The 115,974-nt window shown below is 38.2% G+C and overlaps 8 protein-coding genes and 1 long non-coding RNA gene across 17 annotated transcripts in view; 5 read left to right on the plus strand and 4 right to left on the minus strand.

Moving 5' to 3' along the window:
* LOC128022646 (plasticin-like) overlaps positions 1-7,735 on the minus strand; it is a 9,912-nt gene extending 2,177 nt beyond the window's left edge. Inside the window, exons 1-7 of the mRNA XM_052610394.1 lie at positions 7,110-7,735; positions 4,338-4,398; positions 3,894-3,989; positions 1,264-1,431; positions 1,044-1,169; positions 591-811; positions 449-498 (exon numbers count right to left, since the gene is read on the minus strand). Of these exons, the coding sequence (XP_052466354.1) occupies positions 449-498; positions 591-811; positions 1,044-1,169; positions 1,264-1,431; positions 3,894-3,989; positions 4,338-4,398; positions 7,110-7,603 (1,216 nt within the window). The 5' untranslated portion in view covers positions 7,604-7,735. The remainder of the gene's footprint in view (positions 1-448; positions 499-590; positions 812-1,043; positions 1,170-1,263; positions 1,432-3,893; positions 3,990-4,337; positions 4,399-7,109) is intronic.
* A 5,131-nt stretch (positions 7,736-12,866) lies between these two features.
* Positions 12,867-23,528, minus strand: LOC128022645 (microspherule protein 1-like). Of its 3 annotated transcripts, none has more exons than XM_052610392.1 (15): positions 23,300-23,528; positions 23,004-23,063; positions 22,660-22,822; positions 22,430-22,568; positions 21,657-21,821; positions 21,469-21,578; positions 20,592-20,700; positions 20,334-20,472; positions 20,181-20,256; positions 19,739-19,767; positions 19,544-19,636; positions 19,381-19,463; positions 16,381-16,468; positions 15,594-15,721; positions 12,867-13,412 (listed from the first exon to the last, which is right to left on the minus strand). In XM_052610392.1, the coding sequence occupies exons 2-15, from the start codon at positions 23,011-23,013 to the stop codon at positions 13,326-13,328; spliced, it is 1,419 nt and encodes a 472-aa protein (XP_052466352.1). In that variant the 5' UTR covers positions 23,014-23,063; positions 23,300-23,528; the 3' UTR covers positions 12,867-13,325. The 3 variants fall into 3 exon arrangements, with proteins under 3 accessions (XP_052466352.1, XP_052466351.1, XP_052466353.1); XM_052610391.1 differs by having other exon boundaries at positions 21,657-21,827; positions 23,300-23,476; XM_052610393.1 differs by lacking the exons at positions 12,867-13,412; positions 15,594-15,721; positions 16,381-16,468 and adding an exon at positions 17,725-17,897 and having other exon boundaries at positions 21,657-21,827; positions 23,300-23,478.
* Positions 23,529-34,540: 11,012 nt separating this feature from the next.
* On the plus strand, positions 34,541-40,977 carry LOC128022648 (inositol polyphosphate 1-phosphatase). 2 transcript variants are annotated; one of them, XM_052610396.1, is made up of 6 exons: positions 34,541-34,785; positions 35,560-35,772; positions 35,868-35,928; positions 37,830-38,030; positions 38,406-38,580; positions 39,522-40,977. In XM_052610396.1, exons 1-6 carry the CDS (start codon positions 34,783-34,785, stop codon positions 39,952-39,954), a joined length of 1,086 nt encoding a protein of 361 aa, XP_052466356.1. In that variant the 5' UTR covers positions 34,541-34,782; the 3' UTR covers positions 39,955-40,977. The 2 variants fall into 2 exon arrangements, with proteins under 2 accessions (XP_052466356.1, XP_052466355.1); XM_052610395.1 differs by having other exon boundaries at positions 34,543-34,785; positions 39,453-40,977.
* A 181-nt stretch (positions 40,978-41,158) lies between these two features.
* Positions 41,159-50,562, minus strand: LOC128022643 (dnaJ homolog subfamily C member 14-like). 2 transcript variants are annotated; one of them, XM_052610387.1, is made up of 8 exons: positions 50,469-50,562; positions 48,257-49,547; positions 46,465-46,563; positions 46,276-46,382; positions 45,567-45,686; positions 45,303-45,463; positions 45,111-45,213; positions 41,159-43,584 (listed from the first exon to the last, which is right to left on the minus strand). In XM_052610387.1, exons 2-8 carry the CDS (start codon positions 49,340-49,342, stop codon positions 43,278-43,280), a joined length of 1,983 nt encoding a protein of 660 aa, XP_052466347.1. In that variant the 5' UTR covers positions 49,343-49,547; positions 50,469-50,562; the 3' UTR covers positions 41,159-43,277. The 2 variants fall into 2 exon arrangements, with proteins under 2 accessions (XP_052466347.1, XP_052466348.1); XM_052610388.1 differs by having other exon boundaries at positions 50,194-50,504.
* A 1,424-nt stretch (positions 50,563-51,986) lies between these two features.
* LOC128022644 (NGFI-A-binding protein 2) lies at positions 51,987-66,526 on the plus strand. 2 transcript variants are annotated; one of them, XM_052610389.1, is made up of 7 exons: positions 51,989-52,606; positions 53,946-54,863; positions 55,504-55,637; positions 59,175-59,238; positions 61,246-61,354; positions 61,694-61,879; positions 65,199-66,526. In XM_052610389.1, the coding sequence occupies exons 2-7, from the start codon at positions 53,958-53,960 to the stop codon at positions 65,276-65,278; spliced, it is 1,479 nt and encodes a 492-aa protein (XP_052466349.1). In that variant the 5' UTR covers positions 51,989-52,606; positions 53,946-53,957; the 3' UTR covers positions 65,279-66,526. The 2 variants fall into 2 exon arrangements, with proteins under 2 accessions (XP_052466350.1, XP_052466349.1); XM_052610390.1 differs by lacking the exon at positions 61,694-61,879 and having other exon boundaries at positions 51,987-52,606.
* Positions 66,527-69,985: 3,459 nt separating this feature from the next.
* On the plus strand, positions 69,986-72,414 carry LOC128022651 (protein canopy homolog 2). Of its 2 annotated transcripts, none has more exons than XM_052610403.1 (6): positions 69,986-70,093; positions 70,299-70,406; positions 70,631-70,746; positions 70,836-71,033; positions 71,182-71,278; positions 71,466-72,414. In XM_052610403.1, exons 2-6 carry the CDS (start codon positions 70,307-70,309, stop codon positions 71,507-71,509), a joined length of 555 nt encoding a protein of 184 aa, XP_052466363.1. In that variant the 5' UTR covers positions 69,986-70,093; positions 70,299-70,306; the 3' UTR covers positions 71,510-72,414. The 2 variants fall into 2 exon arrangements, with proteins under 2 accessions (XP_052466363.1, XP_052466364.1); XM_052610404.1 differs by having other exon boundaries at positions 70,034-70,197; positions 70,301-70,406.
* Positions 72,415-76,360: 3,946 nt separating this feature from the next.
* LOC128022650 (SOSS complex subunit B1-A) lies at positions 76,361-80,681 on the minus strand. 2 transcript variants are annotated; one of them, XM_052610402.1, is made up of 7 exons: positions 80,537-80,681; positions 80,099-80,210; positions 79,296-79,434; positions 78,983-79,054; positions 78,677-78,752; positions 78,530-78,578; positions 76,361-78,390 (listed from the first exon to the last, which is right to left on the minus strand). In XM_052610402.1, exons 2-7 carry the CDS (start codon positions 80,175-80,177, stop codon positions 78,215-78,217), a joined length of 591 nt encoding a protein of 196 aa, XP_052466362.1. In that variant the 5' UTR covers positions 80,178-80,210; positions 80,537-80,681; the 3' UTR covers positions 76,361-78,214. The 2 variants fall into 2 exon arrangements, with proteins under 2 accessions (XP_052466362.1, XP_052466361.1); XM_052610401.1 differs by having other exon boundaries at positions 80,430-80,659.
* A 105-nt stretch (positions 80,682-80,786) lies between these two features.
* On the plus strand, positions 80,787-112,109 carry dgkab (diacylglycerol kinase, alpha b). Of its 2 annotated transcripts, none has more exons than XM_052610386.1 (24): positions 80,787-80,982; positions 81,398-81,494; positions 82,581-82,657; positions 83,012-83,156; positions 83,712-83,786; positions 83,956-84,005; positions 84,093-84,167; positions 84,823-84,939; positions 85,029-85,146; positions 85,939-86,027; positions 87,196-87,306; positions 87,470-87,559; positions 87,675-87,749; positions 89,457-89,530; positions 89,693-89,767; positions 89,846-89,931; positions 94,832-94,921; positions 95,674-95,834; positions 95,939-96,003; positions 96,118-96,208; positions 98,887-99,061; positions 99,454-99,574; positions 100,772-100,832; positions 111,900-112,109. In XM_052610386.1, the coding sequence occupies exons 2-24, from the start codon at positions 81,422-81,424 to the stop codon at positions 111,927-111,929; spliced, it is 2,124 nt and encodes a 707-aa protein (XP_052466346.1). In that variant the 5' UTR covers positions 80,787-80,982; positions 81,398-81,421; the 3' UTR covers positions 111,930-112,109. The 2 variants fall into 2 exon arrangements, with proteins under 2 accessions (XP_052466346.1, XP_052466344.1); XM_052610384.1 differs by lacking the exon at positions 111,900-112,109 and adding an exon at positions 110,518-111,651.
* Positions 104,360-110,492, plus strand: LOC128022652 (uncharacterized). The gene is made up of 4 exons (XR_008185964.1): positions 104,360-105,062; positions 105,372-105,409; positions 107,062-107,183; positions 109,777-110,492. It is a non-coding gene; the product is annotated as an uncharacterized LOC128022652 (long non-coding RNA).
* Positions 112,110-115,974: the final 3,865 nt, after the last annotated feature.

Genomic DNA, 115,974 nt, shown 5'->3' on the forward strand with positions numbered 1-115,974 from the left:
GCTGCACTCTGTTGTGTCGGGTGTCACGGGATAATGTCTTTAATCCACTGGCACTTGACCTGACAGTGTGTGTGCTACATCCTTACTACAATCTCTAAATTATAAAACACTGCTTTCTGTCAGCAATGTGACGCGGCAGTAATGTATAGAGACCAAAGATTATTTTTAATACAACTCTGACTGGATTCATCTGAAAGAATAAAGTCATATACATCTAGGAGGACTTGAGGATGACTAATTTCTGGACTAATTTTCATTTTTGGGTGACCTAGACCTTTAATAAACATTAATTCAAAAGGGTTTGCTTGGCTCGTATATGTGTGTGATTTTACAACCCTCTTTTTAATTTTGAGTGAACTATTCCTTGAACACCTTCAACCATTCCATCCTTGCTTTAATGTTTCAAATATAATTATGTTTATTATGTTATATGTTATGGTAGACTCACCACTACTGTATCCACTCATTGAAGGCATTTTCATGATAGGAACCACGATTCTGAAAGGTGCAGTTTGAAGGTCATCAGTTGGACAAAACAAATACTTTACACACAGAAATGTGTTAAAGTGGCTCAATGGCATAACTCTCACCGGTTTTCCTCTCCCTCCAGGAGTTTCCTGTAGGTGGCAATCTCAATATCTAGGGCCATCTTAACGTTGAGCAGATCCTGGTATTCCCGCAGGTGGCGTGACATCTCCTCCTTCAGGTGCTGTATCTCGTCTTCCAGACGGGACACAGTATCTTGATAGTTTCTGGCCTCTGCAGCAAACTGCTCTTCCATTTCTCGCATCTGCCTCAGCAAAGCCTCATTCTATCATCACAAACATACAATATTATAAATAAGGGAATATCCTAAATGTATATTGTTTTACATGACAACAGCAATACAATAAATCTGATCAAGAACTTGCATCAACTAGACAGTTTATATCTCAATTAAAGCGTAAGTAGTGAAACACCTGAATCAATTTCTATTTTTTTATCCAAAGCTTTAGGCAACTTGAAAAGAAAGATGCATAAATTATTTTATTATATGTAAGTACAGTGCTCTTGAGAGAATCAATATCGCAGTTCTGGGCTTGAATTTGTCTCCTCAGGTCATTGGTCTCTTGCTTAGCCTGTCTCATGGCCTCAGCATTGCGCTTAGCTGAATCAGTCAGGTCAGCAAACTATCAGAGAAAACACAAAGATGATCAGTGCGTTTTAGAGTATTTTACCAGTGTATTATCAGTGACACCATGGCTCCTCGGGATGTCAACTCACCTTGGACTTGTACCACTCCTCAGATTCCTGCATGTTTTTGGTGGCGATACTCTCATACTGAGCTCTAATGTCTCGAAGAGCTGCTGTCAGATCAGGGCGGCTGGACGTCTCTATCTCCTCCATCTTCATCTGCTGACTCTGAACACTCACCTGTACATCCTGAATTTCCTGCACATTTAAAATACACAGATAATTTTTTATGCTTGCATGTATATGCCATGATATTTTATAAGAATAAGGGTTTCTCACAATAAAAATAATAAGTTTCAATGTATTCCTCTCAGGTCTTAAATGTCCACTCGCTGGACACTACTGACCCTGTAAATACACTTTAAACCTACAATAAGAGCCTATACTTTCAGTGAAAACTTTTTTACTTACATATTGTTAGTTTATGCTGATAATTACACAGAAAGGTATATTTGTCTTATAATTGTACTTAATCTTTTGATCTTTTGACGTATTTGAAATACATTTATTTCATATTAAGTATTCTACAAATACATAATAAAAATACAGAGAAATTGTACTTTTAATATACAAAATACTTAAAGTCTGCTAAATTGCAACATCAAATTTTGTACTTAATGCAATTTAATTTTGCAGACGTGGTGCCGAAGTCCAACTATAGACGTACTAAAGTATATTTGATTGTGTATGCTTAAGATACAATTTAAATATCTTGCATTTAAAGACAGAAATTATTCAAAAGATCTTATCAATAGTGACTAAAACACATTTTAGGCTTAATATTAAGAAATGTGCATTTGTGCAATTAGTATTCCAAATAAATGTTACCGGTAATTATAATTTTTATATCAATAAGTCTAATGCAACATTTCAGTAAATATGTTAATAGATATTAATTATACTTAGTAAAAAACCTGCATGGTCGGATTAAGGCTTGGATAATGGCTGTGAGTGTAGCATTTTTTTTTAAATGACTTGACTTTTTATTTTTTTATTTTTTTGTTGCACCTCCTCCTCGTTTAGTAGAGCAACTCTTTTTTTTTTTTTTTTACAGCAATTTTTGTATGACTGTACTTAGCATGAAATAAATGTATTTTAAATATAATACTTTTTTACTAGAAACAGTCCCCAACCCCTGCTCAAGCATACAGGTGCATCTCAATAAATTAGAATGTTGTGGAAAAGCTCAAATTGTGAAACTTGTGTATAAAATAAATTCAGTGCACACAGACTGAAGTAGTTTCACTATCTCAACAATTAGTATACTTCATAAGACCAATAAAAAAAATAATAATAATAATTTTAAGTCAATTGTTGGCCCTTTAGAAATTATGTTAATTTACTGTACATGTACTCAATACTTGGTAGGGGCTCTTTGTACTTTAATTACTGCCTCAGTTCAGCGTGGTATTGAGGTGATCAGTTTGTGGCACTGTTTTCCTCTTGACATTATCCCATATATTCTATCTGGGGTTCAGGTCTGGTGAGTTTGATATGGTCATTTAACCAACTTTTGGTGATTTTGGCAGTGTGGGCAGGTGCCAAATCCTGCTGGAAAATGAAATCAGCATCTTCAAAAAGCTGCTTAGCAGAAGGAAACATAAAGTGCTCAAAAATATCTTGGTAAACGGGTGCAGTGACTTTGGTTTACAAAAACACAATGGACCAACACCAGCAGATGACATTGCACCCCAAATCATCAGACTGTGGAAACTTAACATTGGACTTCAAGCAAGTTATGAGCTTCTCCACTCTTCCTCCAGACTCTAGGACCTTGGTTTCCAAATGAAATTCAAACTGGCTCTCATCTGAAAAGAGGACTTTGGACCACTGGTAACAGTCCAGTTCTTCTTCTCCTTAGCTCAGGTAAGACACCTCTAACGTTGTCTGTGGTTCAGCAAATTCCTTTTGGTGCTCTTGATGCCTTGACCCCAGTCTCAGTCCATTCCTTGTAAAATTTACATGAATCGATTTTGCTTGAAAATCCTCATAAGGCTGCGGTTCTCTTGGGTTGTGCATCTTTTTCTTTCACACTTTTTCCCTCCAGTCAACTTTCTGTTAACATGCTTGGATACAGCACTCTGTGAACAGCTTCTTTGGCAATGAATGTTTGTGTCTTACCCTCCTTGTGAAGAGTATCAATGATTGTCTTCTGGACAACTTTCAGATCAGCAGTCTTCCCCATGATTATGTAGCCTAGTGAACCAAACTGAGAAGCCATTTTGAAGTCCCAGGAAACCTTTGCTGGTGTTTTGAGTTGATTAGCTGATTGGCATGTCACCATTTGTTGAGATTGTGAATTGGTTGGTTTTTGTTTAATGTAAGCCAAAATCGTCCCAATTAAAAGAACCAAAGACTTAAACTACTTCGGTCTGTGTGCATTTAATTGGATTTAATACACGAGTTTCACAATTTGAGTTGAATTACTGAAATAAATTAACTTTTCCACAACATTCTAATATAGTGAGGTGCACTTGTAGATACTATCCCTATAAACATGCATGCAATTGTTTATCGTAACAATTCAGCTTTGATATAGCTTTGGGATAGAACAGAGTAAAAATGATTTCTGCACCATATTTTTTCAGCATAGACAGGAATTACAGTAGATTTTCACATTTACCAATTAATTATTTCTTAATTTAATATTTGTGTCTCACCTCATCATGCATCTTTTTGAGGAACTCAATCTCATCCATCAGAGACTCAATCTTTCTCTCCAGGTCCAAACGAGCAAGTGTAGCATTATCCACATCCTTTAAGTACAAACAGTCAGATTAATACTACTTTTATATCTGGTTTTATATATATATATATATATATATATATATATATATATATATATATATATATATATATATATATATATATATACACACACATATACACACACATATACACACACACACACACACGCACACACACACACACACACACACACATATATATATATATATATATATATATATATATATATATATATATATATATATATACATAACATTGTATTTTAGAGTGCTGCAGGGAGGATGTAATAAAGAAACTCATATACAGCATTCAGTGGAAATATACAGTATGTTTTAAAATTCTATCCATCTCATTACCTTACGAAAGAGGGTCAAATTATTCTCAGCTTCCTGTCTTTTCTGCATCTCCTCATTTAACCTGCACATAAATATACAAAAATAAAAGTCAACTTCAATAAAAATCAAGGTTGAATACCTTTAGCCAGAATAAGACAAAATGTAATTATACGTTAGTATGCTCTTAGAATCATGTAGGCTAATGCATCTTTTATTTAATACTGGGATGGATGAGAGAGGGTCCTTATGGACCCTATGTCTGAAGTGAAGGTTGTAATATTATCTTATCTGGCAGAAAGTCAGAGAAGTGATTAGCTTAAAAGCATCTGATATTACATTAGTGCCGGTTGGGTGTAATGTTCCTATTGCAAATTTAATAATCTATTACAGTATGCTTTATCGGTATTACAATACATTTCTCAAAGAAAAAAAGAAGAATCACAACAAGCATTAAATGTAAAACAGTTTTCACTACAAACCAGTGCAATATCAAGCAGCAAAAGCTGACTAGCAATCTGATCTTGCAATTCCAGATGAAACTGTGTTAAAGCATCTGCTTGTTTAAACCAAATCTGTAAATTTTGCTCCTCCCAAAATATTAAAACAACAAACATGAGAGGGTGTTCAAAGCTATATGACATGACAGCTGGATATGACAGAGCTAATAACTGAGTAACTGAGCAGCTGCCACAAATGAAACTGAATGTAAGTCGCACATGCTCAACACACAAGCATTCTCATTAAAGTAATTAAACGAACCTATATTTATATATTTCCAGTGCTGATGCTGCTCTCTCCTCCCAGACAGCAAGCAGTGTTGGCCTTCAAATCTTGGCCAACACTATGTTGCTGTCTGGGCTTTAGCGGTCAATGATCTTAAAATTAGCTTATGATGAATTAAAATGCAGTGCAAATCTTTCATTGACGTGAACTCCATTAAATTTACATATAGTGCTTGAATTTAAAATGGATCCGTTTTACAGAGACACATTTATGTGGCCAGGTGTAAATGGAACAGTAATTGTGTGTCGCTCAGAGAATCTGTTCTGTTGTGGCTGTTTGTTGGAGCAAAAACATGTCTAAAATGTAAGTCACTTAGATAACTTTATTGAAATTTTCTTATTTTTTTATATTTTTATTCAACTGCATACCAGTGTGAGTGTTGAACAACATATCACAGTCATGTCAATATTTGAGAAAAAATACAATTCTCACTACCTCAAAAGAGGGTGGCCACAAAATGATCATGATCAGGAAAATTTTTTTGAATCTATAGATTCATATATGGTTCACTGCAAAAAAAAAAAAAAAATCTGTGACATTTACAGTAAAATACCAGCAGCGGTGGTTGCCACAACTTCACCATTAAAACTATTGTAGCAGTATTTTAGGTTTTACAGACTTCACTTAAATTCACAATAAAAAACTGTATTTCATTAACTGATGTACTGTTAATAAACCACACTGTAAAGATATATTGTGATTTTAACAGTAAAAGACTGTAAAACTGCTATCTTAAAAAACTGTTAGAAGTTTCCATACAATATATGGTGAATAACTGTAATTACATTTACTGTTAAATTTTTTTTTTTTTTTTTTTTTTTTTTTTTTTTTGGAAGTGAAAAAGAAAAATGATAAGAAGTGCTCACCTGCAAATGTTATCTTAGGGAGCTTTTTCTACGTCATCTAACCCTTAAATTTCATTTTATCACAACCTAATGCATAGGTTACTTAGGTTAATATTTTTGTGCTGAATGAAATCAAATAAATAAGATCTATCTATGAATTTAAACTGATGTCCATTACCTATTAATTCATGTTTTAAGACAACGTCACTCTGTTTTAAACTGTTTTTTTTTTTTTCTTTTTTGAGGATTCCTCCCATTTCTAGTCAGAGAAAACGTCCCTGCTTGGAAATCCTTTTATTAGCATAACTGAGGCACAGCCCTATGTGCACAGTAGCATATGAAACAATGTCCTGATAAAGACTGAATACAGGCTGTGTGTGTGTGTTGAGCAGTAGTTGTATAAATGCCTCATCCATTAGACACAGTCGAACTGCATTATATATGATGGCGAGGATGATGAAGATGATGATGATGATGATGATGGGAGGGTCCCTGCTGCAGTTTCTTTGTCTCTCTTACTTTAATTTGCTGCCACGCCTATATAACATGAACATCATTATGTAGAGATGCTGTTATTTTTAAGGATATAATATTAATTTATTCAACCATAATTACCTCTGAAGTGGTATCTGCAAAATTTCCCCCACTAAATCAATCTTTTCTCTTGTCCTCTGTATCTAAATTAACATATTTTCTATAAACATAGGATTCAATCCTGAATAAATCGAAAATAATCTATATTCAGTTCAGTTCAATAACCATAATATATATGTATTACAATTCTGACAAATAAATAAAAGCTTAATCTTTCAGAATACAATATGTATTGTTATAACCTCATTTTGGCACATTTTGTATTACCGTCTTTCCTCAGCCGAACATAAAATAACATGTTTTGAAGAATGTTAAAAACTAAGGTTTGGAATGACATGAAGATAAATATGTAATGAACATATTTATATACTGAACACTAATATACTGGCCTGTGTCAAACATTTTAAAGGTCAGAAAACGTAAAAAAATAAATAAATAAATAGATAAATAAATAAACAAGCATATAATATCAAAATTAACAATATAATATAAAAATTATTAAAATATTTTCTTAAAGGACTTATTTGTAATTTGTAATCTATCCCGTACAAGCATACACCAGCACGCGCACCTTTGCTTGAGCAGAGCCACATCTTCGGCCAGGTTATCTCTCTCCACCTGCATCTGGTCTCGGTCTTTGCCCATCAGCTCCAGGTGTCTGCGCAGCTCTCTCATCTCCTGCTGGCACAGCTCGTGGATACGGCCTGATGGCCCTTGATGCTGGTCCTTATACTGATCCAGCTCCAGAGTCAGCTTCGAGTTCTGCTGCTCTAAATACCGCACCTTCTCTATGAAGCTGGCAAAGCGGTCATTGAGATGCTGTAGTTCTCTTTTCTCATTGCTGCGTGTGGCAAGGAACTCCTGATTGATGGCCCCTGCCGATGAGAAGTCCAATTTATCATAAGAGAGACGGGGGGCCGGAGCACTGGAGCGGCTCCTGAAGTCCACAGAGCGGGTGGGAATAGAGGAGGAGATGTAGCGGCCCCCTATGTGACTGGACACAGGGCTATAGACAGGCATCCCGAAAGTGCGATGGTGAGAGGTGCGAAATGTCGAGTGACTCATGGTTTTGCCTCTAATCGTTGTTTAAACCTTTTATTTAATGATTTACCTAGTGTTTCTTCCTCTTTGTCTGGTCTTTTTGTCTCTAGCAGTTTTGATCAAAGCTGAGTCACAACAGGATGTGAGACTGCGGCTTTTATGGATGATGCTGGTCAGTTTATCTGAGCTCCACCCAGCCCAGCCCAATCCCAATCCCAATCCCCAAAGCCCCTGATCTCACCATCTTTCACGTATCGATCATTCATCCTCACAGTCACTCCCTCTCAAGCCCACCCTGGGCACTTCTCTGACACTCTCCACTTGATATGTGAATTATTGCTACAAAACACTGATAAATCAACAGCTCTATGTTTAATTTATAATGTTAACGGGACTGAAAGAATTGTCATTTTTAAACTCTGGAAGTTAAATGAAATGCAAAAGAGCAAAAATGAATCTCCTAAATATCTAATGATCCCAGAACTTACCGTAACATCTACATCAAGACTTTCCATTGGGCTAGAAGTATAGGACAGAAAAAAAATAAAGATAGAGAAAGATCTAACTGGTCAAAAATGTCTAAGAAAGAAAGACCTTTCTGGTTGAAATGCTGCTCTGAAATGCTTGCCTTTTTTTTTACTCCCTAATATTGGTATCGGCACTCAAAAAACCCATATCAGTTGGGCTCTACTAATTGTTTACATATTACTATATTTCATGATTTCAAATGCAGTTTAGAGGTTTCATTTTCATTAGCTGGCTAGGTTAATAAAATTGTTTTAAATGAACCCTGTATATCACTTAAGAAACAAAGCCTTTCTACTGTATGCAAACATATCCTAAACAGACATCTTTGACCACTGCACTTGTGTCTCGCATTTTCTGCCATGTCTGGTTAAAAGATATTAACTTTCTTAAAATATGTGCCTCGAGACATGCTCTGTCAGTGGTTTTCAGTCCTGGTTCTGGGTCCATCTCTAGGGTTTACAGAGAATGGTCCAGTGTGCGGCAGCTGTGTGAACAAAAATGCCAAAGGTCAAAGGAGAATGGGCAGACTTGTTAGAGATGATAGAAAGGCAACAGTAACTCAAACAACCACTCGTTACAACCAAGGTATAAGGAATACCTCTGAACACACAATGCATTGAACCCTGAAGCAGATGGCCCGCGGCAGCAGAAGACCACACCAGGTACCGCTCCTGTCATCTAAGAACAGGAAACAGAGGCTACAACTCGCGCAGGTTCACCGAAATTGGGCAATATAAGATTGAGAAAACGTTGCCTGGTCTGATGAGTCTCAATTTCTGCTGCAACATTAAGATGGTAGAGTCAGAATTTGGCATAAATAACATGAAAGCAAGGATCCATCATGCCTCATCTCAACGGTTCAGGCTGGTGGTGGTGATGGTGTAATGTTGTGGGGGTAATTTTCTTGGCACAATTTTGAGCCCTTTAGTACCAAATGAACATTGTTTAAACACCACAAATTACCTGAGTATTGTTGCTGACCATCTCCATCCCTTTATGACTACAGTGTACCCACCTTCTGATGGCTACTTCCAGCAGGATAATGTACCATGTCACAAAGCACAAATAATCTCAGACTTGACAATGAGTTTACTTTACTCAAATGGCCTCCACAGTCACCAGATCTCAATCCAATGGAACAACTTTGGGATCTGCTCCACAGCTTTTCCACAACCTAATTTCTATAAGACGCTGCTGTAATGAACATGACTCCGCAGTCTCCTCCCTGATGGCAGCAGACTGAAGAAGCTGTGTGACAGGTGGGTGGGATCACCTGCGATGCAGAGGGCTTTGCTGGTGAGACGGGTACCATAAATGTCCTGGAGGGAGGGGAGAGAGACACCAATGATCTTCTCAGCCGCTCTCACTATGCGTTGCAGAGCCTTTCGGCAGGACGCGTTGCAGGCCCCATACCACACAGTGATGCAGCTCGTCAGGATGCTCTTGATGGTGCCTCTGTAGAAGGTGTACATGATGGGGGGTGGGGCTCTGGCTCTTCTCAGTTTCTGGAGGAAGTAGGAACGCTGTGACGCTATGATTTCTTGGCCAGTGCTGCTGTGTTGTCGGTCCAGGAGAGGTCCTCTGTGATGTGCACACCCAGGAACTTGGTGCTGCTCACTCTCTCCACAGTCGCACCGTTGATGGTCAGAGGAACGTGCTGAGTGTGTGCTCTCCTGAAGTCAACAACATATCCTACTTCTTCTCCACGTTCAGAATGAGATTGTTGTCAACTCACTCCTATAATGATACCCACCACAGTCGTGTCACCCGCAAACTTAAAGAGGTTGGAGCTGTGTGACGGTGTGCAGTCGTGGGTCAGCAGAGTGAAGAGGAGGGGGTTCAGCACACATCCTTGGGGGGCCCCAGTGTTCAGTGTGATGGATGTGTTGTTGCCGAACCATACTGCCAGAGGTCTTCCGTAGCGCCTTAGTCTCTCTTTTGACCAAATAAAAATAAAAATAAATACTTTTTATATTTGTCATTCAGATGACCAAGAATATCCACATTTTAGAGGGTGACCATGTCAATTAAGAAAAAAATATTTCTATCTATCTATATATATACACACAGAGAGAGGCGCACACACACACAACCAGTTAAAAGTATAGGATCAGTAAGACTTGTAATGTTTTTTAAAGAAGTCTCTTATGCTCATCAAGGCTGCATTTATTTGATCAAAAATACGGAAAAAATAGCAGTTATCTTGCAAAATGTTATTATAGATAAAATTATGTTTTTATTTTATTTTAATATCCTTTAAAATATAATTTATTTCTGTGATGCAAAGCTGAATTTCCATTAGCCACTACTCCAGTAAAGTGTCACATGATCCTCACTAAATCATTCTAATAAGCTGATTTTTTTTATTTGAATGTTGAATGTTGGAACAGTTGGAAACTGCAACCATTTTTTTTTCAGGATTCTCTGGTGAATAAAAAGTTTAAAAGAACAGCATTTATTCAAAATATGAATCTTTTCTAACAATATAAATATTTGTAATCACTTCTTAACAATTTAACAATTTAACACATCCTTGCTGAATAAGTTTTCATTTCTTTAAAAAAAAAAGAGATAATACAAATTTACTGACCCCAATCAAGACATATATTAAAAAAGGGCTTTTTCCAAAATAAAATATATCTAAAGTTACAATGGAAAGGGAGGGATTTATATCAAATATAATTTATTATTTTTTTATGAAATTAATGACAGCAACAGGATTGACATTATAGGCACAGGAGGACTGACCCAAATAACAGCAATGACAGGACACACATTCTTCAGAATACACTGCACATATTTGATTACAATATATTGTACATTTTTACTGCTTTAAATTTTCATTATATTGTTTTGCACTTGGCATAGTTGTATTGTTGAAGCACTTAACGTTTCTAAAAGAGATATAATAATTTAAGTGTAATTACATCATGCATCCATCTGTTTGTCTGTGAGTGTGCCCCCTCACATAACTTAAAATATACTGATCTGGTTCAATTATTAGGCAAGGTCTTCCCGTGATCATATGAAACCAGACCAAGATCTTGATGCTGTAATTTGGTTTGACTTTCATGAACATTGCAAGATTGACGTGAGGACCTGCAGTGAACTTAATGCTCTTGTTTGTAACCACATTTACATGGATGCATAACTGACAATGAGTTAAGGGAGGGAAATAGGTTATACTGAGACTGATCATCTTTTACCGGTCATTATCTGTATCAAGGTCCTCTTTGTATCATAGGAGAAATTTACACATGTATGTATTTATTGCAAAGGCACTCCTTGGTAAATTTCCATCTTACATTACAAACTTTTTAACTTTTTATACTAATGGTTATGGTTCCAGATCGCAGCTGCATCTTTGTTTAAAAGTCCCAAGAGTATTCACTGAATTTGGAAAGCATGCGTTTTTCTTTTTATGCCCGTTTTTATGCCATCTCTTTAACCTGGTTTAAACATAACACACTAACACATTCCTTATGTTAAAATCCGTTAAAGGATTTTTAGGCTGCATTAATTAGGACAACCGGTACCAGGAACACTTCCCGTAACAGCCGATGTACTTTCTACATCATTAGAGGAATGGCATCTACGCTAATATTAGTCTGTTTCTCTCTTGTTCTGAGGTCACCGTAGCCACCAGATCCAGTCTGTGTCCAGATCAGAGGGTCACTGCAGTCGCCCGGATCCAGTACGTATCCAGACCAGATGGTGGATCAGCACCTAGAAAGGACCTCTACATCCCTGAAAGACAGCGGAGACCAGGACAACTAGAGCCCCAGATACAGATCCCCTGTAAAGACCTTGTCTCAGAGGAGCACCAGGACAAGACCACAGGAAACAGATGATTCTTCTGCACAATCTGACTTTGCTGCAGCCTGGAATTGAACGACTGGTTTCGTCTGGTCAGAGGAGAACTGACCCCCAACTGAGCCTGGTTTCTCCCAAGGTTTTTTTCTCCATTCTGTCACCGATGGAGTTTCGGTTCCTTGCCGCTGTCGCCTCTGGCTTGCTTAGTTGGGGTCACTTCGATTACAATTATATCGTTGATTTGATTGCACAGATGCTTTTTAAACTGAACTGAGCTGAATGATGACAGCTGAATTCAATAAGGAACTGCCTTTTTGCATCATTGACACTATTTTCCTATTTAATGCTGTACAGTTGCTTTGACAATCTGTATTGTTAAAAGTGCTATATAAATAAAGGTGATTTGACTTGTCAGTAGGATAAAAAAAATATTCAAATGCCACATACAAAAACAAACTCAACCCAATGAATTTAGATTCTGTACCGCTTACAAAAACAAACACAAACAAACTGCATTGCTTTGAATTCCAAACACTGCCAATTTCCAGACTCTATAAATTGCTAGAAGAGCTGTTATCTTACTGTGACTAAACTGAAGTTATCTGAGAAGTAGAACACACCATGAGCTCCTGGTGTCAATGTACAGCTTCTTTTTGAGCCACTTGGAAACTTTGTGAGTCACACACTGTTACAGCCTGCCACGTCATCACAAGCACCAAAGTTTCAGTGATGTTACACAATCCAAAAACATCAGATTTTCAAATAAATAAAAAATACATTCAGTAACCTTTCTCCCAATATTTGAATCAATCAACTCTTATCAGATTGTTGATGTCGAAGTGGCCAGTAGCTTCAACTGCTGATGTCAGTTCGGTGTCCTTTGTTGGACTGACTTCTGCTTTTGTGAATCATTTGACCTAAAATTAACAAACTAATTTGCAGCAAACATGGCTTTTTTCTGTTTTATTCAGTCTTTATGAATATATTTACACTATTTCTGTCATGGCAGAATATTAGCATACTGACTTTGCTTAGACAATACAAAGTCACTGGGTTTAAAGTATAAACAAACAATAAATGTACAAGTCAACAAAACTAACAGTTTCTCTAATACAAATTAATAATAATAATAAAAAAAAGCAAATCTACACACAGACACAAAGCTCAAAAACACAGTCCGTTCTTTCTGTACAAATGTGAATTAAATAACAGGCACATAAAATGTCCAATTCATTTCCAAATATTTTTCCTTCAGTCTGAGCTCCAGATCCCGGCTCAGCTGATGCTATGAGGGACTCTATCATCTCGTGCTGAAAGGTCTTCTGTGTATGACTCTGCTCAGGGATAAAGACAGGACAGCTGTGACTGGATAGGGTTCGACAGCTCGTGAACAGTGAAGTCTGCATCATGCCTGGTTCATCTTAGCAGCTTCAGCTTTAATGAGAGAAATCAACTCCTGATTGATCAGAAACACGAAGCGAAGGCCTGCAATCTGGACAAAACAAACACAAATGTGCTTTATTAACTAGCTTTCCACTTCTTTAGAGAATTACTCTGTATACAACTGTTGAGCATGTTATATGCAATAACATTATTAAAATAAATGGTAATTTTTATGTAACAGTAAATTTTGTTTATTATAAAAATATTTTTTTAAACTATAAAATGACACATTGGTCCACTAAAACGCTATCTTCAGTATGTTAAGGCTGATTAACACTTCTGTGTCGAAACTACGCCGTAGTTTGTGCGTATGCAAGCTACAGCATAACCTAATGTGCACCTCTCCAAAAATGTCAAAGCTCGTCAAATCTACGTGGACCGCAAGGACTGTGATCGGTCTGCTGGTACCCCTCCCTCCATATGTATTTGAGTTTGGAGTGTGTTTTTTCCCCTTTAACATTTTTTAATGTTAACACCTTATTTAACATAAAACAAAGCAATTAACAAGCGTCTTATTATAAAAGTAGCATTACAACACTTTGTTGTCCACAACAAACAGTTGTTCTTCCATGGTACGTAACAAGTCCTTGTGGAGATTGAAAGAATGCCATCTTCTGTTCCTTTGTTGTTTCTTTATTTGTAGTTTTAAATAAATGATCTGTTCTTTGATATCTATTTTATTTATTTAGCCCCACCCACTAATTCACACACACACAGTGTAAATCATGAGAGAGGCAAATGCAGGACTACACATACACCACACAATTTAAGATCCTGATCAGGTGAATAATAATGTGGTCTTTTGTTCACTTCATTTCACCGCGGATTTATTTACAAACAAGGCACAACTCGATGCAAGATTTTGAGAAAGATTGAAACTAAAAGACGATGCTGTTCTGAATATATTGGATCCGACCGTAATTTCGCAGCACACAGGAGTAACTCTCAAGTGATCACCATTGCTTTGTCTTATTACAGATCGTTTGATATGTACTGCGTGTATGTGTTTTAACCTAAATCACAACCGTGTCCATTGTGAAGGATGTAGGCTGTCAAACACACACAACTATTAGCCAATCAAAGCAGTGGACATTTATTTCCGAGTCAACAATCTGCCACACTATGATGGTTTACTTGATGACATTAAAAGTGGACCTCAGCGGACGGAACAAAATAATAAAAAAGGCAGTTCATGACCCCTTAAATGAAACTAAACTATAGAATTTGAAATAGAAAACAATAAATCAAAACCAAATCAAAAACCCATAACTATAACAACCATTGGTAGCAACTGGATTCGGCACAAAGTCTGACTGACTTGGCAGCTGTCAAATATTTACATGTGCACTATTGAGGGACTGATTAATTTCAAGATAACTCTGTTCTTGTGTTCATTTACCTCTTACAGTGGTGGCTAAAATGATTAAAACACTAGTATTTTCCCAAGCTAAAAAATGGTTTTAAATCATTTATTTCTATCTTTTGCTGTAGTGTGTCAGTAGGAAACATCAGATTCCATTCCAAACATTATATATATTTGGGAGTCTTAGACCTTTCCAACGATATATAGTTTGTCAGGATTAGATTAGATTTAATTGTAATATAGTGAAGTAAATGTAGGCGTCCCACAGAGGGGATGGGTGACAGTTAACAGGTTTAACTTCTAAATTAACTTCTAAACTAAATTGTGTGTGTGCATCCTTTGCGTTTAAACGAGTAGCTTTTGCACTTGTGCATAGTTTCTCAGGTTGCTTTGAGGGAAGGTTTCTTCAAGCATCTTGGAGCATCTTCTTTTTTTTTTGCTAAAGTTAAGCACCACAACAGTTCATGTGCAGGTCGTTGCCTAATTAGGACCCGAAGTAGATAAATATCACGTGTGCTTATTAAAACAGCATCGGGAAACTCTGTATATTCATGCAGTCATGCATGTCAAAAGAGTAAATCCGATCAGAAGCTTGTGACATGTAAACGCACACATCAACCTGATCACTAAATTTACCGTTCATGTAAACACTACGTTCAGATTCGTCAATCAGAATGAAACTGTAATCCTACCCCTTTGACAAAGAAGATTTTCATGCTTTTTCAGTTATATGTTGATAAGGTTTAGACATACAAAGTAATTTATCTATATACCATGTGAAAATATTCAGTCTAAGGTAAATCACTATTTTTGGACGGCTGTCATTTTTCAAAAGTGATTTTGACTCAAATGCAAGCATGTTAATACCTCCATCACAGAATTGTTGTTGAGTTTCCACTTGTTTCCAGATAAAACTGGTCGTCCATCAATGTAAATGGGTCTTCGGCCTTCATTAGCGATGAAGAAATCTCCATTATTTTTCAGTTTAATGATCCCTAGAGTTTAAAAAAAAATGTATATCATTTAAAATCGCATCCTGTTTTACATAATGCTGTTCAAAAGTCCTGGTGATAGTTCAAAGCATCCAAAGTTTATAGTGAAATCTATACAGCTGGGCAGTGTTGCATCGGTTGTGCATCTTACTTGCTAGTGGCTTAGTAACAACTAGTTAGCTTGTACTTGAAGCTAACTGTACCATTTTATTTAGCCAGAAGGTCCATAAACTTTGCATAAATGAATGCTGGGTCACTTAATTCACTGTGTACCCTTTATTGATCCAATTAGCAGACTTCAAAATTACAAACAGGAAGTACTGCTGAAGAGCCATGCTTTATTTCCTATGGACTCTAAACTCATTTAAGAATTTCTGGCTCACATGCTTCAAGGTCTCACCGGTTACAAGACTCAATGCTGCTGCTGCTGCAAAAATAACAAAAACTCATGGTAAATAGAAATCTGTGACACAACCGCAGTAAACCTACATGGGATGCTGTAATCGATAGTCAGTGGAACCTGGACACTTGAAGAGAGTGCACTGTTTAATGGAAGCTAAAGATAAGTAACTACATCCCTCAGTAAATCACATAATGACTTCTCTATGTTGTAATACAATTTAGTTGTGCAAATCATGAGTAATGCTGTTCAACTGCCCAACCTTGCTTTCTGGAGATCTTCCACGCAGGACCCTCCAAAGACAGATCTACATCTATCTGTTTGTCTTTAGTTGCACGTCCCAGTGTGATCTGAAACCGTTCAAAAGATATTGTTATCAGTCAACTGTGGGAGAACTATTGCTTTAGAAACATATGTACCACAAACTGTATTAGATAACTAAATACCAAAGCAAGCAACTTTACTTTCTTTTTTAAATATCACAGACACATTACAAGTGAAGCATTTCACAAACAAGTCTGCTGTTTATTAAAACAACAGATAGATCAGGATTTAGCTCTGAGAAAAGCTTGTACAGCAAAAGCAGAAGATATTTTGGTGGCACTTTATTTAACAGTCCTGATCTGCATGAACAGGCACATTAAATAAGTTAGTATGTTGTGGAAAAGTTCATTTATTTCAGTAATTTAACTCAAATTGTGAAACTCATGGAGGTGATCAGTTTGTGGCACTGCTGAGGTGGTCTGGAAGCACAGGTTTCTTTGACAGTGGTCTTCAGCTCATCTGCATTGTCTGGTCTCTTGTTTCTCATCTTCCTCTTGACAATAGCTCATAGATTCTCTCTGGGGTTCAGATCTGGTGAGTTTGCTGGCCACTCAAGCACACAGGCACCATGGTCATTTAACCAACTTTTGGTGATTTTGGCAGTGTGGGCAGGTGTAGGAAAATGAAATCAGCATCTTCAAAAAGCTGCTCAGCAGAAGGAAGCATGAACTGCTTCAAAAATGTATTGGTAAACGGGTGCAGTGACTTCACAGACTGTGGAAAGTTAACACTGGACTTTAAGTAACCTGGGCTATGAGCTTCTCCACCCTTCCTCCAGACTCTAGGATGCCTTTTACGTCGTTTGGGGTTCAGGAGTGTCATAACAAGAGAAATCTGACAACTGTAGCCAGTTGTGTGGTGGCTTGACCCCAGCCTTAGTCCCTTCCTTGAATTGACTTTGCTTGACAATCCTCACAAGGCTGCGGTTCTCTCGGTTGCTTTCTGTTAACATGCATGGATACAGCACTCTGTGTACAGCCATCTTCTTTGGCAATTAATGTTTGTTTTGTTTGTTTGGTTGAAAGTGAAAGTCATGACATTTGCCAAGTCTGGTAACTAGTGCTGCAACGACGCGTCGACGTCATCGATTACGAAAATACATTGACATGCTTGAAATGCATCGACGCGTCACACTGTTTACATCTTGCGTAATGGCGGCTTCTGCTCCTGGGAATGGAGAAAGTTGCATTCTATCACAAAAACAGAGACCACGGTTATCAAAAGTATGAGAATATTTTAAACATAGGCCCAATAAAATGGTCCTTTGTTCCCTTTGCAAAAACGAATATGGTGTACCATGGCAGCAGAACTGTTATGCACGAGCACCTCCGAGGAAAACAACCTGGCGCTCTCCGGTGTTACGGTTTAACTGGTTACCGTGTTATCTGTGACCAACTTTCTGGTTCAGGTCTCCACTGCAGATGTGATGGAACGACCGCAGCAGATTCGGCGATTCTAAAAGCACAAACTGATGTGATATTATTAAGTGTCTAATAAATGCAGACTTGCTCATTGCATGATTCTGATACTCTTGTAAGGATTACAAGTTATTGATATGATCACCCATAGTGGCTGAAGTAAGTAGGATAAATAAGTCTGTGTTGGCGCAGGTTTCGAACAAGTGTTAAAAGACGGCGCGCCGCAAGACAACGGTCGCGAACCACCGAGGCATCTATCTACACCGAATCAGCTCCAGATCTCTGGATTCAAGACAACTCGTGCCGCCGCTTTATCAAGGAAACGTGATCGTGTTAACTTGTGACCTGTGTTTACCTATTATGAAAATAAACCATAGCAGAACCCTGACTACCATTTTATGGTTTGTGATGCTAAAGAACATTTCATGACATCTCAGACAACTGTACATTTGTGGCTACTGTGGTTTAAACGCTATCGTTAACTCATATTTACCATAGTAAAATCATTTTCTTTGCCTCTATATTTTTGTATACTGTAAAAACTTCAACCACACTGAAGTATTTAAAAAAAAATAATAATAATAATAAAGGTTGAAATATTATATTAGAAGTTGTGCTTATATTTTTTTGTAAAGTTATCCAAAGGATTCATTAGCTAATCAAAAAAAGAACATTAGATTAATAATTTATTTTAATAAAAATAATCATTAGATTAATCGACAGAAACAATAATCGTTAGTTGCAGCTCTAGTCTTGCTCAAGGGCACTTCAGACATAGTTATTGAAGATGGAACAGAGCACTGTTCATTCACTCCCTCCCACCTACAACTCCTGCCAGCACCTAGACTCAAAACTGCAACCATCGGATTACAAGTCCAACTCTCTAACCATTAGGCCACAGCTGTCAATGATTTTCTTCTGGACAACTGTCAGATCAGCAGTCTTCCCCATGATTGTGTAGCCCAGTGAACCAAACTGAGAGACCATTCTGAAGGCTCAGGAATCCTAGGGAGTGTTTTGAGTTGATTAGCTGATTGGCTTGTCTCCATATTCTAATTTGTTGAGAGTGAATTGGTGGGTTTTTGTTAAATGTAAGCCAAAATCATCACAATTAAAAGAACCAAAGACTTAAACTACTTCAGTCAGTGTGCACAGAATTGATTTAATCCACGAGTTTCACAATTGAATAACTGAAATAAATTAACTTTTTTCTACGACATTCTAATTTATTGAAATGCACCTGTACACACTACATACTTCACTAAAGTAATCCCAATACCTGGGTAATAACTATATACTAAACCAGAACCTTAACCCATGCCGAGTCCACACAGTTGCCTTCTACACTCAGTTCACATACTGTAAAATTAAGTGCAACCAATATTTTGTCACTTTCTTGCCAAAATGGCTAAGAGAATTTAATTAATATACACAAAGTTATTCAAACAGCCTTTAAGTACATAATGTGTTTATTTCACATATACCAAAGTGAGCATGCATGACATTAAACAGCCACTGACCTCTCTAGATCTCATCAGATATCTGACCATTCGTCCACGTAAAGCTGCCAGCGTCTGATTATCAAAGTCTGGTGAATTCATGCCTGTAATAATCATATCACACAATCACACTCAATCACACTATTCTGATAACTTTACAGAAAGCCAGTGTAATAAGCCTGACCTGTGATGCTGTCCACTAACACCTGCCAGCGAGGAAGCTCCTGCTCCAGCTGTCTGATCTCACGCTTCTGATGTCTATCTGCAATCATCAGCTCTACACAAAAGACAGAAACGTTTCATACACATAGGAAAGAGTACTGAAATTACTATATCTAAGCACATTAAAAACAACAAGAGGCTGTATGAAATAACTCACCGTGCTCTAAGACTTCATCCCTGCTGTCCCTGATAAAAAAAAAAAAAAACGATAAATGATCAGAACCAGAAAGTAACCAGAGTCATTCATCATATATAATTACCATAAAAGGCTGAGTCAACACATTAAGAACGAGAATAGAGGATCACGGATGGTTTTGTATTATGTAAATCATTTTTATTTAATCTGGTGTTCAGGCAGGAAGGGGGTGAGTGTTATGGTGTGTGTGAGAGAGATATCTTTTGGTTGTTGTTTTAGTGGTTCATTCTGTATGTGAGATTTCAATTTGATCTGCTTGATTTTTTTTTTTTTGCTGTGTATAAAATTGCATAATTTTTTTTAAGTTCTTTAGTCACACTGCAGGACTAAGTGTTATTGTACAATATTATTTGTCAATTTACTCTTAACGTGATGGTGAGTAAGAGTAAGACCGTTTCCTTACTTGAGTTTGGCATCATCAACCACCTGCTCGGCATCAGAGAAGTTCAGCACTTGCTCTCCTTTAGGCAGAGGTTGAACTAGAGACACATCAGAGTTGTGTAAATGAAGGCGATCAACACATGCAGGACTGTAGTGACGTCTGACAGCTTCTCACCGCTCTGGTCCTCCAGCAGATAGTACTGCTTGAGCAGCTGCCAGTGGACCATCAGATTCTTAGCAGTGCGCGACGGGTAAAAGACATTCGGGTGCTTGTTCAGCAAATCTTGAAAAACCTCCAGCTTAGGCTGACTGCTCTACTCACAAACATGAAGCAAGGATCAACTGTACAGCGTTTACATTAAAAAAAACAATCTAGAAAGCATTGATTGTAACATGTCAACAAAATGATCTCATTGAAGCATGGATGTCTCACTGAGGTGATCTTGGCGAGCAGGGCTTCCTCTGCCTGACTGAACAGAGCTTTACTCTGAATAGCAGCGATGGCCTCTGGATGCAGCTGTCTCATGGACTGCCACGCCAACCTGAGGAACAGACAAACCCCTCAGAGACATATACACTCACATCCTATGCTAAAGGAAAAGTAAAAAGGACACTTAAAGGTCACTTAAATATGAATCAATTTAAAAGCAAAAATCTGTAAAAACACACAAACTTATATTTGAGATATCAATTTCTCCTTGGTTCTGTTCTGTAATCGGATTATAATACTTTTTACTTTGTTTTCACAAAACATATGAATAAGAACAAAACTATAGCTAAGAGTTTCATGGAATCAAAATTTGGTTCGATATTCCAAGACAGACTGTTTGAGCATAACTGAAAACGGGAACATGATCAATTATTAAAGTGTTTTTAGAATTCAGCAGAATGGTTAAAGAGAGGTAACGAATTAAGAAGTCTTAAGAGAGGGAATTGGAGATTGAAATGCAGATGTGTCTTGGGACTTCTCAGCACTGTCTCGCTTCTAACACTGACTGACCAAACAAAGACTAAACAAACTCATTGTTAGGTACAATAATAAAAAATAAAAAAAAGCTGAAAAATAGTCCCTGGTGAGTTAAATTACTGAATAAATAAGAGAACTTGGTATGTAGGGCAAGAGGTATAACTTTAATGATACTATCATGCAATGGACATTTTTGAAATGTTGTCCTTCGGTATTCTGTTGAAGCAATTAGTCATGAGGATGATGACAGTTTTTTTTTTGTTTGTTTGTTTGTTTTCACTTCCTAACAGTTTAAATCAGGAACTGTAACTACATCAGAAGGATAATTTGGTCAGAAACTCACTTTGATATGACTGGGTCATACAGTAGAGCGTACCAGCGCTCCTGAATCTCTCGCAGCGTGAAGCGACAGCTGAATTTCACCCCCAGATGAACAGATGAGAGATCTGTGGTCTGAAGAGAAAGTGTATGTACTCCAGGTCAATTCATCTCAGCAGCACTTCCCTAAAGAGTTCAGTTCTGACAGCTGACCTGCAAAACGGCATTGATGAGCAGCAGGTCGTCGGTGGGTTTCCAGCGGCCCAGGTCTTTGGTGATCTGTAACGGCTGCTTGCTCTTCTTCATCCGTTTGGTCATTGATGAAGGAGCGATCACCATGGTAAGGGGATGTGTAAAAGAGCTGGCAGACTTTAAACCCTGTGGCTCAGAGAGTGGCAGATCAACAGATGTTTACTTAAAACACAGATGTTACATCTCAGTAAGCACTATGCATGTTCACTTTAAAACAATAAAACACACATTAAAAAGCTATTTCAATGAAAACGCATGTGTCAGACACTAAGATCCCGTCCTTATATGTAAACATTTAATGACTGCACTGCACATACGTAAAGAAAATAATAAAAAAATACAACACCAAAAAAAATTAATAAAACAATAAGAAATAATTAGGAAATAAAACGAACCTATTAATTAAAAGTGCAAAGTGACAAGACATTGTTTTAGCTATACAGACAATTTGTTGGTTAAAATGTGCTTTTTTCAACGTTTTTGAAATAAGTCTCTAATGCTCATCAAAAATACAGTAGTATTTTGAAATAGTATTTTGAAACTGCTTTCCATTTGAATGTATTTTAAAATGTAGTCTATTCTTGTAATGGCGAAGGTGAATTTTCACCCAATGGTCAGAAGTCATTCTAATATGCTGATTTGAAGCTCATTTTATTATTATTAATATTAATAATGGTTCTTATTATTTTTATATTATAACAATGTGTGAAAAAAATCCAAATAACCTTCATTACCTTCTTTTTATCACTGATGGTGAGGTCACCGCCGGGACATCTGATTGGCTCAATGACAGGCTGACCTTTGACCCGACTGGTAGATTTCGCAAGGCTACTCTCAACCAGTTCATCATCAAACTTCTTTCTTTTTATTGATCTAAAACGTAAAGATTTGACAGCTATAAGACACATTAAAAGTACCACAGTGAACCAGAAGACTGCTGTGGTAACAGAGGACTGCTCTTCACCTGGAGGAGCTTCTGCGTTTGGGGATCATTCCCGGTCCACTGAAGGCCTGAGCGGCGGTCCTCTTCACAGCGGTGGACTCCTCGTCCTCTGAGCGGCTCTGTGACACCACAGGTCCGACCGACGCTTCTGCAGCCACGACAGAGGACATACCCGCCTTCACATCTGCAACACATCATCCAGTCCATCACAACACACCTGAACTCTGAACACCTGTCCATTCATCCAGAGCGTGGGTCACAGAAAACACCCCCTTTGTGTGAACGCTGCTACCAAAAATCTTTTAGAAATAAAATCTAATGTTGTTGTGTTAATTCAGCCACCGCTGCTGTTCATGCTGTCTGACCTTTCTCCATGATCTCCAGATCAGCTGCTCAACTTTCAGAAAGCCGATGAATCATGAATACTGGAAGCAGACAGACGAGATATAAGCAATAACAAAGACTGTTAACGCATGTGCAGTTAAAACTAGTGCAATACTACACTCCAATATATCGCGCAATTCTATATTAGATGTATAATATTATAGTTTGATTGGTTTATTTGCTTTAACAGCGACAACTGATGTGTCAACAAACCGTTACACCACCACAGCGTATTTACATTAAAACCGATCATTCACGCTTTTTTTTATATGTTTACCTTAAGTTATCTTTGCGCTCTGACCAGATTCAAATATAACTTGTTATTTTATGCTTTTTCTGATAAAAAATAAAATAAAGTAAATAATGATAAAACGATAAAGCTAACAGGGGTTAGCTAACTGGAGGCTTCTGTGGAGTTTGAAGCGTTTCCGGGACCGGGTTAGACCGGAAATGTCGTCAGAGCACAACGCGTGACAGTTTCGAAGCGCTCAGAACACACCGCCTGCTGCTGGACAAAACTGCGTGAACGCAACGAAAACTCTTTAATGTGATTTCATATAAATAGGGCTTGGTAATCTATGGATATTTTAATTGTGTGTGGGGTTTATGAGGACATACATTTGTATAATGACATGGTTATGACATATGTATTACAATGAGGAGGTGCTTTATGAGGACATTTTCAGTGTTGCTGTAATTCAAAAGGCTTATAAATCATTCAGTTTTTTTGAAAATCCAAACATGCACAAATTTTCCTGTTAGGGGTGGGTTTAGATGTAGGGTTGGGGTAGGGTAAATAGAAAATACATTGTCTCTTTAAATGCCCTACCTTAGTTACTATGGCAAGAAAACATTGGTTTGTTTTTGATGATCATCTCTGACTGTGCAGTTCTTCAGCATCATGAAAAGTTTCTTACATTTACATGTCTAAAAAGCCTTGTGAGTCTAATAATAATAATAATAAACATTTGTATTTTTTCATACATAAAATGCAACTCAAAGTGCTTCACAACCATAAAATCAAATATAATTAAAATCAAACAACTATAAAAGGTTCAAAATGTAAACTAAAGAATATAGTTTGACCTCAATGTCCATATAAAATAATAAAGTAACAATAAAAGAATCAGAAGATAAAATGAAAGTGAAGTGTGGTGACCCAAACTTGGAATTTGTGTTTTGCATTTAACCCATCCAAATGCACACACACACACACACACACACACACACCATGAACACACACCCAGAGCAAAACCACAACCATATGATTACAAGTCTGACTCTCTTAACATTAGGCCATGTTTGCCCCGGACCTCATACATAAAAAGATGTCCCACTTTAAGCTGGTAGCCTCTTTTACTTTCAGTTGTATTGTAGTATGCTTTCTCATTTTTTGTTTTATTAGTACTCTGGCTGCTGCATTTTGTATCAGTTGTAACTTAATTATAGAACCCTTAGGCAAGCCAGAAGACATAACATTAAAATAATCTAGATGAGAGAAGATAAAAGCATGAATTAAAACTTAAAACTAAGTTCACAGTCTAGAATGACGCCTCTTTCTTAGATTGTATAGTGCCAAGGAACCCAACCCAGCTCCTCTCCCACTCATGTTTTGGGCTCATGAGAATTTCAGTTCTATCTTTGTTAAATTAAAAAAATAAAAATTGTGTTCATCCACTTAACAATGCTGGAGAGGCAGTCAGACAACCTCTCTAATACAGCAGTGTCTCTGAACTCAACTGAAATGTATAATTGTATATCATCAGCATAAAAAGTATAATTCATGTCATATTTCTGAATTATGCTGCCCAAAGGGAGCTTGTATAATGAAAATGAAACAGGCCCAAGAACTGATCCTTGTTGAACACCATGTAATATTTCATGTCTTTAAGATACAATCACCTATATTAACTAAAAAAGTTAGTTAATAATTAAAAGTTAAAAAAGAACTTCCTTTCTGTAATATATTTTTGAACCAATTTAAAACATTATCAGAGAGACTTACAAGTTTTTACAGTTTGTTTAACAGAATACAGTGATCAACCGTGTCAAATGCTGCACTTAGATCCAAGAGTTTTAAAATTGATGCATTACCTTTAGATCATTTACTATCTTTAATAGTGCTGTTTCTGTATTATGACCTTCCCTGAAACCAGACTGATTTTGATCTAAAAATGTATCAAGCTGCTGAAATACAACTTTTTCTAAAATTTTTCTCAAAAATGTAATGTTAGAAATTGGTCTATAGTTATTAAGGAGAGAACAATACAGGTTTCTTAAAAAAAGAAGAAGAAAAAAGAAGTGGTTTCACAATAGCACATTTAAAAACATTAGGAAAAAAATGCCTGTCTCCACGAAACAACTAACTAATTCAAAGACATAATCATCTATCAAACTGTGTGAAACTAGATTTAAGATTTAAGATGGTTTAAACTTCTGATATACTTTTTTTTCTGTCAAACACACACAAGGTTACAGTAAAAACATTTAAAGTTCCCATAAACGGTTATGTCTTCAAACGTAAACAGCTGCATGTGTGTATCAGTATATTAGATCTGTGAAACAGTGTCTCTTGGGCATAGCCAGGGATGAAATACAAAATACTGTTTTCTATTTTGTATTTAAATAAGTTTAATTTTTGTAGTTTCAAAATACATAAAATACTTTAGCCAATCAACCTCTTTATTAGACTGCTGATTTCCTATATCAACAAGTATACAAAAATACTAAAAAAAAAAAAATTACTAAGATTAAATGTATTTAAATACAAAATACATTTGACTTTGCCAAAGTTATTTATATACAAAATAGTATTTCAAATACATGTATTTTTAAATACTGCCCATCCCTGCAGGAATTCGGCAGCATAATAAGGAGGTTGATACCTTCTGTATTTAAAAAAATCAAAAACACTCAGATTAAATGTTTAAATGCAAAATACATTTTAAATATCCCCTCCCCCCTTTTTATGTATTGGGTGGGATTTATTTAAATGAGGGATATTGAGATGTGCACATTCCTGGCAGAAAACTCCAACAAAACATTCCAAGGCAACAGTTTTACACACTTTTTGTTCATTGTGAGAATACTCCGGGTTGAATAAACTTATACCCTTGGAGTGGTTTTGAAACCAGCATACACTGAATAAACTGAGGTCAGGGTGTATGTGACAGTAGGTTAACATTGTTTTCTGGAATACACCTCTGATATAGAAAACAAATCAGGTTGTAGTGGACTTTGTGCTTTGAATCTTTGCCATTTTTTCATGCACAGACATTACAAACTAAAGCTGAAAAAAAAGTATAAAAAAAGTATAAAAAAAGCATAATAGGATACCCTAATACATATGCCAAAAGTTAAGACAGACAAAGTGCAATTAAAGGCTGCCAGTAGCACACACCTTTGCTATGTTCCCACAGTCAATTCAAATTGCCTTTATTTGTAAAGCGCTTTGATTGTGTCAAAGCAGCTTTACAGAGCCAAAAAGGTCATTTGTCAATGATGTTATAAGACAATAACAGAGTCATTTTTCAGCTAAAGTCAGTTAATTGATGATTCAGTGATATCATCATCCAGTTCGGCTCTCTACCAATAGCATCTGTGCAATCAGTCAAGCGTCCCCCTCTAAGCAAGCCAAAGGCGACAGTGGCAATTAACCAAAACTCCAGACAGAAATGGAGAAAAAAACTTTGGGAGACACTATGCTCAGTCAGGGGTCCAGTTCTCCTCAGGTCAGACGAAACCAGTATGGTGTGGTATAATTCCAGGCTGCAGCACAGATGCAGAGGACTCATCTGGTGCCGATGGTCTCGTGCCGATGGTCATGGAGGTGATGAGGTCTTTGCAGGGGATTTGTCTCTGGGACTCATCTAGTTGACTTGGTCTTCACTGACATTCAGGGATGTAGAGGTTGTCTCTAGGTGCTGATCCACCTTCTGGCCTGGATATGGACTGGATCTGGTGGCTACAGTAACCTCTCAAGCCATTCTTCTTACAATGTAACGAGTACATAGGAGTACATAGGATGTTATGGGAAGTGTTCCCGGTTCCATTTGATCTAATAAATGCAGCCTAACAATCATTTAATGTATTTGAATTATAGAAATATGATTGTGTGTTATGTGTAAACTAGGTTAAAGAGATCTTTAATCTTTAATCTAGATTTAAATTGACGGGGTGTGTCTGCCTTCCGAACAACAGGGATTGGGTGTAAATAGGAAAAGGATCTGCCACCCGCAGTTGATTTTGATATCCTAGATATTATCAATTGGCCAGAGTTTTGAGATTGCAGTAGTAGTAAAGCACTATAATGCAATATGAACTCGGTCAAGTATTGAGGAGCTAAACTTATAAGTATAGCAAAATTGTAAAATGTATTCGTTGTTCAATAGGGAGACAGTGACAGAACCTAATACGGTCATACTTCCTGGTTCTAGTAAGAACTCTTGCTGCTGCATGTGGACTAGCTGGAGTTTGTTTATTAAGTGTGCAGAACAACCACCCAATAGATCATTACAATAATCTAACCTTGAGGTCATGAACACATGTATTAATGTTTCTGCATTTGACATTGAGAGCACAGGTCGTAAGTTAAATATATTTCGATGGAAAAATTTTGTTTTACAAATGCCAGGAACAAGGTTTTCAAAGTAAAGATTGCGATCAAATATTACATGCAGATGTTTTTGGTCCAATAATAAAAACCTTTTTAGAATTCAGATTTAGCAGTAGGAAATTACAAGTCATACAGTTTTTTTATATTAACTATGAATTCCGTTAGTTTTGCAAATTTTTATGTTTCATGGGGCCATGGACAAATCATCAGCATAACAATGAAAGCTAACATCATGTTTCTTGATGATATCTCCCAAGGGTAACATGTAAAGCGGGAAAAGCAATGGTCCTAGTACTGAGCCTTGTGGCACTGCATACTGTACTTGTGATCGATATAATATCTCATCATTAACTGCTATGAATTTATGATGGTCAGATAAGTAAGATTTGAACCATGACAATGCAATTCCACTAATGCCAACATAATTCTGTAGTCTGTCTACTTAAAAGGATGTTGTGGTCGATAGTGTCAAGTGCCGTCCTAAGATCCAGTAGCAATAATAGTGAAATACAACCCTACAGATGATAAGAGCAGGTCATTTGTAACTCTGATGAGAGCAGTTTCAGTACTATGATACGGTCTAAATCCTGACTGGAAATCCTCAGAGATACTATTTCTTTTCAAGAAGTAACAAAGACCACCAGACACACTGAATGAGACAAAACTAAACTGTTACAATTTCTAGGGCTAGTCGTGAGAGGATGAAATGAGTCTTCACAGCAGAGAGATAGGGTAGCAACTTCAGCGGACACAGCCAAAATAACAAACAAAAACAATCTTCTTGAGTCATTATAGCCCATATGTAGTGTAGTTGTGTGTGTGTGTGTGTGTGTGTGTGTGTGTGGCCTGAGCCTCTACATTAACTGAAAAGAAAGGGAAATAAAAGGGAATAGAAGAAAAAACAGTGACAAAGATATATTCACAAAATAACCTGCATCACACCCACTACTTTACTAATTTGAAAAATATTTACAAGTTGATGGCAAACATAATCTCAAGTCATAAATGAGATTAAAAAAAAAAGTCATAATCCAAAAATCATAAAAAAGACACAAGACACATGGACACAAAACTATAACAAATCACAAAATGCAAATCACTCTGGTGAGTGGCATGAAAAGGTGAGGCAGAGTGTTTGAAGTGGTCCTTATGACAAGGCAGGAAATCAGGGAAAACCAATCATAGCTTCTGTTGAAAATTTAGAAGCAAGACCATGAGACTCTTGAGTATCTCTTCAGCGGGACTCTTTATTGAGAACTTGCTGCATGGTGCTGCAGTCATCAACATTGCAGTTTAAATACATTTAGGGGCAGTGCTTAGAAATGGAGACAATGCACCTGAGAGTCAACCTTAAGTAAAGCATGCAAATTAAGTATTTAGATATAGTAGCCTGCCCCATTCCACCAATCCTAATTCAATCAACATGTATATTCAAAGACTCGGGCAGAGGCACCAACAGCCATTACTGACAAAAGATAAAGTCTCAGTAATCTGGCTCACTTGATTTATAATACAGAGAACTGGAACTGGCAGCAACCTTTTGCTCAAAACATTTTCAGGTGATTGTATGCCTGGACGTAGGATCAGCAGATCTAAGACAGATTCTTAAATTTGCAATCACACAACTTCAGTGCATATTCTTGGTAAATGCCCACCTCGAACACACACACACACACACACACACACGCACACACACACACACACACACACACACACACACACACACACACAACTACACTACATATGGGCTATAATGACTCAAAATCATGACACAACATTGATATTGTAATTTCAGTAAGGATATGGCAGTGTTCAAAGCATTAGTGGCAGTTGACGCTCCAGTCTAGTAGGGGGCCTGGTGTTAAGACCAGGATGGGTCCCAAGCATAGACTGTATAAAAACATGGACGTAGTGTCTGTGACGTCACCAGGGGGGCAGGGATCATATTTTATTGAAGCTTCCCTGAGCGCCTCCATTGATAAGAGGACCACCACCTGCTGTTAGCATTCCATTGACTCCCATTCATTTTGGCGTCACTTTGACAGCTAATAACTTTACATCTGAGGCGTTTAAAGACTCCATTTGTCCATTAATTATTTCTAAAGAAACACAAAAATGTATAAAGGCCCCATTACCTTGTATCTTACATTGTGGCCCCGTAGAAGCAGTTTTTGTAAAAAAATCACCGTATAGACAGGAGAAGAAGCTCGCAGGCAATCTTTCACTGTCTATGAGGCTATCGGGGGGATGTGGAGGCATAAAGTCAAGGCAGAAGCCCATAGAGAGTCCATAAAAGCAACGGGACAAAATTATTCAACAATGTCTGTAAGATTCGGTGGTTGATTCAGATTTATCTTGGCACAGCGATTAGAAGACTTACAGGTTGCTCACGTGACATCTATGTCCTCAAGCTCAGTTTGAGTCTGCAGTACGCTCGACCCCCAGGAAGTGCGTGTTTCTAATTGACTTCACTTGTCTCCGTTGAATCCAATGGGGTCACTGTTTCCATTTCTTTTACTGTCTATGGACGTCACCCATAGGTTTCTGAAGAGAGTTTTTGAAACCAAAAGTGGGCGCAGCGGGCCGTCACCATCTTGGCAGCGTGTCACTGCATGACTCTCCCGGACAAATGAAAATGAAACCACGCCCACCTAGCACGATGGTGGTGTCAGCAGCGGCAATCCACCTGTCACTCAAGTTGCCAGAACTTTAAGGCTTAATAAAAAAAAACATTTAAAAAATATTAAAAGACATGCAGAGCCAAGAACATCATGTAAATGAGAATGAAAACATCTCGGTTACATATGTAACCATGGTTCCCTGAATAGGGAACGAGATGCTGCGGTGACGTCACCAGGTATGGGAATACCTTCGGTGTGACGAATGTCTGAAGCCCTAAACCATCCCGCCAAACCTATTGGCCAAATAGCGCTTGGCACCGCCCCACGCATGCGTACGCATATATACCTGGTGCCGCGCGCCATTTCACTCAGATTTCATGACTGAAGAAGAATAATGCTATCAAGGTATGGCACGGCCAGGACCGCAGCATCTCGTGACCTATTCAGGGAACCATGGTTACATACGTAACCGAGATGTTCCCTTTCATAGGTCACTTCGATGCTGCGGTGACGTCACCACGTATGGGAACGCTATACCATAACGCCTGACGTACATGATAGCTGGGATCCAAGGAAGCATCTGCTGAAGCGGAGAGAACCTGGGAGCCAGGAGCCATCCTCACGTCCAGACTGTAAGACTTGATAAAAGTGCTCGGTGAGGACCAACCTGCTGCAGCACAGATATCATCCATAGAAGATCCACTGAGAAAAGCTTGAGAAGAAGCCACCGTTCTTGTGGAATGAGCTTTAACTTCTAAGGGCGAAGCGAGCCCGCATGCCGCATAGGCTAAAGATATTGCCTCTACCAGCCAATAGGATATGCGCTATTTTGTAACCGCATGGCCTTTATTCTTGTGTCCGAAACAGACAAACAGCTGGTCAGACTCACGCCATGGGGCAGTACGATCCACATAAGTCTTTAAAGCTCTCACAGGGCAAAGACTTAGATTTCCAGACTCCGCCACAGCAGGGGATAAAGCCTCAAGAACCACCTGCTGAAAGCGAAAGGGATTAGATGCGACTTTAGGGACATAATTAGGCCTTGGTCACAACAACACTTTCACAGAGCCCGGTGCAAACTCAGTGCACGAGGGTGAGACAGAGAGAGCCTGTAAATCCCCAACTCTCTTGAGGGAGGATAAAGCCATAAGAAGAAGTGTCTTCAAAGTCAGGATTTTATCCGGTACAGTTTCCAGGGGCTCAAACAGGTGCCCCGATAAACCATGCAACACAAAATGATAAATCCCATGAAGGAACTCACACGGGGCGGAAAGGCCTCAGCCGTCGCGCACCCTGTATGAAATGAGAAACCAGTAGATGACGGCCCACTGAGGCACCATCTATATATTCGTTGTAAGCTGAAATGGCTGCCACATAAACCTTTAAGGTGGCTGGTGTCACTCCATCCGAAAAACGGTCCTGAAGGAACTCCAGTACTGAAGCCAATGGGCAGTAAACTGGATCCACATTACGATTTTCACACCAGGCTGTAAACAGTCTTCACTTGAAAGCATATAAGCGTCTCGTAGAAGCTGCTCTAGAATTCAGTATAGTCTCTGTAGTTTCATCAGAAAGACCGGGACATATTAACTCACTCCGCTCAGAGGCCACACCCACAGATTCCATAGATCTGGCCTGGGATGCCAAATCAGTCCCAGTGCTTTCGATAATAAATCATGTCTGACGGGAATCTCCCATGGAAAGCCCGCTAATAGATTGATCAGATCCGCAAACCACTGCTGTGTGTGATACCGCGGAGCCACCAGCAGCAGCTGTTCCACTCTGTCCAGCCGTATTCTGCATAAAACCGCTGGGATCAGATTAATTGGGGGAAATGCATACAAACTGGTCCTGGGCCAGTTGTGAGCTAACGCATCCAAGCCCAGGGGTGATGGAGGGCATAGGGAGAACCATAGCAGGCAATGCGTAGTCGTGTTCGATGTGAATAAATCCACTTTTGCTTCTCCGAAAATCTGCCATAGGAGATTCACCGTTTGTGGGTGCAATCTCCATTCCCCTTGCTCCAGAGTCTGTCTGGATAGCAAATCCACTCCAAAGTTCAATCGTCCGGGGATATGAACAGCCCGGATCGACAGAAATTTGTTGTGAGATCAAAGAATATGTCTCGCCAGCCTGCACAGGGAGCGAGAGCCTAATCCTCCCTGATGATTCAGGTATGACACAACCGCTGTGTTGTCCGATCTGATCAGTACATGACGGCCGATCAGCAGACTTGCGAAATACTGGAGAGCCAGAAAAACCATCAGTAATTCAAATCTGTTTATGTGCCAACTGCGTTGTGCCGCTGTCCACACTCCGTGGGCTGGGCGCCCCTGACAAACAGCTCCCCAGCCGGTCAAAGATGCATCCTTCGTGACAGTCTCTTGAGGTGAACCCCGGTTAGGAGAAATTCGGTTGACATCCATGGCTTTAACGACATCACACACCTCCGTGTCACCGAAATCGTTCAATGCGGAAGACAACGGGGTGAAATATTTTGTCTTTTCGTCCACCACAGAAAAGAGCGCATGTGAAGTAATCCCAGACGAATTACGGGAAGAGCCGCTGCCATTAGACCTAAAAGTCTGAGGCACAATCTCACTGTCACTGCGCGACCCGCTTTGAAACTCGCACGCATGACGTAATCGACTGAGAGCGCAGGAGAGAAAGCCTTGCTGTCATCGCGCGAGAGTCCAAGTCTATTCGCAGAAAGGTTATCCATTGAGAGGGGATTAAAACACTTTTCTGGAAATTCGTGCGTAAGCCCAGGCTGTTTAAATGACTTAGCACCAGATCCCGATGAGAGTGTGCTTGGGTCTGCGATTGCACTAACACCAGCCAATCGTACAAATAGTTCAAAACACGGATGCCCTGGAGCCGCAACGGGGCCAGAGCTGCGTCCATGCATTTTGAGAAAGTACGGGGAGCTAGAGCTAAGCCAACGGGAAGAACACGGTACTGATACGCTTTGCCCTCTAAAGCGAATCTGAGGAACTTCCTGTGTCTCTTTATGATCTGAATATGAAAGTATGCATCCTTCAGATCGATCGTGACAAACCAGTCGTTTGGTTGAATCTGAGACAAAATAGATTTTATCATCAACATCTTGAATTTGCTCGGCCTGAGTGAAAGATTCAGATGGCGTAAATCCAGAATGGGTCGTATTTTTTGGTACCAAAAAATAACTGCTGTAAAATCCTGACTCCATCAGAGAGGGGTGTACTTCTTCTATAGCCCCTTTGTTCAGCAGAGCCGACATCTCCTGTCGCAGCACCGCTATGTCCATCGGTTTCACCACCGTGGAAAGAATTCCGCGGAAAGGGGGCGGGCCCTTCCGAAACTGAATGGTGTTTCCCTGACAAATTGTGCGTAACACCCATCGAGAAATGCCGGGTAAGCGTCCCCACACGGCCCAAAACAATATTAGCGGCCTCAAAATGTCCGTTTCCCGCAACGCAGTCACACATGTTAAAACGTCCGGGCACGAAAAGCTTGTGGCGTCCGTGCACAGATGAAGCATCGCCCCTCGAATTCTGAAGGCTGGATTGCGCAGAATGTCTGAGGGAGCGTTTGGCGTTACAGCTCGATCCAATGCTGTTCGAGGCGCTGTTTGCGGCTAGACAGTCAGAGTTTGAGCATGGGGACTGCAGTGAGAGTGTTGGATGCGCGAAAGCGGTCCAACAGCGCTCTCTAGTGGAAGGCACAGTCCCTGGCAAGCAGCGAAAAGATCAGGAGCTGCTATTCGGTGCCCGAGAACGAGAGAAATTAGCCGTCAAACTCAGGTTCAACCTCTTACGCTGATGTTGTTGAGCCGGTGGAAAAACCTTAGGGCCCCAGTCTTTGCGAGGGGGCGCCATAGGTGAAGGCTCCTCCCGAGAGGCTGCTCGCTGGCGGTGAGAGGAGGTTGAGTGAGAATGCGCGGGTGCTTGCCGGCAGTCAACCTCCCTGGGTCTCAGAATCTGAGTGAAATGGCGCGCGGCACCAGGTATATATGCGTACGCATGCGTGGGGCGGTGCCAAGCGCTATTTGGCCAATAGGATTGGCGGGATGGTATAGGGCTTCAGACATTCTTCACACCGAAGGTGTTCCCATAGGTGGTGACGTCACCGCAGCATCTAAGTGACCTATGAAAGGGAAATATAGATATTTGTGGCAGTCTCCCATTCACCCAAGTATGACGACTTCCGCTGCTGAGAAACCCGGAAATGTGAAAAAAAGGTAAATTTAAATTTTATTTATCTGAAATGTATGTTTGACTCCACAAGAGGGCGGTATTTATGAACAAACTCCTCCTCCTACTTTGACGCAATGAAATGCTCTCATTTCCGAGGCGTTTCCATTACTTAAATAATCTGCGTTAAAATCTACATTTTGATTAAAATACGCTGTCGTCACGCAGCAGAGATGAAGTGTGCGCGCGCTTTCAGACGGAGGATCAGTACTGCACTGTGAGTGTGACATACAGGAAGCGCTCCACTTCAGCTCAAGGACACCTACCACTGCTGCACTGCAGATTCATTGCAATGGTATGAGCTGTGATTATCATGTCTTCACTTTGCTTGCTAGGTTTATCTTCTTATAAAGAGCATTGGATTCTGTGCAGAGATGTGGGCAATGTGTGTGTTTCTGTCTGTCACTGCGCTTCTTCAAGTACACAGGTTTATGTGTTCTGTCTCTGTGTTTTGTTTCTTTGTGTGTGTATGTGGTGTCAGGACATAACCACAGAGATAATGTGAACTCTGATAATTGGGTCAACTGAATCTGCAAGAGAAATGTATATACGAGTTCATCAAATCTGTATAATACCAATAAATCATCAACATCATTTTGCATTGATAAGAATATAATATAATATATATAATATATAAATGTTCAAATTCACATAACATTTGTCTTCAGGGTTATGACTTATCAAAGCTCTGCAAATATCACCATAATACTCAGGACTATATATGTATGTTTACGTGTGTGTGTGTGTGTGTGTGTGTGTGTTTGTGTGTGTGTTTGTGTGTGTGTTTGTGTGTGTGTTTGTGTGTGTATATGTGTGTGTATATGTATGTTATATAGACCTGAGTCAAGCTTTGGTTTGCAGAAAGACTTTTTTTCTTCTGGTGTTCATCATGGTGCTTCACCCTTTTGTCCCACTTAGTTAATGACTGTCTTTTTTTAGTTTGCTAATATTTTTGAAACTTGACCTGATTTTGACTTCACTTGTTTAGTTTGTTGCAACATTCCTGACATACTTGTAAGACTGTGACGCTGACTATATAGAGCTGAATGTGTTTGTGTGTGATTCACAGGTCTCAGGTATGGCGGAGTTGCTGCGGTTGCTCCTGAGCGTGGCAGAAAAAGCTGCCAATGTGGCACGGGTCTGTCGACAGGAAGAAGCACTTTTTGAACTTTTGGTACAGGAAAAGACAGGAGTTGACAAAAACAAGAAATTTGTCCAAGACTTTAAGACGCTTGCTGATGTGTTGATACAGGAAATGATTCGCCATGATGTTTGTGCCCAGGTTTCTTAAATTTTAAAGCTTTCACTGAAATCAAAATTAATCTTAGTCAAGTTTATCATCTTGATGGTTAAACATTCTCTATTTTTTCTTCATAGTTTCCAGAGCTGACTGGCTTTATTCAAGGAGAGGAGTCAAACAAGTTTGAGAATGGACTTGGTATGTTTGATTCTGTGCTGCTTTTGAAAGGATTTCAGTTTGCCATTTGAATTTACATTTTCACGACTCTTGTGGCAGTTGTTATTTGACTTTTAACTCCACTGAAATATGTAAAGCTGTAGATCATGTGACACCATAAATACCTGTTTCTTTGCATGGCAAGTGTTGTTTCTGATGACTACATGGAAAAGTAAAATCAGATAAAATTATGCAAATGTTAAAACAGTTTAAAGTTTAAAGCATATTCAGATGATTTTATCATAGTTGAAGTACTTTATGTTGAGCTGTGCTGTATTTAAACAGAGGTGTAAGAGACTTTGATTTCTTAAAGGAGCCAAGCATTCTATGTTAGAAAATATAGGATGGGCCAAGTACAGAGCCCTGTGGGACTCCCTGTTAGGATACAAGATGCAGAAAATAAATCCTTTGCAACTGCAGTGACAGACCCTGTTTACATTAAACTCAAATTAATGCCTTTCTGATGACAACTGCACTTGATAGGTCCAATTATCAAATAGGATAGGCATTTTAAAAGCATTGATTAGAGATGCGCTTCTCAGTTAATAGCAGAAGTGGGTGTTATTGTGAAATGAAGCAGACCGATCCAGACGAATGACAGTGAGGACAGTGAAGATGGCTTTAAGCCTGGGTCGAGGCAGTGAGTACATCAGCATTTGAATTGTGGCTATGCAAACCATTTTAAAATCAGATGGGATAAAGCCAGTGGTTAGGTTGTTGCCGTGGTACCTGGTAGGCAAATATTTGCATTATTATAATAAATTCATAGCTATCATTATGGAGTTTTCATGAGTATATTGGAAGAGCTGAGGAATACTTAGCATGAGATTGAGATGCTTGTTTGTTTTTGGGTGTTCAGGAGATGCCTTTTCTTCCACCGTTTTTCCTACCTGCAAACTTCTCCTACATTGAAATAGGCCATTCATATGATTTGTGTAACTGTGAGGAGTTTTTATTTCGGAGGTGGTTATATTATTGTATATCTGAAGGGAACTGACTGTATTCAGAAAAGTTGGCAATGGTAAATGGCCATGATGCCTAATAAAGTAGTGTTCATAAGTGCTTTGTGTACAGTGACGTGACATTCAGCCAAGTATGGTGACCCATACTCAGAATTCGTGCTCTGCATTTAACCCATCCGAAGTGCACACACACAGAGCAGTGAACACACACACACTGTGAACACACACCCAGAGCAGTGGGCAGCCATTTATGCTGCGGCGCCCGTGGAGCAGTTGGGGGTTCGATGCCTTGCTCTAGGGCACCTAAGTCGTGGTATTGAAGGTGGAGAGAGAACTGTACATGCACTCCCCCCACCTACAAATCACAACCCTTCGATTGGGAGTCTGACTCTCTAACCATTTGGCCACAACTTCCCCGTAACTGTGGTGTAACTGTGGTAAATCATTTAATAGGCTGGAATGTTTGATTTATCATTATAGTAATTTTCTGAAATAGTTTCCCTTATGAAACAAAAATATATTGCAGTATATTGGAAAATATAATGTAATATATTAGGCATATATTCATATATATATTTATTTTTTGCAATAGATTGAAAGCGGCAATCATTTGTATATTTTGCAATATATTATATAACATATGTATCATCAATATATTATTAAATGTATTGAAATATATAAAATATTAGAAAATAAAAAGGGAAAATAATATATTACAATATATTTTAAGAAATATATTGGGAAATATATTTTCCTTTCGTAAGGGTTAAACTTCTGATTCTACAAAATCTTTCGATTTTTTTTTTTTTTTTTTTTCAAGTCTGGAATTTGCAGGTATGCAAACTCCGAGCTGTAGTCAGTGTATTAATAAAATAATTAGCACCATTTGACTGGAATTGATGTGAAGTGTATTTCTTTCAGGGGAGAGCGTAACTGTGACTGTGTGTGCTCAAGAAGAGGACACGACTGCTCTGTTGGCTAAAGTTCTGGATGGTGATCAACACGCTGCGTCCCTCCTGACCACGGTGATCCACCAGGACCTTCAGATTAGAGACGAGACGGCTGAATCTCTGCAGCTGTCCATCAGCCCAGCCGATGTGGGCATCTGGATCGATCCCATCGGTAATTCACTTTTTTTTTTTTCATCACACATTTTATCTATTGTTTACATTCAGCACTAAGATCAAACCAAACAATTATTTTTAATGGCCATGCCAATTGCTGTGACATATATCGTGACTCTGCTAAAAGGCTCGTCTTTCAAGTCCTACACATCATTATCAAATATTTTGGCTAATTTGACTGTTCTTGGCACCATTTAAATCAGCACAGATAATGTAAAGTGTGCGGTGTCATTGTGGACAGACTCCTTAAACACACATTAAGCTTTACAGCTTATAACTAACAACATTCAGTTTCATATGAATCCCACACTCAGTAATGAACTACATATTCATTCATCATCAACACATGTATTTGGTTATTTTCTCTTGACAGATGGTACAAGTCAGTACATTGAAGGGAAGGAGGAAGAGGAGCCAGATGAAGGCTTTTGTCAGTCTGGACTCCCATGTGCTCTGGTTCTGATTGGGGTTTACTTACGATCCACTGGTCAACCGGTCATGGGTGTCATAAACCAGCCGTTCAACCACAAAGACTCCACGGGTGAAGGGTAAGTGCTGCTTTAGCAGTGTTAAAACGTGTGCTGAGAATGTTGTGTTAATATAATAAAAAACAATAATTGAACATGAAAACCACAAAAAGACTTCAGATGCAATTCATTGGAATTTAACAAATATGATCGGGTTTTTTTGCTGTAAAAGTCCATGAACAAAACAAAAAAGTCAACCTCTTTGGACAAGACATAGTTAAACGGTTGCAAAATCACTACATTAATTAATATTTTAATTGTATTTTTTGGTTGACTTATCCCTTTAATTTATTTGATTAAAATGGAAATATGAAATTTATGAAGTAAATGATACTATAAATTGGAAACAAAAACTGCCAGTAGATGGCTGTGAGTGTATTAAGTCATTCATTCATATTTTGTCTAAAATATAACACCAAAATAATTTTTTATTTATTGAGCAGGATCACATTTGGGACAGAAACCGCACTCTTTTTGTGATATCTCATTTATACCATTTACACAAGAGATGGGGCATTTTTGCACCAATCTCCTGAATTTTAGGGCTATATAACTATATTGACCCTCACATTTCTGTCCAAGTAAAATTATAAAAGTATGTCATTTAAAAAATATACAGAGATTAATCCATGAAATTTTGGATACTGCAAGAAACAAGGCCTTTTTAAATCAACCATAAACCAGATCTGCACCCAGATCTCCCGTTATCTGTCATCAGCATCATAAATGAAGTGGTTATAGATTACATTTATCAAAACAATTGCTTCAGCTGAAAGACTGTATGTAGTGGTAACCAATAAAACCTCTCATCTCAAGGACCCATTCCTCTAAAATGGAGTAATGACAGAATTGTTTTGGGGTGAACTAATGTCTTCATGTTGTGGTGATTGTAGATGGAAAGGCAGGCATGTCTGGGGTGTTTCGTACGGAGATGTGAACGTTTGCTCTGTCACCCAGCGCAGGCCGCTCTGTCCTCAAACCAAAGATCATTTGTCGGTGCTGCTGAGCTCCAGCGAGAGGCCGGCTGTGAGGGACGCTCTAGCATCTGTCTCCAGCGGCTCGCTGATGTACGCGTCCGGTGCGGGATACAAGATCCTGTGTGTGGTGCAAGGTCTGGTGGATGTGTATGTGCTCTCCGAGGCCAGCACGTTCAAGTGGGACTCGTGCGCTCCTCATGCACTTCTGCGGGCGCTGGGCGGGGGCGTCTCAGACCTGAGCGAGTGCCTGCGTGCCCACCTCGACGGAAACCAGGGACACGCAGCTGAGCTGACCTACCATCAACCTCACACCGAGAGTCAGGGTGTGGACAGATGGGCCAACCGAGGAGGAATAATCGCATATTTGGACTCCAGCGTCATTCATAAAGTCGTGGCAGCACTTGCTGGAAAGATATGATACAAGTATTATGATACTGAAAGGCAAGAGCTTAGTGTACTGTATGTTTGTATTGTTATGCTTAATCTCTTGTTCTTAATGATGCTATTTTATGGTAAGATTTCATGGCGTATTCAAGTATTAATTTAAGGCTATAGCTTTTCTGGAGAAAATATATATGATAGTACTTATCTACAATGTATGTATCAGTAAGTTTTATTTTTTGGAATAAGTTGATTCTATTTTCAAGACAAAAAGGAAACGGTTTTGTCTTATTCTCATGGTAATGGTGTGTAAATGTTTCCGATCATGTCATGTTTTGAAGTTTACACATTCAGGCCCTTTTGTGGTGTATTTTCTTTTACTTTTATCTGTCCCCTTATATTTGGGGGAAATTAGTTTCGTAACAGTCTCTGCTTTTAGACACCACCAGTCAAAAGGTTTTTAGTTTTTTTTTTTTTCAAAAACATAAAAAAAAAGGCCACAATTATTCTTAAATATTAACTGTGAACCGTGTATGGCACAAAGAAAAGCAGATGTGCAGCTTTGATGTCTTTACATACAGCAACCCTTGTTCATTTTATGGCTCATCATATCCTCATTTACCGAAATATTAAATAATGAAGACTTTCTATTTGAAGAAACACAAATCATTGTTTTGTTGTTGCAACGGAAAAACTTTGAGAATTAAGAGAATTATTGGGAAAGTGTGTTAAAGAGCACAGAGAGGACCATGGATGCCCTCTTATGTGCAGAAGAGTGAATTTATTGCAAATACTGGATAAGTTTACCATCAATAAAACCTCTTTGGAAAAGGGGCATAGTTCTGTAATGCTTGAAAAATATCCACTATAATGTTCTCACGAAAGGTGACGGAAATCAAAATGTGAAAAGAGGTTGCAGAAGTTATATAAATGTTAATTTGACAGCTATTTACGGTCCTAAATGTTAATGGTACAATAGCAAAAATCTTTTTTTTTTTTTAACATGTTGGTGTTTTATCTTTCACTTGCATTGAGTAAATAAAGCTAGATAAAGCAAAAACTGTGTCTTCATTTCAGGATTCAAAGCAACTAAATGTGATTATTTTAAAGGGGGTGATTATTTTCTATACCCACTGTATATAACAACTGGATAAAAGAAACTCTTCTTTTTAAGCCCACAGTCCATTTAAAGTGGTCCATTGGTTAGATCAAATGGTCAGTAATGCCTTAACATCAGGGAGTTTAGTGCAATAATAAACTGTCCATTTTATTTCTATTATACCACTTCAATTAACAGCTGTGAATAGAAATTAAATAACATTTGCCCATGTCAACAGAACAATGAAAAGAAAACAGAACATTAGAATAGTTTGAAAATCTGACTGAAGATTTACAAAACTCAGGGTTACCCGAAAGATTCAGTAACAATTCAGAAATCAAACCATTGAGTTTGACTCAACTGTAGTTAAGAGTGTGGTCAGTCATTCTAGTCTTTACGAACATTTCAGAAGTGAATGTGCTGCTGTTAATCATGCACAGCTTCTAAATGACCGAGTAACCACATTAAACCATTATACCCATCTTACGCTTTTTCCATCTGAAATCTCTTAAGCTGAAAGATGACTGACAAAGAGGGCAGTCTCTTTAATATTCTGGGTCATTAAACGAGAGCCTTCATCAGGGCTTTTAAATTAAACTGAACACAAACATCCTGAAAGGATTTTCTGAAGACTTGAGAACACTTGAAACTGAACAGTATTAGTACGCTTCTATGTTCAGCTGTACAGAGGGAAAGCAGTCTTGTGTTGTAGTATTTTGGGTCTTCTGTAAATACAGAGAAGACTGGCCACGATGTCATGAGCCAAAGACGTCAGGTTTGGGCCTGGATTAATGGCTCCAGTGGAGGAAGGAAGCAACTGTCTTTTAAAATGATTCCTGAGTGATAAGAAAGTGGACTTCCTCTTAAAGGGAGGCTCTGGGGTTTTCACATCAAAACCCTTTTAGACTTCAAGATCTACATTTAAGATTCACTCACCATTACTTTAACTTATTCAATTTGGATTGGTATCCTTTTTTCCCCTTATTCTAAATACAATGCACACTGGAAGCTATTCCAGCTCCAGAGATCCACTGCATAAACAAACACAAACCAAATCAGTCAAGAGCTCCAGTTACAGGACGAGCATTTGATGTGAAAATCCTCTCGATTCTTTCATCTTCTGATTCAAAGCTTCATTCAGTTGAGTGAGTATATTATTCTGGAATATTAACCCATGTTGAGTATTTTTTTTGTACAATAAAATATTTGTAGATATTTGAAGTAATTCTCTCCTTAACAAGTGAAAAGAAAAAAAAAATGAACAAAATAAAATCTGGTTTTAATATGAACTGCCTGGTAAAATGATTCCTCGGGATTGCATGATCACTACAGGATAAGACCAGGAGCATCAGGAGACTTCTTCCTGTTCTCTTACTAACAGCAGATGAAGAGAAAGATCCCTGAGGTCACATGAATCCTTGTGTGTTCATATATTACAAAACATTCAGCCACATAGTGAACATTTTCCATCAGATTCACCATTTCAAACCTGACAAAACCAAACATCTTTAAAGTAAAACTTCACCCCAAAATAAAAAATGCCATAATTACCCTGTCGTTTCAAACTCTGATGCTATTTTTTACTGCGAGTCTGATTCTGTCAATCTCAAAACAAAACAAGCTCCCCTCCACTGAAAGGTTATCTTGGTTATCATGTATCCCATGACCATCATATCAAACCTGGGCCAAATTTAACAGCTATGTTGGAGAAGAACAGCTTCAATTCGGTTAATTGGTTGTCACACAAAGCTAACTGACGTCTTTAGAAGACTTAAAACGTAGCATACACAAGTCACATGGTCTACTTTTATAACGGTGGGTATTTTTCTGTTTGTCCTGGAGCTTGACGTTCTACCGAAAAAAGCTCGGAGAAGATACAAAGCAAAAATAAGGCATAAAGGCTTGGAACAACATGCAGGTGAATAAATAGTGACAGTTTTAAACATTGGGTCAACTATTCTTCAGATACACCAGTTAATCTACTCGTGACTCTTGAGTCCTTCTGTTTCTTCAAAGAATGTTATTTCAGATGCTTGAATGAAGGTTAATTTGTGACAAAAAAAAAAAAGGACTTCAAACATGAGACAGCAAAGATCTTCTTCTTGCATCCTTCTTTGCGTGCTTCAACGCGTCAATGCTCCAATTCTCCAATGCTCAACAGAGGTCACAAGATTATTTCCTTGTTTTGTTGCACTAGTTGGCCAAAATCATGTCAAAAATTGCAACAGACAGTACGCCATCTCTGTATAATATTGCATTTCTCAGCGCTGGAATGGCTTGCGCACTTTCTTGCGTCGGCGTGGGGGCTTTCCTCCGTCAGTCCAGTGTTCGCTGGATTCGCTCCGTTGTTGGGCCCCTGGACTAAAGAACCCTGTTTGTGGAGAAGATCCTGAAAACGTTGGTGAAGTCCCTGCAGCTGCTCCCGAGGAATGAGGCGGCGGGTTTCCTGTCGGGAAGAATCCTCCGTTAGCAGACATGTCACTGGGAGCTCCAGTCTGGAAGAAGCGGTTGAAGAAGTCGTGCAGGTCTGCGGGTGAGCCTCCACCGGCTGCGTGATCTGAGGGGGATCTAGAGGACGCCGAAAGGAGAGTTCAACATCATGACTGTCATTACAGTAACACACAGGCAGTACATTAGGGGCCAAAAGTGAGCAGGCACCTCGTGTTATTGTCATTCTTCTGGCAGTCTATGGCAGTCCATAGAACCACTTGCGTAAAATTTGGCACACAAATAGAGGACAGTCTGAACATTAACCACAGCGGTTTTAGGCTTACTATCTCAAACATTCCTACTGCTGCTAAATTTTGAAACATAAGGGCCACATGTGGAGTCAAATGTCATACTCCCATCTGAAAAACCTACTTGTTAAAACTCCTTGACAGTTGGTCCAATTTCCATGAAAAATTGAACCAGATCATCATCATCATCAGACAATGCTGGCAGAAGAGTTTAAAGGATTTTTGATAGACCAAACGGTTCTTGTATGATGCATCAATTAGTCAACGATTCAACCACTCCTATTGTGCCGAAATGAGCACCTGTCATTACCAGCATGACCTGTGGGTACTTGAATCAAATGATACCCAACAACTGTCCATTCTGAAGTTTGTCATGAAATGTTATACTTCATGAACACATTGACATATAGTTATGGAACCTGATTTTCTCTCTTTAAGTCCTCCTACACTGTTTGTTCAACACAGCTCATCGTCAGACCGTGCTGGCAAAGTGTCATTAACAGCTTTTTGATTTTTCAATCTGGATCTGTGGCTGTATTTCTGCAACATGTTGGCATTTTGACACCAAACTGACCTGCTGAAGTGAATTATATTTCTATATTTTCAGCCCAATATAGACCCCTTTCAAACTTTGTTTTGTAGTTTAATCAATGACAAATAAGAAACATGGAACAAGTCTACTTTAAAAAGCATGTGCAAGTTCTTATAAATGTTGATACAAAAGTACATTTTTGTATCTCATTTGGCAACATATACCATATCTATTACAAGATATAGATTTAGCATATTTTAAAAATATTTCCAGTCTGGTAACACCTGAATGAATTTGTTTCTCATGATCTTACAAACCCTGTCATCTAAAGACTTACTTTTTTTTAATACTACATTGTTTTTGGAATATACGAAAAAAAAAAAAGATTGGCAATTTTCTTATTGATCAAGTGTAATATAGCCAGTCACATGGTCGTAAATCTGCAAGCAAACCATGTTAGTTGATGCTCTCTTGATTTGTGCTCATGTGAAAGTGCAATATTTGAAATGAAATGTATATTTAAAAAAAGTTTAAAATGACAATAAAGATTAAAAGATAAAGATTATATGTGTAAGCTAAATAATTGTGATTTATCATTTACCTATCATTATACAGCCCTAGTAGATATCAACTATTGTTAACAAATGGAACTTTCTATTCAAATGTTACTTTAAAGACCGAAGTGTGCAAGTCTCCCACTGACTTCAATAGAACGATCAACATTCCAAATCCGTCTGACAGTGATGATGTCATAATGCCCTGTGAGTAACTGATGAGGTCATAATGCTCTTTGGATAGAACAAATCTTAGGTAGAAGTGATTACCTGTGGCGGCTGGTGCTGCTGCTACCTTTCGAGCCAAAAGAGATGTGATATTGCACACGATGTGTGTCTGGCGAGATGCTTATTCGCTGACAGCCTGCCCACTCTGTGTGAACACAGAGATGTATCTCAGCGATCTGAACACATGCATACACAGCAATCATCTGAGAGTGGCGATGCAAGTAAACTACCCACCAGTGATGTCAAAGACTTTGCCATCCATGAAGGCGAAGTATGTGATGCGCAGTCCCAGCATACTGGATTCAGCCCACAGGTCTCCCTCCTCAGCACTGTGCCTCTTACTACATTCAGCACAGAATCGGGCCTCACCGGGCTCACGGTCCATCTCGAAGCGCCTGAGAAAGAGGGATGCTCAGATGAGCACAGAAATGCTGCTTATAGCACAAAACAAGCTTTGTATGGAATGACGAGACTGAAACGATGAGCAGTAATACGCACTTGTGCTTGCCCTCACATTTAGTGCACATCATGGTGTTCATGGCTTCTTTCAGGTCATCCTGCAGTTTGGTCAGGAACTCATTCATGGACTTTGAAAGCTCTGTCGCTGCCATACGCTTCCTGCAGACACACAACCCGAATACAAAAACACTCCAGACTCACGCATTTGTGGTTATATCAAAGAAACATGCACACGTCACATTTCTAATTCTCATTATTATCATTTTTAAAACAATTAGTCAACTTATAACTTTTTGCACATTACAATCATGTTACATTATCATTTTGACCCGGAGAGGGTTTTCTCTTTCCTGTAAAATGTTAATGTTATCACACTGGACTAAACCTTACTGACACAGGCTACATCAACTTCCCCAGGGGAAATGGATAATGTTAGTAATCTTTTGGGATGATTGTTTTATTGGTCAAAAATGGGATCTACGAAAGATTTCTCTTCCATTATGCCAAATCAAGATATCACCGAATCTTGGATTCAATCTTTTTGTCATCTCGCTCTCTTTCAATTAGCTCAGGCTTTGTATTTGTGTATTGAACGGACGGATCGTAGGCCTCATTGATTGGAGCATTACCTTACTTTTTTGAGTGAATCTAATATTTGGTGGCAATATGGCATAGGCCAACCATTTTCTTCATCACAATATTTCATTAAATGTTTGTGCCAATTTGGTATGTAGATCAATCTACTCACAATTCATACTCTCGCCGAGTCTCGGGGTTACTCACGATGTCCCACGCTGCTCTCAACACCTTAAAGGCCTCACCAGCCCCTGGGTGTTTGTTCTTGTCTGGATGAACCTGTACACAAGGAATAACTCGAGGAATAAATCTAATCCATAATTCAACAGAGATATAATGGATGTATCTGACGTCCCCTCACCTGCACTGCCAGCTGTCTATAAGCTCTCTTGAGCTCTGATTCAGTGGCATCAATATCCACTCCAAGAACATTAAACGGGTCCAACTCCTCTTCAGGGATCTGTAGCACAGCAAGAGTTAACAACATGGTTAAAGCACACTTTAGCTTCAAAGAATTGCTACCGGTCTTTATAAAATGACAGGATCCAACATCAAATCACTAAGCAACACATTAACATTTCAACATTTCAAAAGTCATACTGAATGATTACAGGCTTGCACAGATAGAGCTTCCTCTCTCTCTCGATATATATATATATATATATATATATATATATATATATGCTTGATATATCAAGTTATGAAATCTGATGCTAGCCTTTAGATTGCTTTGTTCACACAGAAGTGAATTCATATAATGATTAAGTATAATGACAACAGCAAGCTGCACTCTGTGTCTGAGAGTAAAAACAGTTCAGTCCTGTCATAATTATGAGGTGAATGCATTATTATCATGTGGCTCTCTAGGGTATTTGATTGTGAAAGGACAAGTTTTATTTTTTGGTATATTAAAGCACATTTCCTACTCAGCTGTGATAGTTTCAGGTCTCTCCTATCGCTCTGCACTCTCTTCTAAAATAATAAAATCATCAATATTTGATGTCTATGAAGACACTTGTTTGGCAGGTAACTGTAAGTGGATAAAGTACAGTCAGTCATTAATCACAGAGTAGACCCTGATATGAAGCACAAAGCTGACTGTACATTATCCATTATCAGTCAGATAATACTTGAAGTCTTGATGAAAAGGACGTAGTGACAGATCTTTTTTTTCTGTATTGTGATGTGCATCCGAGTGCAACGATTACTGAAAAAGAAAAATGTTGCTAACACTTTACTTAAAGCCTTTATGTAGAATGCATTACATAGATATTAATAATGTTAATCGTAAAGCATTACTTCTTTTCATAAATAATTGTAACCAAAGTTAAAATGCATTATAATATCTGTAGATTTATTGTTACACAGAAAACTGGTTGTTTGGCATGCATTTTAAAGCATTTTATTTTGTAAAGGTGTTAAAATAAACAGATAAATATTATACAGTATTATAGCTGTGAGTACAATTATTTAGGATATCATTCAATACACACATGTATTAAATATCATATATATTTATACTTAATATGGAGTGTATGTGTGTGTGTATAAATTATTTTACTGTGTAAGTTGTGGGTGTAAATTGTTTTACAGAGTGTAACACTTTTTAAAAGAAAGTACAGAATATACAGCGCTGCTTGAAAGTTTTCGAAATTTTTTGTATATTTGTGCATAAATATAACATCCTCAGGTTTTCACTCAAGTTCAGAAAACTGACAGAGAGCCAAATCTAACAAACGAGACGAAGATGTTTTGAATCAATGGCATGACTATTTATCTGAGAGTGTTTTAATGAAAGAACACTGATCTATCAAAGTCCGATCGTGTTTGTGGAAGAGAATCATGATCAAAGGAGATCCCGGACGACCTCAGAAGAAGAGAAAAAACACCTTGCTACGGGATTGGATTCTCTTTGTCTTCTTTCCAAATCTGATGACATCTTGGGTCACATTTATGCAGAAATACAGAAATTCTTAAGGGTTCACAAACTTTAGGGTAGCACTGTATATGTTTTGCTCAGATGCTTCCAATCATGATGCAGTTTTCTCCTCAAACATTAAGAGAATCATTTTTTTTCCAAACCGTTCTGTTTAAAAGAACTTGTTATTATCAGACATTAACGTTTCCATCTCTATAAAACCACAGATCAGTACCTTTGCGAGAGCCAGCAGTCTCTGCAGCTCTCCACCAGGTTGCCACTTGTCTGCTCCTCTGTTGGGAGACTCTGGATTTGAGCTTTCACTCATGACGGCTTTTTTAAAGAAACACCCATGAATCCTCATGCTCAGATCCGACACTTTCCTCCAAACCCTGCTGCTCTGAAGAGCAAGCCACCATTTCCTTCCTCTCTCTCCTGCCAGCCTTCCCACAATACACCTCATCATCTGAGAGCCAGAGCTTAGTGCAGCACAAACCAATCTCGAACTGTAAAGAAGAGCGTGTCGAGCCCAGCGCACAGACCTGCCGATGCCTTCAAACACAGCCACAGCTGAACCCCAGCTCCAGTCCAGGAATCGCCTCAAGTCTCGCGTCATGCCTGGAATATCTGTCACTTTGGAAAGCAAGTGTCGTCCAAAGTGGTACAGTGCAAGTGCAGATGATTCAACAGCAAGTCCACAGCGGTGGGTCAGAGAGATGATGAGCTCCACCAACATGTGGATGCAGGACACGCACCAGGGGCTGACCACGTCTGCCAGGAAATCCCAGCACACCATCACCAGCTGGATCCCCTTCTTCTGGCGTCTGTGATTGTGCAGATGGAGGTTTCGCCGCTTCACCTGCTTGTGTCTGCTGGGCCCGGAGGACGCCAGCAGGGATTTCTGAGACATGAAAGATGGAGATGTCCATGATGGGGTTTGATCGCCCGATCCACCCTTTTTAGACTTTCCTTTCCGACCCGTTCCAGCACTGCGAGATCTAGTCTCTCCGTTGTCTCTAAAATCATTCTCTAATTCAACTTTTCCTCCTCTTTCACATGTCTCCAGGTCTTCCTCAGAAATCCTATCTCGCACCTGATCGTCGTTCAGATCTTCAGTTTTGGTATTTTGCTCTTCATTCTCATCTACGTCCAAATCAAAGTCTTCGTCAGGGAATTCACAATCAAAACCATCACCCGTCTCCTGTTCACACTCAGGTCCTTGTGATGATATCACATGGCTGTCATTGCCGTAACATGGAGTGGCCAGAGAAACAACAGCCGGCTCGATCGTATCCCATTGTACAGCCACGTCTCCTTCCATCTTGCTCAAATATCCAAGGCTTCACTTCCACACGCTTAAGACGGTCATGGAGCGATCCATCATGGACTTCAGGGAGGCAGCAGACTTAGACATGCATACACTCTATTCAACAACGGTCTCATATTTACAAATGCAGCACAGCGTGGGGTCTTCAGCATGGCAGAGGATCAGGGACACTGCGAAAGCACAGCCGCATTCTGCACCCCTGCAAATGAAAAGAAAAACAGCTCAACATACTCAAACTAGCACATCTGAACAAAGTACTTATATCAATGCTAACAAATAATACACTTCAAAATAAAATATATATTAAAACTTTTTATATACACGATATACAAAGGCCTCACCAACACAAAGATCAACACAACTGCAGGGATCCAGAAGTAAAAATCTCCTTCATTTCCTCCACAGAAGTTTTTAATGAGAACACATAAACCTTTCAACATAGACCTACCATCCAAAATTGTTACATGTATCTCTAGACACAAGTAATTTCTAATTAATTTCGAAGTTGAAATAAACTAATAATCTTAAAAAGATGCAATAAACTTGATTTACTCTTTTTATCCACTTAATCAGTAATTGTAAATGAATAGTTTTAGACTGCACCAATGTGAATCAAGACGCATCCTGATGAGCATTTTCACAGAGCCGTTCCCTGACCCTCTTTTACATACTTTTCAATTTTATTCTGCGTGTGTATATTTTGTAATGCCTACACAATTCTGGTTGTGTAACCTGTCACGAAGCTTTTCTGAGCAATAAAAGCATATCACACTCATGAGTGAAGTAACGTTAAGTCACCAGAGAATGAATCGTAAACATGTAAACATCAGATTTCTGTAACTTACTGGACACTCAGTCCTGATAAAGTGCATGAGTATCGACTCCTCGAGTGTTGCTGCTCACTGAGAGTTCACAGACGGCGCTCGTTGCTGTAAATGTTTATGTTTAACACTGTTTAATTTCTTCCTTAACGATGCTGTTTTGCTTTAGCAGGCATGCTAACAGAAGAACATCCACAGCGAGCGCTTCTGCTTTTACGACACTAAAGGGACCGAGTACACACAGGACAGTTAATCTCGGGTGTAGGATGAGTTTGAAGCCACTCAGACCATCTTCTCACCTTTCTTTTGCTTCTTTCACAGTCCTTCTCTCTGCATTCTTGTTAACTTCCGCGTACAGCACATGCGATGAAACGTCACTTCCGTTTATCTAACCCTTTCCTACCTACAATTAAAAAACAATTAAATAAAAACAACATTTAAAGTAAATGTTATAATACCTTAAAAAGCCATTTACATATTTTATTTAAGCTCCTCGTTTTATTAAATGCATCATAAACGCTACAGAGTATAAACTGCTAGCAGAACAGCCCAGTTTGCTTACAATTAAAATTAAGAATAATTAATCTCTACAAAACTAATCAGCAATTTTATCTAAACATTTATTTTCCTCCTACATCTGCCAAAAAAAGTACTTTAATCATTTTGCTCTCTAAATTAACTGCAGAGCTTATGAATATGCTGATATATTTTGCATCTAGAAACTGTTTCGACTGTTAAACACTTTTATATTCATTTTGCATATTTCTCAAAGTGCTTCAGGTTACAAAACATATGAGTTAAAGCTAGAAGTGTCGAAAGATTATAAATATCCAAATTTGTTTAATTTTGTTTTCTGAATGTGTTCTGTTTTCCTCCAAATACTGAATACTGATTTGTAAACTTTGTGCAGCTTAAAAAAAGTGTTACATATTCAGCCCATCAGAAAGTGTATTTCCATCACCGTTTTTCTTCTTATTATTTTCATATTCTTATTGATATATAGTGATGTCAACTCCTCTTTCGGCTTAAAAGATGCACGGAGGAGCAAGAAACGAGATAAAATCACTGTATGAGTTTGATTACATGAGTTTATTGGATAACGTATCTTTCTTTATGAAGTGTTGTTACAGCAAAGCAAAATTAATGCATCACAGCATTGTCCCATAAAAGAAAAATAGATACGTGCACTGAGGAAAACACAACATCAAATTAACCTCGACTCACTGAACCTGGCTCGAATTAGTGAGTTAAGTCGTTTATGAAACCGCTTTAGTCCCGATTAATTTGTTAGGTTATTAAGGTCAGGTTTTGGACTTTAATCACCGCTTTTCTTGGCGTCTTTTATGAAACAGTCCCCATGCAATAATAGCAGTTTTTTATTTTATTTTATTTATTTATTTAGTTGTTTAGTGTCGGTTATCCTACCTGTGTAAACTTATATTTGTTCCTCAAGGTGGCATTGTTGTTTCAGTGATTGACTTGAACACTGTTAAATGGCGATCGTGTAGTTTTATAGGTATTATTTGTTCAATTTAAATCCAAATGCGCAATAAAAAGCGGATAGTAGATTGATAGTGTTCTACTATCGCTAAGGCTTAGATAATGTACACAATGAATGCAAAACAATACCATTCTATTAGCGTTCTATTCTATGAATATCCTGTAAAGAAATAAATACATAAAAATCATATCAAAAAGAATGGTGAATGACAAGTCAGTCTTTTAAAACAACAACAACAGTTCGCGTTGTTCAACCAGTGAGAGCCCTCGGATCGACTGACGCGAGGAGCGGGGAATCCCGCTGCTCCAGCCGCGTCACTGAGCGATGATCCCCGCCCACAGACAGCGATCTCCGGCGCTCATCCACACATCTGACGGCACTCGTGTTTGCTCATGTGTTGAATCTGCTGGCTATTACAGTGGGGCTTTTTATTGCTGTTTAGCTTCTAAACGGCTGACTTTGACATTATACATATATGATCTTTAACAGTGAAATGGACAGAATTCCCCGTCCGTCCACACCCTGATGCGAGAGTCTGAGCTCAGACCGGAGAGGAAGGCTCTTATTCGGTCAGATGGCGTGCCGCAGTCCGCCCACGCGTTTCTCGCGCCCACACAGGCAGCGAAAGGAGCGTCATTAACTCACCGCTACTGCCAGCACAGCAGAGCACAGCCGAGACAAAAGAGCACACGAGTTTCAACCATATTTTACTTCAATCTCACATCTGTAGAATAAGGTCTAACAAGCACAGAAAACAAATGAATTTGGCTACGCGTCAGAGGCGTAAAGATACGAGTCTAATAGTAGAAGTAAAAGTTTGACTGATTTTGAGTTGAGTTACAGAAGTGAGATCCCGATAGACTCGGTCGTGTCGGTCACTGGAAGCTGAAGTGTTCTGCTGGATCCTGTCCTGGGTTCTGTCTCTAACCTCCCGAGGTGAGTAGTACACAACTACTGATGAGTCTGCATTCAGCTACTATACTCATTATTCATTATCAGAGGAAAACTATGCTGTGGGTTATGTTTAACAACTACACATCATGAGCATATGAACGGAATCTCGTAGACATAAACTAGCTTACTAATTAAGTTTATATATATAAAAATTTTTTTACAATAAAATATTCTGCAACTACTGTGTCCTACAGAGTGAGCTCTCTGTATCTTATACATGACTTGCTCAAAACATGCAACTTAATTAGAGCTAAGAGCTCTCTTTCTGTAGGACTACCTGAAACTTTTAGATTTTTAGATGACAGTTTTGTCAGTGTAGTTAAAGGAGGATGCACTGATGAACTTTCACATGCCAAATCTGTCTCCAGGTATTGTTTTGTAGGAGAGAGAGCGATATATAGCAAAAGCTGAAGATGTGAGAGGTTGCAGATTAAGAGGCTTCATATTACACTGCAGGAGGAGGACATTTGACTGCACCTCATCTTGACTCTTGGATACAGTCTTTTAAAAAGATTCCAAAATGTTTTTTTTTATTTTATTTTTTATTTTTTGTTTGCTTTTAAAAACATGACACAAGCACAATAGTGTCACAAACTCACAATAATGTTAATGTCCATTCAAACACAAATGTTCTTGTATCACAGTTATGCTTCTGCTGTGCACACATTACCTGCTCTGCATTATCTGTCTCATTTTATTTTCAATACCCATGTCATGTCATTATCAGTGTTTGGAAGGTTACTTTGGAAATGTCATAGGTTACAGATTACCCTACAGATTACAGATTACCCCAGTTACCCTATTTAAATTGTAATAAGAAGTGTAACTATTTCAATTGCTTTATTAATTTAATGTAACTGATTACATTTACTTTTTGATTACATTTCTAATGAATATTTTTAATTCTTAATGATTTTCAAACATTTAAACCCGGCTAATCTGATTACTTTCAGACTTTCAAAATCCTTCAAATGTAAGATTTTAAGGATTCACGGATTTGCACTGCACAACATCTTCATACACGGACAAGTGTGACATCATATACCCCATTTAACTAAATAAATGCAATTTAAATTCACGTCTTGTTTTAAGGCGTTTTAAGTTTTAGGTTTTAACTTTGTTAAAGAATATCTCTTTGGATTTGAGACTTTAGTCTTTGCAACTTTACAGATCTTCTTTATGCACCAAGAGCTTGTAACAGTTACAGTAGTCACTCCCCAACACAAATTTGTGCCGTCATAAACCGGTTTGCACAAGCACACACACAAACATATGCTTTTAAATGATACTAATGACAGGTTTTGTTGAAATCCCATTGCAGCCGAGCATTAGGATGTCACTACCACGGACGCTGGGTGAGCTGCAGCTCTACAGGGTTTTACAAAGGGCCAACCTGCTGATGTACTACGACACCTTCATCCAGCAGGGAGGAGATGATGTCCAACAGCTGTGCGAGGCTGGCGAAGAGGAGTTTCTCGAGATCATGGCACTAGTTGGCATGGCCACAAAACCCCTGCACGTGCGGCGCTTGCAGAAAGCTCTGCGAGACTGGGCATCAAACCCAACGCTGTTCAACCAACCCCTGGCCACCAATGTGGCCCCCTGTGGAATCCCCCTCCTCAGGATTGACGGCACCAGCATCGCTGGCTCAGGGGTTATGGGTGCCAGAAAATCTTTAAGCAATGGTCAGCCAGGCTCTCCGTGTGAAAGAGAGGAAGTAGGATCTTGCCTTACGCCGCTCAGAGATAACAGTCCAAAGAGCCCTTGCTCACAAGCCTCCCCTGTACCTCCAGACCATCTGTACAGAGAAAAACTGTCCCCCATGGATCCTCACTGGCTTAGTCCTGAAATGTATGGAGCCGCCGAGTTAGATGAAGAGCAGCCCATTACCGCTCTGCCTTTCGCTTGCCACTCACGTCTTCTTGGTCCTCCGACTCCAACTTCTTCTTCATCCCCCTCCACTACGACCTCTCCGTGGCCCGGAGGTCAGCTGGACCCAGAGACGGTTAAAGCCGTGGAGGAAAGCGTCGATAGGCTTCTGAGAACCATGCCGCAAGCAGATCAAACCGAGGTCAAGACGCTTCTGAGACTCAATAAGAAAATGGCCAAGACGGTGGGACACATCTTCCACCTGGAAGCTCAAGACAAGAGCAAAGAGGAAGAGATTCGCAAATACAGCCTGATCTATGGCCGCTTCGACTCCAAGAGGAGGGAAGGGAAACAGCTGACCCATCATGAGGTTTGTCAAAGAGAAGATTTTGAACAAATTGCACAGATACATGTTATTAAAGAAAGTTTAGTTGTAATAAACAATACTAAAGTATTGTCCTGTATCTCTACATTAAATTAGCTCAATTCAAACTAAACTAATCTGCTGGAAATATCTTGTATTAAGTGTTTGCCAAGCCGAAAATTACTGCTGTTACAGTGTATTAATCTGTAAACTATATTACTACAGTATACAAAACTCACGGAGAGGTGTGCTATTATAATAAGCAATAAGACTTACAATTGATATTGTAGATCATTAAATGGGATCATTTCCATCCCAAAGCAAAGACTCATAACACTATAGCAACTGCATAACACATAGAAAACATAAGCAAGTGCTTAGCATGGCATCCACCCACAACACCTTAGCATCGTGGCGATGACTTTTGCGCAGGGAAGCAAGATAAGATTTGATCTATATGAACTTTTGAGTACAGCCCATTTTTCAGCCCTTTAAAGAACTAACCACAACTCATAGATTTCCCAGTTATGTTTGATAACATACTTTCATTTTAAAATACCAGTTGTAAACATGTAGGCTACTATCAAAATGCCTTGACTTTCATAGCTCGGATGATCCGGTTTAATTTGAATATTTCCACTTTCAGATGCTCATCAATGAGGCCGCAGCTCAATTCTGCATCCGTGACAATGCTCTGTTGTTACGTAGAGTTGAACTGTTCTCTTTAGCACGACAAGTGGCGAGAGAATGTGCCTACACGTCAACATTTAAACATAACAGGTCAGGAACTACTTTCATTTCGTTTCAGATTTTGCATCCATATTAATGTATTGTTAAATATATTTACATGTATAGATACAGGCATAATTAAAATATGCACATATAAACAGTACAGTAGCAGTGGAAAAAACTTAAGAGTACAGTAAATTATCTGGATTTACTGTTTACATGTGTTTAAGTAAACTGATTTTTATTTTTATTTTATATATATTTATCTTAAATATTCACAAATCTGCTTTAATCTGTGTTAGTGAGCACTTCTCCTTTGCCGAAATAATCCATCCACCTCACAGGTGTGGCTGATTAGACAGCATGATTATTGCACAGGTGTGCCTTAGGCTGGCCACAATAAAAGACCGCTCTAAAATGTGAAGTTTTATTAAACAGCACAATGCCACAGATGTCGCAGTTTTTGAGGGATCATGCGATTGGCATGCTGACTGCAGGAACATCCATCAGAGCTGTTGCCCGTGAACTGAGTGTTCATTTCTCTACCATAAGCCGTGTCCAAAGGCATTTCAGAGAGTTTGGCAGTACATCCAAACTGGCCTCACCACACCATTTGTTAACACACCAGCCCAGGACCTCCACATCCAGCATCTTCACCTCCAAGATCGTCTGAGACCAGCCACCCAGACAGCTGCCACAACAAATGGTTTGCATAACCAAAGAATTTCTGCACAGACTGTCAGAAACTGTCTCAGGGAGCTCATCTGCATGCTCGTTGTCCTCCTCGGGGTCTCGATCTGACTCCAGTTCATCGTCATTACTGGTTTGAGTGGGCAAATGCTCACATTCGATAGAGAAGTGTTCTCTTCACGGATGAATCCCGGTGTTCACTGTACAGGGCAGATGGCAGACAGCGTGTATGGTGTGGGTGAGCGGTTTGCTGATGTCAACATTGTGGATCGAGTGGCCCATGGTGAGGGTGGGGTTATGGTATGGGCAGTCGTATGTTTTGGACAATAAACACAGGTGCATTTTATTGATGTCATTTTGAATGCACAGAGATACGGTGATCTTGATCCTGAGGCCCATTGTTGTGCCATTCATCAACGACCATCAGCTCATGTTGCAGCATGATAATGCACGACCCCATGCTGCAAGGATCTGTTCACATTTCCTGGAAGCTGAAAACATCCCAGTTCTTGCATGGCCAGCATACTCACCGGACGTGTCACCCATTGAGCATGTTTGGGATGATCTTGATCGGTGTATACGACAGCGTGATACAGTTCCTGCCAATATCCAGCAACTTCACACGGCCATTGAAGAGGAGTGGACCAACATTACACAGGCCACAAACAACAACCTGATCAACTCTTTGTGAAGGAGATGTGTTGCACTGCGTGAGGCAAATGGTGCTCACACCAGATACCCCCCCCCCCCAGACCCCCCAATACAGTAAAATTGCACATTTAGACAGATTTGTGAACAGTATTGAGAGAAATAAGCCTTTTATATACATTTATAATTTTACATATATACTCACCTAAAGGATTATTAGGAACACCATACAAATACTGGGTTTTGACCCCCTTTCGCCTTCAGAACTGCCTTCTATGTGGCATTGATTCAAACAAGGTGCTGAAAGCATTCTTTAGAGATGTTGGCCCATATTGATAGGATAGCATCTTGCAGTTGATGGAGATTTGTGGGATGCACATCCAGGGCACGAAGCTCCCGTTCCACCACATCCCAAAGATGCTCTATTGGGTTGAGATCTGGTGACTGTGAGGCCATTTTAGTTAAGTGAACTCATTGTCATGTTCAAGAAACCAATTTGAAATGACCGGCCTGTCTGGCACCAACAACCATGCCACGCTCAAAATTGCTTAAATCACCTTTCTTTCCGATTGAAACAACTACCATGTGATTGGTTGATTAGATAATTCCATTAATGAGAAATTGAACAGGTGTTCCTAATAATCCTTTAGGTGAGTGTGTGTATATATATATATATATATATATATATATATATATATATATATATATATATATATATATATATATATATATATAATTTTTTTTTTTTTTCAACAAACTACTGTTTCAAATAGACTGTGAACTCAGACTCAGAAAATGACTTAGGGTCAAAATATCCAATGATACAGTGCTTTCAGTCGTTAAATAATGCAAAGAAAAGAAGTTCATATTCATTTTTAAATATCACAATGCTAGTGTTTTATCTTGGGAAGAGTGTGTAAATCAATATTTGTGGAATAACTGATCTCCAATCACAGCCTTAATGTGTCATTCTCTGAGTTCAGAAACAATTTATTATTATTATCATTATTATTATTATTATTATTATTATTATTATTATTTAGAGCAGTTGTCATTTTCTGCAAATACATGCCAGTTTCCAATATTTTAGTTTGGGATCTGGGAGAAGTGACTAGTAATTTATAGAATAAAGCAAAAAAAATTATTTTACTTGCACACATAAATAGTAAATACATATAAATGTATTGTTCTTCGGACACCCAGGCTGGTGGCAATTTTCTGAAAAACAGACTTTTTTAAACTCCTTACAGAATTTGTAATTAGGTTCATATCAGATCTTCACAGGGTATTTTTTTTTTTTTTTTTTTTACCAAACACTTCACATTTAATAAGTCATTCAACAGAAAGCAAACCATAAATGCCCTGGGTTTCACAATGCTATAAGATAAATACATTTAATTGTTATCACAACCAAGACCTGAGTACCAGAACAATTTGGAGACAGCGCCACCTACTGGCCATGTACATCTGGGGGTAAAAAGGAAATTCGCAATTGTTTGCCCTAAAAGAGTGGTTGGCAAACATGTTGCTCAGTATACCACAATGCATTGGCTAATCATAATGAAACCTGGCATGTGTCACCAGCACCAAGTCCATATAAATGTCCACGTAGAGAGACTATTACAAAACTATCAAAACATAAGTGCAAATTTGAACTGTGTGTGTAAAAATTTTTTGAAAATTAGATTTTTTTACTCTACAGTACTTTGGTTTTGTTGTGTTTATTCAACAGCTCAAGCAAAAATATGATGATAGTGGAATGTTTGTTTGGACGACAGAATTCACAAAAATAACTGATTATGTAGTACGTTCAAAACCAGCAATTTCGACTTTTAGCTGAGCAGAGTCTTCAATGCATTCAAGACATAAAATAAGAAAACTGGTCCAAAGTGCTTGTGTAGAGAGGGAGTTATTGGGGGAAATAGTGTAGCATGGTTCTTCAGGACCAAGGTTACCTTCTTGCATCTCTTCCTTGTCCCAAGTACTGTTTGTGTGAACAGACCTTTAAACCTGGTAACAGATGTACGTCTAATCAATCCATCTGACATGATCTTTCAACTGATGGAGAAACACATTTTTATAATTCTTAAATCTTGTAATTCTTAAAGTTTCTGAGATGATAAATACCTGTGTGACCCTAACCCTGTCGCCTCTTGTGTGTATTTGTCCTTGAATATTGATAGCATGAGTGTTTGAATTCAAACTTCTTTGATCAGAATTTGAGCTGGGTTTGTTATATTATCATCTCAGGACATACTCCGATGATTGTGCTGCCTCTGTTGACTGTTGTGCTCAGAAGAGAATCAAGCTTGATGTAAGTACATCAGAATATGTAACCTTATATAAATCTATATAAATTATACACATGACTTATAGGAATATGCTCAGGTGAAGTTTGGGCAGATGCTTACACTTCATTACAGGGATAGCTCACCTAAAAAAATGACAATTTTGTAGTGATCGACCCATATTGATTTTTTATAACCGATACCGATACCGATAATTTGCATGTTTATGTACCCGATAATTGATATGCAGAACCGATATTTATTTACTGTAATAATTCTGTTTCTGACAGTTATTACAACACAAATGAGCTGAACAAACCATTTTATTTATAACAATCACTCCCTCCTTGCATACAAAAAAAAAAAAAAAAAACTTTATATTTATACACAAATAAATAGAGGGGTCTGAGTCCAAAAAATTAAAGTGCACTGTTACTAAGTGTCTTTGTTTTAAAATAAAAGCTTTGATGAGGTAAAAAAAAAATAAAAACAGGTAAAAAAATAAAGCACAAAAATGATTATAACATATTGGTGGGGGCGGGAGGGCTATTTAGGAGTGCATAGCTATTTAGTAGTGTAACTTAATACTCCCAGTTAAGCAGAACTAGGTTTTAGTGTAGAAAACAGAGTCTTTCAGCATTCTGCCCTGTAAGCCTGCTTCATTTGTTTTCATAAATGGCTCCCACTTCACTGAAAGCTCGTTCACTGGGCACCGAAGACGGTGGGGGGCAAAGGAACTTTCTTGACAGACAAGCAAGAATGGGGAACCTTTTCTCATTTTGTTTCCACCATTCAAGTGGCTTGCCCATCCTCCTATCAATCACTGATTCCAACTAGTGTTATTAATTATTATGTTTTGTCGGTCTAGATCATGAAATGCTTTCTGACAAAGTGCTGTAACTTATCTATGCATTTACACAAAACTATAAATTGGGCTACTCAACCGCGATCGCGTGTGGAGATAATAAATAATTTCCACAGAGCTGCATTTATTTAGATTTGTATTAACTAAATAATGGTTATGTAGTAAATCAAATGATTCTATAATTTAGGGGGTATAAACGAGATAATCTTGTCAAAAAATGTCATGCAGTGGCCGTGTTCGAGGCTTCCTGATCATCAACCCAGTCAGGTGCTGAGCAACATGAACTTTTTTTCCCGAGACTATATAAAGTTAAACAGCACTTGTCAGTTGGCATTTTATGATCTAAATTTAATCTAACGTTAAATCATGAAATGCCAACTGACCAAGTGCTGTTTGACTAAATTAGATTAAATTTAGATCATAAAATGCCTTTGATTAATGATATGTTGATTAATTAAAGCAAACCAAGTAGAACATATACTTTACCTGTGCACTGAGTTGTTGTTGACTGATCTCCTCAGACGCCCGGGCTGCAATGGCGGAAATCTCAAAACGGCCACAAGATGGCGCTGTAAATCGGCAAATCCGATATTACAAAACCGATACCCGATTATGGAAAAATGCTTAAATATCGGGAAAAATATCGGTAAACAGATACATCGGTCGATCACTACAATTTTGTCATCATTTACTCGCCCTCATGTCGTTCCAAACCTGTATGAGTTGCTTATGTTGAACATAAAAGAAAGAAAATCATACAGTTGGTGATCCCCATTGACTTCCATTGTAGGAAAATAAATACTATGGAAGTCAACGGGAACCACCAAGTGTATGATTACCAGCAATCTTCAAAATATCGTCTTTTGTGTTCAACATAAGAAAGCAACTCATACAGGTTTGGAACGACATGAGGGTGATTATATGATGACAGAATTCACATTTTTGGGTGAACTGTCCCTTTAATGGTGACTTGTCTATTAACAAAATGACACGAAAATTAACAAGATCCATTGTAGGGTTAAAATAAAGATATAATTAAAGGATTGAGAGTTATAGAAGCTTAAATTGGATGAAAAGTTACAAAGATACTATTGCACTCTTATCTGTAATTATTATGAAGCAAACCAACTACTCCTCTTTGATTAGAAATGAAATGTGCTTTCTTCAGGTCACAGATGCTGACAGACTGTCTAAAGATCCAGTAGCTAACAGTGACAACAGATCTACAGCGGATGACAACAGCCTCTCTGGAGAGAGTCTAGACAGTTTAACACAAGGTAAGATTCCTTATTTTTATTGTTTTTATTTTAACCATTGATATATTAATGACTGTCCGGTGTATGTCAGTAAGTCTCAGGCATGTAACCATCACTGTCCCACATTCTATGTTGCATTTATAGCAAATGTCATAATTGTCATCACAGCAATGAAGCACCACTTCACACGAAAAGTGTGATCACAATGGGTTACTTTCCCACTCATGCAAAGATCAAGCATAGAAGATAACAAAGCAAATTTGTGTCCATTCATACTCATGTCAGGGACAAACATCACTGCTGAAAGAAAGCGTAACATCTGATTGAGAGGCATGTTTGTCTAATTCTGTGTCTTGATAGATATCAGCCCTCAGTTGCACCCCTCGTCATCCCCTCACCCCCTCACCGACAGCACTGGCCTCATCACCTGGAGTCGCCAGCTCATGCAACAAACGCTCATGGATGAGGGCCTCAGATTGGCTAGAATGGTGTCACGTGACCACGCAAGCAAAGTCAGCCTAGGGTCAGAAAAGAGACAGATTTCAGGTGAATACTAGACTTCTGTCATGTTTTATAACTCCACGCTTCTCATGCACCAGCCACAAACAGGGAACATGACAGTCTGGATTTACTTCTCGTTTTTAAACTCAGGGTCAGTAAAAGAGGCTTACCTTCAGATTTTGTTACTTTACATGAGGACTTTTTTTTTTCTGTAATCCTTTATTTTAAGGTGTAGTTACTAGTTCTTACTTTGATGCATAATTACATGTAACTAACCCTAACCCCAACTCTTATTAGTTGGTACATGTAGTTAATTAATATTACTCTTCACTTATTTGTGTAATTACATTGAAACAACATCACCTTAAAATAAAGCATAACATATTTTGTATCATTTATAAGTGACTTTTTGCTGCTTGGTTACATACAGGACAAAAAGCTACGTCAGACCTGGTAACCGCTCGGCAGTTGAAAGGGTTAATTGGTTTGGGGTTGGCACAGTCAACAGTAATTTATTAACAACTGTAATTCATTTTAAAGGTGTCATATGATGCTTTTTAAAGATTGTGTATTTGGTTGACATGCTTTAATGCAAAAAAAAAAAAAAACATTAATTTCAAAAACTGTACATTATTGTAGGTCCACTATGCCCCGTCTCTCTCAAACACTTTTTTTTCCCTACAAAGTCCCTCCTTCTGACGAGCAGTCTGCTCTGATTGGCTAACTGACCCAGTGCATTGTGATTGGCTGATCACCACAAGCACTTGTCGGAAGTGTAACGCCCCTTTCCATAATCGTGAGCTTCATCTTTCATAATTGACTCAGTGATGAAGCTCGTATGTGTTTGCAGAACACAAGCCACAGACGGTTAAGACAGCTGACTACACTGTGATGTGACTGTCTGTCTCTCTCTCACACACACACACACACACACACACAGACACGCAACATGCAAAACATACTTGGCTGATTCAGAAGCGCCAGATTGTTGTAGCAAAGTCAGAATGACCTCCTCTCCTAGGTTCACAAAACAGTCGTCCATAAAATGTGTTGCTGTTCTGTTGTAAGTAATCTTAAAGTTTCCTAAATGCATCTACTCTCAGAAAACCATATAAAGTACACATCTCTCTGACACGACTGCTGCAACGCTAAATGTGTTACTGAAACCACAACTTCTTTCTTTGCGTGAACATTCGGGTCACATTACGCAGATATTTCCACTTAGTAATGTAGAGATGGGGGGGTTTGTTAGAACGAGCCGTTTGATAAAGAATATCTCTTTGGATTTGAGGATTTAGTCTTTGCTACTTCACAGATCTTCTTAATGCGCCCAGAGCTTGTATCACTTCAAAGAGAAAGGAAAAGTTAAAATTGCATCATGTGACCCCTTTAAAGAAGATTATTGTACTGTAGAAAGAAGTCATAAATGTGTTACTTCCTGGGTTTCACAATTGCTAGAATCATGACATTTTATAATTTTTTAATTTTCTGGATAGAGTGAAGTTCAAGACCTCCTGGGTATTTTTCAAGTTAAATAGTTCAGCCTCTCTAAAAAACAATAAAAGATATTTGGGTGCCAAAAACAATGAACCCCACTGACTTTCACTACGCTGAAATAAAAAAAAGCATATACATTTAATACAACTTGAGGGTGAATAAATGACAGAATTTTCATGTTTTAAGAACTATTCTGTTGCACTTTTATAAATTTTCTTTAAAGGCTGCAGATTTGCAATAAAATAATATTTATTTTTACTAGAGATGATATTGAAAAGACTAACACACCTTGAAGAGTCTCTGAGGAATATATAGAAGAACAGTGACGAACTGATTTATTTTACATATCTGGTTGGGAATCTAGTCTTTAAGGATGGAATGAATCAGAGATTGTCAGATTGGAGAAGCTCTTACAGAGGCAAACATCTCAGTCAGACGTCGTCACTGGGGAACGCAGAATAGAAGAGAAATGAGAAGAGAACAGGCGAATGGGTGGTGGGGGCCACAGGAAGTGCTGTGTGGGTGATAAATTGGAGCCCCCCTTCCCTGTCTGACGTCAAAGCTTATGAAAATGTGTGAGAGGAGGGCGGATGGATGGATGGAGAGAGAGAGGGGGTGAATGAGTAGGAGGGAGTGAGAAGGGCGTCGCTTTGACTCAGAGAGACAAGAGTAAAAATAAACCATGTGGGCAGTGAAAGGATGCAGCCGCTCTCTCTCTCTCTCTCTTAATGAGCAAACACTAGTGCTTCAGTTCAGTGCAATGGCCAGAAATGAGCTTTAATCAGTCTTTCTTTGTATTTTTTTGTGTTGTCTCTTTCAAGCTCAAGCAAAAATGCAAGTTCCTCATTTCATTGCGCCGTCAGTCATTCTGCAGTTACACAGTCATTCCTCAGCATTGTTCTGCCTTCACATAATAATATAGAGTTTTAATATAATGTTTTATTGCATTGCTGTCATGTATTATTAATGTCTGCCGAAGTGTGGGAATTGTGACGTTCACATCAATAATAGCACAAGTAGAAATGCAATGGGAAACCCAATGATACAAATGCTGACTCTCCCAGTTCCAGTTGCATTAATGAGCAGAAAAGTGCTGAAAGTGAACTCGCCCTCATGCCAGATTTGGAGAAATGTAGCATTGCATCACCGTCTCAGCAATGGATCCTCTGCAGTGAATGGGTGCCATCAGAATGAGGGTCCAAACAGCTGATAAAAACATCACAAGTAATCCACAGCACTCCAGTTCAGTAATTAACAACAAATCCATCATTAGCATAATTAAACTTTCTGGATAAAAATATGAGTCCATAACCCATAAGTATCTGGCCATAGCTCATCCATGCCCTTCAAAATCCACCAATTTATTTGGTACGGACAATTTTGGACTGTTTTCACTTGCAAACGGTGCTTGATCTGTGCATATGTTTTTCCTGGTTCAGATGAGATTAGTTTTTTACCTGCAGAAAGCAATAATATACAGAGGACTCATATTTCAGCTGGAATCAACGGTTTGAAGTAATTATGTCTTAATGATGAATTTGTTTCTTACAAACATGCAGCTTTTCACTTCACAAGACATTAATTGCTGGACTGGAGTCGTGTGGATTACTTGGGAATCATTGTGATGTTTTTATCAGGACTCTCATTCTGACGGCACCCATTCACTGCAGAGGATCTATTGATGAGCAAGTGCTGAAATGCTACATTTCTCCAGATCTGTTCAAATGAAAAGACTTTAAAGAGAAATAAACAATAGACATTTGATACTGTAAACTACTGTGTCATGTTCCCAACACTGATTATAAAAAAATTAATAAAAAATTATTTCTAAAACTGAAATAAAAAACCTTTGTTTATATTCTCCTAGAGATGGAGGAGAAAGAGTCAGAGAGGAGAGGATCAAGTAACAGAAGCAGCAGTCCAGCAAACACCAAAGACGACCCATAACTAACAGTCTGCAAGTCTCCGTGTTGAACTCAGGTTGGATATCACGTCTAAATGAAGACGTGGTGTTCAGTTCGCTATGTTAAATAGTCCTGCTCTGTATCACTTGTGTGTTCTGTTTAGCAGAAAGTTATTTTCTTTCTTTCCAAATGAAATTTGAAGCACATACAGATTAGTGCAAGCAACGAGTGTCACAACAAATACATTTCAAAGATACTTCGACTAACCAGTAAATCAGTAAAAAGCTTCAATGGTGCTAATTTAGTGTCAGCAAATTCTGGAATGAAATGGCATCTGCATCCATTACCCAAACCTTAATTTATACGGATAGATGACATGCCTCTCGTTCTAAGCGGAGCTGAGACATTGGGATGTAAGTCTCGGTTCTGAAGAAGTTCTAGCAAAAGTTTGGGAGGAGCATGTTTATTTAATCCAACTAATCACAACGCTAGAATAAATCTATATATATAAACTGCTCAAAGACTTTATTATGTACAGTGTGCAAAACACATCTACAAGTTTTGGATTATATTAACATGTGAAATTCTGAATGTGACTATATAAAGAACCCTGACACTAGTAACGTGCTGATGCAGTTTACTATATTAATATATTATCAACGCTAAATGCACACATTAGATTTCACAGGTTACGAAATGTAAATTATTCAAATGAATCATGGGTGGTGGGGGGGTGTATTTTCAGTGTTTAAAGGTTGAATGGCTAATGGATTTGCAAGAATTGTGTGTTACATCGCTAGGAATATACATGTGGCCTCTTCAATGACAGATTATTTATTTTTTAATTTCTCAATAAATTATATTGTAATGTTTCTCCTGTTTACTTCTCTAGAATGTTACTTTTATTTTGCCAACAGTGTAAAAATAGAAACGTGTGCATTACAACATGCAGACTATTGCTGATTTATTCTAACTTTTATTCATCCTCTGCTTTTGTCCAAGGACCTTACAGTATTATATGTGAAAATATATGTTTCTGTCTCATCTGTGACACGGTTCTACCGCCCACACTTACCCTAGTCATCTCAACAAACCAGGACAGATGATGCCTGTGATTCACTAGCCATCATCATCATCATCATCATCATCATCATCAGTCTCACAGATGGGCAAGTGTTTGGGAAAACTGTCTGAAAAATGTAGTAATAGTTTCAATTCTGTTTGGTGCCACTCTAGTGGCTAATTCACTCATGAATCAATGGCTAATCAATAAATTGATATATTGATTTGAGTAATATGCTTGTAAAGACCTTTAATTAAAGGGATAACCAAACGTTAACCAAAGGTCATGCCATTCTTTATTCTGTGAAACACAAGAGAGGATATTTTGAAAGATATTTTGCAGTGTTTTTTGTCTATATGAAATGAGTCCAGTGCTGTTTCAAACCCTTGTGACAAAAAAAAACATTCTTCAAAATATGCAAGTGTTTTGCAAGAAAAAGAAAAAGTAAATCATACAGGTTTGGAACGACCTATTTTTGAGTGAGCTATCCCTTTAGGCTAGCTTGTTCAAGAAACCCAAACAGATACAATGCAAGTGTTGTGTCTACAAAAACTGAAGTGCCTTGAAGGTTGCCTGTCTCAGTGCAACAAAACAGTTTTTTTTTTTTTTTTTTTTTTGTGAATACTAAAAGTAACATCAAGTAAGATGTAAACTAAAGTGATTTGGCCGTGTCATGTAAATGTCTTAATCCACCTTTCCTTGCTGTCAATTATCATCGCAATGGTGTTCATGTGAACACAACCAGAGGTTTTACAGCATTCATGCTACCACTTGTGATGATCCATTGATTCGCTACACTATTATATTTTCCAGTGTATTTAATATTTAATTGCTAGACAGCACTATACTCTTACCTTGTGCTTTACGGTTGTGAAAATGCAGCATTTGTGTAAAAACAGTAAATCGTTAAAAAAAATTGGAACAAAACAGACACTTTTTGTGATGGAACCAAATTATTATAAAATGAAAATAGAAGATTAATCATTTTATCATCATGGTAAAATTCAACAACAAATGCATGTGCATGCAAGTTCTTCTTACTTTCTCATTAATTTTCTTCCTAACTTTTGTAAAGTACTTGCACAACAACTTGTGTGCTTTACAATAATAATAAAAAAAAAAATACAAAATCTTCATCACTGACCAAACCTAACATGTGATACTCCATTCCTGACATTATCAGTGTGCTCCCTTGTCATCTCATCTTCATTTCTGATGAATTTGATTCCCAGCATTGGTTTTCTTCAGGTCATGTGTGTAGTAAGGTGCCGCAGAAACTCTCCACAGGTGCTGGTGTGTCCAGGAAACACGGCGTGACAGATCTCACACACCTGTGACTGCAGCGTGACCCCAGACATGAACAGCCCTCCGGCCTGACTGACCAACTCACTGTCCAGAAACCAGGATGACCAGGGCCTCTGTAAGGTTAAAAGTTACTAAACCTGTTATACTGTATTATGACCACTGTTTTAATCTAATTTTCAGTATGTGATAAAATTTGATATCGGCAAATGACAATAGGACACTGGGAGGAGCCAGAGGAGCTTGATTTTTTCACAGATTATCTGTCACATATTCTACTGTCAGGACATAATGACAGGTTTAACAAATATGTAAAAAATATATATTTACAAAAGTTACCTACTGCAGCTTTAAATAGTCTCTGTTATTTAATCATTTGCAGTCAAGTCAACGATATCGCTATAGATGAAGTGACCCCATCAAAAAAAAAGCCAGAGGCAACAGCGGCAAGAAAACTATAAAGATAACAATATTAGCATCCACACCTGCGAACAATATCGTCTGTTTATTCTGCGTCTGTCGCTTTAAATTATCGAGCTCGCAGGATTGATTCTGATTGGATGTCAATGTTTCTATCGTTCATCAGCTGGAAAAATCGTTCTGTAAATGAATCTAACGATACCGTTTCTCTATGCCTTTATCGTTATAGTTTTAGTGTGGACTCTGCTATTCTTTAATATTGAGAACGATTTTTAGAACTTTATCGTTATCTTTATAGTTATCATGCTTAGTGTGAACGGGCCTTTAGTTCAAGTTCAAGCTCATTCAATTACACAGTTGCAACTTTAGATTTTAACAATGTGTTATTAAATATTGGAATACCTAAGATTAATAAATATTCAGAAGAATTTTTCATTGGGAGTTTATGTTTACTAATGAAGCCCTAATGTAAAGTGTGAACGAACAATAAAGAATCAAAACAATTTCAAACAATATCTAGGGTATGTTGTAGTTCAGATTGAAATGTAAAAATAAAAAATGTAAAATAAATAGCCTATTAAGTTTAAATATTAATAAGCATTAATAAGGATTTGGCGCTGTGATGAACAAAACAGCAAATCCACAAATCTTAATGGCTATTTAAATACGTTTCAGAAAGTCGAGCAGCTGCTTTATTTATGGGGTTTCCAGGATAAAGGCTGCATTTTCTGCAGTTTAGCGCCATCTGCAGTCAGAGAGTGAATATACTTTCAATCTCTCACGTGTTCCCTGCAGTGTGCTTCTCATGTGTGCTTGTTTACATCAGAGTTGCACACTCTTCTTTTAAGCAGCATACAGCGGTGTCGTGCATTTTTACCAGTTGATGGGAAAGGTATTCTTAAAATGCATACCAAATACGGAATAATTTGTAATATATAATTATTCACAGTATTTAGAAGTGCCCACGATAGCAATACCGTGCATATTAATTACTGCGATAACTGTATACAGGCACATGTCTATATGGCACTGAACAAATACTGGGCAGTTGCCATCAAAACTTCTAGTGCTAGTTCATGGTAAATGTTTATAAAGGAGGCCTCTGGTCAGCAGCGAGGCCATGATCATGAAGGATCTGCTTTGTTGGACTGGCCATGTTATACAAATGGACAGTTCCTGTATCCAGTGTCAGATTCTTTAGTCTATAAAGGCATCATGGTCATCCAAAGAAGCGTTTTAAAGATTGCATCAAAGAAAGTCTGAATTACTTTGATTTCAGAACTGGAATCCAGAGCCGAGGACAGAACCAGCTGGTGAGTAACAATCAACAGGGCCTTAAGAAAGTTTAAACGATGTCGATGAGAAACTGTCATGGCTGCCAGGCAATGCAGGAAGAAATCAGTGTTCCTGTGGCTCAGTGGTAGAGCATTGCATTAGCAGCACAAAAAAGTTGTGGGTTCTATTCTCCAAAAAAAGTGTAGCCTGAACGCACTGTAAGTCGCTTTGGATGAAAGCGTCTGCTAAATGCATAAATGTAAATGCTCTGACAGTGTCCTACTCATGCCCTTATACTGTCCTAAACTGTGCAGAGCCAGAAAAGGCCTTATCAGTCACACCACAGAGGAAGACTGCACAAGAAAAGACATCATTATAACTAATGGTCAACCACCAAGTGTAAAAATGATTTAAAACGATTAGAAATTAATGTTCTGTTAAACATATACATCGGGGCACTGCATTAAATTAAGACTGCCAATAATTGTGGCAGAGTGAGAAATGTGAGAAAATAAAATTACTTTTAATTTAAGGTTAGATATTTTTCACAGGATGTTTTGGTCATATTTACAATTAAGGGTCCCGATGTTTGTACTCTGTAGAGGGCGCGCGTGCGTCACTGCGTCACCACGCTCCAGCTCGGTTGGAGGCGGTAATGTCCCAAAAGACAGCCAATACAACTCGAGAAGAAAAAAAGGGATCGCGTTGGACGATCTCAGATCAGCTCCTAAACTACAATTATCCCTGTGTGCACGTCATCAGTCCATGAACTCGTGTGTGCCTTGCATTTAAAGCAAAAGCTTTGTATATTCACTCAGTGCCTTAAAATATGCATGTGATGCAGTTCGATTAATGAATAACGTGACGTTGACATATTTTATTGCTCGATTGTTTTGTGAAAGGTAACTCTTGTTAACCGGCCATTCAGAGTCTATCGAAGGCTGCAATAAAATATAATTGTAAACAATAACCTGCATTTAAAATTACATTTTATTTGTTTTGTAGGTGGGGATGGAAAACCATTTTTACATTGTTATCGTCTATGCATTGATGTCTTTGCACCTATTGTTAGTCCAAGGAGCCAGACAGGGTCAAGACATAAAATGTGGAGGTATTTCAACTTTTTTTAAATCTTTTATAATTAACTGTGCATATATACGTGGATATTTTTTATACCTAGAGAGCCATTGTGTTATTAATTGTCTTGAAAAAACAAGAAACATTAGGAATGTAATGCACTTTCGTAAATGCATCTTCAAACTGTTTTAATAAATGATTGTGCTTTGTGATTTAAGAAGTACTTTTGAATTGCATCATGCACATGTTTTTTCTTAGCATGCAGGGCATTAGTGGATGAAATGGAGTGGGCCATATCACAAATAGACCCCAAGAAAATGATCCAGACCGGATCATTTAGGATTAATCCTGATGGCACTCAGTCAGTTAGAGAGGTGACATATTTTAGTTTCGTAAAGACGTCATTTTTTGTTTGTTTGACTCCAACTTATAGATTTTCATGTATTTGTTGTAATGTGCTCAGGTTCCCTTTTCCCGCTCTGAGAGTCATCTGCTGGAGCTGATGGAAGAGGTTTGTGAGAAGATGAAAGATTACGGTGAGCGTGTTGACCCTGTCACCAACCGGAAGACATACGTGAGACATACGTCGCGTGATGGCACTGCCATGGACCTTTCTGATCTGGCCTTCGACTCCAGAGTCAGCTCTAGTTTAAAGTTTGCTGTGAGAATTTTTATTTGTATTTTATTTCTTATATTCAACTTTCTGCTGATTCGATGCAATAGTTGTACACTATTTATAAAAGGCTAAAAAACATCAGAATTTCCTGATCAGTTTTAGAAATCGTCTCTCTGTACGTGTTTTTTCACAGTGTGAAACGATCGTTGAGCAGCATGAGGATGAACTCATTGAGTACTTTGATCACGAGACAGACAATGTTAAAGACAAGCTCTGCAGTAAGAGGACAGGTAATGCTGTAAATATGGATGTGCGAGTAGTTTCAAACATATGAACAAGCTACATGCATTTACCTGTAAAAAAAAAAAAAATGTTTCAAGCATATTTAACAATATGCACAATATGGAACTGGACCTGTATCACCAATGCATGTTTTTACTACACTACAGATGTGATTTTCTTTAACCCCTTCCACAGATCTGTGTGACCATGCTCTGAAGATACCTCATGATGAGTTATAACATCAGCCGAACACATCGTGACCGCTGTACCTTTGGAAAACCATGCCTTCACCTGTTCTGCTTCAGTAAACAGACTGGTTCTTCTTCCTTGAGGATGCTGAACACACAGAGTGATGTTAGGCAACACATTACATCGTGTACTTGACCCTATGGGTTACCTGTTGATATGTTCAACTCTTATTAATGGCGTTACCATCAAAACTCTCCATTGTCATTCAGTTTAAATTTAAAGCTGACTTGCTACAGCTAAACATTAGATTTCTTTATGAATCTCTCCGATGGCAGACTTTTATATTAAAATGTCTTTGGATGCACTTAGTTTTTAGTTTAGAAGATTTCGGTGTATTTATTATAAGCACAGATAAGAGCACCTCTGTAGTTCCTGGTTCTAGTGATAATAATAATAATATTGCTAATCTTAACAAATGTTTTTGATTGTGATTTGAATTGAAGCGAGTCCAGTAGACGGATTTGTAGAGGAAGAGTGTTTCAAAGACGTCCCATGCATATTTACATCTACATATTTCATATTTTCCAAAAATTTGGGGGTTTTTAGCATTATGTGTAGTGCAAACCTGGAATTTCAGCTCAGTTTTACTAATTTTTTTGGTGCTATTTGTTAAAACTAGCAATAGGATGTACAATGCAAAATGAGTCTGACCTAAAGAAACGTACATCTGTAATTGCTATTTTCGTAAAAATAAAACACAAAATTGTCTGAGGATGTCTTTTACAATGTGTTTTGTAGTCATTTATGGATGAGCGTGTTCTTTTACATGTGAATTTTTTTTAACTCTGTTGTTTTGTTAAGAAAGAGGCTTGTTGTATTTGTACTTGTCAAAGTCAAATTGAGCATCAGGAAAGACACAGCCGAGATTATTCAATAAACTGTTCATTTATCATAACTTCTCCTGCTTTCTGCTGTTCCCTGCCTGATGGACCGATGGACTTAACTTTAGTTTAACTTAAGTTTAGTGCACAGAACTCAAACAAAACAGTTCACTCAACAAGTCTTCTCGTTCACATTACTAGAAAAATGTGTGGAAACAGATTGCCTTACACTTAAGTTGCTCAAAACTTACAGAAAACAGATTGTTGGCACAACAATAAGATATTTATATGTTTAATAAAACAATTCTATCAAATCAATTTAACACTAAGGAAAACTGCACATACTGCATTCTGTAATAAACAATAGTACTAAACTGAAAAACAATGTTTTTTTCCCCCCTTTGTCCACACAAAAGCAGTATCAGTACAGTTAATCTGTAACTGTAGTCTGATTACGAGTATTATTAAAGTGTAATTTAATCTAATTACAAGTAGGCTACTCAATTTTTTGGAATCTGATTATGTAATCCAGATTGCATTTAATTAATTATTACTCATGTCTGTCTGATTTATCCGTGTATAGAAATCCATTAGTCAATGGTCATCAAGAATTATCTTATTTTAAGTTCAAGGGAACAAAATCTCTGTTAATAGAGCTGTGCACGAGCCTCTCTTCCAGCAGCTTGGTTCATATTACAGCGCAGATGCACTGGTGAATAGCTCACTATAGTTACTGTGCACTGTTAATGGTGTAAAAACATAGCATCATTACTTCATTATCATATCCTAATGAATAAACTTTGACTAATCTATGGAGATGGGAGTATTAAAGATAAGCAAGCAGGTAAGCTTTAATTTTCAAGCAACATTGAAGGGCACTTGTTCTCTGGCAATGTTATATTTCAGACACAGCCAGAGGAAAACTGTCACTGTAAAACTAGTTATGCTCTTTTATATCTATCTCTTTGTAACCTATTAATGCTGTCAGTGAAAAACCACATGTTTGTCATTTCAGGATCTGTTGAATTCAGTATTACATAACCATTTTGGATAATTAAACAGCATTGAAATTGTCTTGTGCTCATCAAGACTGGATTTATTTGATACAATTTAATTAAATTTAAAATAAGGTTTTTCTATTTTAATATACTTTAAAATATCATTCATTTTTGTGCTTCATTTATTTATTTATTTATTTATTTCGTTTTTTTTTTTTTTTTGGTTCATTGGTAAATTAAAAGTTAAAAAGAACAGCATTTAGTCAAAATAGAGATGTTTTCTAACTATATCAATCTTTGCTATCACTGTTTCTATAAATTGAACAAATCTTAATGAAAACAAATGTATTTAAAAAGGGTAGTGATAGTTACAAAAGTTATATTTTAAATAAATGCTGTTCTTTTTTTATTTATTATTTGTCAAAGAATCACAGTTGAAAAAGTATCACAGGTTTCCAACACTGATCATAAATCAGCATTGCATAAAGTATATTTTAAAGTATATTACATTTTTGATCAAATAAATGCAGGTTTGATGTCCATAAGTGACTTCTTGCAAAAAATACAGGTGCTGGTCTATTATTAGAATATCATCAAAAAGTTGATTTATTTCACTAATTCCATTCAAAAAAATGAAACTTGTAGATTATATTCATTCATTACACACAGACTGATATATTTCAAATGTTTATTTCTTTTAATTTTGATGATTAGAACAGACAACTAAGGAAGATCCCAAATTCATTATCTCAGAAAATTTGAATATAACTTAAGATCAATACAAAGAAAGGATTTTTTTAAATCTTGGCCAACTGAAAAGTATGAACATGAAAAGTATGAGCATGTACAGCACTCAATACTTAGTTGGGGCTCCTTTTGCCTGAATTACTGCAGCAGTGCGACATGGCATGGAGTTGATCAGTCTGTGGCACTGCTCAGGTGTTATGAGAGACCAGGTCGCTCTGATAGTTGCTTTCAGCTCTTCTGCATTCTTGTGTCTGGCATATCGCATCTTCCTCTTCACAATACCCCAAAGATTTTCTATGGGGTTAAGGTCAGGCGAGTTTGCTGGCCAATTAAAACAGGGAAACCATGGTCCTTAAACCAGGTACTGGTAGCTTTAGCACTGTGTGCAGGTCCTGCAAGTCCTGTTGGAAAATGAAATCTGCATCCCCACAAAGTTGGTCAGCAGCAGGAAGCATGAAATGCTCTAAAACTACCTGGTATATGGCTGTGTTGACCTTTGACCTCAGAAAACACAGTGGACCAACACCAGGAGATGACATGGCACCCCAAACCATCACTGACTGTGAAACTTTACACTGGACCTCAAGCAACATGGATTGTGTGCCTCTCCTTTCTTCCTCCAGACTCTGGGACCATGATTTCCAAAGGAAATGCTAAATTTACTTTCATCAGAGAACATAACTGTGGAGCACTCAGCAGCAGTCCAGTCCATTTTGTCTTTAGACGCTTCTGACGCTGTCTGTTGTTCAAGAGTGTCTTGACACAAGGAATGTGAAGCTGAAACCCATGTCTTGCAGACATCTGTGTGTAGTGGTTCTTGAAGCACTGACTCCAGCTGCAGTCCACTCTTTGTGAATTTTCCCCACATTTTCGAATGGGTTTTGTTTCACAATCCTCTCCAGGGTGTGGTTATCCCCTAATCGCTTGTACACTTTTTTCTACCAAATCTTTTCCTTCCCTTCTCCTCTCTATTAATGTGCGTGGACACACAGCCAGCCTCTTTTGCAATGACCTTTTGTATCTTCCCTCCTTGTGCAAGGTGTCAATGGCCATCTTTTGGACAACTGTCAAGTCAGCAGTCTTCCCCATGATTGTGTATCCTACAGAACTAGACTGAGAGACCATTTAAAGGCCTTTGCAGGTGTTTTAAGTCAATTAGCTGATTAGACTGTGACACCAGGTGTCTTCACTATTGAATCTTTTCACAATATTCTAATTTTCTGAGATAATGAATTTGGGATTTTCCCAAAAGTCAGTTATAATCATCAAAATTAAAATAAACATTTAAAATATAGCAGTCTGTGTGTAATGAATGAATATAATAAACAAGTTTCACTTTTTGAATAGCATTAGTGAAATAAATCAACTTTTTGATGATATTCTAATTAGATGACCAGCGCCTGTATAGAAAAGTAATGTATCCAAACTTTTGACCTATAATTATTTTTTTTTTACATTGCCCCTATTTAACATTTGAGCCCTTTCTCACTCAACATTTAATTCAATTAAATGCTATAATTCATTCAAATATAATGTAATGTAATGTAATGTAAATGTAATCTTACTGCAATATTTAATATATTTGTCTGCTCTATCTTAAAGCGAGTATAATGCTAGTTGTAACTGATGAAAACAACCGTCATTTTTAGATTGTCAATAGACCATTTGACAGAATTAAACAGCTGTCTTTCCATTTCTTTGATTGTTGTGAATTATCTTTAAAAAAGTCAGATCTGGTTGATGATGAACAGTCAGACCAGAGAAACGCTCTATCTTACGATAAAATGTCTTCATGTGCACAAACCATCGTTATACCAAAGAGCGGTACATACAAATGAAACAGCATGATTTTCAAGGAGCAAATGAGTCCAGGCCGGACAGGAGAACAGAATTTAACTTAGAAATCTTGGCCTTCAGAGGATCAGATGAAGAGAAACTACTCAAAGAAGAATCAGTAAAAACTGAAAAAGTCAGAGAGCTCAATTAATGTCCATTTATGGTATGTCAAAACACGAAGAGAGGAGATTTTAACAAGAGGCAGATTCATATAGAAGACAGTCAGATGGCAACTCTAAATCAATGGTAGACAACACACACAATGGATTTGAGATCGAAGGTGTGTCCTTTGTAATGTGTACAGCAGTCAACAAACTGATTCAAAACAGCACTCCAGCAAAGACAAAAAGTCTTCTCTTAATGCAGAGTCCTTTTTGTCTATGGATTTTTAAAGGGTTTTCTCAAACTTGAGGCACAGGTAAAACAAAAGATCAGTCAATTCTGATTAAAAAAGTCTTTATTTGCCTTAGGAGGCCTGTAGACTTTAACTATAGCTGTAGATTGGGACTCAGAAACACTCTAAACTAGACATTCAAATGAATTAAACAGCTACGGGACTCAAACTGTGTTGTTGATTGTACAATACAATGATACCCCACCTCTCCCAGAGGATCGTGGGAGATCAAATAACCCACAGCCAACAGGAATAAGTTCATTAAAAAAGAAAACCATCCGGCTGTTTGTGCCATGTTTCAACTAAACACAAAAAGGATGAGTTTTTCTTCCACAATGATGTCAGATAAAACCATGGCCTTGTTTAGAAAAAAGAATACTTTTTGTATGTGAAGAAAACAAAAATAACGACTTTATTAACCAATTTGTCTCCTCTGTCTCTCCACATCACTATAGCACTATTTTAGAGAATAATAGCTGAACGCAGACAGCTCACGCTCTTCTGTGTCAGCTGCACCACAATGATACGTTTTCTGCGTCTATTTACTCTTTGATTTGAACGAAAACAGCGTATCCTTGTGGCGCGGCTATTTTAAACTGTGTTCCAAAGACGAACAAAGCTTTTACAGGTTTGGAACGACATGGGGGTAAGTGATTAATGACAAAATGTTCATTTTGGGATGGAGTATCCCTTACAGGACATGCAGGAGGAATCCACACCAACATCAACCTCAGGGTACAGGGCAGTAAGAGAGTTGGGTCCAGCAGCAAATACTCAAAAATTAAATAAATAATCCAATGGGTGAAGCATAAGTCCACATCACAATAAAGTAAAACAACATGAAAAGTCTTCAAAGGCTCCAAAACCATTCACACAGAAGCATCAATAGTTCAGACAAACAAACGAGAGAAGGGAACGGCAACCAAAACGCTGCAGCGTTCCCCTTTGAACATTCAGTGCTTTAGACACTATTTCATCTAATCTTGTGCAATGTTTGGCAATGTCCTATCAGCAAAGCATAAAAAAAAAAAAAGGAAAAAAAAAAGGTGAAACAAACCTTCAATTTTTTTTTCATCCTTTTTATTTATATATCAGAATTTTCTGGCAAAAGATCTGCACAAAAAAAAAAAGGTGTAATGGTTGCATGTTTTCAGTGTTTTATGATTACATTTTATCACAGCTTCTTTTTATTTGGCTTTTCTGTGATGGACAACAGTCACAATGGTATTTACTGTAAACAGTTCTGGAGTGGGTCTCATGTGGAACATCAGATTTTTTTAGGAACCCAAAAAGCTCTTTCTTATCAAACTGTGATCATTGATGACATAGTTTCACATTTCTGCCTGGGAAAATCCTCAGCTGTTAAGCTCTTACTTTTCAAACTCATCACAGGACGCTTATCTAATTTTCATGGAAATGTGTCAGCCTTGCCGTATAATGTTCAAAACTTCTGGGGTCTATAACTTACAGATCTTGACAGCTGCTGGCTCTCTTTCCATTTTTCTCATCTGCTTGTTGGTGTACCTCTTTTTTGGTTTCATTTACCTGCTAAGGCTTATTTTAGATGACAACCCTGGCATTTTAATAATTAACTGAATGTTCATGTTGAAACTGATCATCAAATGTTGACTTACAATCAGAAGTTGGACTAGAAAAACTACAATAGCTTAGTGTGTTCATTCTGGAGAGTTTAAAACAAGAAAAAACAGGAACTGATCAATACCTCAAAACACGTGATTTTACAAGACCTGACAATCCATAGAGTTAAACAAATATATATATATATGAAAGCATTAAGGTCAAAGTTTAGCAATGCATGTCTTCAAATGAGACATGACAAATAGCTGCTGACATCCATCATTAAATGATCACTGTATGCTGATTCATGATCGAACAAAATCATCTTTTGACCGTTCGCCGTGTCTCCTTGCCGTTGCTTACGGAGCTTCCTCCCACACCTGGACTTGGTGTCGACCGGTTTCCGTTCCCACTACTTGCTCGTCCACCCGGCTGTGCATTAGTAGAGTTGCCAGAGCCTTGAGAATTCACCCCATTTCCATTGGGGGTGTCATTCCCTTCAAAGAGTAAAACAATGTATGTGGACCAGCATATTGAAAGATTATATAACATAAACTAGGAACCCTGAAGGATTTATAATTCTTATAAAAGTTCAGGCTAGTGGCAGAAAGCAGATGTTGCCGTATATAACTCTACCTGCAGGTGCACCAGCGCTGCTGTTCGTGTTGCTCTGGTCATTGAGTCCCTGATGGGCAACAAGAAAAACAAAAAACTATTACCATGACCCACAGTTTTAAATAAGGATTTGATTAATTATTAATGCAGAAATCCATCTAGACATACCGTTTTATTCATCTGGGCCAAATATTCAGGATTTGGCTCACTAAAGTTTGGCACCTCTGAATACACCATGCAGAATCTTACAAATTGGATACAAAACGTTAATATTTTGGGCAAGATTAAGTTTAATACATACTGTATATACCATATTTTTGTCAATTTGTGTATATTGTCTGTATTTTTCATAGTGATATTATAGTTTTTTTTTAATGCAAAACATTTAATATTGAAATAATTATACTGCCATGATAACTATAATGATAACTATACTGCTATTAACAAAAAATGAATAATTAAATAATAACTTACTCTCCGATCTTCTGTAGTTCACCTCCTCTTCCAGTGTACAGCGTCAAACAGCCTTTAAAAACTGAGGCATAACTGCGGCAAAATACACATATACTGTAAATAGTTCTGTAGACTGTAAACTTTTAGTCTCGTATAACAACAGTTTTAGTGATATTTACTATCAAATGATAAAACTGTTCACTATTGTTATAAACAATAATAGAAACAGTCGAATTAATCGAATGTTTATATTATTGCAGAATGAATGTGTGTTATGAGAAAGCAAACGTCTGCTGGACTTTGAGAGCGCATCCCTGATCAAACACAGTCTCACCCTTTGGTCAGTCTGATGATGTCACCAGCCTGGATGAGGCCACCGACTTCATCCCAAACCGAAATACTGATGCTGCCCGTCTTGTCAGCCACTTTACATGTGCGCACCTCATGGCCGTCTTTGGTCTTCGTCACTCGTCCTTGAATGAGAAGAAATGATCACTTACAGTAAAAAACAAAACTATGATATTCCCGTGTACATTAGATGTTTGTGTTACATCATATGTTGTTAAATTAATGTTTATTGCATTATTTTAGAGTCATGTTTTCACCCCCTGTATAATGCTGGTTGTCATAATATTATAATAGATTATTTTAAAACAAACAGTAATGTGGTATATTAATGCTATTTCAGTTAATAATATATAGAGTTACTGTAAATTACAGAATTTTTTACTGTAAAACTCTGGGATCCACATCTGCAGTTAAATTTCATAGATTTTTGATTTATACTATATTACTTAATATACTTAAACATGTTTTAAAAAGTTACTAATTGTCGAAGCCAAATGAAGACAAAAAGTGCGCAAACTCAAAGGAGTACCATGCGTACATGATGAATATGAAAATATTAAAGCACAAGGATATAAAAGCTACTATACATACATTAATCCATTAGATGCAATCCATTTATTCTTGAAATTCAACAGTGTGGGACTGCTACTGCTGGTTCACTGTATGATAAAATGCTTTTGGTTTTCCTAATATGTGGGTCACTAAATAATCTGTGTTACTGAAGTGTAATTATTATCATTGTGTCTTTCTTTAGTTCTTCCACTTTCATGTAATGTGTTGTTCGGCCACCTGTTTCCAACACGATGAAGATGACGTTGAGATTCTTGAGTCCAGGTTTAATGTCCTTCACATGAGTCTCTGTGCTCATGATCAGTCTTCTTCTGCCCAAATCCTGCAAGACCTGATACACAACATGTCAGTCCACATCTGATGCATCTGCACTCACTTTTTCAAATGACATGTAATGTCGTGTACTAATTAACGATGCATGTATGCAAATATTTTTTTTTTTTGTCAAACTAATGTTAATTTCAATGTGACGACACATGCACGTGCAACACTGACAGCTGATCAACAATCCTGCAGATTTTCAAAGCAGGAAACTAATGCAAACACTTACTGGTTAGCTCTGAGCTATGGCCGCACTGACTGTTTTCTGTTTTAATAGTAGCCTACTGTTTCTCGTCATCTGCAGCACTTTGTGTGAATAATCCTGAACAGACTCACTGCTCGCGATCTTGTTTAGGCGCTGAATGTTTTGACCACAGACTGCTGTCAATCATCACGGTGAACGTGGACATTCAACTACCGCTTACAGTGGTTGACGTTGTTGTTGTTTTTTTCGCTAAAACGTCATGACGCAATGTTTTCCGTACGTAATGACGCCATTATCCGCACGTATACGACCTGCACAACATATGCATAATTTGACAGATGAATTATCTGCAAATTAAATGTGAAAAATGTGTCAAACGTATGCGAAAATGATGACGTGTTTACAGCTACGCTTTTAGAGGTTTGATCTGTAACGTTACAGTCCTTCTTGTGAACTTTATGTAATTCAGATGCGCGTTAATCCACATACTATAGATATCTAAACTGCACTTAACGCGTTAAAACGGGGCATTTAATCCCTCATTCATTTGGTTCGAGTGAATTTGCGACTTTTTAAGGTAAGATCTATTAAAATAAGTATCAAATTAGAAATGTCATTAATTAGAGCAACTCGGGATTTATTAATATATTTGCAACATTACTTTTTTCAAGTCCATCAAACGAATTTATCGATTTTGTATGCTTTATGCGTTAAAATAGCATTAACATGGTAATACCATGTTTCTTGTTTCTGTGTTTTGCTCCTCTACTGTGGTTGTACAGTAACTTTCAGCACAGTGTAAATTAGTGCAGCTTACTGTAATTATTATCATGTGGAAATGACGATCTTGTAACACACCAAAGATTGGGCTACTGCAGTTTGCCACACAAAAAAGCATCATTGTATAATATAATTTATTTCTAAGTAGCTAGGCTAGTTGTACAGTACGGTCTAATTATGTATATTGACCTTTTTCCGTCCTCTTTTCTCAGGCCGAGGGACTTAAGACTTACAAAATGACCACAGAATCTGCTTTAGAAAATGAGATTAGCCCCGTTGACTTCATTCAGCTGCAAGAGTATATAGAGTGTAAGTATCTTTCATAAACCACCATCAATAACATTATGATAAACATTCACTGACTCAGAATATATATCTTGTTGTTCTATTATCAAAGTTACATTACATTTACATTTATTCATTTAGCAGACGCTTTTATCCAAAGCGACTTACAGATGAAGACAGTGGAAGCAATCAAAAACAACAAAAAGAGCAATGATATATAAGTGCTATAACAAGTCTCAGTTAGCTTAACACAGTACACGTAGCATGGGATTTTTATACACACACACACACACACACACACACACACACACACACATAATAAATGAAAAGAAAATAGAAATAAAAAAAGAAATTAAAAAGGTAGGTAGATTTTTTTTTTTTTAAGAATAGAATTAGAATATTGAGTGATAAAGTTAAAGGGTCAAATAAAGATGGAAGAGATGTGTTTTAAGCCGATTCTTGAAGATGGCTAAGGACTCAGCTGCTCGGATTGAGTTGGGGAGGTCATTCCACCAGAAGGGAACATTTAATTTAAAAGTCCGTAAAAGTGACTTTGTGCTTCTTTGGGATGAACAATCAAGCAACGTTCACTTGCAGAACACAAGCTTCTAGAGGCACATAAGTCTGAAGTAACGAATTTAGGTAAATGGGTGCAGAGCCAGTGGTAGTTTTGTAGGCAAACATCAATGCCTTGAATTTTATGCGAGCAGCTATTGGAAGCCAGTGCAAATTGATAAACAGATGTGTGACGTGTATTCTTTTTGGCTCATTAAAAATTAATCTGAATTAATTGTAAAGGTTTGATAGAATTGGCTGGAAGACCTGCCAAGAGAGCATTGCAATAGTCCAGCCACAGAACAAGAGCTAGAACAAGGAGTTGTGCAGCATGTTCCCAAAGAAAGGGCTTGATCTTCTTGATGTTGAATCTTGAAGCAAATCTGCAGGATCAGACAGTTTTAGCAATGTGGTCTGAGAAAACCAGCTGATCAAGAAGAATTTAGAAGATTAAGTTAAGAAGAACATTCTAAATTAAAGCTTAAATAAGGTTTTCATTATTTATTTGCTTGTTTAAATTTTCTTTTTTTTTCTTCTTTGTTTTGAATTTCCTAGACAGCAGGATAAAGGTGAAAGATGCGATGAAGGAATTTCACGCTGGTGGAAAGCTGGTCCATCACAGGTTTGGAGATGTAAGCTTGACCGTAACTTTCCGCTGGCTCCCCAATAGTTCATTTGTCAATGAAAAATATAATCATCACGTTAAAAATTATATGAGAAGCTTGGGGGGTTACTGTTTGATATTTAGCCAGATAGTTTACTCTCTGAATGAATAAATCATTCAATTAGTCAGCAAATTCATTCATTCATTCCTCATGTTGTTCCAAACCTGCATAACTTTCTTCTGATTCTGGTCTGTTCTTGCCCATACACTGAAAGTCAGTGGGGTCCAACACAACATTATCACAGGTTTGGAAAGACATGACAGTCTCTCAGTCGGTAAATGTGTGGTATGACACATTCTCTTCACATTTTCCTCACTAAAGCACATAGATGCTGCAGGATTTTCTCTGTTCCTCAAGACTTATCTTGAGGTAGAAGATTTCCCAGCTGATCTCTGCCAGCGTCTCTACTGGTATTTCCAAAGGTCTGAGCAGTGTTGTCCTGACCAATGTCCTCACACCAGAGACGGTTAGCTGCTTCATTTTTAACAAGTCACATTGAACTACATTATTTCAGTAAATGTTGCAAAATATACTTGTGTATTGTCTAACCTCTTCACTTTAAAACTTCGTAAGAGATCGAATGCCTTGCTTACATACAGAATACGTGTCAAGTGCACGAGGCAAGATGATAATATTCTACGGCACATGCACTTTTTTAATGTTATGAATAAATGCCATACCTGACAGTGCTATTTTTAGGGAAAATAATATGCATTTATCATTTAAAAGGTACAATCAGTGACAGTGTGCAAGCATCTGCATCTGTGACTCCCTTCTGTATTATAATTATTTCTGTGCTGGTGCCACTGTTGCCTTCTGCATGAGTCCACAAAACGTTTTGCAGACAAAAATATATTTATAGTAGATAACTGTGTTCTTAACTGTCATTAAATGGTGCAAAAAACATATTCATTGTGGGTTTTCACTGCAAAAAAAAAGACAAATGACATAAATAGCAACACATTTGTTTGTGGTGATCATTGATGTTTAGTGTTATTTGTTTGCTGTCGATCTCTTTCAGGCTGTGTCTCTCTTAAAGCTGTATCTTGTTACTTCTCCATATTAGAGGATGGAAATCCACGAGACAAACTGGAGTGTAAGACATTCTCTAGCAGATAATATCACTAATACCATTTATAATGTACAATGTGTTGAATCATTTTTAAACATCTAAATTATTGTATAAACTTGCCAGTTGTTTTAAGTGTAATTAAATGTAGTCTACATGCAAAGAATTTATTATTTATATAACACCTATTTGGCAGACACCTTCAAATTATATGATAAAGATGACAATGGACATCTTGATAGCAAGGTAACAGCAAACATACTTCTTTATATGTCTAATATTTCTATTTAATGCTACACTCTTTCACACTTTCTGTTTATGTTTGTTTAAAAGGAAGTTGACAAAATGGTCACACAGATGATGCAAGCTGCAGAATACCTTGGATGGGATGTGACCGAACTCAAGCCAGTAATTCATACACACCAGTAACTGTTTCAGAAGCTTTTACTGCTTCAGAGATATTGCTTTTGTGTTTTCAAAGTTAGTTCGTGACAGTGATGGCCTAGCATTTTATTTTCAGTAGTCTCTGATTTTCTGCTTTTAAAATATCTATTACATTAAAGGAAAGGAAACATTTAAAGTCAAGTTAAATCATGTGCATTATTTCAAAGCAGTTATACAGAGATGCAGGTTTCAGTCACTACTATATAAAGCTGTCTTTGAAGCTGGCACACAGGATGTACCCTATTTCTTGATTTTTACTGTGATAGTTGTGAATGATTCATCTAGCCATATGTTTTATAAACATTTGAACCTTTAATCAAAATCTATAATCATATCTTTATGTCACATCTTTCTCTTTCTATAACATGGCTGTTCTCTGCTAAGTCACCATTCTCTCTTTAAACAACATCCATCCACCATTTACAATTCATTCATCAATAACGTGTTAAATCATGTCATGCTCTCCTTTATTTATTGATTTTGTTGCTTTAGCTGTTTCTCTTGGCAGTTGAAGCCCATCATCCTCCATGCACATCAAGTTCCCTGTCTTATTATACCATTTTCCACTAATACAAGGGCAGTATATTTGAATTGTTTTATTCATTGTTCATTTTCTTAGGTGCTTAGAGACACGCTGAAAGCCATAGACATTGACAGCAGTGGTACTTTATCCCAACAAGAATGGATACAAGGCGGCTTGAACAACATTCCTCTACTGGTTCTGCTTGGATTAAAGGTGAATAATCTTTGTCATATGCAGATGAATGTGTAATCTTATGGTGTGGAATTCATTATACTGTTTTTTGTTTTCCACATTATCTTCAGGTAGCTGAAAAAGATGGCCAACATGTCTGGCGTCTGAAGAACTTCAACAGACCCACGTATTGCTTTGTCTGTCACAGCATGATGTTGGGCCTGCGAAAACAGGGCTTGTCATGCAATTGTGAGTTTATTAATGATAATCTTTTATATTTAATTAATGAGCATATTTTTAATATTGATGCACAGCTTTAAGGTCTGTTCTGCCGCTTTAAAAGCTCCAGCTCTTTAATGCAGAATGCATTCTGATTGGCTGTCAGTGTTTTTATTGTTCATCAGCTGGAAAAAAAATACTGCGGAAGGGATTTCAATGATATTCATATGTGCCATTATCATTATAGTTGTGATGTGGACTTCACTTTTCTTTTACATTTAAAACAATATTGGTATCATAACTATATCTTACTATTTCAGAACAATATCAACTATGGTTATCGATTGTCTTTGGTGTGAAGGGGCCTTTATACACATTCTCTCATTATCCATTGTCCATTTCAAGAGCCCCAACATTTAGTGACTATTCATTGGATACTGTAGGACATTTTTGGCCTTTATGTGCAATTAACACTTGGGGGAAGTCGTGGCCTAGTGTTTAGAGAGTTAACCCTGAGTTAACACTGACTATTAACCCTAAGTTTGTGGGTTTGAGTCTCGGCCAGCAAGCCACCGAACCCGTGTGTGTGTGTGTGTGTGTGTGCATGTGTTGAATGGGTTAAATTCAGAGCACGAATTCTGAGTATGGGTCACCGTACTTGACTGTATGTCATGTCATGTCACTCATATGTACGGCCTTGTCTTGTCTGATTTCAAAGCATATTAAGAATACCCTTGTCTAGTGACTTTGTATACTTTCTTCATTGTGTCTTTTTTTTAATTGACATTGTCAGTGTTGCCCTCTTCTTTTATTGATTTCTAGTTTGCAAATACACTGTCCACAGCAGCTGTGCCAACAAAAACCACACACCGTGTGTCAGGACCTTTGTCAGGTCCAAAACAGAGATTGGGGTGAGAAATGATAAAAAAAAGTACATCTAATAGCTGCACAGTTCATAAATGACAATACAGTAACACCTGCATGCTAATATTTGCTAATATCACATTATGTTCTGTATTGTGTAACGTTTATGCTAATTATGTGTTAAAGTTGTTCACAAAAAGGCATTAAAGCAAGAGTTCCCTAAAAGATGAAAATGGAAATGTACTCATCCTCAGACCATCCACAACATAAGACGAGTTTGTTTCTTCACGGGAACAGATTCTGAGAAATGTATCATTCCTTCACTTGTTCACCAATGGATCCTCTGCAGTGAATGGGTGCCGTCAGAATGACAGCCCATCTGATAATACGTCAAGCTTTATTTATATAGCGCAATTTAAAACGGTGTTTACAAGGTGTGTTACAGAAGAGAAATATATGTGTGCACAAGTGTAAGGTCTCAATACATCTGTCCGTAACCAGTGTATTTTATTATAAACCTGTCCTTTACAGCACAAGTTATCCACAGGACTCCAGTCCAACAATTAACTTCTTGTGAAGCCAAAAGCTGTGTGGTTGTAAGAAACAAATCCTTCATTAAGGAATTTTTACATTTACACTGTTGCTTTTGGCTAAAATATAAGTCTATAATTATATAATATATAAGTCTATTATCTATAATAACTTTTCCTCTAGTGAAAAAGTCCATCCTGTTTTCTTCTCTGATCAAAATCCACTGACATTTTTGTTTAAGAATGAGTTTTGACTGTTTTTGCTTGTAAACGGTGATTGATCTTTGCACACCGTATTTCTGTCCTGATTCAGATCAGATGACTTTATCACAGGAGATATCGATTTTGTGGATAGAGGAATATATTTTAGGTGAAAGCAATGATTTGATGTTAAAAAAAAAATCTATGATTTTGAAAAAACAACAAAATTTTTGCTTCACAAGATGCTCAGTATCAGCTGTTTGGACTCTCATTGTGACGGCACCCATTCATAGCAGAAGACACATTGGTGAGCAAGTGATGTAATGATACATTTCTCCAAATCTGTTCAGATGAAGAAACAAACTCTTCTACCTTGGCTGGCCTGAGGGTGAGTGCATTTTCACCAAATTTAGATTCACAGATTTTGGTTGAACTATTTCTTTAATGCAAGGTAATGCTTGTCCTATTTTTCCCCCTTCACCAGTGTTCAGTTCACGATTGGATCAGTGCTGACTGTGACTCCAACAAATGTGAGATTTGCCACAAAAAGATTAAAATGCTCACAGGAAAGAGCTGCGCGTGGTGTCATCGCATGGTGAGTACAGATTAATTGTATCCAGGCCCGTCAGTATTAAAAGCAAACATGTGACTTAAAGACTTGATTTATTTAGTTGTTTGTTTTATTAGGAGAGATCTGGTACTGTATACAGTGTATGTTTAGGTGCTGATGTTTTTTTTGCTTGTGATGATGAATGTAGCGCCACAGTGACTGTGTTCCTCTGGGCTCATCACACTGTGACTGTGGACTATTACAGCATCACATCCTTCCACCATGGGCCATATGTGCTGTAAGCAACAACACTAGAACAATATAAAATATTATTATTTTTGTTGTTGTTGTTTTGGCTTCTGTTGATATATAGACAGTTTTGCTATAACTATTATGTTCATGTTCAATTATAGATGGACTCTAGTTCAGGAAATAGTCTCGGAGAAAATTACCTGGCAAACATAAATTCAGATGGACACTTTCTGCAGGCAAGTAGACATTTACATGTAAACCAATCTTGAACAGTGGTGCTTTAAAGTTTGTTAATCCTTCAGACTTTTCTGTATTTCTGCATAAATATTACCCAAAAGATTATCAGACAGTCCTGAAATTTTATCCCAGTCCTCAGTACAGATGCACTTCTACTCTGTGATGTTTGTGGGTTTCCTCCTATGACTTTGACTCACCATTTCAAAACATTCACTTTGTTCATCTTTAACCATTCTTTAAAGTCAAAGTCAAAGTCACCTTTATTTATATAGCGCTTTAAACAAAATACATTGCGTTAAAGCAACTGAACAACATTCATTAGGAAAACAGTGTGTCAATAATGCAAAATGATAGTTAAAGGCAGTTCATCATTGAATTCAGTTATGTCATCTTTGTTCAGTTTAAATAGTGTCTGTGCATTTATTTGCAATCAAGTCAACGATATCGCTGTAGATGAAGTGACCCCAACTAAGCAAGCCAGAGGCGACAGCGGCAAGGAACCGAAACTCTATCGGTGACAGAATGGAGAAAAAAACCTTGGGAGAAACCAGGCTCAGTTGGGGGCCAGTTCTCCTCTGACCAGACGAAACCAGTAGTTCAATTCCAGACTGCAGCAAAGTCAGATTGTGCAGAAGAATCATCTGTTTCCTGTGGTCTTGTCCTGGTGGTCCTCTGAGACAAGGTCTTTACAGGGGATCTGTATCTGGGGCTCTAGTTGTCCTGGTCTCCGCTGTCTTTCAGGGCTGTAGAGGTCCTTTCTAGATGCTGATCCACCATCTGGTCTGGATACGTACTGGATCCGGGTGACTGCAGTGACCCTCTGATCTGGATACAGACTGGATCTGGTGGCTACGGTGACCTCAGAATAAGAGAGAAACAGACAAATATTAGCATAGATGCCATTCTTCTAATGATGTAGCAAGTACATCGGGTGTTATGGGAAGTGTTTCCGGTTCCGGTTTACCTAATTAATGCAGCCTAAAAATCCTTTAACAGATTTGGATATTAAAAGCATTGATAGCAAACTGTCCTGGACCAGATGCAGCAAAACAAGCCCAAACCTATACACCAAACCTGATACTAGCACCACCATGTTACACAGATGAGATAAGGTTCTTATGCTGCAATGCAGTTTTCCATTCTCAAAACATTACACTTCGCATTTAAACCAAAAATTTCCATTTGGGTCTCATCTCTCCATTAAACATTTCTCCAGTAGTTCTCTGGCTTTGTCCACATGATCTTTAAAAACTGCAGATGGGCAGTAATGTTCTTTTTGGAGAGCAGTGGCTTTCTGCTTACAGTTAAAAATACTGGTAAAAAAAAAAACATAGCGTGAATGCACTGTAAGTCGCTTTGGATAAATGGATATTTGCTAAATGCATAAATGTAAATTTACAGCTCTGCCAAGCACAACATGGTTGTTCAGTGTTAAGGTGGACTTCAGCCAATGTGAGAAAGGCCTTTAGTTGCTATGAAGTTACCCTGGGGTCCTTTGCATCCTCACGGACCATTACATGTCTTGCTTTTGGAGTGAAAATCTTATGATCTTTTGGGTCATATTTATGCAGAAATATAGAAAATTCTGAATTCTGCACCACTGTTTGTGTTTTTGTAATACAAAATTTATGATAAATGTGTATGCCTATGCTTTAGTGTTATCATTTTCCACTCTGTTTATATGTGTATTTACTCTGTCTACTTAGATATTTCCTGTGAATGACACAACCCCTCTTTTGGTCTTTGTAAATCTAAAGAGTGGCGGAAAACAGGGAAAAAGGTTATACTCTCTATTGACTTTAAGAACTGTTCATTAAAACAGTTACTGATGGCTGTTTAGTGTCCTAAAATGGTCAAGACCACAACAATGTTTTTTTTTTTTTACATTTATGTAAGTACATTTAAAGTTACATGCTTAATGTAATTTTCTGGTTTGTCTTAGAGTTTTGAGAAAGTTTCAGTACCTCCTAAACCCACGACAGGTGTTCAATCTTGACAGTGGTGGGCCAAATCCAGGGTATGTTTTATAAATAATGTGGACAAACACCATTATGGATTCAGTTCAAAAACTCATATGAATGTGTATGCATTTCAGGCTCCAGTTCTTTCAAAATCTTCTTAAATGCAGAGTCCTGGTCTGTGGAGGAGACGGCACTGTTGGGTGGATTTTAGATGCTATTGGTGAGAAACACAAATTTATTCACAAATCCAAAGATTTGTCATGTTATGCACACAATTTTATTTATGAACATTGTATTTTGTTTCCCATTAAAACCTATACCCATTTGTTTAATCAGCTTTTGATGTTTTTATCATAGTTTATTTGGTAAAGTGCATGAACCTTAACCCTTTCACTCCCCATTTTTTAAAAAAAAGCATTAAAGTGCAATAACCAAACCTAAACTGATGTAATTTATGAACACTTTGGAATATATACCTAAGGTTGGTCTCTTTTAAAGAAGAAAATCAGCAGATTATTGCAATATATATATATATATATATATATATATATATATATATATATTTTTTTTTTTTTTTTTTTTTTTTTTTTATTATTTAGTATCAAAAAGTTATAGAAGTGTAAATGTACTGTAGATAAAATATGCAATATTTTTATTTTTGATTATTGATTATTTATTATAAATATTTTACATAACAGATTTTACTTTAAAATTGGTATAAATTAAAGCCTTATATCTAAATAAGTTATGTTCCAAATTTGAAGTTGAAAAAATGGAGGTTCCTGTGAGATTTTATTTAGGGCCACAAATAGCAACGGGTTCCATTGAAAATTTTTATGCATTTTTGTTTCTCCAAGGAAATAAGACCCCGCTATATCGGTCCATGAGACAAATCAACCAATCACCTTTCCGTTTGTCGGAGGGGCACTCAGGGCGTGTCCAAATCCACTTTTGCAATTTTTATGACAGAAAAAATGTTTGGCGCGCCCGGTCGCATGGTCTAAACAGGTTGTCCCTATTCTCTTAATGATTAATGGGTGTTTTTTGGGCGTTTTTTTAGTCTCATCTTACATTCCCTTTAAGAGCCTGTTGTGCTCGTGCCATGACGGATTGGCTATTTACACAGCTGAATTTGGCAAGAGCAAAGACAGAACGCGTCTCCGAGATGAAAAGGAGCGTTCCTCGTGCTGCTTTATTTAACTTTAATTTTATGATATGTCTTTTTTTTTTACATTACCTTATTGTATAGTTGTATCTACATTTTATATTTGATCTAGATTTTTAGGCTCTACTGTTAATGTTATTGCCATGATCGGGACACAGGAAAACACAAGCGAGAGATCCAAGTGCAGGTATGTCTTATCGTTATCCAATCCAGGCAGGGGTCAAAACCAAAGTAACAATCAAACACGAAGAGACAGACACTGTGGGGAAGGAGGAAATCTAGTGGTTAACCAGGGGACACAAACCAGACACTGTGAAAATACCCCCTCTCTACGGAGCGGCTACCACACGCTCCAAGATGAGACTGACAAAACAAGAGACCAGGAGGGAGGTGGACAGGTGGAGGCTCAGGCGGAGGGACGGAGGTCCAGGTAAAATGGGGAAAACAGAGACAAGAGGAACATGTAAATTGGGGAAACAGAGACCAGAAGTTCAAACACAAAATAGGGAGACCAGGAGGGAGGTGGACCGGCGGAGGATCAGGGGGAGGAACGGAGGGCCAGTTAAAATGGGGAAACCAGAGACAAGAGGAACATGTAAATTGGGGAACAGAGACCAGAAGTGCAAACAGAAAACAGGGAGACCAGGAGGGAGGTGGACCGGCGGAGGATCAGGGGGAGGGACGGAGGGACGGAGGGCCAGGCTCACAGAGGGGAACAGGGACAGGAAGTGAAAAAAAACAAAAAAACAACGACAACAACAACATAACAGGAGACCAGGGTGGAGCAGAAGACCACCATATCCATGTGGTCGAGACCGGGGCCCACCTGGGAGACGCAGAGGACCACCACATCCGTGTGGTCGAGACAGAAGTCCCCCAGGGCAGAGCAGAAGACCACCATGTCTGTGTGGTCGAGACCGAAGCCCCCCAGGGCAGAGCAGAAGACCACCACATCCATGTGGTCAAGACCGATTCCAGAAGATCAATGCTGACTTGACTCTGCTCATGAAGATCATTGGTGACTTGCATTTGTTCATGAAGATCATTGGTGACTTGCATTTGTTCGAGAAGATCATTGATGACTTGCATTTGTTCGAGAAGATCAATGGTGACTTGTCTTTGCCCGTGAAGATAGTCGGTGACTTGACCTTGCCCATGAAGAACACTGGTGATTTGCCTTTGTCCATGAATTTCACCGGTGACTTGGCTTGACTCCGGAGTGTCATCGGTGACTAGCCCAGACTCTGGAAGGTCAACGGCGACTAGCCCAGACTCTGGAAGGTCAACGGTGACTAGCCCGGACTCTGGAGGCCCCCGAGCACCTGGCTCGCCTCTGGAGGGTCCACAGGAACCTGACTCGACTCTGGAGGGTCCACGGGAACCTGACTCGACTCTGGAGGGTCCACGGGAATCTGACTCAACTCTGGAGGGTCAATGGGAACCTGACTCGACTCTGGAAAGTCAACGATAGCTGCCATCCTCTGCAGTGGCTCCAGGCTGGCGGCCACCTTGGGCAGTGGCGCTGGGTTGGCGGCCATCTTGTACTGTGGCGCTGGCTCAGCAGACGTGACGTGAACAGTCTTTGGAATCTCTAGGATGCTAGACAGCATAGAGAAATAATACAAGAATGTTTCAGCAGCCATCTTGGGCAGTGGCACTGGGCTGGTGGCCATCTTGCATCGTGGTGCTGGGCTGGCGACCACTTTGTGCTGTGGCGCTGTGCTTGCGGCCATCTTGCCTCGTGGCGCTGGGCTGGCGGCCATCTTGTGCAGTGTCGCTGGACCTATGGTCATCATGGGCAGTGGTGCTGGGCTGGTGGCCATCTTGGGCAGCGGCGCTGGGCCGGTGGCCATTCTGCGCAGTGGCTCTGGGCTGGCGGCCATCTTGTGCTGTGGTGCTGGGCTGGCGTCCATCTTGCCTCGTGGCGCTTGGCTGGCGGCCATCTTGTGCAGTGGTGCTGGACTTGGGGCCATCATGGGCAGTGGCACTGGCTCAGCCGACGTGCGCTTCCTCTCCCTTCTCCGTCCGCCATGGTGAGACGGTTGCTCCGATCCATCCCACACGAGCCCCGGGTCGATAGGGGGCCATGGTGGAGAGCGATGCTGAATCTCTTCTCGACCACTCACTTCTCTGCGACCTCCCCTGGTCCCACGAAACACGACCAGGCGGGTTCCCTCAAACTGACTTCTTCTCTCCCGCTTGGTGGCTGGGGAAGAAACATCAAAAGACATACCGCTGGATCTCGTGTGTGACGGAGTCCTTCTGTCATGATCGGGACACAGGAAAACACAGCGAGAGATCCAAGTGCAGGTATGTCTTTTATTGGGGTAATCCAAAATTGTTATCCAGTCCAGGCAGGGGTTAAAACCAAAGTAGCAATCAAACACGAAGAGACACAAAACAAACCGGCAAAAACAAGACTAAGAATTTGCGTGTATACTACAAGGTCTCCGTGGGGGGTGGGGGGGGGGGGGGTCAGGAAGTGACAGACACTTTGGGGAAGGAGGACATCTAGTGGTTAACCAGGGGACACAAACCAGACACTGTGACAGTTATCTGTATGCACCGAGGGTCTGAGAGTAACGCAATTTTGATTCTCTGTATGTATATACTGTACATGTGGAAGAATTGACAATAAAGCAGACTTGACTTGATATATATATATATATATATATATATAGCCTACAAAAAAATCTTATGCATTGCAATGCTTTAATATTTTATATTTGTCATGTTTGTGTGCTGCTGTGCTCCCTGTGTTTAAGAAGCAGTGTGTTCGTGTCGTGTTGTGGACCCACCTATACTAGCACGCTCTTTAAATAACAAAGAGAAAACATTGCGCCAGGCTTTAGACCAGGAGTTGGTTTATGGCGTAGTTTAGTTTCAGCTCCTTAAAATAGCAAAGCGCCAGGAATGCGCCTGAACACACCACTTTTTTAGACCAGCAAGCCCATGGGCGCAAAAATGTGGGCAAATGCATTTGCTAATTAAACGACGTGGCGCTGGAGAGGAAAATGTGAACAGCACCTGACTGAAACTAGCGTCGCATTGCGCCGGGTGTATGATAGCACCCTATGTGTCACTCTTCAAGCCTTATCTGCTTCACTGAGTTTGGTGGGCCTACGATGCCCCTCCGGTGCTGCTTCTGGATTTTGGGCCGGCCGTGCTGTCTGTGAGATCTCCCCGTGTCCCAGGAATCATTTGGAGTATCTGATCGACTGGGAAGGTTACAGTCACGAGGAGAGTTCCTAGGTACCTCGAAGTGATATCCTTGTTTCAACCCATACTGAACAACTTCTACACAGTTCATCGCCTCGGTTCACTGCATGGACGAGGTCAGCCCAGACATCTGAGGTTCTGGTCCTCTGGAGTGGTCTGTGTAGGGGAGGGTACTGTCACTACTTCACCAGACTCTCGCCCTCAGTCACAGTCCATGTTCAGCAACACCTGTCACCAATCAAGGATGCTATTTAACATGGTCTCGCTCATCGTATGGACTTGCTTGTGCACACATTGTTACAGACTCTCACCTGTTAAACTTACCTGGTATTCTGCATCTCACTCATCCAGTCATTCTCATCTCTGTGTTCATGTTGCCTTGTCAAGTTTGCTTGAGTATTCCTGTTGTGTTCTTCATGTTGCCGATTCCATCTGCAAAGACTATTATATCTTCACGGCCTTTTTCCATCTCACCACTGTTTAGTCCTAGCCGTTCTGTTTTCACCTCACCTGTTTTGTTTCAATAAAGTCCCACCCTATATTCCTCTTTTTAATCTAATTTAAGAAATATACATTGCAGTATGGAAGTAATGATATGTCACCACTTGCATTTCATTACATTTTGAACAGAATAAATGCAATAAATGTACAGTATATATTTCTAAGTTTTTAACAATGCAATACTTAATTAAATGAGTTAATTGAAGCAGACCTGTCGTTTTGTTTTTTACTTCAGATAAAGCTGATATGGCGATTCGCCCTCCGGTTGCAATCCTTCCACTTGGGACAGGAAATGATCTGGCGCGGTGTCTGCACTGGGGTGGGGGTGAGTCTTCTCTTAAAAAGCCTTGTCCATGAACACGTTCTGTATCAGTCGGGTACTTCCACATGCTCTCTCATGCCGATAATGTATGATGTTACACTGAATGAGTTGTCCTATCTTAGGTGCTGCTATGTTGATATTACATGAGAACTTCTGTCTACATAGCCAGAGTTCTTACTACTAATATTAGCAACAAAACTTTGTTTACTGTAACACTTTCAAGAAACAAAGCATGATTTGCCAACTCTCACAAACTGAATTCATATTATCCGTGCTCTATGGGACATACTTTTTTAAAAGTAAGTTTTAAACCAAATGTAGTATCTACTTTGTACATATTTCAGCCCCAGCTATTGAGCTATTAAGGTGCCGGCAAGAAAAAATTTAATAAAACAAATTCCTTTATCAGTGGTATAGTGTTTTATGAAACATAGCTCACAAAGAAATGACTTTCAAATCAAGCTGATTTCTGTTGGTCAGTGTGAGAAATTGCCTCGATCAGCTTGAAAACTGAGTTGGGAAACTGAAGTGACCGATTACTGTACCTAATAAGACTCTAGAATAAAACACTATGCTGAATTGAAATGTAAATAGCAGCTGATAGGGAATAATACAAGTAATATTTACTGTACATTTCCTTACTGTACTTCTGGAGGGCCCTCCGATAAAATTGGTCGCTGGCAAAACACTGGTCACATGGTTGATGCTGTGGTACTCAATAATTTAATTTCTTTAATTTGGATTGTATTACACAGGATATGAAGGCACTGATCTGACAGAAATCATCAAGCAGATTGAAGAGAGTATACTGGTAGAGATGGATCGCTGGAGTTTGCAAGTCATTCCAGCAGATTCGGCAGACGAGGGTGACCCGGTGCCTAACGACATCATTAACAACTATTTCTCTCTTGGTGTGGTGAGGCCCTTTTCATTTCCTCTTGATGGATTTTGAGTCATTTGGCTCTGTATTTTGCAGGTGTATTGTATTTGTGTCAATAATTTTGGTGGTTCCTTCAACAGGATGCATCTATAGCACACCAGTTTCACATTATGAGAGAGAAGAATCCACAGAAGTTCAACAGTAGGTAAGGATCTGAAATGTGCTTAGTACATTGTGTTGTGTTTTGACTACAGTTTTTGCATATATTGCTTAGTTTAGTTCTAACTGTCCTACATTTATCTGTTTTCTGACATGAAAGAGCCAGAAATAAGCTGTGGTATTTTCAACTCGCAACACATGAGACCATTTCAGCTTCCTGCAGGAACCTCAAGGAATGTCTCACCATTGAGGTAAATGATTTTGAGGTGATTGTTTAATAGTTGCACAGGATTTCCACTGACTTTTCTCACTATAAATTCTACAAACAAAGTTATTAAATGTTTTGGAAAAAGAAGGTGATTTAACACACCTGTTTTTGCAGGACATGTCATACATGTTATTTTGGTAAGGATCCTTCAATCACATGACATTTATAGCTTATTTAACCCTTTAAAGCCTATGGTATTATATTTGATATACGGAATTATAAAAGGCATTTCATTTATCAACGTGATCAAGACTTTGTTGAACAACCTGTTGTTCACAATCTACTACTCAATGATGCCTTTTTGAAAAAAAGATCAGTTTTAAAATTGTGGTGAGTCTCCAAAAATAAATAAATGTATGTGAAACACATCCCACAGCACAACCACCCGAGCCCAACTTCAGTCTACTCATCACCTTGCCTTTAACTGCGTTTGTCGAAGGCACCGCAGCCAGACCGATATACACAACACAGACCGGAGGTTAACTTAGGTCCAGGCGCGTGCGCCCGATGAAACCGTCTATATGAATTATGAGACCCCTATGAAGTCAATATTCCATCTAGCTAGTAGTAATATATGTTAAAAAACACGGCCACCTTTCGTTAATAATTGTAATTACATTATACTATGATATCGAACAAGTTAGAGAACTGCATTTGAAGCTACTTTATTCAGCTAGATATAGAACAAATGTAGATTTACATGAGAGCTCGTCCGTCTGCGTTTTACACAAGACATCATCGTTTCACAAAATATACGGATAGATACAGTTAGCTGAATGGATGCATACCTGTTTATCAGAATGCAAGCGAGTTCGGCATCTCTCTGTAGTTTCAGCTTGTCACGAAGCTCTCTCTATCTTGGAAATGCAACTCCAATATTTACCCGTTCTCTTGTCCCAAAACCATCTCGGGTCATTTATTTCACCCATACGTTTGCGCTTCACAGAACGTGCAGGCAAAGCATAATCATGATCCATAACTAAGTTATTGATTGAGGTTTAAATACGAATATAAATATAAAATATAATAGTCTCGATCAAGGCTACTACTTTTTCTTCTTCGTCTCGTCTTTGTTTCTGTTCACCTTTGTATTTGGCGGTTACCAGGAAGTTAGATAAACTAGAGGGGTCAAAGTTTATATGACGTCATAGACGGGCGACAAAATGGAAATAAAGAAACGTGCCGTGTCTTCTAATTAAACTATAATTTTCTCTGGATTTGAAAGTTCGTGGAAACTGTCGGGATGATGTAAGTTCACAACTAAAAAATATATATAACATAGATATATTTCTGCTATTTTTAAAGCAGAAAAATTACATATTGCGCCTTTAATGTGTAAGGAGTAAAACAATTCTGAGAAAGAAAAAAAGGATACATGAAACGACTTGAAAAGTAAGTTACAACTTTAAACAGCTTGCCCTGAAAAAATAAAAAATAAATATTCTTGTTCTGATAGAAAGTTTCTTAACATAGACCCCTTTTCGGTTAGTAACCAGTGTGACGTTTTTCTGTGGAGGCAGAAAGATTCTCTGACTGCTTCACTAATGCTAGCTTTGAAGTTTTGTTAGCTTTTTTTTTTTTTACAGTGACCAGAGAAAATCAGATTTTACCTAAATATGTAAGGTATAAGGTTATTTGTAATGGTTAACTTTAACAGATGAAACCAGACTCGTACACACTGACTCGCTGAATGGACGATCTGACAGGATTACACCTGATACACAAACCCAACGTGTGTAATAAAGAGAAGCTCACCTGTGTCTGTCTAGTCATGAAGATGTATATATTTCAAGCAACTATTTTTACAGCTACACGAGAGTGTAATGGGCCAAAATACACAAAGAAGTTAAACATTTAATGTGATGGATATGTTATTTGAAGATGTGTGCATTTAATGGACAAATAGTTATTTTAAAGTATACCTCCTGCAAATGATGTAAGTTTAAGTGACCTTACAGTAACTTTACATTACATACAGCACATTTAAAGTAAGATGTGAATATTTTCTAGAAAACAATTCAAATTTTAAACTTTCTGTTAAGAACCAAGTTCATAAAATTCCAGGCACAATCAGTCACAATGTATATAAAATTACATATGATTAAACATATAATCATCAGTTTGTTGTTTTACACACATGCACAGACTTTCATACAGGACATAGGCTACTCTTGCATGTTGTGAGATGCATAAGAAATCTTTAGACGCATAACACATACCATAATCCAAAACAACAAAAGACGATACTTTATGTAACCTTTTCTGATAAGAAGTGAGTGCTACAAACACAAGCATTTTTGCCGATTGTTTCTGTCCAGTCCACTCGTTTTATTGTGTTTTTAAACAACAGCTGTCTGCAGTTTTTTGTTTGGAAACAGTAGCAGGTATGCAATAAAATTTCTAATTAGAGCCTGTACTCCATCGATTCTGGCACCCAACATCACAACAAGATGATATTTTAAGCACCTTATATAGCCGAATATGTGCTGGTTTGAATTGGCCGCCTCCAGTTTTCCCTCTGTTTTGCTTCTGTCTAGCGCTGTGACGTAATTGTGACACTGGCCCTAAAAGGGTCTATAGTTGTTTTTGTCTTATTTTTCTCACATGTCTTACTCTCAGTGAGATATTTCAAAATGAGCTGTAGTGTCAATGTCACCGTAGTGTTGTCGAGTTTCAGTTGAACTGAGCAGACTCTCATTGGAGGGCATTGCTGTCCTGAACATTCCCAGCATGCACGGCGGTTCAAACCTGTGGGGAGAAACAAAGAGTGATGGGAAACTAAAGAAGTGGCAAGAGGTCACTGTTGATCCTGATGCACTTGAGATGTGCTCACAGGGTAAGCTAATTCTTATTACAATTTAATAAGAAATTGCCCACAATTCTTAGGTTAGGTGTTTACTTGAGAGGCAAAATTGACCATTATTTGTTGACCTTAATAAATGTATTGCATTTATTAAGGGGAATGAAATAAATGGCCCAATGTGAATTCAGTTGAAAAAGAAAGTTGTTTCACAGCAAGTGATTACATTTTACAATAAGAATAAACATTTTTTCTTTTAAATAACATGAACCAGTGTGTTCGCATTAACACCAGGTTTCTATTAATAAGAGTCATTAATTTTTTTCCAAATACTGTCAAATTCATGGTTGTTTGATGCCCTTGCTGGCAAAATGTCACGATTATCAATTATGATAGTCTTTTACACTAAATGCAATTTATACTTGTAGGTATGAATGATAAACTCCTGGAGGTTGTGGGACTGGAGAGTGTTGTGGAAATGGGTCAGATTTACACTGGTTTGAAGAGTAAAGCACATCGTCTGGTTCAGGCTGCTCACATCACTATCAGGTAATATGAGGGGCTGAATAGAAAAGCCTCTTACAAATTGTAGTGAAATTAAAGGATTAGTTCACTTCCAGAATTACAATTTCCTGATAATTTACCCCAATGTCATCCAAGATGTTCATGTCTTCAGTCGCAAAGAAATTAATGTGTTTGAGGAAAACATGCCAGGATTTTTCCCCATATAATGGACTTGGAAGGTCCAAATTACAAAGGGCTCTTCATGATCCCAGCCGCTGAATAAGGGTCTTATCTAGCAAAATGATGGGTCATTTGCTAAAAAGAATAAAAATGTATTTACTTTTTAACCACAAATGCTTGTTTTGCACTAGTTCCACGATGTGTGTCTGCAAATTCAGACATTACATAATCACGTTGGAAAAGTTGTATGTGTTTAGCTCTTCATCAGTGTAGAAAAGTTTCAGAAAGGTAGGGTAGGGTGAAAAACTCATTTTTTCCTCAAACTTTCCTCAAAAATCATTGAACATTGTTGTTTTAAGGGCATTTGACTTTCAAACACTAGGTCAGTTCATCTGCTTCCATCACGCGAGACCTTTCCAACATGATTACATAATGCGTGAAGTCAGCTAGTGCAAGACGAGCATTTGTATATAAATGTTTTCATATTTAAATATTTTTACAAATGATCGTTTTAATAGATAAGACACTTACTCCTCGGCTGGGATTGTGTAAAGCCCTTTAAAGCTGCACTGAAAGTACAGTTTGGACCTTCAGCCCATTGGTCCCCTTTGAAGTCAATTATATGGAGAAAAAACTGAATTATTTTGCGACTGAAGAAAGAAAGACATGAACATTTTGGATATCATTGGGTGAGTAAATTCTCAGTTATTTTTCATTCTGAAAGTGAACTAATCATTTAACACTTTGATCAACATTTGTAAAATGCATTAATATGCATTACTGAAAAGGTTTACAGCACTAGTGAAATGAATAGATTGATTAACGTTAGTGAACATTTTTCATATGTATTATCGAAAAACTTTTTACAAACACCAATGAATGCATCAAGTATGCATCAAGTTGGCCCCTCATACGATTAAGCAAGATGATATTTAATTAAATGTATTTTAATATATTTTGTACTGCAATAAAGATTGTAGATTTCAAGTTATTTGATAAGTTGATACTGTATGTTGAGCTGCAGTGCTTGATAGAGCATTGATTTTTCTTCTCTTTCTCTAGAACATATAAAACTCTGCCCATGCAGATTGATGGAGAACCGTGGATGCAGCCTCCATGCACAGTAAGTCTATGTTTGGACAACCTACATGACAGTGATCTGTGAAGATTTGTATGCATCTAAGTTGTCATAGTGTGTCAATATTCATTTGTTTACAGTGATTTTTCATTAATTGAAATGTTTAATTATGCATCAATAGTATGTTATAAATGTGGGTATCTGGTCAAAAAAGTCACTATTTGGACGAGTATTTGGAAGAGTCTAGGAATGGATCATTATTGCAGTAATTAACATATTTCTGGCATATGAACAAGGTTGTTTGAGAAATTAAAAGCTACACACTGCATCAGTTAGGGTTAAAAAAAAAGGTTGGCAAACATACCAGAAACAGGTATTCGCTGCAATAATTATTAAATCCTAAAGTTTTGAGTATTTGCTTGCTTAAAAAAAAGCTTCCACAAGCAGCGGCTTCTCTCTCTCGTCATAATGGCGATTTAATATTTTTTGTCTCATGAGTCACAGTGTTTTGAATGTCTTCATCGCGTCCCACTGACTTTAAGCACGCATACAGTCATAAGTTTCTGCTCGATGTTGGCCGAACCACATTTTTAGAGTTATACTCCATGCACGTGGAAGAGCTGCGGGATCTCGATCTGCTACGGAGGCCTTCACCAAAACCGACCCCCAATACTGCATCTCGCCCACAGCGTAGGCACCATAAGTGACGTGAGAGGAAGCAGAAGAGGGGTGAGTGTGGAGCTATCTGGGCTAGGCTAATGGCTAACCCACACAAGCCAGCTATCCCCACCATCGTACTGGCTAACGTACGCTCTGTGGGCAATAAACTGGATTATATCTGACTACTACATTCAACTCAGAGGACTGTAAGAGACTGTTGTGTTTTTGTGTTCACGGAAACATGGCACAGCTACAGAGTTCAGGACTGTGCTATTCAGCTCGATCAGCAGACATGCTATCGAGTGAACAGAGTTCTCATCGAGGGAGGTAAGTTTTGCGGCAGCGGTCTTTGTATTTACATTAATTATGGTGTTTACCCCACCATGGACCTGTGACAGCACCATCTCCCTGCTGAATGAGCTGAACACCTTCTTCACTCGCTTTGATGAACAGAGTTGCACCACTACTCAGAAGATTTTACCTGTTCCCAGCGACCAGGTGATGACGCTATCCCCGGACAGAGTGAGGAGATCCATCAGTAGGATCAATGCACGCAAAGCTCCAGGTCTTGACAACATCCCTGGGCATCTCACATAGTCAGGCTGTTGTTCCAACATGCTTTAAAGCTACCACCATCATTCCAGTCCCAAAGAAGCCATCTCCATCCTGCTTCAATCACTGCCGTCCACTCAGCACTCACACATCTAGAGAAAAAAAGACTAAGCATTCAACACAATCATCCTGCAACAGCTCATTCTCAAACTGGTCCAGCTGGTGCTCAACACTTAGCTGTGCAACTGGCTGGTGGACTTTCTGACTGGAAGACCTCTGGCAGTATGGGTCGGCAGCAACACATCCAGCACCATCACACTGAACACTGGGTCCCCCCAAGGATGTGTGCCTCTCCTGGACCGACAACACTGCAGCACTGGCCAAGGAATCACAACAGTGTCTCTACTTCCTCCAGAAACTGAGGAGAGCCAGAGCCCCGCCCCCATCATGTACACCTTCTACAGAGGCACCATCGAGAGCAACCTGACTAGCTGCACACTGTGTGGTATGGCACCTGCAACGCATCCTGCAGAAAGACCCTTCAACGCATAGTGAGAGCAGCTGAGATGATCATTGGTGTCTCTCTTCCCTCCCTCCAGGACATTTATGGAACACATCTCAGCCACAAAGCCCTCTGCATCGCAGGTGATCTCACCCACCTGTCACACAGCTTCTTCAGTCTGCTGCCATCAGGGAGGAGACTGCGAAGCCTAAAGGCCAGGACCAGCAGACTGATGGACAGCTTCATTCATCAGGCTGTTAGGAAGCTGAACTTCCTCCTGACCTTGCCTCCCCCTCCTCTCTTTTGCTCTGAACCACCACCCCCACCAGCTCCCACGTCCCCTGGTCCTACCATCCCCCCCTCCCACTAACAAACTCTGACCTGAACCAGTCACTTTGTGCAGCATTGGTCTGCTCACTACCTCATTCAACTAGCTCTTCGGTCAGTTTAAACAAAGGCTGGCAGCATATATTATGATTATAAGGAGATAAATGATGCAAATAAATTCCTAAGAATAATAATCACATTACTTATAAATGAACAGAACTGAATTAAGGAAATAAACTAGGATAACAACATAAAGGAGAAACTGGGAACAGACACAATAGCAAATGCACAATGAAGCTAAACATACAGGTGCTGGTCATATAATTAGAATATCATCAAAAAGTTTATTTATTTCACTAATTCCATTCAAAAAGTGAAACTTGTATATTATCTTCATTCATTACACACAGACCGATATATTTAAAGTCAAGTTAAGTCAAGTCAAGACCTGCAGAGGCCTTTAAATGGTCTGTCAGTCTAGTTCTGTAGGCTACACAATCATGGGGAAGACTGCTGACTTGACAGATGTCCAAAAGATGGCCATTGACACATTGCACAAGGAGGGCAAGACACAAAAGGTCATTGCAGAAGAGGCTGGCTGTTCACAGAGCTGTGTGTCCAAGCACATTAATAGAGAGAAGAAGGGAAGAAAAAGATGTGGTAGAAAAAAAGTGTACACAAAATAGAGTAACAACACCCTGGAGAGGATTGTGAAACAAAACCCATTCAAAAATGTGGGGGAGATGGAAAGAGTGGACTGCAGCTGGAGTCAGTGCTTCAAGAACCACTACACACAGACGTATGCAAGACATGGGTTTCAGCTTCGCATTCCTTGTGTCAAGACACTCTTGAATAACAGACAGCGTCAGAAGCATCTAAAGACAAAATGGACTGGACTGCTGCTGAGTGCTCCACAGTTATGTTCTCTGATGAAAGTAAATTTAGCATTTCCTTTGGAAATCATGGTCCCAGAGTCTGGAGGAAGAGAGGAGAGGTGCACAGTCCACGTTGCTTGAGTCCAGTGTAAAGTTTCCACAGTCAGTGATGGTTTGGGGTGCCATGTCATCTCCTGGTGTTGGTCCACTGTGTTTTCTGTGGTCAAAGCTCAACACAGTCGTATACCAGGAAGTTTTAGAGCACTTCATGCTTCCTGCTGCAGATCAACTTTATGGAGATGCAGATTTCATTTTCCAACAGGACTTGGCACCTGCGCCAAAGCTACCAGTACCTGGTTTAAGGACCATGGTATCCCTGTTTTAATTGGCCAGCAAACTCGCCTGACCTTAACCCCATAGAAAATATTTGGGTTATTGTGAAGAGGAAGATGTGATATGCCAGACACAAGGATGCAGAAGAGCTGAAGGCCACTATCAGAGCAACCTGTGCTCTCATAACACCTGAGCAGTGCCACAGACTGATCGACTCCATGCCATGCCGCACTGCTGTAGTAATTCGGGCAAAAGGAGCCCCAACTAAGTATTGAGTGCTGTACATGCTCATACTTTTCATGTTCATACTTTTCAGTTGGCCAAGATTTCTAAAAATCCTTTCTATGTATTGATCTTAAGTTATATTCTAATTTTCTGAGATAATGAATTTGGGATCTTCCTTAGTTGTCAGTTATAATAATCAAAATTAAAAGAAATAAATGTTTGAAATATATCAGTCTGTGTGTAATGAATGAATATAATCTACAAGTTGGAATTAGTGAAATAAATCAACTTTTTAATGATATTCTAATTATATGACCAGCACCTGCAATACTGAAAGAGGTACACATTATAGCATCACGTAAATGAGTCCCTCCATTACCACATGCTGAGTATTGTGATTATTCTGTGTTGATCTCTAACATTCAAACTCCAGATTTCATTGTTGCTGGATAAAACATATGGGATAAGGTGAATAACAGATGCTTGAACCTTCAAGTTGCATTCTGTGAAGTGATATTTGGTGTAGATGTGTACACTGTAAAATTTTTCCAGGATTTCACAAGATATAACTGTAATATTTCACAGTTAATTACATTATTACCACTTCACAGGCTTTAACTGTGATAATTCACAATATAATACCGTATTTAGACTTTTACTGTGAAAATAATGCAGGCGCGGGGCTTTTACAAGAAACTACTGTGAATGCCGTCTTTTTTGAGTGGCAACTGCGGCAGCGTCATCAGAGCGTCATCAGAGCTCTCTGATCTACGTGGTCTCATTCGGTGGATTCAGACAGCGGTAAGTGTTTAAATGTCAAACTTTATCAATTTGATGTTTTTTATATGATAGTGCATGTAATTTAAAAGTATGAACCAAATTAGCGTTAGTTGTAGGTTCTGTTGTCATGTTTTTGTAACTTAGCTGGAGCAGACTCGCATCGACGTTTAAGCGCGCAAATTTTAATGAAAAGACGTTGGTTGTAGTGTTAATTATACCGTATTAAGTTAACTGTGAGATGTCTGATTAGATACACCGTCGAACATTTAACTTTAGCTTTACTTAAAGCTTATCTTAGTTACTCTAACAGCGTTCTCTCTTTTACCACAGCATTTTCTACATTGACCAACGATACATAAAGTTATAAGGTAAGGTGTGGCCTTAATGTGGGTATTATGACAGTTATTATCAACTAGATAAATTATGGTGTTTGTGGATTTGGGCAAAGGTGGATTAAATTCATCTCAAATTAGTAACTTTATAATTTTCTTCCCTGCTGTGTGTGTGAAACGGAGCAACCGTTGTCTTTCTCGTCAACAGAAAAATGAATGGGGGGATTCATCCAGCTGAGTTCACGCAGCATTTTCAACCGCCATTTTTATTCGGATAATTTTCAAAATATTACTGTTATTGTGTCATGAAATGTAGTTTTAAAAGTATTTCAGGCGAGAATGTAGTTGTTTTAAACTCAAATATGCGGTTTATTTATAATGACAGCGTCTATTTAAAAAATGTGTTTCGCCGATCTCGGAGATGAGCTCCATGCGATCAGCGGGAGCTCCGTCATCATGTATCCGCCGAGAGTAGCCTTACCTCGGCTAGATCTTCTGACATTTGCCGCTGGCTCTGATGTGTCTTTAGTGGTTCAAGATAAAATATAATTCGTTTGGGGTAAAATGAAACGTTTCTTATCTTTGGCCTATATTCAATTTATCTATTAATATGTTTTATATATATATATATATATAGGTCATTTTTATTCCTGTCTCTATAGAAATATGAATTTTTGTCATATAACGTTAGCTCCGGTTGACTGCTCACTGACAACATGTGTCGTTCCTCCTTGTTGAATGAGTGGAGAAGGGTATTCCTGCACAACCGGAGGCATTTTTCAACTCGGGCGGCAGACGCGAATTTGCGTCAAACCCTAAATGCACAAAAAGCACCATTCGCGCTTAACGCGCGTTTCACGCGAAGCGCTCTATTCGCGCGTCAATTCGCGTAATTCGCGCGAACTAGACGCGCGAATGAGGCGAATTCGCGTCTTCCGCGCCGCGCTTAACGCCCCATTCGCGCCGCGAGACCTCCAGACGCGCGTAAACGCGCCTTTGCATTGACTTAACATTGAAATCATTCGCGCCAGACGCTCTATTCGCGTTTGGTGTGAACACAGCATTATACGCAGCTAAAACGCTGGTGTGGACGGAGATATTCGTTTTAATTCTCCGTTTCTAAACGAAAACGCAGTAGTGTGGACGGGGCCTTAATTTGTGTGTCTGTGCTGGAGACCAGACCAGATTAGACCAGAGACAAAGCTTAAAAAAGTCAGAAACAACTAGAAAACTGGGTGCTTTATTGTGAAAAAGATATAAGAAATGAAATGTTTATCACATCATCTGTGAACGGGTTATAATTCTAGGAGGAAGAGTACAAGTAGAAACAGCCATAGGGAGATGGACAGGCAACAGGCTCTTACTCCATCCTCTGCAAACGGAACATGTAAATTATGTAAATTGTTGTGTGCGAATGCTTTGCCTACGTAAATCACACACCTCTACTTTGGTGAAGGTCTATTCTTGACTGTGTTTGTGATGGAAATGTTTTTCAGTTCAGTTCCATGCATTTTTTTTTCTGAATTACAGTACTTACACCTGAATTACACCTTTGTTTAAACTGAGCTAACTTTAGTTTGACTCTGTACTGCAAAAGCAGTGACCCACTGAAGGTGGTGACTGGGAACTGACACCTTTTTCATCACACAAATTAAACTAACAGGTTTCTTCTGTCTTTTTGTTTGTAGGTGCTTCTTGAGCATCAACCCAGAGACGGGCACAAAATCTAAGAGGCAGAGAGGTCACATGAACCAGCAAGTCTGCACTCTTATCAGGAAGCTCATTGACTTCGAATGGATGTCAATCTAATGTAAGCTGTGTTCCAATTTAAGAACGGACTAATGAAACACAGTATCTGTGTTAAAGAAACATGCTGACTTTTTGCGACTTTATCTTATTCCCCGTATCCCCCAGAGTTAGATAAGTCTATACATACCCTTCTCATCTCCGTGCTTGCCGTAAGTCTGTCTGAGGCAACCACCGCTAGCCTAGCTTAGCACAAAGACTGGAGGTAAACGGCTCCAGCTAGCATACTGCTCCCAATAAATGACAAAATAACGCCAACATTTTCCTACTGTTTCCTACATTTTCACAGTGACTCTAACCATCTTCTAACCGTATACATACTGGGAACTATATTCTCAGAAGGCGAAGCACTGCTACTTGGGGAGTGATTTTCTCACAGCACCTGAGAAGCCCTGTGGTGAGGAGCAGAGAGTTTGCTCAGAATTGGAGTAAATCACTCCACAGAAGTAGCAGTGCTTCGCCTTCTGAGAATATAGTTCCCAGTATGTATACAGTTAGAAGATGGTTGTGTCTCATATGACCTTGTTATTTGTACACACTGTGACTATACAAATCACAACATGTAAATAGGAAAATGTTGGCGTTATTTTGTCACTTATTGAGAGCAGTATGCTAGCTGGAGCTGTTTACCTCCAGTCTTTTTCCAAATCTAGGCTAGCGGTGGGTGCGTCAAACAGAGGCACTCAAGGAGATGAGAAGGGTATGTATGGACTTATCTAAATCTGGGGGATACGGTGAATAAGCTAAAGTCCCAAAAAGTCGGTGTGTTCCTTTAAGCTAGATGTAGTTATGCAGTAAGAAGTTTACTGAAGCTATTAAAGGGTTAGTTCACCCAAAATTGAAAAATCTGTCATTAATTACATCCCCTCACGATGTTCCAAACACAAGAATTTTGTTCTACACAAATTAAGAAAATTTTAAGCAATCTGAGAGCTTTCTGATCCCACCTATAGACTACTATGTTATAACCATTTTCAAGTCCAAGAAAGGTAGTAAAACTATCATTAAAATAGTCCATGTGACTACAGTGGTTCAACCTCAATGTTATGATGCGACGAGAATACTTTTTGTGCGCAATGCAATCACATGCATGATCAAGAACACATCACGTGAACAGCATCGGATACTGGCACAGAAAGGAAAAATGTTGAATAAAGTCGGTATTCTATTTTGTTTTGTTTTGTTTCTGCGCAGTAAAAGTATTCTCGTCGCTTCATAACATTAAGGTTTAACCACTGTATACATATGGACTATTTTAACAATCTTTCCGGGCCTTGAAAGTAAAATAATTGCTGTCCATGGAGGATACAGAAAGCTCTCGGATTTCTTAAAATATCTTAATTTGTGTTCCAAAGATTTTTGGGGTGAACTATCCCTTTAATGTGTTCTATAGTGTCTCCTGATTCAATGTAGAGTTTAGACAGACTGCAAAATAAATGTGTAAAATTAATTGTTTTTACGTTTATTTGATTTTAACATGCCTTGACGTCTAAAAAACGTCAAATTTACAGTACTTTACAATAGTTTTAAGTGTAAATTTACATTACTTGCTACTGTGTTGAATTACTATGCAATTTAGCATGCAATTTTTGCTTAAAGGGTTAGTTCACCCAAAAATGAAAATTCTGTCAGTAATTACTCACCCTCATGTTGTTCCAACCCCGTAAGACCTTCTCTCATCTTCGGAACACAAATTAAAATATTTTTGATTAAATCTGAGAGCTGTCTCACTCCTCCATAGGCTTCTAAGGGATTGAAACTTGCTGGCCCAGAAAATGTATTAAAAACATCATTAATATAGTCCAAGTGACTACAGTGGCTCAATCTTACGTTTACCAAGCAACGAGAATACTTTTTGTGCGCAAAACCCCCCCAAAAATAATGACTTTATTCCACTATTCATTTCCTTCTCTCTGGGCCTCGGGTGAATTCATGTAGTATAACAGCGTACCGCTTCTGTGTTATACGTCACATGCATCACTACACATGACCAGCGTCGGCCAATAGTGAGCCTACGTGTGACGTATAACACAGAAGCGCTACGCTGTTTTACTACATGAAAAAACTCAAGGCCCACAGAGAAGGAAATGAATTGTGGAATAAAGTTGTTTTTTTTTACGCACAGTATTCTCGTCGCTTTATAAACTTAAGATTGAGCTACTGGAGTCACTTGGACTATATTAAAGATGTCTTTAATACATTTTTCTGGGCCAGCAAGTTTCAAACCCTTAGAAGCCGATGGAGGAGTGATCCAGCTCTCAGATTTCATCAAAAATATCTTAATTTGTGCTCTGTAATTACTGACAGAATTTTCATTTTTGGGTGAACTAACCTTTTAACCTCAATCATGTTACTTTCAGTCCTGTTACTCACGTGAAAAATAATAGGACTGGGTAAAAGTAACAGGAGTGATTAGAGTCCTGGTTTGTTGATTTAATATTAATTGAGAGTACTATTCACATTTTTTTTAATAGTTGAAATTACTTAAATTGTAGACATTTTAGGATTAGTGTTACAATGCGAGCACCATACTTACAGGGAGTCAGTCCACCACAGAGTAACTTAAACTTTTTGTCTTTCTTATCTTTTGTATATAGTGGATAGAACCCACACTATGCAGGTGCCAGCTGCGAGGGAAGGAGAGAGACACCTGCGACCCTCTCTATTCCCACCTTTTTGTCTTTTCTTACATCTCTCTCCCTCACTCTCTCTTCTCTGTCTCCTTCTTTCTCTTTTGACACACATTCCTGTTACCCAGTGTCAATCCCGGTTGCCCAGTGTTTTATTCATGTAATTAAATTGTATTTTACTTCTAAAAAATAAAGTTATGTCACTGTTTTTATCAGTTTTGTTTGGTCCATCATTTACGCTAAATCACAGTAATAGATAGACATTCACAGTTATGTACAGTAATTCTACAGCTGCTTACTGCTAAATTACAGTAATAGACTAATTTCACAGTTAAATACATTAATTCTACATCTGCTTGCTGCTAAATTACAGTAATAGACACTAATTTCACAGTTAAATACATGAATTCTACAGCTGCTTACTGTTAAATTACAGTAATACATAGACACCAACTGTAATTTCACAGTTAAATACATTAATTCTACAGCAGCTTACCGCTAAATCACAGTAATGCGATGTCAGAATTACTGTGAAGTCACAGTATACAGCTGTCATTTCACAATAATTTACTGTAAAAATGTTACAGTAACTTACTGTGAAAGTCATGCAATTATTAACCTGCAATTTATTGTAAATTTACAGTCAAATAATTAACAGTGTACTTCCTAATTATTATAAAACTGATATCTGTGTCTGTCTATCTGTAGATTCACATCACACACAAAAATCAGGCTAAAATGTTGATGGGTCCTCCTGCTAAATCACTGGGATGCTTCCCCAAGTAAAGCAGAAGCCTGAAGATCACAGAACAGAAGAAAAGAAAGGAGAAGATATTGTAGAACATTATACCATTTGTAATTGAACACTGTATATTGTACTATAATAGTAAACATTTTACTTTTATTGTATATTTAAAATCATTTTTCAAGTAAATCCTTTTTTTCCTTCATTGGACTAGGCTTGTGTTAATCTTTACTGATAATTTGTTTGGCACATTATGTATTTTCTGTTAGTTAAGAATCCTTTTACAGAAGTAGTCCTAGTATCTTAGACGATTGAGTTTGTGATGGGTAACACATTACAACAAGGGTCTATACATTACCAACTGGACATGTAACATGTATTAGATATTGCATACATAAATTATGTTTTATGAATGAATGAATACCTTTTCAGACAGTTTTCATCTTGTTTGATGTTAATTCATAATAAGAATTTTGTTCATTGTCACGTAATGTTAGTTCTTCATTGTGCTGTCACTTTATTGTTATTAAAATGAATTGGTAGTTCATGTTCACTATTGTGTAATGTTCATGTACACACAACCTTGTAGCAGTGAAACTAATACATTTAATAAATAATCATACAGTGCTTTTGTATATGATCCTAGAATATCATGCAATTTTTCTTCATTGAATTCTTCTCTTTCTCTTAACTCCTGATGTTTTCAGTTGTGACTTTATTAATCTCAGTTGTTTTTTGGTTCTCTCTTAAGGTATTACTGTGACAGTCATGAAGGAGATTGTAATTAACACATTTTTAATATGATTCCACTGTATTTATACTAAATGCATAAGTGAATATTTTATATTTTAGCCTTTGTTTTTGCATGCAGGATATGTTTGCTCTGCAGGGAAAACATTTTTAATGTTTAATGTTAACAGTGGCATAACGACAAAAAAAAGAAGAAAAAAAACTTTTAAACATTTTATTTTATTTGGTATTCTGTCTATATACGTTAAAATAAACCTACCGTAAAAATTACAGATCCATTATTTTTTGTAAGTGGGCAAAATTACAAAATCAGCAGGTGATCAAATAAATATTTTCCCCACTCTTTATGTGTGTGTTAGTGTTATTTCTTCTATATATATATATATATATATATGGTTTGATAATCGATGAGTTGGACCAGATAACCAACTACGTTGAAGAATGCATGGTAATGTTCCAAGTTTTTGACGTAGTTTTAAAAGATTAATAAACATTGTTGAAGACATTATGTTGAACATAACATTAGTATCCAGATGAGCCATACTAGAGTTCCAATGCTTATGCCATAAAAAGCTTCCTTTTTTCTTCTGCACAGTATATGCTCTTCCAATACCAGTCAAGTTAATAAACTGACCCTAGCAGCTAAAGATAGCACAGTTGTGGATGAAAGCTGCACAGTAAGTCCTGAGACAGCAGAAGAGCTCACAGAACCGATTGTGGAGGACAATGAAAGAGACACTGTTCAGTACAGCTACGCTTTCTTTCACTTCATGCTGTTCCTGGCGTCTCTTTACATCATGATGACTCTCACAAACTGGTACAGGTGTGTGCATTTCCCAGTGATCTCTGAAGTACGAGGTTGCATTCTTGAACAATTTGAATAGAAAAGTAGAAATACACACAACAGCAGGCACATACATATAAGTATTTGCTGAATTATATGATTGATTTTTATTGTAAAACCAGTCCTGATGCAGAGTGCCATGACGAGCAAGTTGGCATCAGTGTGGGTGAAAATCTCCTCCAGCTGGGTCTGTCTGTCATTATACACCTGGAGTCTGGTCGCTCCTGTGATCCTCACCAACAGGGACTTCACCTGGATGCATTTCTGCAGAACACCTCCAAAAATCAAGGAGCTCTTCCGTCGCTTCGAAAATCTTTTTTTTTTTTTTTTTTTAAGAGTTTAATATCCTTTGATGCTCTTATGAAAATACAGTTTGGTTTGTGTTTATATTTATTGGATGGATTTTATTTTTGAACCATTTTGCCCAATAGCCTGAGCCTGTGGTTATGTTCTCTGTGCCATCAGCAGGAATGACAATGTATTTTATATTTATTTTATGACGGCTTACAGCTTTAGATAAACTTTATTATTATTATTATTATTATTATTATTATTATTATTATGGAGTGTTTGTACTTTTGATTTATGCTGAAATAAAGTGTTTTATTTCTGTTTGTCAGGCAAAATGTACCGATCTCTCTATTTTTGTATCTTAACTGGATGTTGTGTTTCATATAAAAAATGCTACATTTTCATCATAAAATAAAGAAGAACAGTGACAAGTAATGCATTATATTTGATACAACAAGAGGCAGTAATTCAACATCGAGGATCCAAGTATATTTTGGATAATCATCAAATAAATTTTATTTTTGTACAACCAGAACATTTTTTGTATATGTATTGATGAATTAAAATTAGTATATTAAACAATTTATTTACAATGATTATTTATTTATAAGAACAACACACATTAATCTATATTTGTGTAAATGTGCCAGTGTTAGCCAGTCGACTAAATTTCAGCTGCAGTCCTTTGGCAAGATGTTTCAAAACCCTTTAAAATATTAAGAACAATAAACAAACAGTGCTAATGTAACAACATTTTAACACAATCAACCATGCAAGCACGCAAAACAACAACACAATCTTCCATAGGTACAGTATATTCAAGCATGCTGGAAACATTAACCATATTCTGTGCATAAAGCACAGAAGACTCCATTATGGATTAATACAAATTTGTAATTATTAGTCAAATGTTAATGAAATAATATAAAAAAAGATACACAAAACAAACATTTAGCTGCCTGACAGCGAGCTAAGTTAAAGAAACATGTTAAAAGCAGATTAATAATATTCAACATTATTTATTGTATAAATAAAAAATGATCACGTCTGTTTTTTCAAAAGCCAGACTTCAAGACTTTGTCTGAAGAAATTATATATGGTGCATTTTTTTATTCAGTTGGAAGTGTATTCCACAACTGAGAAGCTCTTACAGAAAAGCATGATTGGCTAAAGGAGGTGGACCTGAAAGTAATTTCACAATCTCATCTCTGAGTACATCTTGTAGATCTGCTGTTTAAAGTTTATGCTTAATAAAAACACTACTTGGTAGAGGAGCTTTTCCATTCAAAATCTTAAACATCAGACAGGCATCAGTGTATTTTGTAACATTTTCACAACTGAGGATATCATATCTCCACAAAATATTGCAAGTGATGTAAGTAATTGGGTTTTTTATCTAATACTATGTATCCCTGCTTGTACAGAGAGAGAACAGACTTTAGTGTTGTTCCTTTAGCTTGAGACCAAGTTATCATACAGTATGTAAGTGAGGAATAATCATTGAATTTATATATAATTTTGCTGCTGTAGTTGTTAGACAGTTTCTTATATACCTAAAATTAGCAATATTATATTTAGTTATTTGCTTGATATTGTGGTCTTCATCTCCACTGACCAGAAGCATGTTGGAGGTGGTGAGATCACCGTGGATGACACCTTCATCATGCATCTGAGCCAGGATTTCACCGATCTTGTCTGCTAGAGTCTGGAGATGCGCCGACGCTTGAGCCAAAGCAATGTGGTCTTTAAGTGACAAAGACTGAATAATATCCTCCAAGAGTGGTGTATTCAACAAAATAAACAATGGGTGCATTGATACCTGGGACAAAGGAAACAAAGTCATCAATCATACAGAGTAGATGTTAATGACGTAAACATCTGTTCATTTAGCAGATTAATAATCTTAATTTTTATGTATGCACTTATCTGTACTCATCACCCCGAGGGACCATTTAAAATCAGCTAGGAGGAAAAAGGTGTTTAAAAATATTCATAATAGTTATTTCCCTTATTGAAGCCTTAACGGGACAGTTGACCTCAAAATGAAAACCCTGTCATCATTTACTGACCCAGATGTTGTTCAACACCTGTTCTGTCTTCTGACAGATATAACTCAAAATAGATTTTGAAGGATGTTGGTAAACAAATTGATGTTAGCCACTGATTTTCCATAAGTCACTGGCTACAAGCAACTGCTTGTTTACCTAAACTAAAAACAACCTATTCTCAAAATAACTTATTTTGCATTCATCAGCTAAAATGAATACAGGTTTTGGACACCTTAAGGGTGAGTAAAAAATAGATTTTGACCGATATATCAGTTTTGCTGATTAATCGGCAATGATAGTTGATTGCTGGAACAATCGGTTATCGGCAAAAATCCATGCTGATAGTTTTCCTGGTCGAGTCTGTTGAAGAAGTATTGGCTGAGGAGGCTCTGTTTTCATACAGTGCGAGAACTGCCTCTAGCGGCTGAAATCACTGACAGTATATGCTGTTTGTTTAGACACGTGACACTGCACGCTGAACAGAGTAAACTTCAGACCAGGATTTAAATGCAGCTGACAGAATTCAAAATTGTTAATGTATTATGAATTGTATATTGAGCATTTTTATTGAAACTTTTTCTTTCTGTGGCTCCAATAAAGTCTGTAAGATTCATTTATATTGTTGTTGTTTTTTTAAACACTGAACTCTTTTTGAATGAGGATTTGTGACATCACTCTTGAAGAGGATGCAGGATCTGCATCGCAGGAAGAGGATCGCGCCTCCTGTGAGCTTCTGCGGCGCGTCAGTTTCTCATCGACTGCAGGGTGGCGATATCATTTTGGGAATCTCTCTTTAATAATCACGGACCGACCCAAAAAAGCACCTTGATAAACACGGGCTTGCGCGCCCTGTTTGATCATCTATGCTTCCTTTGAATACGACGGGACACTCTGAGTCTGAGTGGGCCATGATCCGTTTTTTTCCGGAAGCAGAGAACACATGGTCATGTCTGCGACACACGTCATGTGCTCTCTGCTTCCACTCATCTTCTTCTTCTTTTTTGTCTTTCTTTCTTTTTTATTTTTTAATGGCGGCTGGCAACCAACCTATGCAACCAACATAAATAGGTGCATTACCGCCACCTTCTGCTCCAGAGTGTAGAAAACAGAGTTTTATATTCTATAAGTCTCTCTAATAGAATAATAATAATAGAAAAAAGACTTTACTATTTCACTTGACCATTTTATTAAAAGCTTAACATTATTTTTTTTTCTTTTCTCAAGAAACTCATAACATTGTTCACATAACCCATTTAGGATGTTTCCCTATTATTTTAAGTGTGTTATTTAATTTTGAGTGCACTAAGAGAATTCTGTTATAGACAACATCTAATTTCCTTTATTTACCTATACCTATAAACGTTAATGTATATTTAAACACAAGCGCATAGCGCCACCTACCGTTCTGACATTGTATTCGCATCACGCCAGAGAGCAGTCCTATTCATAATCATTTTACATTTATAATCTCTTTTTTTGTGTATTGT

Source organism: Carassius gibelio, chromosome A11 (genome assembly GCF_023724105.1).
Source record: "Carassius gibelio isolate Cgi1373 ecotype wild population from Czech Republic chromosome A11, carGib1.2-hapl.c, whole genome shotgun sequence".
Classification (NCBI taxonomy): Eukaryota; Metazoa; Chordata; class Actinopteri; order Cypriniformes; family Cyprinidae; genus Carassius; species Carassius gibelio.

Excerpts from the sequence above, each read along its gene's own strand:
- LOC128022645 (XM_052610391.1), bottom strand. Across the intron at positions 16,469-19,380 it reads ATCTGATGAGATCTAGAGAG|ATCACACTGGGACGTGCAAC; the intron begins GTCAGTGGCTGT and ends GAACGGTTTCAG. Across the intron at positions 15,722-16,380 it reads GAAGATCTCCAGAAAGCAAG|GGATCATTAAACTGAAAAAT; the intron begins GTTGGGCAGTTG and ends TTTAAACTCTAG.
- LOC128022648 (XM_052610395.1), top strand. Across the intron at positions 35,773-35,867 it reads GCCATGATGTTTGTGCCCAG|TTTCCAGAGCTGACTGGCTT; the intron begins GTTTCTTAAATT and ends TTTTCTTCATAG. Across the intron at positions 38,031-38,405 it reads CATCTGGATCGATCCCATCG|ATGGTACAAGTCAGTACATT; the intron begins GTAATTCACTTT and ends TTCTCTTGACAG.
- LOC128022643 (XM_052610387.1), bottom strand. The coding sequence starts at position 49,342 with ATGGAAGGAGACGTGGCTGTACAATGGGATACGATCGAGCCGGCTGTT. Across the intron at positions 46,564-48,256 it reads GACTGCTGGCTCTCGCAAAG|ATCCCTGAAGAGGAGTTGGA; the intron begins GTACTGATCTGT and ends GCTGTGCTACAG. Across the intron at positions 43,585-45,110 it reads AGCAGCACCAGCCGCCACAG|ATCCCCCTCAGATCACGCAG; the intron begins GTAATCACTTCT and ends GGCGTCCTCTAG.
- LOC128022644 (XM_052610389.1), top strand. The coding sequence starts at position 53,958 with ATGTCACTACCACGGACGCTGGGTGAGCTGCAGCTCTACAGGGTTTTA. Across the intron at positions 54,864-55,503 it reads AACAGCTGACCCATCATGAG|ATGCTCATCAATGAGGCCGC; the intron begins GTTTGTCAAAGA and ends TTCCACTTTCAG. Across the intron at positions 61,355-61,693 it reads TCTAGACAGTTTAACACAAG|ATATCAGCCCTCAGTTGCAC; the intron begins GTAAGATTCCTT and ends GTGTCTTGATAG.
- LOC128022651 (XM_052610403.1), top strand. The coding sequence starts at position 70,307 with ATGGAAAACCATTTTTACATTGTTATCGTCTATGCATTGATGTCTTTG. Across the intron at positions 71,034-71,181 it reads GCTCTAGTTTAAAGTTTGCT|TGTGAAACGATCGTTGAGCA; the intron begins GTGAGAATTTTT and ends GTTTTTTCACAG. Across the intron at positions 71,279-71,465 it reads GCTCTGCAGTAAGAGGACAG|ATCTGTGTGACCATGCTCTG; the intron begins GTAATGCTGTAA and ends CCCCTTCCACAG.
- LOC128022650 (XM_052610402.1), bottom strand. The coding sequence starts at position 80,177 with ATGAGCACAGAGACTCATGTGAAGGACATTAAACCTGGACTCAAGAAT. Across the intron at positions 79,055-79,295 it reads ATCATCAGACTGACCAAAGG|TTATGCCTCAGTTTTTAAAG; the intron begins GTGAGACTGTGT and ends ATTTTGCCGCAG. Across the intron at positions 78,391-78,529 it reads CAGCGCTGGTGCACCTGCAG|GGAATGACACCCCCAATGGA; the intron begins GTAGAGTTATAT and ends TACTCTTTGAAG.
- dgkab (XM_052610384.1), top strand. The coding sequence starts at position 81,422 with ATGACCACAGAATCTGCTTTAGAAAATGAGATTAGCCCCGTTGACTTC. Across the intron at positions 87,560-87,674 it reads CACCATGGGCCATATGTGCT|ATGGACTCTAGTTCAGGAAA; the intron begins GTAAGCAACAAC and ends GTTCAATTATAG. Across the intron at positions 89,768-89,845 it reads AGTGGTGGGCCAAATCCAGG|GCTCCAGTTCTTTCAAAATC; the intron begins GTATGTTTTATA and ends TATGCATTTCAG.